The sequence below is a fragment of the Mobula birostris genome, chromosome 20 (genome assembly GCF_030028105.1).
Source record: "Mobula birostris isolate sMobBir1 chromosome 20, sMobBir1.hap1, whole genome shotgun sequence".
NCBI lineage: Eukaryota > Metazoa > Chordata > Chondrichthyes > Myliobatiformes > Myliobatidae > Mobula > Mobula birostris.
In genome coordinates this window covers 33896146-34040324 of record NC_092389.1, presented here as the reverse complement: position 1 = coordinate 34040324, position 144179 = coordinate 33896146, and the positions used below count along the sequence as shown (strand labels likewise).

The window sequence follows — 144179 nt, the reverse complement described above, 5'->3', positions numbered from 1 at the left end:
CTGAAACTTCAGTTTGGCCGAGACTAGAACAGCAGTGTTCAAAATGATGTAGGATATTAGTCGAATGACCAGGAAGAGATTTCTTCCATTGACAGGAGTGTTGATAAAGAAGTAAAGGGCAATGGTGTTATTTTCACAGCAAGTTGTTAGGGTCTGGGAGCAATGTTTGGAATGCTGGTAGTAGCAGATTCAGTACAGAGCTTCCAGATGGAAAGGGATAAATATTTGTAAGTGAAACATTTGTCAGAGATATGGTGTGAGCATGTCGGAAAATTCTATCCATGCATACTTTTATCCTTTGCTCGAAGTTCATTGGGTTTTGTGCTACACTCTAAATATTTCAGCAGAAGCTGCCTCACTGACAGCTGGCCTTTCCACCTTGCTGCAGTGTAGTAGAGGGTGGTAAACAAGAGCTTGTATTTACATAGTGCCCTTCACATTCAAAGCATTTGCCAGCCACTGTTGGTATACAGACTTCTAAAAATAACTGTTTGCTTTATTGGATTCCAGCCATTGTGGTTATTTGTTGGGTACCAACCCTTCCTAAGCAGTAGTGCTGAGCCAAGTACTCACTGGCTGTGGGAAGGCACTGGGAGAACCCCATCTTATTCAACAGGCCCTGGAAACTGGCCTGAGGTTTGTGATGTGGGAGGAACCTATGTATGTGCACTTCTTCTGATGAACACAGTGGGTCCATTCCCTGCTGCCTGCTTCCTGGTGGGAAGATGGCGACGCGACGCAGCTTGCAGCGGCCACTCTGGTGGTGATGTCTGTTATTTGTCAAGTGGGGTGCCGTGCACAACCCTGATTTGATGGGATGGACGTGAGAGCACGGAGGAACATCTGATGAAACTTCTGAAATGCCTGCTTCGCTGCTGCTGCGACTGTGTGGTCCAGAATCTCCGGAGGAGAAGGCCCCGAGTCCTCAGCTTTGCTTGTTGCTCGGCGGCCAGGGTGGAGTCGAAGCGCTTGGCAGAGGATGGTGCTCAGAGAGACTGTGTCAGAGGGGCTGGTCGGAGGCTCGAAATTTTTGGATGGACTCAGAGTCCGCTGTGGTCGGGTGCTTCCAATGGTGCTGCATCAGCAAGTTGGCAGCGCTTGGAAGTTCATGGCAGGGAGAGTTTCTCCCTTCTACCACCTGCGTGAGATGATGGGGCTATCGGGACGTTGAGACTTTTTTTTACCGTGCCCATGGTCTGCTCTTTATCAAATTATGGTATTGCTTTGCACTGTTGTAACTATATGTTATAATTGGTTTTGTCAGTTTTAGTCTTGGTTTGTCCTGTGTTTTCTTGTGATATCATTCTGGAGGAACGTTGTATCATTTTTTAATGCATGCATTTCTAACTGACAGTAAATGTAGACTGAGTATCCTCATAATCTAAAAAAAAATGATGCTGTCGATTGGCTGGTGCCCAATGTTGTGAGAACCAGGAGCTGAAGCATGCCACTTAAAACCACTCGCACTCACTGAGGAACACGAATGCAACTATGTGATACCAACACGGCAGTCTATCAGACCGATGCTGGTTCTCAGGGGGTGCAATTCCACTATTCCCATTCCCCTCCTTTCACCCCCTGGACTCCACCAAGTCTTATTTGATTCTTTTTGCCCTTCAGATGCGCTATGTGGCAATTAACCTACCAGCACATATAGTCATAGACATACTTTATTGATCCCGGGGGAAATTGGTTTTCGTTACAGCTGCACCATAAATAATAAATAGTAATAGAACCATAAATAGTTAAATAGTAATATGTAAATTATGCCAGTAAATTATGAAATAAGTCCAGGGCCAGCCTATTGGCTCAGGGTGTCTGACCCTCCAAGGGAGGAGTTGTAAAGTTTGATGGCCACAGGCAGGAATGACTTCCTATGACGCTCTGTGTTGCATCTCGGTGGATGTCCATTTTTGATTCTACAGGACTTGGGCAAGCCCTGCGATCACGTAGAATCCACGTAGAAAACACACGGAGGTCAGGATCAAGCTGGGCCATGGGACTGAGAGTTCACGGCTCTTCCCAGAGTGACAGAAGTATGTATAATGTTCATTGAGAAATAAATGCTGGCTCAGTGTATGAGAATCAACTGGACACATCATGAATGTAAACACCCATACACCTTAAAGAACAGAAGGGTGAGTGCAAAATTAGTTTAAACCAAGTTTGGGATTTTTAATCTGCTTAAAAGAAGAAGATGACAGCTGTCCACTTGAAAGTTTAGTCCAGCTTCACCAACAATTCAAGCTCACAAGAGCTTCAGATCAACAGAAGGTTTCTGTGGATGCATTTCCTAACATTTCTTAATTGACGTCACATGAAGTGAGAGGACTGACAGTGAGTGAGACTCCTCGTGCACCAAGCCTCACACAGGCTGCTGGACCCAGCTGCTCCTGCTCTTCCTCTGTTGTCTTGCTGGGTCACAGTGACATGAGAGCAGCTGGACACCTCACTGCCATGTGGACAAGGCGGCTCCACACTTCCTCCTCCTCGGTGAGCTTATTTCTCCAGCTGCCCTGGAGTCCCTGGCATCTCCATCTGCTGCTAGCTGTGTGGTGCCTGTTGTCGGAATGGCTCCGTGAGTGAATGACCTGAGGCACCTGATGCAAGCAGCTGGTCTCTGTGACTAATACTTGGTTCTTTTCCTCACTTATTTATAACACCAAGTTCCTGTAACTGCCGTATCCACCAGCACAGCAGAGTCCTTTGCCTTCTTACAGACTCCATTTCTACCCCATCCAAGAGTGCACAGCATTTACGAAATATCTAGCTTCATCATTGTCAGTGCTGCAATATTTTGGATACCATTAATTCCAATTTATTTCCACTGAGTACACAGAGTATCAGAATTGAGATATTTCTTTGGATTTCTTTGAAGCATCTGAAATCTTTATGTCTCGAGAAGCCCAGCACCTCAGTGCAATGAATTACGCAGTAGGAGCCCTGACTAATTGTGGCTTTGTGCGGACTGTGTGCTCCTGACTGCAAGAACTGTACACCGTGAGCCCTGGCTTTGTCTGTTCACCGAGTTTTCTCCATTGACCTGACTATTGCTGCTGTTTGTTGCGGTGAATCATCAGAAATTGTTCAGTGAGATTCACAGGAACAAACAAGCAGGACTGTCACTGTGAGTGGATAATTGATTCTGTCTCTGAGCTCCAGATTATTCTCACTCACTGTCAGTCCTCTCTCTTCATGTGACGTCAATTAAGAAATGTTAGGAAATGCATCCATAGAAACCTTCTGTTGATCTGAAGCTCTTGTGAGCTTGAATTGTTGGTGAAGCTGGACTAAACTTTCAAGTGGACAGCTGTCATCTTCTTCTCTTAAGCAGATTAAAAATCCCAAACTTGGTTTAAACTAATTTTGCACTCACCCTTCTGTTCTTTAAGGTGTATGGATATTTACATTCATGATGTGTCCAGCTGATTCCCATACACTGAGCCAGCATTTGTTTCTCAATTAACATTATAAATGTAAACTATCAGGCATCAGGAGCTTAGAGGAAAATCACTAGCAGTCAGTGAGATTCAGGTCTTCACTCATTCACAGACATAAGGATTATAGGACATGCAATGTCATTAATACTGAATGTTAGTGCATTTTTAAAAACAGGCATCAACAGAACAAGGTATTTTTTTGTTTATGTCTGCTCTTGCACTCAAATCACCAAAACAAAGAGAACAGTGAGGAAATATAATTGTTTCTGCCTGAAGTACATAAAGCATTAAAGTGTTATAATTCCAAAACTGACATTGCAAATGATAATTGTTATTTGCTGTTTCACTTCTAGACATGATTGCCCACTTGACAGTTTTTTTAAGCTGTATGTACTTGTAAAGTTTTGTATTTGTAGCAAAGTCCTGAACCTCCATCTTACAAAAATATAGATAAATTTTCACCCTCAATTTTTAACCTATCCTTTAATTGACCCTTTAATCTACTACAATCTAACCCTTCCCTCCTATATAGCCTTACATTTTTCTTTCATCCATGTGAAAGAATCTCTTGAATGTCCATAATGTATCTGCCTCTACCACCATCATGCACCCGTGCACCCATACACCATTACTCTCTGTGTAAATAGCCTACCCTTGACATCCCCTGAAGTGAAGGGACCCGATGAAGGGTCTTGGCCCAAAAAGTTGACTGTTTTTTCATTTCCATAGCTGCTGCCTGACCTGCTGAGTTACTCTGGATTTCCAGTATCTGCAGAATCTCATGTTTTTGACATCCCCCCTATACTTTCCTCCAATCACCTTAAAATTAGCCATTTCTGACCTGGGAAAAAGTCTCTGGCTAACCACTCTATCGAAGCCTCTTACCTTGTTCACCTCTATTAAGTCACCTCTCATCCTCCTCCTTTCCAAAGAGAAAAGCCATAGCCCATTCAACCTATCTTAATAGACAGGCTTTCTAATCAGGCAGAATTCTGGTAAGTCTCTGCACCCTCTCTAAAGCTTCCACATCCTTCCTATAATGAGGCGGTCGGAAGCAAACACAATACTCCAAGTGTGGTCCAATCAAAGTTCTATAGAGCTGCAACATTGCCTTGCGGCTCTTGAATTCAATCCCCTGACAAATGAAGGCCAACACACCATATCCCTACTAAATCACCCTATCAACTTGCACTGCGACTTTGAGGACCTGAAAATCCCTCTGTTCCTCCCCACTGCCATTAACCCTACATTCTGCCTTCAAGTTCGACATTCCAAAGTGAATCACTCTCGTTAGTATCTACATGCCAAAACACTAGCATTGATCATCAAACATGCTTTACCCCTTCACCAGGGCACACAGGCATGGACAAGGTCATTCATGTCACAGACCGTCCCTTCATCCAGCCCTGGCCCTGAAACCAGCAATACATGGCATCCCAGATACTCCGAGCACAGGCAGCAAGGCTCAGCTTAGCAATGAGGCCACACAATATTGTACAAATATGTAATATTTAGATGCAACTATTATTCAACTTAGTGCTAATTGCAGGTATCTCATACCATCGAGAACACAACCAGCCATTGCCAACGTAGCTGAGTATCTGGTCAGCCTGTTAATGTTATTACAGGCAGGAGGGCTGAGGTGAACAGCAGGACCCGACCTCCCAGGAAACGGTCAGGTCACCTGTGAACCTGAGCTGTTTAGCAATTTTCTCCTTCCCATTGGCCAGTTTTCTGACCAATCGGGTCAGAGGCTGAGGCACTTGAGTTGTGGAAGTAGGAAAGGGCAGTGGGTAAAATATGGAGACCCAAGGGTAGGGAACAGCTCTAAGTGACATGCTGGCTCCAATGGCCCCTGTACGTCATAAAGTATCAACATTGCCCAGTAAAGGCTTGTGTTTATTTCTGCAGTTTTAGCTGACGTTAATTACTGCACCATTGGCTCTCAGCTGTTCAAGCCATAAGCTCTGGAACCCCCTCTCTTTTGCCTCTCCCTGTTTCCCCTGAGTTGAAAATGGCAGCTATTTCATCCATATGAAATGGCAGCTACTTCATCCAGGTGACAGAGAAACTTGCTGGCTGATCATCAGAGGGTCAGGAAGTGTTGACGGCGAGGGAGACCTCTTCACGGCATGCTGTCCTCTCAAGTAATTCTGTAGGTGAACTATTAACGACACTTTGCCTCCAATAGTGACTATTTAGCTGGAGAGACACAGAACATAGGATATTAATCCGATAAATAGCCTCCTCACAGAATCAGAAAATCATTTATTATCACTTCTTCCCGTCCAATGTTTAATGATTTTACCATTTGAAGGAGGAGGAAGTTTGACAGATGGAGACCTGTTGATTACAAGATAATCCATGCAGACAGATTGATGGAAACGGCAGCTATACGGTCCTGGTTACAGCACATTCAGCGAGAGGAGGAGTCAAAAGGAATGGTAGGCAGCAATACCTGTTCACAGCTGAGAGGAGGGACGATATGCTACAAAGTCTGAACAAATGAGGCCTTCTGACCAACTTATGGAATAAAAGGGATCAGTCACGGTGCTGGCAGGGCACAAAAAGCTCCCAAACCATTGGGCAGTTTGAAGTGAAAGTATCTTGGGAGGTTTCTGGGGGTAAAAGTAACTAAGGAGTAAAAAGAGATTTTAAATATTCTAGGATTAATGAGGACGGTGTCAAAGGACAGTAAAGTTCCTAAAATACATTCAAAAGAACTCTGTGTACAATCCCAGTGAGAGAGCTACAGGGAGAATTACAGGGCTGGGCTTAAAATCCAGGTATTTTAAAATTCAGATTTGATGGGCTGTAGGGCCTGTTTCTGAACTGTGAACTCTGATTCTGAGTGAAACTGTGTGAAATATGGAGCACTTAGGGGCAGTGATCATCATTCAGTTGCATTTAGCACTGTTATGGGAAAGGATAAAGATGCATTTTTTGCAACTCTGTTTACTTGGGAGACAGACACAGAGTCTATACAAGTGAAGCATCAAATTCATAGACCTTATGCAGATTACAGAGGAGGAGGTGATGTTTGCTGCCTTGAGGCAAATCAGGGTGGATAAATCCCGAAGGCTTGACATGGTGTTCCCTTGGACCCTATGGGAGCAAGTCCAGAAATAGCCAGGGCCCTAGCAGAGATATTTAAAATATCCTTAGTGACAGGAGAGGTACTAGAGGATTGGAGGATAGCCAATGTTGTTCAGCTGTTTAAAAAAGGCTCTAAGCAGAAACCAGGAAGTTATAGGCAAGGAGTCTGACATCAGCAGTGGGAAAGTTATTGGAAGGTATCCCAAGGGACTGGATATATAATTATTTGGATAGACATGAACTGACTAAGGATAGTCAGCAAGGCTTCATGCATGGTAGGTCGTGTCTAACCAATTTCATAGAGTTTTTCAAGGAAGTTACCAGGAAAGTAGATGAAGGCAAGGCAGTGGATGTTGTCTACTTGGATTTTAGTAAGGCTTTGACAAGGTCCCACATGGGATGCTGGTCAATAAGGTTCAGTGGCTCAGCTTTCAGCATAAGGTAGTAAATTGGATTAGACATTGGTTTCGTAGGAGAAGCCAAAGGGTGGTAGTAGATGGTTGTCCCTCTAACTGGAGGCCTGTGACTAGTATGCCACAGGGATCAGTGCTGGGTCCATTGTTGTTTGTCATCTGTATCAATGATCTGGATAATAATGTGATTAACTGGATCGGCAAATTTGCAGCTGACACCAGGATTGTGGGTGTAGTGGACAGTGAGGAAAGTTATCATGGCTTGCAGAGGAATCTGGACCAGCTGAAAAAATGGGCTGGAATCAGCTGCCTAAAGGTGTTAGTATCAGGACCAGGAGAAAGGCCAGAGTGGTGGTTCAGCCCAAACATGTAATGACCGATTAAAAAGGTAGTAATTCCCAGATTCAGACACCCGATGCTGAAAAACAAACAGGACACCACAAAATGAAAAACAGAAATTTATTTTAGGCACCTATGGCTCAACACTTCAGGAAGCTTTGAATCATGGAATCAGGAACAGGCCCTTCAGCCCACAATGTCTGTGCTTACCATGATATCAATTTAAACTGAGCATCTGCTTCTTCAGTACATGGCCCTGCCTCTTCATGTGTCTATCTAACAGCCTCTAAAATGTTGCTATTGTCTCTACCTCCACCACCACCCCTGGTGGTGTGTGTTCCAACTGCCCAGCATTCTCTGTGTAAGAAAACTTACCATATAAATTCCCTTTAAACTTTCCCCCTCTCACCTTAAATTATTCCCTTTGGTATTTGACATTTCTGCTCTGGAAAAAGGCTTTGTCTATCTGCACTATCTCCACCCGTGAGTTATGAATTTTAATCAATCTATCAATAAAATGATTACATTTTATCATAGAATAAAATTGGAAGGAGGCCATTTGGCCCTTCATACCCATATCTCCTCTCTTGCCAAAGCAACTCAGTAGTTCAAAAGCACACCCCTCTCCTCTGGTCCTTTCTCCCTAGCCTACAGTCATTTCTTCAATGTATATTTATATAGTTCCCTCCTGAAGGTTTCCACCACATCTTTAGACCGTGCTTCCATAACTTCAACCCCACACAACAGAAGGAGGTTTTTTCGCATAAACTCTTGATACTTTTGCTGTTTAGTTATACCTGTGACCTCTAATCCTTGATCCCTTCACCAACAGGGACAGCCTCCCACCCTCCAATCTATACATTTCTGTAAGATCTCCTCTGTACCTCCCTTTCCAGACTCACTAATCTATCGTGCTATCCCGTAACTAGTCACTCAGCTGAGGCACCAGTCTCATACATTTTTTTTTAGTCACTCTCCATTGTCTGCACAAACTTCTCATAATGAGGTGACCAGAACCAATGAGGCCAGAGCAGTGTTACAGCTTCCCTTCCGCATAATCTCTGCCTCTATTAATAAATCTCAGAGCTGTGCACAATGTATTACTGGTTTCTCAACATGCTTTCAATAATTTGTGCACAGTGCTGCTCCTGCACCCTGTCCTATATTTTCCTTCCTTATTCTTTTGCCAACATTCATCACTTTGCAATTCTCTGCATTGGAGTTAGCCTGTTATACATTTTCCCATTGCACAGCTTGTTTATACCCTGCCGCAGTTCCTTACTCTCTGCCGCTCTCCAGACCCCACGGAATGTCACCATTTACCCTCCTCTGTTTGGAACAGCAGCTACTCATCGTGATCCTCCATTCTCTGTTCCTTAAAGTTCAAAGTGAATTTGAGACCAAAATGTTTATATGCCACCACCTTGAGACTCATCTTCTTGCAGGCATACACAGTGGAGCAGAGAAATACAATCGAAGCAATGAAAAACTACACACCACACTCTTCAAGTCTGCCCAATCGCCGTCTGGAATGTGCTGCCACAGGCAATGGTAGAGTCAGATGTTCGAGGGACATTTAAGAGACTCCTAGGTACGTGGGTGACAGAAGAATGGAAGGCTATGTGGGAGGGAAGGGTTAGAATGATCTTAGAATGGGTTAAAAGGTTGGCACAACATGGTGATCCGAGGGGCCCGTACTGTGCTGTATAGTTCAATGGTCTATGTAAATAGCTTCATTTTGTACCAGCATGGGTTCAATGGGCTGAATGGCCCCTTTCTGAGCAAGCTGCTGGAATAGTGCAATGTTCATTGCCACTCTGGTGCCTCAGGACATCCTTCAGATGAATGCTCTGATCTCAGGGCTGTGTGAATGATGCTGTCATGGTTGCTAAGCGACCACAGGTTACACAGGTTACATAGTGACCTGTTGCTAAGATACCACAGGTTATACGGTGACTTGTTGCTGAATTGCCAGAGCTCATAACCCACACAGCTTCATTCTGTTACTGATTTAATAATTAACTCTGGTTTGGCAGTGAAGAAACTGATTTACTAAGTGGTCAGGCTGTAATAGTGTGAGGTCAGACAGAGCAGTTACCACCCATTCACTGCTAATTAAAATTGGTATTGTGACAGGATTTCTGGGCTATGAAACCTTCCACTTTGTAGCCCCATTCCTTGCCCCTTGAGAAGGTGCAAGTTTGAAACACATGCCTTGAAATCCCTATTACTGAAAGTGAAACTTGTGTTATACCACCAGTACTGTCAGGATGCCAGGTGTCCAGTTCTTAAAGGGAAATTACCCACTAAGCACAAAAATTGGGGAACAGGGGGAACATCCTGTCCCACCCCAACTCCACTTCTGTGCCAGTTCCCCATAACCTTATTCCTCTTTGAATTTTTTTATATGTCTCAGATATCTTAGTATATCTTCTCCTATGTCCTGCCCATTATCTCCCTTTGGTTCCCCTCCTTTTTTCACTTTATTCCTTGGTCTACTATCCTCTCCTACTAGATTCCTTCTTCTTCAGTCCTTTACCTTTTCCATATATCACCTCCCAGCTTTTTACTTCATTCCCCCCTCCCATCTACACACCTTTCCCCTCACCTGGTCTCACCTATCACTTGCCAGAATGTATTGCTTACCCTTCCCCCACCTTTTTATTTTGGCTTTTGCCCCATTCAGTCCTAGTGAAGAATCTGTTCATTTGCCTCCATAGATGCTGCCTGACCTGTTGAGTTCCTCCAGTATTCTGTGTGTGTTGCTCAGGATTTCCAGAATCTGCAGAATTTCTTATCACAGAATGGTGGCAAAGGATCTCCGTCGACAGCAAGAGGCTTTCACATTTATTGAAAGGTGTCTCTGAGAGAAGCTCCACACTATTATGGTGGGCCATTAGTGGACAAGTATCGTGGCTGTTCATTTTGGGATGAGGTTGGTTCTGCCTTGGCGGGAGGATTGCCAGTAACTCCTGGGTTACCCATTACCCAGCAGTGAACAGACAGCACTCAGCATTGGGTGGAAAATCCTTGGCTTCATTTTCCAGGGAGAAGTCTTTTGACAAAGAGGGTCAGCCAGCACAGGTTCCTTCAGTACTATGGGACTGAAACTTGTTCTAATCTGTATGGCATCTGACCAAAGATGCCTCACTTTTCCTGCAGGGCTTTTTTCAGCAGCAGATATCTGCTTGCATGGTCTGTGCCTTTAACTGTGAGAGCAATGCAGGCATTTGTGTTGTTTGCTGCTTTAGTTTTGTCTGTGATCTCTGAACATCCCAGCAAAGAAGCCTCATGTTTTTGGATGTTGTGTATATGGATTTCTAGGCCCTTGCTCCTTTCTAACTGCTCTGGAAGCAAGATGAAGATGTAGATATCTTCAGTAACTAGAGAGAGGTAACTTCATTTTGCAGCTAGTAACAGTTAAATAAGTGTGGAAATTCACTGCCGTTCTTTATTAAAGGAGAAGCAGCTACATCTGATCCTTGACTGGGTATCAGCAGGAATCACTAACGCATGGATTGGCCTTGTCAATCTGCCAGCCTTCAAGAAGGTTCAGGAACCAAGGGCACTTGGGATAATTGCCACTTCACTTAAACTAAATGTAGTACTTTTCAAATTCCTTATCTACATGCACACACACATCTTGTTATTCACTTATTTTGTATCATTTGCAAATTGGTTATAATGCCTTCCCCGGGTTACTCCTGAAACTGTGAATAGCTGAGGCCCAGTATCAATTGTTTGAGCACTCACTAAGAGTTTGCCAACCTGAAAGTTGTCAGTTTATTCTGACTCTGCTCTCTCTCACCTCTTTTAATATTGAGATCTTACCCTCAGTACATCACATCCTTTATACACAACAGTGCCTTCATCCTTACTGAAATATAGCTTTAGAAGTAGTGACACAAAGGCTGACAAAGTTGCTTCCAGTACAGAAGCTGGTTTATGGGGATGGTTGACTGGACTGCACTCATATTTCTCAGAATTTAAAAGAATTACACATATTGCCATTGAAATGAATCAAGTTCTTGAGGAACTTGATAAGATGGTTTCTTCTGATTGGAATATCTAAAACTTGACACTATAGACTAATGGTATAATGTCAACTATTTATGACTGATATGAGGGAAATGTTAGAGAATTGTTGGACTTCTCTATGCTGAACAGCTGTGAATATTGGATGGTGAGTTTACTCATGGCTGAAGTCGCTATACTGAGTACTGAGGAAATAAAGAGATAAGGGGACAGGTTTGGAAAGTGGAAGTGAGGATCAGCTTGATGTTATTACTATAAATGACAGAACAGGGTGTAGAGAGTATATTCTCTTCTCTTCTCACTGCTATCTAATGTCTTCTCTTCTCACTGCTATCTAATGGATTTCAGTGGCCCAACCTTTCACTGCCATTGATCAGATAATTAAGGATATTGCTATCAATTTGTCCTTCTCAATACTTTTGGTGATCGTGCTCCATCCCTGAAGTAAGTATTGGGATAATTATGTTGTTATAAATCCATGTCATATGCTTTCCCACCTTTGAATCTGGGAATGGATGACTTCTGGTGCAGAATTAGGGCAAACAACCCTTTAACAGTTTGTACAGCATTTTATTTGGGATATTTTTTTATTAAAATGGAGAATAGTGAGTTTTCATAATGTGTTAACAATTAGCTGCTGAAGTCCTCCTACATATGCATGCACTCACACACCCGTAACACCTGTCCAAACACAGAAACAAACAAACACACACACACATATATATATATATGTATATAACCCTTTGCGGAAAGTACTGATTTGAATTGATACTGAGAGCATTACGCTGCAGTCTGGAAATGTGTAGCGAGTGGGAAGTGGTGAGTGGGAGACAAGAGCCTGTGTGTCCAAAAGCTTCGATAAACTGGGTCAAGGACAAAGTGTCCCAGCACCAGTTATAAAGAGCAGCTCTTCAATTCTCTGGATTACATTATGACTCACCATTGTATCAACTAAGTGAACGAATGGTAACTGATTTTTCCTCGAGTCTCTTATCAAAGAGATTGCTGTGGGTGGCAGCAGCTTCAGGGAACTGTTGACGATGATAATGTTTGTCACAAATGAAGATTGCGGAGCCTTGCATCATCAGTGGTATGCTGGGTCACATAGCCCTGCCCCTGCTTGAAGTGGTATCATTACAAACAACCCTCTCAGCAGAGCTTCCAGTGATGGCTTTGCTTAAATGTGATCAGCAAAAGATAAACAGAATCCTTGCAGTCACCTATCTTGATCCAAAAGTTCACAATAACCCACCTCCCTGAATAATTCAAATCAGGATTTCGGTAAATAAAAATAGTAATGGAACATACTCCTAATTATGTATCATTAGACTTAGGAACTAATTTGAAATTTGAACATTCCTCTCTTTTAAAATTGAGATGCAATTTACAAGCTCATCAGGAAACTGCATGAGGCAGGTTTTGAGGTATTCTCCACAGAACGTAGAACATGAAACATAACCAGGCCTTTCAGCCCACGATGGTGTGCCGAACTAATGAAGCTAATGATACCTAATGTTGCTAATCCCTTCTCTCTGCGTCTCACTAAGAGCCTGTTAAATGCTTCTATCAAATCTGCCTCCACTACTGCCTCTTGCAGTGTATTCCAGACACCCACTGCTCTCTGTGTAAAGCAAACTGGCCCCATACATCTCCTTTAAACATTCCCCCTCTCACCTTAAATACATGCCATCTAGTATTAGACAGTTTCACCCCAGGGAAAAAGATACTGGCTGCCTAGTTATTCCATCGTTTCAGCTTTCAGCTAGTGTATACTCAGTTTATGGGTGAAAAGTGGGTGCAAAAGGTTAGAACTGTGCTCGCTTTAAGTCTCTAGTGTTTCCCTTCAAACTAACTTTGTATTCCTTGCTTCACCACTCAGGCGGTACATTCTCACCATACCTCATGTGGCCAAGCTGAGTGTTCATAAAACAGGGGCTAGGGAGACTGAGCAGCCTGCTTTTATGCTGCAATCTGTAACATAATTCACTTCAACACACACAAAATGCTGGAGGAACTCAGCCGGTCAGGCATCATCTCTGGAGAGGAATGAACAGTTGACGTTTCAGGCCGAGACCCTTCATCAGGACTGGAAAGTAAGAGGGCAGAGGCCAGAACAAGAAGGTGGGGGGAGGGAAATGAGTACAAGCTGGAACAACACCTTATATTCCGTCTGGGTAGCCTCTAACCTGATGGCATGAACACTGACTTCTCTAACTTCCGCTAATGCCCCGCCTCCCCCTCGTACCCCATCCGTTATTTATTTATATACACACATTCTTTCTCTCTCTCCTTTTTCTTCCTCTGTCCCCCTCACTGTACTCCTTGCCCATCCTCTGGGCTTTCCCCCCCTCCCCCTTTTCTTTCTCCCTAGGCCTCCTGTCCCATGATCCTCTCATATCCCTTTTGCCAATCAACTGTCTAGCTCTTGGCTCCATCCATCCCCCTCCTGTCTTCTCCTATCATTTTGGATCTTCCCCTCCCCTCCCACTTTCAAATCTCTTACTAGCTCTTCCTTCAGTTAGTCCTGACGAAGGGTCTCGGCCTGAAACGTTGACTGTACCTCTTCCTAGAGATGCTGCCTGGCCTGCTGCGTTCACCAGCAACTTTTATGTGTGTCGGTGATAGGTGAGACCAGATGAGGAGGAAAGTGAGTGGGTAGGGGAGGGGGGATGAAGTGAGACACTGGGAGGAGAAGGGCCTCTTCACTGGGGGTAGAAGAGATAAAGGGCTGAAGAAGAAGGATTCTGAGAGTAGAGAAGAGTGGACCATGGGAGAAAGGGAAGGAGGAGGGGTGCCAGAAAGAGGTGATAGACAGATGAGGAGAAGAGAAGGAGGGGAGCCAGAATAATGAATGGAAAAAGGGAGGAGGATAGAGGGGGGGAGAGATTGCCAGAAGCCAGAAATTGATGTCAACGCTGTCAGGTTGGAGGCTATACAGATGGAAAATGAGGTGTTGCTCTTCCAACCTGAAAGTGGCCTCATCGTGGTAGCAGAGGAGGCAATGGACCGATATGTCAGAATGGAAGTGGCCACCTCTGATAAGAGACTCGAGGAAAAATTTTTTCCTTTTTGCCCATCTTTTTTTGCGAACAGAGTGAAGGTGCACTACAAAGAGGTCTACCCAGTCTACAGTATATCGGGTCTCATGGATGTAGAGGAGGTTGCTTCGGGAGCACTGGATTCAGTAGGTGACCATGACAGACTTGCAGGTGCAGTGTCACCTCACCTGGAAGGATTGTTTAGGGCCCTGAGTGGTGTTGAAGGAGGAGTTGCGGGGGCAGGTGTAGCACTTGTCCCACTTGCACGGCTAAGTGCCAGGACGGAGATCAGCGGAGAGTGTCGACTGGACAAGGGAGTCACGTTGAGACCAATCCCTGTGAAAAGCGGATAGTTGGGGGGGGGGGCGCAGGGGAAGATGTGATTAGTGGCAAGATTCAGTTGAAGGTGGCTGAAGCCATGGGGATTCATTGTGTGGTAGGTAAGGACAAGGGAATCTCTATCCCTGTTATGGGTCCAAATCCACAGGACACTCAAAGCTGCTGCACAGGTAGACTGTGTGGTTAAGAAGTCATACGGTGCATTGGCTTTCATCAATTGTGGGATTGAGTTCAAGAGCTGAGAGGTAATGTTACAGTTATATAGGACCCTGGTCAGACCTCACTTGGAGTACTATGCACAATTCTGGTCGCCTCAGTACGGGAAGGATGTGGAAATCATAGAAAGGGTGCAGAGGAGATTTACAAGAATGTTGCCTGGAATGGGGAGCATGTTTTATGAGAAGAGGTTGAGTGAACTTGGCCTTTTCTCCTTGGAGCGACAGAGGATGAGAGGTGACCTGATAGAGGTGTATGAGATGATGAGAGGCATTGATCGTGTGGATAGTCAGAGGCTTTTTCCCAGGGCTGAAATGGCTAACACAAAAGGGCACAGTTTTAAGGTACTTGGAAGTAGGTACAGAGGAGATGTCAGGGGTAAGTTTTTAATGCAGAGGGTAGTGACTGCATGGAATGGGCTGCCAGCAACGGTGGTGGAGGCAGAAACAAAACGGGCTTTTAAGGGACTCTTGGATAGGTACATGGAGCTTAGAAAAATAGAGGGCTGTGGGTAACCCTAGGTAATTTCTAAAGTAAGTACATGGTCGGCACAGCATTGTGGGCTGAAGGGTCTGTATTGTTAGGTTTTCATGTTTCTATGTTATGGTGGGGGGGGGATGATAGGGTAAGGGCAGATGTCCAGGAAATGGAGGAGATGCAGGTGAGAGCAGCAGCGATGGCAGAGGAAGGGAAATGTTATTCTTTGAAGTAGGAGGATATCTCCTTCTTCAAAGTTGTTGGCCATGGTGGATTTAAAATATGGAAGAAAATGTCAAACTTGACAGGGTCAATGACAATGGAAGCAGGCAGATCAATTGTCTCTGTTCCTGCCATGTGCTTGGAGATGGAGGCTGCCATTTTGTGGAACTGTTTTACATCCTCCATTTTGTGAGATGAAGTTGCTTTGCCTTCTGTGTTTTAAAGTGGACACAATGATGTTTTGGGTAACCTGCTGGGCTAGAGATCATTTCCAAATAAGAAGTTATATGTGAGATGTTCTTTGGTTGGATATAACATGCAGGCTTGTGAATGTTGGAGTTGGTGCCTGCCTGGAGTGATTCAAGCTGGTTACTGAAGAGAACAAAGAGAATAAATTACTGACTGTCATTTCCTGGGAAGAGGGCGATAAATGAATGCTGGCCTGGAGCAGAGCCAATAAAAAGGTGTTAAGGGTCAAACAATTGACCTACAGCCAATGACACTGTAATGCAATATATGAATTGGTAAGGAATGAGTATAAAAGTGGATACTACGAGTGTACTATCAGTGATAGCTTTTTCAAGAGACTCTCCATTGCAAGGAAGAACCCCCATGCCAGGGGCTGGATGAAGAAAGGATCGATCACCTGGCTAATGGAGATCCCCTGAGTTTAGTGTTGTAAGTTGGACAAGTTGTCTGAGTGAGTATCGGTACAGGGGAACAGTAGAATTCATGTTTAAGTTGTTGGCCTGGGGTCAACATAGTTCAATAGACACAATAAAATATGAGCTTCTGTTAATTATGAGTTGTGTAGTGAGTTTCCTAACCTAGTTCCATTGATGAATGGTTAACCAAGTGAATGTAATTTACTTGTCTGCTCCTTCCAGTCACCTGACTACCTTTCTGAAGAACTTGACACTTTTCTTTCTGCTGCTGCACCTACAAATAATGCATTATCAGCTTATTTTCAGTTTGTTCCCTCTTTAAACAATCCAAATTAGTCAAATGTAACTGCCACAAAGGTGAAGTGAGAATTGCTTCATCAGTTCCAAACTCCAAACCCAGCCACACAGTTTCCGAAAGTTTATATCTTCAGTCTGTTGCCCAACTTTGACAATTTGTAGAATGCCTACAAGGTGGCCTTTTAGAACAGCTTGTTGTTGAGCCCACAAGGGGGATCAGCTATTCTGGATCAGGTGTTGGGTAATGAACTGGATTTGATTACGGAGCTTAAGACAACAAGGAACCCTTAGGAGACAGTGATCGTAATATGATAGAACTCGCCCTGCAATTTGAGAGGGGAATGTATCATTATTATAGTGAAGTAAAGGGAATTACAGGGACATGAGAGAGGAGCTGGCTAAAGTTGATTGGAAGAAGATAGTAGCAGGAATGACAGTAGAGTAGCAATGGCTGGAGTTTCTGGGAGCAATTCAGAAGGCACAAGATAGATACACCCCAAAGAACAGTAAGTATTCTAAAGGCAGGGTGACACAACTGTGGCTGACAAAGGAAGTCAAAGTCAGCACAAGAGCAAAAGAAAAGGCATATATAATAGAGCAAAAATTAGTGGCAAGTTGGAGGATTGGGAAACTTTTAGAAACCAACAGAGGCGAACCAAAGCCATAAGGAGGGAAAAGATGAAATATGAAGGTAAGCTATGCAGCAATATCAAAGAGGATACCAAAAGCTTTTTTTCAGATATATAAAAGGTAAAGGAGAGCCAAGAGTAGATATTGGACCACTGGAAAATGACGCTAAGGGTGTAGTAATGGCGGGGACAAAGAAATGGCAGATAAACTGAACAGGTATTTTGCATTAGCCTTCACTGTGGAAGACACTAGCACTACGCCAGATGTTTGAGAGTGTCAGGGAGCAAAAATGAGTGCAGTTGCTATTACTCGGGAGAAGATGGTTGGGCAACTGAAAGGTCTGAAGTTAGATCAGTCACCTGGACCAGATGGTTTACACCCCAGGGTTCTGAAAGAGGTAGTTGAAGAGATTGTGGAGGGATTGGTAATGATCTTTCAAGAATCAGTAGATTCTGGCATGGTTCTGGAGGACTGGAAGATTGCAAATGTCACTCTATTCTTCAAGAAGGGAGGGAGGCAGAAGAAAAGGAAATCATAGGCTAGTTAGTCTGACCTCAGTGGTCGGGAAGATGTTGAAATCAATTGTTAAGGATGTGGTTTCAGGGTACTTGGAGGCACATGGTAAAATAAACCAAAGTCAGCATAGTTTTAAGGGAAAATCTTGCCTGACAAACCTGTTGGAATTCTCTGAGGAAATAACAAACAAAGGAGAATCAGTGGATGTTGTGTACTTGGATTTTCAGAAGATGTTGACAAGGTGTCGCACATGAGGCTGCTAAACACGATATTACAGTATTGTGTTATTACAAGAAAGATACTAGCATGGAGAGAGGATTAGCTGATTGACAGAAGGCAGAGAGTGGGAACAAAGGGAGCCTTTTCTTGTTGGCTGCCACTGACTGGTGTTGTTCCGCAGCGGTTGGTGTTAGGACCATTTCCTTTTATGTTGTATGTCAATGATTTAGATGGTGGAATTGATGTCTTTGTGGCAAAGTCTGTGGATGATACAAAGATAGGTGGAGGTACTGGTAGTGTTGAGGAAGCAGGAAGGCTGCAGAAGGACTTAGATTAGGACAAAGGGCAAAGAAGTGGCAGATGGAATACAATGCTGTGAATTGTGTGGTCATGCACTTTGACAGAAGGAATAAAAGCATAGACTATTTCTAAATGGGGATTCCTTGAAATTCAACAATCCAAGGTGCAAAATGACTTGGGAGTCCTCATGCAGGATTCCCTAAAAGTTAATTTGCAGGTTGAGTCGGTGGTGAGGAAGGCAAATGCAATGTTAGCATTCATTTCGCGAGGGCCAGAATATGAAAGCAAGGATGTAAAGCTGAGTCTTTATGAGGCACGGGTGAGGCCTCACGTGGAGTTTTGTGAGCAGTTTTGGGACACGTTTAAAAATGGATGTGCTGATACTGGAGAGGGTTCAGAGGAGGGTCATGAGAATGATTCCAGGAATAAAAAGCTTATCATATGAGGTGCTGGGCCTTTACTTACTGGAATTTAGAAGAATGTGGGGATCTCATTGAAACCTATTGAATGTTGAAGGGCCTAGACAGAGTGGATGTGGAGAGGAAGGTTCCTATCGTGAGGGAATCTAGGACCAGAAGGAGAATGGATCAGCCATGATGAAATGGCAGAGCAGATGCGATAGGCCCAATGGCCTAATTATGCTCCTATGTCTTATGGTCTTAACCTTCGCTCCATGTTGCATTTTTTTCCCCAGTTTAATGCGCTTGTGATTTTAAACAAGACTCTTGGATGATACCATATTACACATGTTTTCATTGACACACCAGCTTCAGCATTCCTTGTCTCCATCCAACCAGTCACTTTTAGTTAGTTCTATAAATGTTGTCATGCACGGCTTCCCTTGCCTTGACCTGTGCTGACTGTGATTGATTAGCGTGCACCCTGGGAGTGCTCACTGTCCAGTCCAGAGAGTAGATTCAAGCAGCTTAAATTAGTGAGCCTGAAAGACATTACTCTGAAGCAGCAGAAGGCTTATTTGCACTAGTGCTGGGCAAGGGTTCCAGTGATGAGTGCCTGGCATAGCCTAAAGCTCTTAAAGACAGCCTGCACCTCTTAAAGGGAAGATGTAAATTGGGCACTGCTGTCCTCAGAAATCCTTACTCCTCAAATGATGTGGGAGTCCGTTAAAGGCCAGCTCATTAAAGTTCAGGACCAACAGTTTCCCAGGAGGATGAAAAATAAGGATAGTAATGTTCAGGAGCCTTGATTGAAAAGTTTAGTCACAAAGAATGGAAGCATGTGTAAGATTTAGGGAGCCAAAATTGGACAAGGACCTTGAGGACTTTAAAAGAAGCAAGAAATACCTTAAACAAAGAAGTAGAACAGTTAAAAGATACCACGGAATGTCCTTGGTTAGGATTAAGGACATTTCCAAGGCATTTTATATGTATATTAAATCTAAGTGTGCAGCTAGGGAAGGGGTAGGTCCATTCAAGGATAAATGATGGAATCTATACCTGGAGGAATTCCGCAAGGTCCAGCTGAGTAATTCACATCATTATTCACTAAGGAGAAGGTCAAGGATGAAGAGATCAGGAAAGGTGTACGTTACTGTTCTGAGGTGTGTTGATATTGAGAAGGAGGGGATGTTGGATCTATTGAAAATCAGGATAAGTTCCTGAGGCAGATGGAATATATACTAGATTAGTGAGGAGATTGTTGGGCTTTGAGCAAAGAATTGTGAGGAATTGTTTGAGGACTTCAGGAAGGAGACATTGAGGGACACACACCAGTTCTCATCAAGGGTTCAGAAGGGGAAAGGGTGAGCATTTCCAAGTTCCTGTGTGTCAGCATCTCTGAGGATCTATCCTGGGCCCAACATATTGATGCAATTACAAAGAAGGCATGACAGTGGCTATACTTCATTAGGAGTTTGAGGAGACTTGTTATGTCACCAAATACACTCACACTCACAAATGAGAGCATTCTAACTGGTTGCATCACCGTCTGGTATGGAGGGACCACTGCACAGGATTGGAAAAAGCTGCAAAGTTGTAAACTCAGTCAACTCCATCATGGTTACTAGCCTCCCCAGCATCCAGGGCACCTTCAAATGGCAATGCCTCAAAAAGACGGCTTCAAACATTAAAGACCCCCATCACCCAGGACATGCCCTCTTCTCACTGCTGCCACCAAGGAGGAGGTACAGGAGCCTGAAGACTCTTTCAGGTTCTTGTACCTCTTGTACCCCTAGAAGTCTCCTGAAGACATACTCAACATTTCAGGATCAGCTTCTTCCCCTCTGCTGTCAGATTTCTGAATGGATGATGAACTTATGAACACTACTTCAGTATTTTTCCTCTCTTTTTTGTACTACTTATTTAATTTAACTTTCTATACTTATTGTAATTTTTAGTTTTTATTATTATGTCTTGCAAAGTACTGCTGCTGCAAAATAACAAATTTCATGACATGTGCCAGACATATAAAACCTGATTCTGATTCTGACAAGCTTGGCACCCTCTTTAGCTGCAGGTAAGGCACCAGAAGACTGGAGAAGAGCCAGTGATGTCCCACAGGGATTAGCACTAGGACCTATGTTTATTATAATATACTGTATTTCAATGATCTGGATGACAATATAGCCCATCTGATAAGCAAGTTTGCAGGCAATGCAAAAATTGGTTGAGTTGTGGATAGTGAGGAAGGCTGTCAAAAGGAACAAGTGAATATAGATCAGTTGGAAAAATGGAAAAGGGAGAGTATGAGGTATTACATTTTGGGAAGTCAAATGGAAAGTATACAGCACAGTAAATGGTAGGACCCTTTGGAGCACTGATGTACAGAGGGATCTGGGGGGTGCTAGTCTATAGCTCTCTGAAAGTGGTAGCAAAGGTGGATAGGGTGGTAAGTGTGGTTTATGGCATGCTTGCCTTCATTGGTCTGGGCACTGAATATAAACGTTGGGAAGTCCTGTTGCAGCTGTCTAAAATTTTAGTTAGATCATATTTGGAGTGTTGTGTGCAGTTCTGGTCTCCACATTACAGAAAGGATGTGGAGGATTTGGCGAGGGCTCACCAGGATGTTGCCTGGACTGGAGCAAATTAGCTGTGAGGAGAGGTTGGACCAGGGGAGATGGTGGAAGCAGATATCTTTACAGGGCATTAACTCTCAGACACATAAACAGGCAGGGAATAGAGGGATACAGACAATGTCCAAATAAGAGGGACTAGTTTAATCATATTTGGTGCACACATGGTAAGCTAAAGGGCCTAGTCCTGTGCTGTACAGATTTGTGTTCTAACTAACTACAGCAGGAACTGACAAGCATTCATCAAGTGAAGTTTGTCCAGGAACTGTTGACTGATAGCAGGCTCCAAGCGATTTGGCTGTTGCACTGGGTGTAGGAGTTACATAGAAACATAGAAACATAGAAAATAGGTGCAGGAGTAGGCTATTCGAGCCTGCACCGCCATTTATTATGATCATGGCTGATCATCCAACTCAGAACCCTGCACCAGCCTTCCCTCCATACCCCCTGATCCCCGTAGCCACAAGGGCCATATCTAACTCCCTCTTAAATATAGCCAATGAACTGGCCTCAACTGTTTCCTGTGGCAGAGAATTCCACAGATTCACCACTCTCTGTGTGAAGAAGTTTTTCCTAATCTCAGTCCTAAAAGGCTTCCCCTTTATCCTCAAACTGTGACCCCTCGTTCTGGACTTCCCCAACATCGGGAACAATCTTCCTGTATCTAGCCTGTCCAATCCCTTTAGGATTTTATATGTTTCAATCAGATCCCCCCTCAATCTTCTAAATTCCAGCGAGTATAAGCCTAGTTCATCCAGTCTTTCATCATATGAAAGTCCTGCCATCCCAGGAATCAATCTGGTGAACCTTCTTTGTACTCCCTCTATGGCAAGGATGTCTTTCCTCAGATTAGGGGAGCAAAACTGCACACAATACTCCAGGTGTGGTCTCACCAAGGCCTTGTACAACTGCAATAGTACCTCCCTGCTCCTGTACTCGAATCCTCTCGCTATAAATGCCAGCATACCATTCGCCTTTTTCACCGCCTGCTGTACCTGCATGCCCACTTTCAATGACTGGTGTATAATGACACCTAGGTCTCGTTGCACCTCCCTTTTTCCTAATCGGCCACCATTCAGATAATAATATGTTTTCCTATTTTTGCCACCAAGGTGGATAACTTCACATTTATCCACATTAAATTGCATCTGCCATGAATTTGCCCACTCACCCAACCTATCCAAGTCACCCTGCATCCTCTTAGCATCCTCCTCACAGCTAACACTGCCACCCAGCTTCGTGTCATCTGCAAACTTGGAGATGCTGCATTTAATTCCCTCATCCAAGTCATTAATATATATTGTAAACAACTGGGGTCCCAGCACTGAGCCTTGAGGTACCCCACTAGTCACTGGCTGCCATTATGAAAAGTTCAAGGGGGTATGTAATCAACCTTAGAGGCTAGGAGATCTTCCAAAAAATAATAATGGAGCAAGAAAGTATATATGGTGGCCAGTGTCAGGGATCAGGCCAGGAAATGTGTTCAATAAACTCACAAATATTTGTCTCTCCGCTGTTGTTAATTGTTTCCAGCACTTCCTGTTTATTTCAGCTTTCCATCTTCTGTAGTCTTAGGATATACACTCATTGTTTTCAATGTGGATCACAACATCTAGATCCAATTTCTGCTAATTCCTTCCAGGCTATGAGGGAAATCCAAGGAGCACCCGGTCCTGTTTGCAGAGAACACCACTGACCTCTCTGGCAATGATGAAGGCTCAGGCTCCTCCAGCACTGGATCTGTCATTCACTTTATGCCCGGCATTTTCTCTGAGTATAAAACACCCGGAGCAATGCCGCCTCCATGAAGTACCGTAGCAGCTGCAGCTCAGACTCCATCTCCACAACTTAGAGCAAAAGTTCCCAATTAATGCTGAATACCTCCATCCTGTCACAGTGCCCCCCCACATCCTATCTGCAGTCTTCATCTCATTGACCGCATAATTCCCATCCATCTCTTATTTACCAACATCTAACGAGATAAGCACCACAGTCTCGCAGCTCCAGTCCCAGCCAGCGATCAGCTGCAATGACTTCCTTTGACACCTCATCCCCAAACCGTTTTGCAATCCCCATGCTCTTCCTTGGTAATGGTGTCTGTGAACAAGTTACCAGTGGCTGAGAAAGTCTATTGTGCTGCTCATAATCAGAATCAGATTTAATGTCGCTGCTAAACTCCTGGGTGTGACCTTCTCGCACAGCTGCTTATGGTCCCAGGACACATCTTACACGATCAGGAAAGCTGACCAATGCCTCTACTTCTGAGGAGGCTGAAGAGAGCTGGACTGTGCAATCCATACTCATGACCTTCTAAAGATACACAGCAGAGTATCCTAATATGTTGCATCATGGAAACTACACTGCAGTGGACAGGAATGCTCTACAATGGGTAGTCAAAACTGCTTAATGCACCACCGACACCAGCCTACCCGCCATCAAGGATATCTATATATAGTGCCGGAAAAAGGCCAGCAATATCATAAATGATCTCACCCACCCTGCTCATGGACTGTTTGTCCCACTGCCATCAGGGAGAATTCTATGCGGCATCTACACCAGACTCAAAAACAGTTACTTTCCCCAAGTAGTAAGGCTAATCAGCATCTTCAACCACTAACCCACCCCTCCACCCCTCTCCACCCCTCTCCACACCCCTCCACATCCTCCACCACCACTACTTTATCATTTCCTGTCAGAGTTACCTTATGTATAGTCACTCCTGTGCCTAGTGTCACTGTATGTACATATAATCACCTTATATTCATGTATATAAACTACCTTATGTATTTATTGTGTTTCTTTTTATTATTGTATTCTTTATTGTATTGATTTTTTTGTGCTGCATTGGATCCAGAGTAACAAGTTGCATTCTCCTTTACACTTGTGTACACAAATGACATTAAACAATCTTAACCAATCTTGAATATTGTGCAATGGGTTGCAACAGCAGAGTTCAATACATATAATACTATAAATTACAATAGAAATGTTAAAAAAATTAAATTAAATAAGTAGTACAATAAGAGAGCAAAAAAAATGAAGTAGTGTACACAGACTCATTGTCTGTTCAGAAATCTGATGGGGGAGGGGAAGAAGCTGCTCCTGAAGCATTGAGTGTGTGTCTTCAGGCTCCTGTACCTCCTCTTTGATGGTAGTAATGAGAAGAGAGCGTCTCCTGGGTGATGAGGGTCCTCAATGATGGATGCTGCCTTCTTGAGGCATCACCTTTTGAAGATGTCCTTGATGTTGGCAAAGCTATTGCCCATGATGGAGCTGGCTGAGTTTACTGCTGACGTCAAGGAAACATGGAAACAAGAATTTCAGCACTTTTTAAAGAACTACAGAGTAATTGCACATTCAGCAACAGCAATGCCACCACCTGCACATACTTTTGCTTAACTTAGACAAATCCCAGAGTGTCCTTATGAAATGGATGACTAAAGTCCAGTACTCAGTGTGGCAAAGCCAAGTGCAGAGAATGCACAAAGTTCAGAATTTACACCTGGGGATATATTTCTCATAAAACACTAGAATAAGAGAAGTAAGTAACTCCACAAGGCCTCAGCTGCTTCAAGTGAGCACCATGAAAAAAATCCACGATTACATCATCAATTAGTTCACTGAACATCAGACAAAACACTTTCCTCTTCCAAGCAGTCAGGCTCCATCCACAGCTGGTGAATGTGAAATGAACCATGGGCGTGCTAATAAAGCAAGCAGCCATTGGTTGTACATCACACAGCAAAAACTGATTAATCACATAAATTAGTAGATTACTAGTCACAGTTTATAACTACCAATCAAATATAATCAGAGCCCGGTGTAGTTCAGAGTTGACTTCCTGTAAGCTTTAGAAACAGATGGAAGGTGAAATAGATATAACCTTGATTCATTTCAGAGTTGGGCTTTTAATCATAATCCTTATGTTTATCCTTGTAATTCTCAGTGGTTTATTAGCACTTCTGAAATATTCAGCTGCTGCAAGATAACTTTATGATGACAGTAAGTGAGCGGTTCTGGGTGACGTCACTGGGATCTGGAGACTGTGAATAATCCAAATTGGAACAGATTGCAGGAGGTGCATTCAGCAGAGCTGTGTGATTTAAAAATTCAGTCATAATCTGAATATGTCTATGGCAGAAGGCGCCAGCTCTTGAGCTTCAGAACTCTATGCATGCCACTTACTCTGAGCATGGGGGCATCACCCACTGCACTTACTGAGCTGTGGGGGTGGCAAAGCCAGGGGCTGCAGTCTGGCACTGTCGTATGGCGCTCCTTAAGAATCAGCACCTCTCTAAAACAAGCCTCGTTGCTGCTTACCAGAATCAGCGTGGGTCTAAAGATTATGATCTCGGTGAAACATCACTAGCACATGTTCCTGCGATGATAATTTTTTTGGAAGCCAATTTATCACCTGTTGATGCAGGCTGATATTCAAGAAAGTGAAAGAGGCGAAACAGCACATCCCTGTTGAAGATTCATCAGGAACACAATCCCAATTTATTACCAATGTGCAATCCTGCTCCCCAGCTCCATCCCCACTCTTCAACTCATACTAACATTACAGCATGTTGTCATAGTCCCTCCCACTGCCTCCATTGTATTCTAAAGATTGACAGATTACACATACTGATTCTGTGATAGACTGCCACGTTGATTCCTGGCAAGAATCCAGAATTTGGGACAGGGTACTGGTTCTGAGATCGATCCCTGACTCTTGGAAAGATTACTGATTCCAGGAGAGATTCTAAAGTCTGGAATAGATCAATTAATTTGAGGATAGTTTGCAGAGAGTGTGAGAGTGCCACTTGCACAGTAGATTTCTGAGATATACAGTCATTTAGTCATAGAACATTCATTCCTACTGCTCCTTGGAAAAATCCAGAATTTAAATTGGTAAATTAGTTTATTGTCACATGTGCTGAGGTACAGTGAAAAATTTGCACAGTTCCTACAGATCAATTCACTACAACGGTGAATTGGGGTAGCACAAGGCAAAACAATAACAGGAGTTTCTGGGCTGATGGGATGATTACTAATTCATGGGAAGATTCCAGACTCTGTGAAACCACTGTCCCTGGGATAGATCGGAAAATGTGGGTGAGATTACTGATTTCCAAATTCTGGAGGGTGGGAGAAACAACTTGGATGCATTGAAGAAGATGGGAATGTCATTAATTCTAAACCATGTTCCAGAGTGTTTGGCAGATTACTTATTTTAGGGGGGAGAAAGACTTTGAGAGATACAACACTGAAATATGCCCTTTGGTCCACCAAGTCTGCACTGACCACGAACCCCCCCCCCCACCCATTTCTGCTAATCATACAAAAATCCATATTTTATTCTCTCCACAATCCCATCAGCTACCCCCAGATTTTTTATTTATTTATATTTTTATTTGGAGACGCACTGTGGTAACAGGCTCTTCCAACCCAAAGACCCTGTGCAGCACAATTTCACCCATGTGACCAATTAACCTACGAGACTGTAGGTTTTTGGAATGCGGGACGAAACCAGAGCACTCGTAGGAAACCCACGCAGTCATGGCGAGTGGGTATAAATTCCTTGCAGACAGCGGCGGAATTGAATCCGAGTTACACTGTAATGTTAACCATTACACTACCGGGCCGCCTGAATTCTGCCACTCACCTACACACCTGGGGGCAATTTACAGCATCTAATTTACCTACCACCTACATGTCTTCAGGTTGTTGGTGGAAACAAGGGCACTCAGAGAAAGCCCACACAGTCACAAGGAGAATGTGCAAACTCCCAAACTCCACCCAAGTAGCACCGGAGGGTCAGGGTAGGGAAGTGAGTCATGGAGTGCTATAACGCAGAAACAGGCTCTTTGGCCCATCTGGTCCATGCTGAACTTCTATTCTTCCTAGTTCCATTGACCCGTCCCAGGGCCATAGTTCTCCATACCCCTTCTATCCGTGTACTTACCCAAACTTCTCTTAAATGTTACAATCAAACCCACATCCACAACTTCTGCTTGCAGCTTGTTCCATACTCGCACTATCAGAGTGAAGAAATTTCCCCCTCAGGTTCCCCTTAAATATTTAATCTTTCACCCTTAACCTATGACCTCCAGTACAACCTCAGTGGAAAAAGCCTGCTTCCATTTCCCTTCTCTACGCCCCTTATTCTTCAGTGGTCCGGGAATAAAGACCTAACCTATTCAATTTTTCCCTAGTACTCAGGTCCTCAAATCCCAGCAACTTCCTTGTAAATTTTCTCTGCACTCTTTCAATCTTATTGATTGAATGGCTTGTCATATGAAGAGCGTTTGATGGCTCTGGGTCTATATTCACCAGAATTCAGAAGACTGAAGGGTAACCTCAATGAAACCTATCAAATGGTGAAAGGCCTTGATAGAGTGGATGTGGAGAGGATGTTTCCTATGGTGAAAGAATCTAAGAACAGAGGACACAGCCAGATCAATAGAGGGGCATCCTTTTAGAATGGAGGTGAGGAGGAATTTCTTTAGTCAGAGAGCGGTGATTCTGTGGAATTCTTTGCCACAGTCAGCTGTAGAGGCCAAGTCTTTATGTATATGTAAGGCCAGAGATTGATAAATTGTTGATTGGTCAGGGCATGAAGGGATACAAGGAGAAGGCAGGCGATTGGGGCTGAGTGGAAAATTGGATCAGCTATGATGAAATGGCAGAGCAGACTTGAAAGGACAAATGGCCTAATTCTGTTCCTATATCTTATGGTCTGATAGTCTCACCTTTCCTGTAGGTAGATAACCAGAATTGCCACAATGCTCCAAATGAGCTTTTCCAATATCTTAAACAACTTCTGCATAACGTCCCATCTCCTGTACTCAATACTCTGCTTAATGAAGGCCAGTGCGCCAAAAGCTCTCTTTGGGACACTATCTACCTGTGGTATGATGCCAATTTCAAGGAATTATGGATCTGTATTCCCAGATCTCTCATGGGGCATCTACCACACTCCTCAGTGCCCTACCATTACTGTGTAAATCTGACCCTGGTTGGTCCTCCCAAAGCATAATGCCTCATACTTGACTGCATGAAACTCCATCTGCCATTTTTCAGTCCCTTTTTCCAGCTGGTCCAGTTCCAACTGTAAGCTGTAATTGTCTTCCTCGCTGTAACTATGCCCTCAATCATGGTGTCATCTGCAAATTTTTCAGATCCAGTTAACCACATTATCATCCAGAGCATTGATATAGAAGACAAACACCAAAGGACCCAAAACCAAACCCTTAGGCATTCCACTCATCACAGGCCTCCAATCAGAGAGGCAACCATCTACTACCACTCTCTGGCTTCTCACACAAAGCCAATGTTGAATCCAATTGACTACCACATCCTGAATGTCAAGCGACTGAACGTTTTTCACCAGCCTACTGCTTGGCACCATTACCTGCTGTGTCACCGCTTTGAGATTCCAATGAGTGGAGCAATATGCATACATTGTTAAATGCGTTTGCGAGTAGGCAAATAATTACTGATCTTGGGACAGAACAAACGCCTCTGTCCAAAGCTCCTGTTATTATGAATACAACTTATAAATGCTCCAGCAATAGCCTCTCCATGCAAAATGAATGTTTGAATTAGAAAAGGATTAGAAAAGTTAGGAAAACATCAAAAAATAATTTAGGGAAAAAATGTGCTCTGAGGAAGACTAACTGTTCATACCTTGTGGACTCCTGTACATGGTAATAAACAGTAAGAAGGTGGTCCAACATGTTATCGATCTCCAGCACTGTGAATGGGAGTTAAGCAAGCCAGTGTGGACAACAGTGGAGAGAGAGAGAACTTAGCACATTTGCAATGGAAAAACAGAAGTGGGAAAGAGAGGAAGAGAAGAGTTAGGGAGAGAGAAAGAGTAGGGGAGGGAGAGAGTGAGGAAGGATGGAGAGGAGTATAGAGTGCAAGTAGCCTGTGTGTTTGCTGAACTTCAGCACTCAATCTAATGGCAGAGAAACCAGGGTGTTTACTCGAAATCCAACAGGAAGAAGATTATGACACATGGTACTTTCATCCTATCACACATGATGTCACTCTGCTGACTGCAAAACTTATTCACATAATTACTTCTTTTTAGGAAATCCCTCAAGACCGGGGATAACTTACTTCCACTCTGGTTCTGTGGATTCAGAGGCAAGTGACAAGGACAACATGGGATGTGTAGATTTTGCTACAGGTGTAGCAGGGAGAGTTTGGCAAGGCAGATGGGTGCAGAATTAGTGAGTTGGTGTTCTCCTTCTACTGGGGCTCTGCACACTTCCTTCCCATGAACTTTGGGTTCGCACCATCCCTTATCTACACTAAGCAGTTATGATCAGGGATTCCCAGGAGACAGTGAGCTTTGAACATTCCATTCAAAAAATGTTGAGAACTTCTCTGAACCATTTCTTCTGTACACCTGCACATTTCCGTGTATGACAGTTTGGAATAGAAGGTGTGCTTCAGGAGTCTAGTGTCAAGCTAGCAAACAACATGGGCAACAGAATAGATTTGGCTAGAGCCTTATGACTGGGGGTGTTGGCCAAGAAGAGGGAACTGATGTTGGTTTTCCTATCCTTCCATTGAATTTGGAAGATGTTGTAGAGATAGTATTGATGGTACCAGCAATAGTCCTTAGATCCTTGAAGTGCCTGCTGTAGGTAGTCCAAGACACAGAAATGTAGTGCAGGGTTAGGATCACTGCCTGATAGACCCAGAGTTTTGTACCAGGTGTAAAACCTCAATTTTCAAACTCTGTTTACTTCAGTTCACCAAAGGCTTTGCAGGTACATTGAAGGCGATCATGAATTTTGTCATCAATGTTGGTCCTTGGTGAGATAAGAAAGGTGATCCGTGTTTTGTGGTGAACTGTTACTGTCGGAGGCGTGGTGTGGTGCATTGGGGACGGGTTGGCCAAGGACCTTGGTCTTGTTGATATTGAGTGCCAGACTCATCCTTTCAATTGTTGCGATGGATTGCGACTTGGTCACTGTGTAAACACAGATGCACTGTGTGCTGCAGGTTGGGTATCTCTGGTTCCGGAGCAGAGTCAGTGTTGCTTGAACAATTTCCCATTAGTCCTGCAGCTTACTGCCTCTCCAGCCTGAATCTGATTGGAGGTAAGAAGAGAAAGATTGGAAAACTGGAGCTATGATGGACCTGCTGGCAAGAAACATGGCTTGTTTCTTCATGAAGCCCACATAGGTGAAGATGGGCAGGGTACTTCACAGCCCCTTTCTGGTGGACAGAGGTGAATACAGTGGCTGGTGCTGCTCCTGGCCTTTCTCTCGGAGTTGGCTCAGGTTGAACACCACATCCACTGTATTGGAGATAGACAGAATCCACACTGTGACATGATCTCTGGGAGAAGGGAGTTGAGGAGGATCCTGGTGATGGCTTCTCCTTCAGGAGAGAACATGCAACCCCTCTGCACTTACTGCACTCAGCCTTGTCTCCTTTCTGGAAGGTGCTCACAATTCAATCTTCTCTGAGGTTTCTGCGAATTTTCTTCTCTTTCCAAATGTAGGCAATGAAACTGTGCATTTGTGACAAGGTAGAGAATTCCACAGGTTTAATGCCCTGAAGAGAATCCAATCTGTAAATCAATTCTCAGTCCATGCGGGCACATGCCTCTGAATCCCATGTGCTTAAATCCTGAATGCTAATGGATTATGTAGATTACTCAAAACCCACTGAAATACACCACACCCACTTGTTCTCACTCATTCTTGTGTTTGGTCACATCCTCAGCGATTTTCAGTACTTTCATAAATATACACTGAACCTATCCAATCCGATTAATACTTTGAAAATCAGAGGAAAAAACTGAAGATGCCGGAAATTTGAGAGAAAGTAAAAAATGCTGGAAAAACTCAGTAGAAAAAACAGCATTTGAGGAAAGAAAAACATAATGACCTTGTTAGAAGGATAGCTTGATCTGGCAAGGACTCTCCACCCTGCACTGATGACCCATTTTCCTGTCTTCAGCCCTTCTCCTTTTCCTGGACACCCCACTCTGGTCTTCTGCCTGCTCTGGATCTTTTAATTGCTAACTGCCAATAAGACATCAACTGTCTCAACTTCACCACTTTTCTCTCCAATTCCAACCTCACTCCTTCCAAACACACTGCTCTCCACTCTCTCCACACTAATCTCAACCTCACCATCAAACCCGCAGATAAGGGGCGGGGGGTGCTGTAGTAATATAGCGGACTGACCTCTACCTTGCTGAGGCCAGGCGACTACTCTCAGACACCTCCTCTTACTTACCCCTCGAACAGGATCCCACTAAGGAGCACCAGGCCATTGTTTCCCACACCATAACTGACCTTATTAACTCTGAGGATCTCCCTTCCATTGCCACCAACCTCATAGTTACCCTGCACCTCCCGTTTCTACCTCCCAACCAAGATCCACAAGCCTGCCTGTCCAGGTAGTCCATTTGTTTCTGTTTGTTCCTGCTCCACCGAATTTATATCTGCATACCTCAACTCTGTTATATCCTCCCTGGTTCAGTCCCTTCCTACCAACATCCATGATACTTCACACGCTCTTGATCTTTTCAATAATTTCAAGTTCTCTGGCCCCGAGCATCTTATTTTTACTATGGATGTCTAGTCCCTATACATCTCCATCCCCCCATCAGGAAGGCCTTAAAGCTCTCCGTTTCTTTCTGGACACTAGACCCAACCAGTTCCCCTCCACATCACTCTCCTCCATCTGGCAGAACTTGTTCTCACTGTCAATAATTTCTCTTTTGGCTCCTCCCACTTCCTTCAGACAAAAGGTGTTGCCATGGGCACTCGCAAGGGTCCCAGCTATGCCTGCCTTTTTGTCAGCTACGTAGAACAGTCTATGTTCCAAGCCTACCCTGGTATCACTCCCCAACTTTTCCTACACTACATCGATGACTGCATTGGAGCTACTTCCTGCACCCATGCTGAGCTCGTTGACTTCATCAACTCTGCCTCCAACTTCCAGCATGCCCTCAAATTTACCCGGTCCATTTCTGACATCTCCTTCCTCTTTCTCAATCTCTCTATCTCTATCTCTGGAGATAGCTTATCTACCGATATCTATTATAAACCGACAGACTCTCACAGCTACCTGGACTATACCTCTTCCCACCTTGTTACTTGTAAAAATGCCATCCCCTTCTCTCATTTCCTCCATCTCCACTGCATCTGCTGTCAGGATGAGGCTTTTCATTTCAGAATGAAGGAGATATTCTCCTCCTTCAAAGACAGGGGCTTCCCTACCTTCACCATCAATGCTGCCCTCACCCACATCTCTTTCATTTCTCGCACGTCTGCCCTCACTCCACCAGGGATAGGGTTCCTCTCGTCCTCACCTACCACCCCACCAGCCTCCGCATACAGCAATAACCGTAAATTCCGGTGTATAAGCCGACCCGGAGTATAAGCAAACACCCCATTTTCAAGGTTAAAAAAGTGACTTTTTCATGATACCTCTGTATAAGCCGACCCCTTTTGTAGAGGTTTTTGATTTAACCAGAAAAGATCACAAGATCTCACATGCCGGTACTCAGCTTTGCTGAAACCTGGAAATTTTGTGAGCCAGTACCTGTTAAGAAAATAGGCCTATACGTTGTAGAGCATTATAAGCGAATTCTTAATAAATAAATCAGGGAGGGAAGTTTTGGATTAGGTTCCCAATGGTAAAGAATCCTCTGAAATGTAACCACCGTGAAACCATTTAGCGCCTATCGTAATCTCATTAAAACATAAGACGGGCTGGCGGGATCGGTACGTGTACTCAGTATTGAGTTTGCAACCACGATGTACAAAAGATTAAAACGAATGCAATTTGATGCTGGCTTCAAGCTGAAGGTTGTTGATTTTGCTAAGGGAACAAATAATTCTGCAACTGCTAAGAAGTTTAGTGTAAACGAGAAACAAGTGAGAGAGTGGAGAAAGGCAGAGGACACGCTGAGGGAAATGCCAAAGACGAAATGTGCAAACCACGGAAAAACATGCCAGTGGCCAGAACTGGAAGAAAAAGTTTTAGAGTGGGTGAATCACCAGGATCGTCTGGATACATTGTTAGCAGAGAAATGATTCGAGTTCAAGCATTGAAATGGGCTGAAAAACACCGTGAGGTCAGCGAAAATTTCAAAGCTACGCGAAGTCGGTGCACCTGATTCATGAATAGATGTGATCTTGTGTTGAGACAAAAAACAAAGATTGCTCAGAGGTTGCCGAGCGACCTTGAGAATAAGATTACAGCCTTCCAATCATTTGTAATCAAGCATCGAAAGGCACATTCTTACCCACTCTCACTGATTGGTAACATGGACTAGACGCCAATGTTCTTTGATTTTGCTGGCAACCACACTGTCAATCAGAAGGGGGAGAAAACAGTCCTGGTCAAAACAACTGGACACGAGAAGCAACATTTTACTGTTGTGTTAACGTGTATGACTGATGGGACCAAACTACCACTGATGGTGCTTTTTAAGAGGAAAACATTCCCAAAGAAAGAAAAATTCCCGCAGGGTGTTGTTGTTTACGTTCAAGAACGTGGCTGGATGGACGAAGCGGGTTGCTTGAAGTGGGTTAAAGAGGTGTGGCGTCGACATCCCGAAGGTTTCAGGAAGGATAAGTCACTACTTGTCTGAGACATGTTCAAAGCACACTTTTCAGGTGAGACAAAAGCAGCATTGAAAGTTGAAAATACGGACATTGCAGTCATCCCCGGTGGTTTGACATCTGCACTCCAGCCACTAGATGTGAGTTTAAACAAACCATTCAAAGAATGCGTTGACAGTGGAACGAATGGATGAAGCCTGGAAATCAGCCATTCACCCCAGCGGGAAATATGAGGGACGCATCTCTAGCTACAGTTTGCGAGTGGGTAGTGCAATCGTGGGAGGAAATGAAGGCCGCGTGCATTGTGAAGGCTTTCAAGAAGTGCAGCATCAGCAATGCTTTGGATGGCACTGAAGATCATTTGCTTTGGGAAGACGATGGAGATTTGGCAGCCAGTAAAGCTGCAAATGACGATGTCGAAGCAGAACTTGACAATCCTTACGATGATATGGTGACTGCTGAAGAATGGGACGCGATTTTCGGAAAGTCAGATAATGAAGAGTGTGAGAGTTTCAAGCTCTGAACGTTTGATGACAACAGTGTGTACAAGTAAATGTGTCTTGTAGATCTTTTCTTTTGTGTAGATTTCATAAGCGTTTGTATTTTCTTTTGTATTTGACTCAAAAACAGCCAATAAATATGACCTGTCATCTATGTATTCATTTTTCCAAAGTTGGCATGCTCTGTATAAGCTGACCCCCTAATTTTAGGACCAAAATTTAGGGCCAAATTCTCGGCTTATACACCATAATTTATGGTAATTCTCCGTAACTTTTGCCATATCCAACAGGATCCCACGGCCAAGCACATCATTCCCTCCCCCACACCCCAACTTTCTGCTTTCCGCAGGGATCACTTCCTACGCGACTCCCTTATCCATTCATCCCTCCCCACTGATCTCCCTCCTGGAACTTATCCTTGCAACCGGAACAAAAGTTACACCTCCTCCCTCACTACCATTCAGGACCCAAAACAGTCCTTTCAGGTGAGGTGACACTTCACCTGTGAGTCTGCTGGGCTCACCTACTGAATCCGGTGCTCCAGGTGTGGCCTCTTGTATATCTGTGAGACCCGACATAGATTGAGAGACCACTTTTTGAGCACCTACACTCCGTCTACCAGAAAAAGTGGGATTTCACAGTGCCACCCATTTTAATTCCACTTCCCAATCCCATTCCAGCATGTCAGTCCACGGCCTCCTCTACTGCCACGATGAAGCCACAGTCAGCTTGGAGGAGCAACACCTTATATTCCGTCTGGGTGGCCTCCAAACTGATGGTGTGAACATCGATTTCTCAAACTTCTGGTAATGGCTCCCCCGCCCCCTTCACCATTCCCCATTCCCATTTCCTTTGCTCACCTTATCTCCTTACCTGCCCATCAGCTCCCTCTGGTGCTCCTCCCCCTTTCCTTTCTTCCATGGCCTTACCATAAGACATAGGAACAGAATTGGCCCATCAAATATATTCTACCAATCAATCATGGCTGATCTTTCTTTACCCCTCCACAGCACCACTCCCTGGCCTTCTCCCTATAACCTTTGATGCTGTGGCCCATCAAGAACCTATCAATCTCCACCTTAAATACACCCAACAACTTGGCCTCCACAGCTGCCTGTGGTAACAAATTCCACAAATTCAGAACCTGCTAGGTAAAGAAATTTCTCTGCATCTCTGTTTTTAATGGATGCTCTTCTATCCTGAGGCTGTGCTCCCTTGTCCTGGACTCCCCCACCATGGGAAACATCCTTTCCACATCTACACTTTCTAGGCCTTTCAAAATTCAAAAGGTTTCAATGTGATCTCCCCTCATCCTTATAAATTCCAATGAGTACAGACCCAGAGCTATCAAACGTTCCTCGTATGATAACCCTTTTTTTCCCAGAATCATCCTTGGCAACATCTTCTGGATCTTCTCCAATGCCAGCACATCTTTTCTTAGATGAGGAGCCCAAGACTGTTCACAATACTCAAGATGAGGCCTCACCAGTGCCTTATAAAGCCTCAGCATCACATCTCTGCTCTTATATTCTAGACCTCTTGAAATGAATGCTAAAATTACATTTGCCTTCCTCACCACCACTTAAGCCTGCAAGTTAACCTTCAGGGTGTTCTGCACAAGGGCTCCCAAGTCCCTTTGCATTTCATATTTTTTGGATTTTCTCCCTGTTTAGAAAATAGTCTGCACATTTATTTCTTCCACCAAAGTGCATAACCATGTATTTTCCAATATTGTATTTCATTTGCCACTTCCTTGCCCATTCTCCTAATTTGTCTAAGTCCTTCTGCAGCATTCTTGTTTCCTCAAAACTACCTACCCCTCCACCAATCTTCGTATCATCTGCAAACTTGGCAACAAAGCATCTATTCCATCATCTAAATCATTGATATACAGCATAAAAAGAAGTGGTCCCAACACCGACTCCTACAGAACACCACCGATCACTGGCAGCCAACCAGGAAAGGATCCTTTTATTCCCACTTGCTGCCTCCTACCAATCAGCCAATGCTCTAACCATTCCAGTAACTTTCCTGTAATACCATGGACTCTTAACTTGGTAAGCAGCCGCATGTGTGGCACCTTGTCAAAGGCCTTCTGAAAGTCCAAATATACAACATCCACTGCATCCCCTTTATCTATCCTACTTGCGATCTCCTCAAAGAATTCCAACAGGTTCATCAGGCAAGATTTTCCCTTAAGGAAACAAAGCTGACCTTGTCCTATCTTAAGCTGTGTTACCAAGTACTCCATCACCTCATCCTTAACAATTGACTCTAACATCTTCCCAAATACTGAGGTCAGACTAACTGGTCTATAATTTCCATTCTGCTGCCTTCCTCCTTTCTTAAAGAGTGGAGTAGCATTTGTAACTTTCCATCCTCTGGAACCATGCCAGAGTCCAATGATTCTTGAAAGATCATTACTAATGCCTCCACAATCTCTAATGTTACCTCATTCAGAACCCTAGGGTGCAGTTCCTCTGGTCCGGATGACTTATATACCCTTAGGTCCTTCAGCTTTTTGAGCATCTTCTCCCTTGTAATAGCAACTGCACCCACTTCTCTTTACTTGCACCCTTCAACATCTGGCACACTGCTAGTGTCTTCCACAGTGAAGACTGATGCAAAATACTCATTTAGTTCATCTGCCATCTCTTTGTCCCCTGTTATTTCTTCGGTCTCATTTTCTAGTGGTCCTATATCCACTCTCATCTATCTTTTATTTTTTATATACTTGAAAAAGCTTTTACTATCCACCTTGATATTGTTTGCTAGCTTGCTTTCACATTTCATCTTTTCCATCCTAATGATTCTTTTAGTTGCTCTCTGTAGGTTTTTAAAAGCTTCCCAATCCACTATCTTCCTACTAATATTTGCTTTGTCGTATGCCCTATCTTTTGCTTTTTTCATTAGTTTTGACTTCCTTTGTCAGCCACGGTTATACTATTTTGCCATTTGAGTATTTCTTTGTTTTTGGAACACATCTATCCTGCACCAGTTTAGTCACCGGCCGCTCGACCATGGTATTCGGTCGGGCGCCGGATGCTTGGAGAGATTTGACGGGGGGGGGGCGGTGCCCGGCGCTTGGCTGGGGGCCGTGGTCGAGTGGTCAGTGACTTGGGCCAGCTCCCCCACCAGACTTAGTCTGGTGAGGAGGGTGTGAGGACACCCAGCAGGACTAAAAAAAAACAAGACCTGACAAAGGGCGGATGAGCTCCTTGTGAGCCAACGGCCATCTTCCATGGAAGAGATTAAAGCCTCACCACGTATCTACGAATCGTATGCTGTGCACCTAGTTAGAAGAGACATGATGAACTTGGGCGCTGCACCGTGTGCCTAGACCTGCCCAAGGCCTCCACCTAAGGAAGGGCCAAGCTCGAAGAAGCGACCGCACTGGAGGCTGACACGGCCTTGGGCTCGAGTTCGGTAGGGGTGGTAGCGGGCGGTGCCAAGGCAACCGGCAGGAACAAACTGGAGGAGAGGCTGTACTCAGTGCTGTCGCAAGATCGAAGAAGATGGAGGTGCATAGCCACCAACCCTGGATTTGGGATGGCATCCACTGACTGACTGACTATCCTGCACCTTCCTCATTTTTTCCAGAAACCATAAGACCTTATGTCCTCTCCTATCAGATTCCCCTTTCTCTAGCCCTTTATCTCTTTCACCAATTGGCTTCCTAGCTTTTTACTTCACCCTTCTCCCGCTTCTGGTTTCACCTATCACCTACGACCTTGTATTTCTTCTTCCCATCACCCACCACCTTCTGATCTTTTTTCTCCAGTCATGATGAAGGGTCTCAGCCCGAAATGCTGACTGTTTACTCTTTTCCATTGATGCTGTCTAACCTCCTGAATTCCTCCAGCATTTTGTGTGTGTTGCTTGGCCTTGTTGGATCTGAGACCCCTCGTCAGAACTTGGAAGGAGAGGAATCAAGTTAGTTTCAGTGGCAGAGAAGATGGGTAAGGGATAGTAAAACAAAGGGACTGTAGCCGATAGGGGGAGACCTGGTGAGTGAAAGTTATATGTTCTACGGAACTTGAAGATATCACCCTTTTGCCGCCATTTTCCACCTAGTTCTCTGCCCTTCTGTTTGTGGATCCTTTCGTCTCTGTTTCCATCTTGGAATAGGCCAGCTACCACCATCCATCCCATAGCTACTGTATCAGAATCAGATTCAGGATTATTATCACTGATATACAAACGTTTGTACTATATGTTGTGAAATTTGTTGTTTTGCAGTGGCAGTACAGTACAAACCATAAGAATCACTAAAAGTTACAATAAGAAGTATAAAGAAGTTAATAAGTAGTGCAAGAAGAGAGTGAAATAGTGAGGTAGTGCTCATGGGTCCATGGACAGTTCAGAACCTGAAGACACAAGGGAAGAAACTGGTCCTAAAATGTTGAGTGCGTGTCTTCAGGCTCCTGTACCTCCTCCCTAATGATAATAATGAGGAGAGGAGAGGGCATATCCTAGAGGTGGTGGTCTTAATGATAGACACCACCAACTTGAGGAGGCACTGCCTTCTGAAGATGTGCTTATTCGTGGGGATGCTAGTGCTCATAATGGAGTTGCCAGAGTCCACAACCCTCCACAGCTTTTCCCAGTCCTGTGCATTGAGGCCTGCATATCAGAAAGTGCTGCAACCAGTCAGAATGCTCTCGACAGTACATCTGTTGAAATTTCCTTAGAGTCTTTGATGACATATCAAATTATCTCAAACTCCAAATGAAATATAGCCACTGGTGTGTCTTTGCATACTTGCATCGATATGTTGGGCACTGGACATCTCTGGATATTCTTGTCTGTACTTCCTAACCTACCTGCTTTCAAGACTCCATTTTACACAGGTGCATCTGAAATAGCTTCCTTCTTCCTGAACCATGGTTTCCTCTCTCCCATAGTGAACACAACCCCTCACTGCATCTCATCTACTTCCTGAACCTTTACTCTCACTCTGTCCACTCCTGTAAAGAACAAGATCAGAGCTCTTTTGGCCCATAACTGCACCCCCACTAACTTCCATGTTTAGCAGATGATCAAATTTCTTCCAGCTTTAACAAGATCTCACTACCAGGCACATCTCTCTCACCTCTCTCCTATCAGCATTTCACTGTGATCACTCCCTCTACAACTCTGTTCCTGTCTCCACCTACCTCTCCCCATTGTGTGGCACCTTTCCATGCAGGAGGTACAATACTTCATTTTTTCCCTTCCCACCATCCAGGGGCCAAACAGGCTTTCCAGGTGAAGCAGTGATTCACTGGAGCTTCTTCCAACCTATTCAGTGTTAACAGTGTGGTTTCTTCTACACATCAGAAACCAAACAATGATGGGGTGAGTTCTTTGTGTTTGGTTTGTTGCTCTTCCTGTTGCTTGCTGCTGTCATTTGCCATCCTGCTCTCACTCTGACTTGGGGTCTCCTGTAGTTTTACAATGAGGGCCCATGCAACAACATCCTGCCCTCTGTCTGGACACAATGCGGTCTTGCAAATAATATCAAATTATCCATCTTTTAGGAAACTCCCTCTTGGATCAAACATGGCATTTCTGTCTGTTACCCATCTGTAGTTATGGCTCAGTTTTTCTGTCTCTGCTGTAAACCTCAACATCCAGGCACGTCCTACAGGCAACACATTTTACAATACGAGAATTCTGGGCTTTTTGCTGTCACATTTTTTCACCTGATCTCACCCACTGTTCTACCCAGCTCTCCCCCAACTTCTCTGCTCCTGAAAGCTAACTTGTTTGCTTTCCTTCCTCTTTCAGATGAAGGCATTGAGCCCTCAAAAGTGGCAACTTTATTATTGGCATCCTGTACCTAATGAAGTGGCCACTTAGTCTATGTTCGTGATCTTCTGCTGTAACCCATCCACTTCAAGGTTCAATATGTTGTGTGTTTAGAGGTGATCTTCTGCACAGCACCATTGTAATACATATCTATCTGAGTCACTGTCGCCTTCCTGTCAGCTTGAACCAGTCTGGCCATTCTCCTCTGACCTCTCTCATTAACAAGGCATTTTTGCCCACAGAACTGCCACTCACTGGATTTAAAAAAAAATTCACAGCAACTTCTGCAATTTCTAGAGACTGTTGTGTGTGAAAATTCCAGGAGATCAGCAGTTTCTGAGATACTCAAAGCACCCCATCTGGCACCAACAATCATTCCATGGTCAAAGTCACTTAGATCACATTTTGTCCCCATTCTGATGTTTGGTTGGAGGCATGGGTGGGTGAGAGGGAGGAAAGGGGCTTGTTTTGCTGTTGTTGTGTTGTTATTGCTTGTGTTGTTCTGCTGAACATTGTGGGCATGCTATGTTGGCGCTGGAAAATGCCACAACATTTGCAGGCTGCCCCCGGCACATCCTTAACTTGCGTTGGTTGTTGATACAAACAATACATTTCACTGTATGTTTCAATGTACATGTGATAAACAAGTAAACCTGAATCTGAATCTCACCAGTGCAGAAAATCATAATCATACTGCAGATTCTAAAAATCTTGAGTGGCCCACACAAAATGCTGTACGTCAGGTGAGATCTAAGGAGGGATCACTTCTCCATTGGAACGATGGAAAAAGCCAAAAAGAGGTAGGTCAACATGAGAGTGGGATGGATATTTACACTGAGAGGCAAATCAAAGCTCAGAGCCACCCTTGTGGACTGTTGGAGGATATCCTGTAAAATGGTAACCTCATCTGTTTCCCAGTGTAGAGGACACCACATCATGAGAACAGACTGCAGTAAACTAAGTTGGTAAAAATACAAATGAGTGCCTGTCTCATCTCTTCCCATTAGCTTGTTGTAGCTGTTGGCGAATCTCCTGTACCTAATATACAAGTATTTCAAACTTCTCTTTGAACAACATTTAATAGTTACTTCCCATTTTAAGCATTTTCTGTTACTCTATTCTTTGTACCAAAAGGTGACCTTGTAGTTTGTTTTGTGAGAAGGTCTCTGCTGTTTTGTAAGCGTCTTTCCCATGGTTTTACATTTGCATCTCACATTTAAGGAATTATAGATGGTTCAGCATGGAATGAAGCCATTTGGCCCATCGAGTCCATACCTGCCCGATGCAACAGCAGTCCAGCACAATCCACTTCCCCACCCTCTCCTTAACTCTACAAGTTCTTTCCTTCCAGATATTCCCAGCTTCCCTTTGAATTTGTCTGCACTTGTACCCCTTTGTAAAATAAATTTTCTACAAAACACTTTTGGTTCCTTGAATCTATGTCCAATGGTTTCTGACAATTCTCAATGGAAATCGCGATCCTTTTCGCAATTTTAAATCTCTCTCTTAGATCTATCTGCAACATCCTTCACTTGAGGGAGAACAATGCAGATTCTTCACTCTTTGCACGTGACTGAAATCTCCCATCCTGGAATAATTTTGGTGAATATTTATTTGGAGAACATTCTCACCTTCCCTAAAATGTAACACCAGAAACTGGATGCAATACTTCAATTGTGGCTGAAACTGTTTTTTAAAGGTTCATTGTGACTTTGTTGCTCTTTGTTCATAAAGCCCACTAACGTGGTCATCCCTTTCTTACTCTTCAGCTCCACCCATACAGCCTCAGTAGACGAGCTCTCTAGTCTGTCTTGTCTGAGCACTGCCATGACATTTTTCCTGACTAGTAATTGAATTGAATTGAATGATCTTTATTGTCGTTATATATAGGTACAATGAAACCTTGTTTGGCTTCCTCTCAGGCAATTAAAATAAAGCGGTAGATAAAAGCAAGGTAGTAATAGAAAAACAGTATTAAATAGATAAGTAGCAGAAAATAGGTTGCAGCAGCACCAGAATATCACAGTAATGCACAGAATGCTGTTAGTGCAAGTATTTGAGTCCTTGTGTGTGCATGTGTGTGCTCACAGTTTCAGTCATTATTCTGTGGGAGTGGTGTGATGGAGGCCACAGCTCTGGGATAGAAACTGTTCCTCAGTCTATTTGTTCTGGTTTTCAGTGTCCTGAACCTTTTGCTGGATGGCAGTGGGTCAAACAGGGAGTGGCCGGGGAGTGTGGTTATGCTGATTGCTTTCCTCCTGAGTCTGCTGGAATAGATGGTGTCCAGTCCTGGGAGCTCCATCCTGACAATTCTCTGGGCCGCCTTCACCACGCGATGCAGGTCTTGTCGCTCAGCGGCTGTGCAGCTGGCATACCACACGGTGGCGCTGTTGGTCAGGATGGTTTCAATTGTGCTTCTGTCGAAGTTAAGCAACAGTTTTTGTGGGAGTTTGACCTGTTCCAGCTTTCTGAGGAAGAAGAGTCTTTGTTGTGCCTTTTTTACAAGCAGTGAGGTGTTGGTGGTCCATGTCAGCTGTTTTGACAACATAACTCCAAGGAACTTTAGGTTTTCCACACTTTCCACCACCTCTCCATGCACATGGAGGGAGGTGTGTACTCTGTCCTTTGATCTCCTGGGGTCAATGATCATTTCTTTTATTTTAAGTGTTAAGGACCAGGTCGTTGTCCTTACACCACTCCGTCAGATGATCCACCTCAAGCCTGTAGGCTGTTTCATCCTCGTCCGAGATCAGGCCAACCACTGTGGTATCGTCCACAAATTTAATTATAGAGTTGGAGGTGTAGAGTGGGGGGGGGGTGCAGTCATGTGTGAAGAGTGTGTAGAGCATAGGGCTCAGCACACAGCTCTGCGGGGTGTCTATTTTTAAGATGAGGCTGGTGGAGGTGTGCTTACCAATTCTGACTTGCTGTGGTCGGTCTGTGAGAAAGTCCATGACCCATGAGCACAGGGAGGAACCAAGGCCAAAAGTGTTTAGTTTGCTGACCAGATTATGGGGAAAAATGCAGAACTGAAGTCCACAAACAACATCCTCACATAAGTGTTTGGTTCCTCGAAGTGAGTCAGAGCAATCTGGAGGGCTGTTGTGATTGCATCCTCTGTGGAGCGGTTTGCCCGGTAGGCAAACTGGTGTTTGTCCAGGTCAGATGGGATTATAGCCTTAATGTGTGAGAGCGCAAGTCTCTCAAAGCACTTCATGGTTATGGGTGTCAGCGCTACAGGGCGACAGTCATTCAGGCACTTCACAGCTGATTTTTTGGGCACTGGGATGTAATGACATGCCTCCCCCTTTAATCCCTCCTGCTCCGTCACATCTGAAACAATGGAACGCCGGAATACTGAGCTGCCAGTCCTGCCCCTCCTGCAACCAAGTCTCACTAATGACTACAATATCATAATGCCATGCCCTGAGTTCATTCGCCTTTCCTAAAATACTCTTTGCATTGCGGTATACACAACTCACAACATTATCCCCACCATATTCAACCTTTCAACTCCAGTCTTTGTATGCACGCTTAAAGACATCTTTCCCACAACCTCTCCACTGTCTGTTCTGGCGCTCTGGTTCCAATTCTAATTTAACCCCTTCCCCATCCCGTGCAGCACTAGCAAACCTTCTCACAAGGAAACTAGTCCCCTTCCAGTTCAGGTGCAAACCTTCCTGTCTGTACAGATCCCACCTTCTCTGGAAGAGATAGCGAGCCTAGAGGCATACTGTCAAAACAAAAACCTTTCTCTCAGTACAAGCAAAACTGGTGATTAAATTCAAGAACTGGGACAGCATGCATGCCTCTGTCTGTATCAATGGTGCTGAGATGGAGATAGAAACATAGAAAATAGGTGCAGGAGTAGGCCATTCAGCCCTTCGAGCCTGTAGTATGATCATGGCTGATCATCCAACTCAGAACCCTGTACCAGCCTTCCCTCCGTACCCCCGATCCCTTTAGCCACAAGGGCCATATCTAACTCCCTCTTAAATATAGCCAATGAACTGGCCTCAACTGTTTCCTGTGGCAGAGAATTCCACAGATTCACCACTCTCTGTATGAAGAAGTTTTTCCTCATCTCGGTCCAAAAAGGCTTCCCCTTTATCCTCAAACTGTGACCCCTCATTCTGGACTTCCCCAACATCAGGAACAATCTTCCTGCATCTAGCCTGTCCAATCCCTTTAGGATTTTATACGTTTCAATCAGATCCCCCCTCAATCTTTTAAATTCCAACGAGCACAAGCCCAGTTCATCCAGTCTTTCTTCATATGAAAGTCCTGCCATCCCAGGAATCAATCTGGTGAACCTTCTTTGTACTCCCTCTATGGCAAGGATGTCTTTCCTTAGATTAGGGGACCAAAACTGCACACAATACTCCAGGTGTGGTCTCACCAAGGCCTTGTACAACTGCAGTAGTACCTCCCTGCTCCTGTACTTGAATCCTCTTGCTATAAGTGCCAGCATACCATTTGCCTTTTTCACCGCCTGCTGTACCTGCATGCCCACTTTCAATGACTGGTGTATAATGACACCCAGGTCTCGTTGCACCTCCCCTTTTCCTAATCGGCCACTATTCAGATAATAATCTGTTTTCCTGTTCTTGCCACCAAAGTGAATAACCTCACATTTATCTACATTAAATTGCATCTGCCATGAATTTGCCCACTCACCTAACCTATCCAAGTCACCCTGCATCCTCTTAGCATCCTCCTCACAGCTAACACTGCCGCCCAGCTTCGTGTCATCCGCAAACTTGGAGATGCTGCATTTAATTCCCTCATCCAAGTCATTAATATATATTGTAAACAAATGGGGTCCCAGCACTGAGCCTTGCGGTACCCCACTAGTCACTGCCTGCCATTCTGAAAAGATCCCGTTTATTCCCACTCTTTGCTTCTGTCTGCCAACCAATTCTCTATCCACATCAATACCTTACCCCCATTACCATGTGCTTTAAGTTTGCAAATGTGCTTTAGGTGTGGGACCTTGTCAAAAGCCTTTTGAAAATCCAAATATCCCACATCAACTGGTTCTCCCCTGTCCACTCTACTAGTTACATCCTCAAAAAATTCTATGAGATTTGTCAGACATGATTTTCCTTTCACAAATCCATGCTGACTTTGCCCGATGATTTCACCGCTTTCCAAATGTGCTGTTATCACATCTTTGATAACTCACTCTAGCATTTTCCCCACCACCGATGTCGGGCTTACCGGTCTATAGTTCCCCGGTTTCCCTTTCCCTCCTTTTTTAAAAAGTGGGGTTACATTAGCCACCCTCCAATCCTCAGGAACTAGTCCAGAATCTAAAGAGCTTTGAAAAATTATCACTAATGCATCCACTATTTCTTGGGCTACTTCCTTAAGCACTCTGGGATGCAGACCATCTGGCCCTGGGGATTTGTCTGCCTTTAATCCCTTCAATTTACCTAACACCACTTCCATACTAACATGTATTTCGCTCAGTTCCTCCATCTCACTGGACCCTCTGTCCCCTACTATTTCTGGAAGATTATTTATGTCCTCCTTAGTAAAGACAGAACCAAAGTAGTTATTCAATTGGTCTGCCATGTCCTTGCTCCCCATAATCAATTCACCTGTTTCTCTCTGTAGGGGACCTATATTTGTCTTAACCAATCTTTTTCTTTTCACATATCTATAAAAGCTTTTACAGTCAGTTTTTATGTTTCCTGCCAGTTTTCTCTCATAATCTTTTTTCCCCTTCCTAATTAAGCCCTTTGTCCTCCTCTGCTGGACTCTGAATTTCTCCCAGTCCTCAGGTGAGCCACTTTTTCTGGCTAATTTGTATGCTTCTTCTTTGGAATTGATACTATCCCTAATTTCTCTTGTCAGCCATGGGTGCACTACCTTCCTTGATTTATTCTTTTGCCAAACTGGGATGAACAATTGTTGTAGTTCATCCATGCAATCTTTAAATGCTTGCCATTGCATATCCACCGTCAATCCTTTAAGTGTCATTTGCCAGTCTATCTTAGCTAATTCACGTCTCATACCTTCAAAGTTACCCTCCTTTATGTTCAGAACCTTTGTTTCTGAATTAACTATTTCACTCTCCATCTTTAATGAAGAATTCCACTATATTATGGTCACTCTTACCCAAGGGGCCTCTCACGACAAGATTGCTAATTAACCCTTCCTCATTGCTCAAAACCCAGTCCAGAATAGCCTGCTCTCTAGTTGGTTCCTCGACATGTTGGTTCAAAAAACCATCCCGCATACATTCCAAGAAATCCTTTTCCTCAGCACCTTTACCAATTTGGTTCACCCAATCTATATGTAGCTTGAAGTCACCCATTATAACTGCTGTTCCTTTATTGCACACATTTCTAATTTCCTGTTTAATGCCATCCCCAACCTCACTACTACTGTTAGGTGGCCTGTACACAACTCTCACCAGCGTTTTCTGCCCCTTAGTGTTATGCAGCTCTACCCATATCGATTCCACATCCTCCTGGCTAATGTCCTTCCTTTCTATTGCGTTAATCTCCTCTCGAACCAGCAATGCTACCCCACCTCCTTTTCTTTCATGTCTATCCCTCCTGAATATTGAATATCCCTGAATGTTGAGCTCCCATCCTCGGTCACCCTGGAGCCATGTCTCTGTGATGGTTGAAAGTTTCAAGTTCTTGGGTGTAAACATCATCATTGCTTGAGGGCACTATGTCCAAAAAGAGCCGACCAGTGCCTTCACTTACAGGGTTCTGAGTTGGATGATCAGCCATGATCGTACTGAATGGCAGTGCTGGCTCGAAGGGCCGAATGGCCTACTCCTGCACCTATTTTCTATTTTTTCTATGTTTCTATGTTTACTTCTTCAGAAGACTGAGGAAATTCAGCATATCCCCAGGACCCTCACTAGTTTTAATAGATGCACCACAGAAAGCGTCCTACCTGGAGCCATCACAGTTTCTGTTCTACCCAAGGCTGCAAGAAACTGCAGAAGGGTTGTGAATACAGCCCAGTCTATCATGCAAACCAGCCTCCTCTCTCTTGACTCTGTCTCCACTTCCTGCTGTCTCAGGACAGCAGACAACATAATCAAGGAGCCCACCCATTCTGGACATTCTCCCTTCTCTCCACTCCCGTTGGGCAGAGGTCACACAAGCCTGAGAGCACATACTGTACTACCAGAGTGAAGGACAGCCTCTATTCCACTGTTATCAGACTCTCTAAGAGACATCTCACATCCTATAAGATGAACTCTTGATATCCTAATATACCTCACTGTGACTCTTGCACTTTGCTTGTCTACCTGCACTGCTCTTGCAGTGTAACTGCGACATTATATTCTGCATTCTTTTTACTACCTCAGTATAATTATGTATGGCATAACCTGCCTGGATGGCATGCAGACGCTGTATATGTGTATGTGTGATAATAGTAAACCAATAACAATACCCCTGAATAAGGCTTCTGCTACTTTCAGTGTGAGCATGGTCAAATAGCTCTTTACTTTCCCTCTAATATATACTTTGTGCCAAGGGTAATTGCCCAAAGGCAAATATTACAAAGATGCAACATATGTAACAGCAATAAGCAGACTGCAATAGCATGAATGGTGATGTTTATTCTTTTATATACAAATGATACCAGCCCTCTAACTCTGATCCACACTGAACACCATGGGCTAATATTGAGAATCTCCTATACATATCTCAAATTCAGTCCTGCTTACATAGTTAATTGCTTGTTTAACAGCCGGTGACAGATAGTGGCAACTGGATGAACCACACAGCTTACTGGAGTCAGGCTACCCTAGAGTTTCTGTGCTTCTTCAAGGCCTTGTATAAATTGAGCTGAGAACCCTGTGCAGTACTCTGAGTCTTCAGCTGGGGAGAAAGGTTCTGAGTCCTCTGCTTTAGCCGTGGGGCTGTTTGCTTTAAAGTCTTCTTCCTCTTCACCAGTATTGTTGGCTGCCACCTCATTGGGCAGGTTTGGCAAAGATAGCTCGGCCAATGCTCGGCCTGCCCTCAGCATGTCAGCCAATTCTTTAGCACTGCAGCTGGGGGTGTTGGTTTCATAAGTCTCGTGGAAGCTGTTGTAATCTACTTCATAGAAATCCTTCTCAAGAGTTAGCACTGGAGTGAACCGATGTCCCCAAAGAACTTCGGATTCTGAGTACGAGCTTCTGGCCTGACAGGTCATTCCTGTTGAGAAAGCACATTGGATTAGGGGAATGCACAACGGCAGACACGAGTGTGACTTGTATACTATATGTGGTGATATGTACACGTTACCAGGGTTCAGTGTCAACCCTCACTGCGAAAGCCAATGGTCTAGCACACACACATTGGTCACTAAGTCCCGTACCAGACTGAGCAACTGCTGAATGCTGAAGGATGTGATTAAACTGGCACACACTCTGTGTGAATATAAAAATGCCCTGACCATTATTGGAAGAGCAGGGGATATTTCCCTGTGGTGCTGGTCATTATTAGATCCTCAATGAACATCACTTAACCTGCTGCTGTTTGGGGGAAGTTGCCCTGAAGTAATTGTCTGCAGAGTTTGCCACACAGCACATCAGTTACTACAACTCAACAGCTGTTGAATCTCAGGGTTGTATATGGTGACGTATATGTACTTTGATAATAAATTGACTTTGTACTTGTGACAAGCTTTGTAGTGCCTCCCTGACCTGTCTCTGTTATCTTGTTCAGTTTTATACTGCCCCGTTGAACAGTGGTAGTACTGGGCTGCTTTCCCTGTGCATGGTTTATGTTTGTGATGTTGGTGTTGGCAGTTAAGCTCGGCAGTTATTGTTCATGGAGTCATACCGCATGGAAGTAGGTCCTTCAGCCCAATCATTGACACAAGAGATTCTGCAGATGCTGGAAAAGTTGAGCAACACACACAACATGCTGGAGGAGCTCAGCAAGTCAGGGAGCGCCTATGGAGAGGAATAAACAGTGGATGTTTTGGACCGAGACCCTTCATCGGGACTTGTGCCTGTTGCCTTTTTAGCCCATCTTTTTCACACTGACAAGTGACCGCCCATCTGTATTCACCCCATCTTCCAGTACTTAGCCCAGAACCTTCCAGGTCCAAGTGATTCAAGTGCTCATTCAGACACCTTTAGAATGATGAAAATGATCCAGCTTCAACCACTCTCTCAGGCAGTTCATTCCAAGTACTCAGCACTTTCTGGGTGAAGGGGGGAGGGAACGTCGACTCAGACCGTGAGAGGCCTGCGTCGGGCATTTCATGCCTTACAAGGTGCAGATTGGAAGTCTGTGTGGGGCACCACTCCTCGCACAGACACTAGAGCAATGTGTGATTAAGTGCCTTGCTCAAGGACACCAACACGCTGCCACAGCTGAGGCTCGAACTAGAGACCTTCAAATCACTAGACGAATGCTTTAACTTCTGCATGAAGAAGTCCTCCTCAAATCCCCTTTCTGAAACTCTTGCCCCTTATCCTAAATCTATGCCCTCTAATTTTATCTACCCTAATCTGGGAAAAAAGATTTGTGCAGTGTACTCTATCTACACCCCTTATAATTTTTATTATATACCTCAATCATGTTTGCTCTTAACTGGATCCACTTCAGAATAGATCCAGTCCCTTCAACATTTCTTCATAAATGAAATACTCCATTCCAGACAACGTCCTAGTGAATTTCCTCTGCACCCTCACCAGTGGTATCACATCCTTCCTATACCTTGGTGACCAGAACTCCAGCTGACCAAGCATTTATAAAGTTGAAGTGTAACTCCCTTATCAATGCCCTGACTGATGAAGGCCAATATTCTATATGCATTCTTAATCACATTATCTACCGTGTTGCCACCTTCAACCATCTATGGACTTCTACTGCAAAGTCCCTCTGTTCCTAACACCCACCATTTATGATGTGTGTACCTGCCTCATTAGTGTACCCAAAAACATCACCTCACGTTTACCTGGATTAAACTCCACCATCCATTTTTCAGCCCATTTAACTAACTCATCAATATCTCTCTGAAGCCTGTGTCTATCTTTTGTAATATCAACAGCATTGCCAATCTTTGTGTCATCTGGGAATTAATTGATCATGTCTCCCACATCTGCATCCAAGTCATTGACAAACAGCAAGGGTCCCAGCACTGAAATCACTAGTCACAGACATCTAATCACAAAACAGCTCTCTACCGTTATCCTCTGTCTCCTATTGCCAAGCCAATTTTGGATCTGTTTTGCAAACCTGCTCTGGACTCTAATATTCTGAACCAGTCTCATTATTGAATTCATGTAAATCACATCTACAGGCCTGTCCTCACTGATACACTTTGTTCCCTCTTCAAAGATTTCCATCAAATTGGTCAGACAGGATGTGCCTTGACAAATCCATGCTGGCTGTCTCTGGATGTTCCCTGCCTTTCCAAGTGATCATTAACCCTGTCCCTCAGAATTTGTTTCCAGTATCTTCTCTACCACTGATGCTAGGCTCACAGGTCTGTAGTTACAGGGATTTGCCCTGCTGCCCTTCTTGAAAATGTGGACCTTGTTTACTGTCCTTCAGTCATCTGGCACGTTGCTTGTTCCAGCAAAGTTTTAAAAATCCCATCCAGTCCTGCGGATTTACCCCACTTACACCCACCAAGACACTGAGTGCATCCTCTTGATTTATGGAAACCTGTACTAGACTTTCATCTTCTCCACTGCTGAATTCTCCAACTACAGAGTCAGTTTCCTATGTGAATATAAATGAAAAAATATTCATTTAGGACCTCACCTATCCCTTCAGGCTCCACATACAGATTGCCATATTTTCCCTGTGGGCTCCACTTTTTCCCGGGAATTTATTTATTTATTGAGATGCAGTGTGAAACAGGCCCTTCCGGCCCTTTGATTTAACCCCTGATTTCACTTGAGCCTAATCACGGGATAATTTACAATGAACAATTAACCTACCAACCAGTAGGTCTTTGGACTGTGGGAAGAAGCCTACGCAATCACAAGGAGAACGTATAAGCTCCTTACAGGCAACAGTGGGAATTGAACCGGGGGCTCTGGTACTGTAAAGTGTTGTGCTAGCAACTATGCTACTGTGTCACCCCACTTTGCCCTTAATATATTTATGGAATGTCTTTAGATTTGCTTTAATCCCGTCTGCCAGTGATTTTTTGTGACCCCTCTTTGCCTTCATATTTTTCCTTTCAAATGCTGTCCTGGACTTTCGTAGGCCTGAAGGGCTTTTGCTGTTATTAGTCATAGATTCAGAGAGATTAATCAATTTGTACATGTGGAAACAGGCTACTCAGCCCGACTTGCTCATGCTGACTAAACTTCCAAATTAAGCTAATCCGATTTGCCCACATTTGGCCCATACCCTTCCAAACCTTTCCAATCCATGCACCTGCCCAAATGTAGTTAAACCTGTCTCTACAATTTCTTTTAGTAGCCCGTTCCATATATCACCACCCTCTGTGTGAAAAACCTGCCCCTCAGATTAGTTCCGTATACCTGTCAAATTCCTGTTTTTTGCAACTTCCTTAAACGCGTTCTTGTTTGAGGAGCCTTTTAGGATATCCTCTCTCAATACTGAAGTAATGCAATCCTTGACTAACAGTACAATACCTGCTACCTTTCCCTTACAGTTGCAGGGAAAGTGCAGTGCAGGTAGGCAGTAAGATGCATGGTCACAACAGGATAGATTGTGAGGACAAGAATCATGCTAGAGAAACATTCAATCATCTTCTAACAGCAGGAGAGAAGCTGTCCTTGAGCCTGGCGATACATGCTTTAAGGCTTTTGTATTTTCTGTGCAATAGGAGGGGAGAGAAGAGAGGACACCTGGAGTGGTTGGGGTCTTTAATTATGTTAGCTGCTTTATTGAGGCAGAGAGGTGTAGGCAGAGTCCATGGCGGTGAGGCTGGTTTCTGTGAATTGCTGAGACGTGTCCACAATTCTCTGAAGTTTCTTGCGGTTACAGCAAGAGCAGTTATAATACCAAGTCACGATGCATCCGGATAGGGAGCTTTCTATGGTGCATCGGTAAACATTGGTAAGGGCCAAAGGGGGTATGCCAAATTTCTTTAGCCTCCTGAGGAACTGGAGGCATTGGCAAGCTTTCTTGGCCATGGTGTCAACCTGGTTGGACCAGGGCAGGCTATTGACAATGTTCACTCTTAGGAACTTGGAACTCTCAACCCTCTTGACCTCAGCACCATTGATATAAACAGAAGCATGCACATCACCCCCTTCCTGAAGTCAATGACCATTGACATTCACGGGCAGTAATAATGCCTGAGAATGTCAAGGGTAGATTTCTGCTGTCTTGTTAAAGAGAGTCACTGCCTGACACACAAGTGATGTGGATATTACTTGCATTTATCAGCCCACGTCTAAATGTTGTCAGTTCTTGTTCAAAGCAGGAATGAGCTGCTACAATGTACAGGAATTGTACATCAGTGAACATCCCAGTCCTGACATTGTGATGGAAGGAAGGCCGTTGATAAAAAGGGTTGGGTCTAGGACGCTGCCCTGAGGCCGAGATGCGTTGGAAGTGAGATCAACACACACAAAATGCTGGAGGAGCTCAGCAGGCCAGGCAGCATCTATGGAAAAGAGTACAGTTGATGTTTCAGGCCCAAACATCGACTGTACTTTTTTCCACCGATGCGACCTGGCCTGCTGAGTTCCTCCAGCAATGTGTGTGTTGCTCAGATTTCCAGCATCTGCAGATCTTCTCTTGTTTAGAAGTGAGATGATTGGTTCTGCAACCAAAACATCCCAAGTCATTTATGGGATGGAAGCAAGCAATGTCTGCAAGGCCATTCCTAACTGAGAGGATGGGGATGAGCTGCCTTCTTGATACACCGCAATCCGTGTTGTTGAAGCATTTCTAAGGGTCTGTTGGGTAGTGTTGCAGTGTTTAGGCCAGTGATAAAGAAGGAAAGATGATACATTAAGGAGTCTGGACGGTGTGTGAACAGATGTTTTCTTCCATGTACCTGCTCCTTTTGTTTTTCCAGGTGGCAGACCATGCAGGTGCCTGGAAGGTGCTGTCAAAGAGGTCCTGGTGGACTGCCAGAGTGATTCTGTTGATGGTAACCTCTGCTGACAACTGGCACCAGTGATGGAGGAGTGAACATTTAATATGGTGGATGAAGAGCAGATCAAACAGGCAGCTTTGTTGTGGATGGTGCTGAGCCATTAGGTGGCAGTGCCATGGGGGGGAAACATTCTCTCAGAGAGGACAGTATCCCATCACAGACCTGATGTGGCTGTGGATGGTGTGGGGGTTTAGAGTACAGATCTGTCTTGTATTGTATTGAGTGTGATTCAAGCTGGTGAAGTATTATTGTGGCTCCCACTGACAAACTTTATTTACCTCACTGACCATGCCAGTGTTTACTGAGCATCCCTCATTGCTCCTGAACTGAGGAGGCATTTAAGGGCTAGCTAGTTCTGGTGAAAGGTCATCATCCTGAAAGATGAACCTTGCTTCTCTCCCCACAGAGACTGACTGACCTGTGAAGTATTTCCAGCATTTCTGTACCAAAGAGTCAACCACATTAGTCTGGAGTCATGTGTAGACTAGGTGAGGTCAGTTCATGGCATAAAGGAAACCAAGGGTGGCACAGTAGTTAGGCTAGTGCCCTCAGAAGCAGCACGTTCCAGCATCCCAGCACCCTGGAAATGAACTGGAGGAATGAACAGACTGCCTGCTTCATGCTGGCTCTGGGCTGACCACGGCAGCAGCTGAAGCAGACAGCCACTGTGAGACTGGAAATGTGCTGGGAAAGGTAGCAAAAGGATCAGGAGAGTCCAAGGTGGCAGTTCAGTAACAAAGTGATCAGTGGGGGGTGGCGGCGGCTGCCGTGATCTGCAGATGCCAGGCCTCTGAGAGCAACTGCACCCCGAGTATAATTATTCCACATTTCTTCCAGGGCTGTGGCTGAACTGTGTTTGTGGGGAGATTGGTGTCGAAGGATTATAAGGAGTTAAACTGGACTCTGCCTTCACTTCTCACTGCCTTGTTGAAGCATCCAACATAATCCAACCCACCCACCCCAAACATTCTCACTTCTCCCTCTCTCATCAGGCAAGGAGATACAAAAACCAGAAAGCATGTACCACCAGGCTCAGGGGCAGCTTCAAACCACTGGTGTAAGACAATTGAATGGTTTCCTAGTACAATAAAATGGACTCGTAACCTCACAATTTACCTTGTTATGGCTTTTCACCTTATTATCTGCTTGCACTGCACTCTCTCTGGAGCTGTTACACTTTACTCTGCTTTCTGTTATCGTATTACCTTGTACTACCTCAACGCACTGTGATAATGAATTAATAGAACTGGATGGCATTTCTGTCAGATGAGGATGTTCTGGTCAGAAGGAGGGCAGAGGGTGCCAGTGACCTGCCTGAGAGCTGTTATCTCGGGTGTGCATGAAACAATACCCAGGTAATTAGAGATTTGTAACACTGAGTATTTGCTCACCCCTGAAAACAGAGCAGTATTGGTAAGTTGTGTCTGTGTCAGCATAACTGATGTAGTCCTTTACTTGCTTCCCGGCTAATGCATTCCCTCAATTACTGCAGGACTGCTCAAAGTACCTGACCTCATGCATAATTGTTCTCTACTCTGATTATTTGACTGAGTTACATCTGCAGAGAAAAAGGACCTGAAGTGCAAATGGTGGGAACCTGAAATAAACACAGAAAATGCTGGAAACACTCAGCAGGTCAGGCAGTATCTGTGGAGAGAGAAACACGGTTGATGTGTCAGATCAATGACCCTTGGTCTGAACTTTAAGTTTAAAATCATATCCTGACGGTGGGTCATTGGTCTGAAACGTTAACTCTGTATCATCTTAACCCCAGACGGCCTGATCCGTGGGGGATCTGCGTTAGTTTTACAGAAACAAGGACTTGCATTTGCGCAGCACTTTAACAACTCCAGCAAACGGGACAGACAGTGAAGGAGCTCGGTAGTGCCACTCCCCTGGGGATGTATACGAGTAGTGCATAGAGTCCTGCCCTGTGACCTTCGGGAAGACTGAGAGAGCAGACAGGAACTTGCTCCCCGGGAAGGGATGGGGCACGAGCAGTTGTGCGCGGTTAGGGGAAGGAACTGGGCCTTCCAGTCCGATCCGAAGAGTGATCTGCTCTATTGAGCAGACAAGGAGATCACTGGCTTCAATGTGCACATCCGGCACTCTGCAAATTGAGTGAGGAATCACTGACCATTTTGTAATGGGCCAAACCTGCAGTGCAGGTGTGCTATATACGCCAGAACTCCAGCAACGTTTCTGCTCTGAGTTGACTCACAAAGAACCTATCTGTTCCCCTCCACTAAAACAGCATCAGCCTCTGTTCTCCCAGTTCTTTATGCTTGCGTCAGGATTCAAGTGGACCCTCCATCAACGGGGCAGATGGCATGCTGCACACTGGCTCGTGACAAATGAGACTCTGGTGTAGTTTAGGGAATGCTGGAATTGGCTAACATTCATCTTCCTGGATGTTCCACCTCCACTGACTCTTTAGGATTTATTTATTCATTTTATTTAATAATACAGCATGGATTTGGCTCTTCCGGCACTTTGAACCAAGCCTCCCCAGCAACCCCACAATCCCGATTAACCCTAACCTAATCACAGGACAATTTACAATGACCAATGAACCTATCTGGCTGGTGACACACTGTACCCACACTTCCCTACCAACCAAAGCTGGGCGGCCTCGACTCTGGAAACCTGCCAAGGAAACACATTAAATTTAGACTCTACCTGTTGCTTCCACCATGCCTTCAAGGATCACAACAATCTCAAAGTCTTCCTGCTCCAGCTGACTTCGGCTCATCTCCCAGAAAGGACTTTTCTCGTTTATTTCATGAGAAATGATCAGTGGGGACACCAAGAAGAGGCGATCATCTCCAGTGTCAAAGCCCACATTGATGTCAGTCTGGTTCAGGGGGATGAACTCGCCCTCTTTGGTCTGTCTAGATTTGATGAGCTTGGCTCGAATGGAAGCCTCCACAATGTGCGAGTTGCGAAGATCTCCAACTCGGAACATGAGACACAGCTTCTCGTCTCGGAGGGAGATCACTGCGCGGTGCGAAAACATCAGCGTCTCAGCCCGGTTCTTTGGCTGAGAGATCTTCACAAACATGCACCCTACCATTAGGGCGTTAACAATGGATCCCAAGATTGCCTGGATCAAGAGCAAGATAATCCCTTCCGGGCACTTCTCCGTTATAACTCTGTGTCCATAGCCAATAGTTGTTTCAGTTTCGATTGAAAACAAAAAGGCTGACACAAACCCATTCAAATTATCAACACACGGGGTCCATGTTGGGTCTCCCAGATGGTCCAGATCTCCTCGGATATAGGCTATCAACCACCAAATGAAGCCAAAGAATAGCCAGGTAACAGTAAAGACCAAGGTGAAGATTAAAAGATTAAACCGCCACTTGAGATCCACAAGAGTGGTGAAGAGGTCACTGAAGTATCGGTAGGTCTCCTGCACGTTCCCATGATGGACGTTACATTTCCCATCCTTGTCAACGTACCTTTGCTTGAGCTTCTTTGGCTCAGTGAGGAGCCTGGTCCTGTCTGTGGCTAACACACTGTCACGTGCTTGTTTCGGCAACTTCTTTGCTTCTCTTATTGTTGCCTGAATGTCCATGTCCTTACTGGGGAGGATTCGAGAATCTCCTGCCATTCTGTAGTTACTACAATTCCTGATTGCACTTCAATATGAAAACCTGAAATAAAGAATCAATTCTTGTCTGTAAAATTGTATAGCAGCAGAACATGTTGAAAAGATAAAGGAAAAATGTTACCAAAGTAAGTCTGATTACGGCCATTTCCTGGGGAGGTGAGATTACTAGGGTGAAACACTTTGGATCAATTTTTTTGTGGAGGACACAGAAGGCTTGACGACTTTCCATTTTACTATTGCATCAGCCCAGTACCCAACCCATCTGATTTCAGTTCAGCCTTCAATACCATCATCTCTGAACTGCTGCAAGAGAACCTCTCCAAATTTAACGTACCTGTCATGACCCCTGCAGGCCTTTGTGGCAAGCTATGGAGCGTTGGGCTTCTAGGTTTTTTGAGCACCTGTACTAACTCATTGTTGTATTAACCTGAGTTGTTAAACCCTCATGCTTTCTGTTTAATCTTATCGAGTTAATTGTGATGGGCATGGGTTTTCTGTTTTCAATGTTTATTTAATTTGGACTCTTGATTAGCACTGTTAGCAGAGTCCTTGTGTTGAGAATGATTTGTCTCACAGTACCGCTCAGTCGTGTTACAGATGCTCTGTATAACCTCTCGTTTCCATCTCGACATGGGGAGTCTGCTGTTTCCCCTCACCTGGACTGGTCTTTGCACTATGACATCAACGAACCCAGTGGAGCTTCTACAGCAGATTGGAAATTAGTTGGCTGGAGGCATGGATGCCTTTTTTTCTCACCTTGTGTCCCGTGTCTACATTTCACGTGCCCTGAGTCTACGTTCCATAAGACCATAAGATATAGGAGCAGAATTAGGCTATTTGGTCCATCATGTCCGCTTCGCCATTTCATCATGGATGATCTAATTCCTCTCTCTGTCCCAATCTCCTGCCTTCCCCCCATATCCCTTCATGCCCTGACAAATCAAGAATCTATCAACCTCTGCCTTAAATGTACATAAAAAATTGACCTCCACAGTTGCCTGTGGCAAAGAATTCCATAGATACACCACTCTCTGGCTAAAGAAATTCCTCCTCATCTCAGTTCTAAAAGGACATCCCTCTATCCTGAGGCTGTGTCCTCTGGTCTGAGACTCTCCCCCCACAGGAAACATCCTCTCCACATCCACTCTAACAAGGTCTTTCACCATTCAATAGGTTTCAATGAGGTCACCCCTCATTCTTCTGAATTCCAGTGAATACAGACCCAGAGCCATCAAACACTCCTCATACGACAAACCTTTCAATCCTGGAATAATTTTCATGAACCTTCTTTGAACCCTCTTCAATGTCAGCCCAACCTTTCTAAGATAAGGGGCCCAAAACTGTTCACAATACTCCAAGTGAGGCCTCACCAGTGCCTTATAAAGTCTCAACATTACATCTTTGCTTTTATATTCTAGTCCTCTTGAAATGAATGCTAACATTGCATTTGCCTTCCTCACCACAGACTCAACCTGAAAATTAATCTTGAGGGAATCCTGTACAAGGACTCCCAGGTCCTTTAGTGCCTCAGATTTTTGTATTTTCTCTCTATTTAGAAAATAGTCAGCCATTTCATTTCTTCTACCAAAGTGCATGACCATACACTTCCCAACACTGTATTCCACCTGCTATTTCTTTGCCCATTCTCCTAATCTGTCCAAGTCCTTCTGTAGCCTTTGTACTTCCTCAAAACTACCTGCCCCTCCACCTATCTTTGTATCGTCTGCAAACTTCGCAACAATGCCATCAATTCCATCATCCAAGTCACTCATATATAGTGTAAAAAGAATCAGTCCCAACACAGACCCCTGTGGAACACCATTAGTCACCGGCAGCCAACTAGAAAAGGCTCCCTTTACTCCCACTCTTTGCCTCCTGCCAATCAGCCACTGCTTTATCCATGCTAGAATCTTTCCTGTAATACCATGTAGCTTGTTAAGCAGCCTCATGTGTGGCACTTTGTCAAAGACCTTCTGAAAACCCAAGTTCACAGCATCAACCGATTCTCCTTTGTCTATACTACTTGTTATTGCTTCAAAGAATTCCAACAAATTTGTCAGGCAAGATCTTCCCTTGAGGAAACCTTGCTGACCACAGCCTATTTTATCATGTGCCTCCAAGTACCCCGAAACCACATCCTTAACAATCAACAACATCTTCCCAACCACTGAGGTCAGACAAACTGGCCTATAGTTTCCTTTCTTCAGTCTCTCTCCCTTCTGAACAGTAGAGTGACACTTGCAATTTTCCAGTCCCCAGGAACCATTCCAGAATCTAGTGATTCTTGGAAGGTCACTATGAATGCCTCCACAATCTCTTCAGCCACCTCTTTCAGAACCCTGGGGTGTATGCTATCTGGTCCTGGTGACATATCTACCTTCAGATTTTTCAGTTTCCCAAGAACCTTCTCCCTAGTAATAGTAACTTCAGACATTTCGTGACACCAGGAGCCTCCACTGTACTGCTACTGTCTTCCATAGTGAAGACTGATGCAAAATACTTATTCAGTTCATCCGCCATTTCATTGTCCCCTATTACTACCTCTCCAGCATTGTTTTCCAGCGGTCCGATATCCACTCTCGCCTCTCTTTTACACTTCATGTATCTGAAAAAACTTTTGGTAGTCTCTTTAGTATTATTGGCTAGCTTACGTTTGTATTCCATCTTGACTTTCTTAATGTCTTTTCAGATGCCTCCTGTTGGTTTTTAGAAGCTTCCCAATCCTCTAACTTCCCACTAATTTTTGCTCCATTATATGCCCTCTCTTTGGCTTTTATGTTGGCTTTGACTTCTCTTGTTAGTTAAGGTTGTGTCATCTTGCCTTTAGAATACTTCTTCCTGTTTGGGATGTAGATATCTTGTCCCTTCCAAATTGCTTACAGAAATTCCAGCCATTGCTGCTCTGCCATCATCCCTGCCAGTGTTCTTTTCCAATCAGTTCTGGCCAACTCCTCTCTCATGCCTCTGTAATTCCCTTTACTCCACCGTAATACTGATACATCTGACTTTAGCTTCTCCTTCTCAAGTTTAGGGTGAATTCGATCATATTATGATCATTTGTCCCTGAGGGTTCTTTTACCTTAAAGTCTTAATCAGTTCTGGTCATTGCACAACACCCAATCCAGAATAGCTGATCCCCTAGTGGGCTCAACCATGAGCTTCTTTAAAAAGCCATCTTGTAGGCACTCTAGAAAATCCTCCTCTTAGAATTCAACACCAGCTTGATTTTCCCCAATCTACTTGCATATTGAAATTCTCTGTGACTATTGTAACATTGTCCTTTTGGCATGCATTTTCTATCTCCCATTGTAATTTTTAGATGACATCCTTACTACTGTTTTGGGGTCTGTATATAACACCCATCAGGGTCTTTTTACCCTTGCAGTTCCTTCGCTCTTTCTACAATGATTCAACACCTTCCCACCTATATCTCCTCTTTCTAATGATTTAATTTCATTTTTAATCAACAGAGCAACACCTTGCTGCCTGTCCTTTTAATACAATGTGTATCCTTGGACTTTCAGCTCCCAGCGCTAATCTTCTTTCAGCCATGATCCAGTGGTGCCTACAACATCATACATGCCAATCTGTAACTGTGCTGCAAGCTCATCTACCTTATTCTGTATACTGCATGCATTCAAGTATAACTCCTTCAGTCCTGTATTCACCCTTTTTGATTTTGTCTATCTTTTACATTGCAACTCATCCCATTGACTGCAATTTTACACCATCAAAAGCCTCTTCTTGCTAGCAGTCTCACCTACACATTGCCTGTGTTTGTTTGAAAACCAACTACCTCATTTTCAGCATTATCACTCCAGTTCCCATCAACCTATCAAATTTGTTTAAACCCACCCGAACAACTCTAGCCAACCTGCCCACAAGGATATTGGAACCCCTCGTGTTCAGGTGTATCCCATCCCTTTTGTACAGGTCATACCTCCCCCAGAAGAGATCCCAATGATCCATAAATCTGAACTTCTTCCCCCTGTAGCAGTTCCTCAGCCACACATTTACCTGCCAAATCATCCTATTCTTACCCTCACTGGTGCGTGGCACAGGCAGCAATCTAGAGATTACTACTCAGGAGGTCCTGTTTCTCAGCTTTCTATCTAGCTCCCTAAAATCTCTCTTCAGGACCTCCTCACCTTGTCTACATATATTATTGGTGCCAATATGTACCTATACTTCTGGCTGCTCACCCTCGCCCTTGAGAAAGCCATGGACCCGATCCAAGGTATCCCTGACCCTGGCACCAGGGAGGCAACATACCATCCGGGTGTTTTTGTTGCGCTCATAGCTTCTCTAGAATAGACTGGATGAGCTTCTCCAGTATATGTTGAAGACTTTTTCCGAGTTCCTCTGGGTCGACAAGGTTCATAAGGACTCCCGTAGTATTCAAAGTTTCTGAGCTACATGCAAGGCTTCCAAGCAACATGAAATGTTTGCGATCTATATGCAATGTTCCCAAGCTATTTGCAATGTTTCCAAGCTAGTTGCAATACTTATGAGCTATTTGCAGTATTTCCGAGCTACATGCGATGTTCCCGAGCTATTTGCAATGCTTACGATCTATATGCAGTGTTTCCAAGCTAATTGCAATATTTCCAAGCTATTTGCAATGCTTGCAATCTATTTGCAATGTTTCCAAGCTATTTGCCATGTTTCCGATCGATATGCAAAGTTTCTGAGTTAAATGCAATTTTTCCGAGCTAAAATGCAAAGTTTCCGGACTAAGTGCAAAGTTTCTGAGCTATTTGCAATGCTTTGGAGTTACATGCACAATGTTTCCGAGCTGTTTGCAATTTTTCTGAGCTAAATGCAATGTTTCCAAACGATAAGCAATGTTCCCGAGTTATATGCGCAATACTCCCGAGTTATAAGCACAGTGTTTTCAAGTTATATGCGTGATATTTCCATGCTATGCGCAATGTTTACGAGCTATATGCAATATTCCCGAGTTATATGCGTAGTGCTTTTGAATTATTTTATGCAGTGTCTCCAAGTTATATGCGCCATGTTCCTGAGTTATCTGCGCTGTTCTAGGCTTTCCAGTCCTGTCTTGAGAGCATCAGGTCTGTTCTGGGTTTTCCAGACCAGTCTCTAGTTCCCCTGGGCTCCTTGGGTTGTCAGGCGCTGGCCTTAAGGAGGGAGGTAGGCCTTGCATGTCTCTGCGGCAAGCCATTGAACATTGGGCTTCTAGGTTTCTCGAGCACCTGTATTTACTCTTGTTGCATGAACTACAGTCGTTCAGTTCTTGAGCTTTCTGCTTAATATTGTCAAGTTAATTGTGACGGGCACAGGTTTTCAGCTTTCTATGATTATTTAATTCAAACTCTCGATTAGCACTGTTGGTGGAGTCCTTGTGTTGAGAATGATTTGTTTCGAGGTGTCGCTCAGTTGTGCCACCGATGCTCTGTTGGAATTCTTATGTATGACATTCTTTCCGCCTCTAAGTGGGGAGCCTGCTATTCCTTCGTACCTGGGTTAAGTCGTTGCCAGCGATCACTGTGACAGAGTCTGCCTTTCCTTTGCACCTGGGTTGAGTTGTTGCCAGTACCAAGTCCCATCTGCAGGAGGTTCACAAAACTCCTCTCCACTGGAGGCAGTATGTGAGGCAAGCACAGCTCTACATCTTCTCACTCAGCACTGATGTGCCACAGGGGTGTGTTCTGCCCCTCGCCGATTTTCTCTCAACACCAGTGATGGTGATCCATTCTTTATGCTTTATAATTGTTGCATGTTGTTGTTTTTTGTTGCAGGTCATGTCCTGAACAACACACCACAGCAAATTCTTAATACATGTAAAGGTATATGGCAAATAAAGTTGATCCTAAGAAAGTTTAATCCCAAAGTTTGATCAGGTAATGTGTGTGGTTCCCTGATCTCGCTGCAGGACCTTGGGAGTTTCGTTATATTACTCACCCTGACATACAATAATCCAGGGGGCAAAGAGCAGGGTCAACTCGTCAGCACCGGTGAGATTCGCCCTCTTCCTGACGGTACTTAGGCAAGATCCTGCAGACTCTGCAAATCTGAAATAAAAGAGAGCAAGAGAATGCTGGAAACACTCATCAGGACAAGCAGTGGTGAAGTATCACACCATAGTTGGCAGATGATGAACTGGTGAAGGTCAACAGGCTGTAGGGACATGCTGCCTGTTCTCCTCACAGCTGACATCAATACTGATAAAACCATTCACACCAGAAGATAGAGGAGCAGAATTAGGCCATTCGGCCTGTCACATCTGCTCCTCTATCCCATCATGGCTGATTTATTATCCCTCTCACCCCATTCTCTTGCTTTTTCCCCATAACCTTTGATGCCCTGATTAATCAAGAACCTATCAACCTCCACCTTAAATATACCCAATGATTTGGCCTTCACAGCCATCTGTGGCAATGACTTCCACAGATTCAACACGCTCTGGCTAATGAAATTTTCTTCACCTCTGTTCTAAATAGACGTCCCTCATTCCTGAGTCTGGTGCTGGGCTCTCCCAAAAAAGGAAACATCCTCTCTCTATCCACTTTATCCAGACCTTTCAATATTCGATAGATTTCAATGAGATAGAAACCATAGAAACTACAGCACAGAAACAGGCCTTTTGGCCCTTCTTGGCTGTGCCGAACCATTTTCTGCCTAGTCCCACTGACCTACACATGGACCATATCCCTCCATACACCTCCCATCCATGTATCTGTCCAATTTATTCTTAAATGTTAAAAAAGAACCGGCATTTACCACCTCGTCTGGCAGTTCATTCCATACTCCCACCACTCTCTGTGTGAAGAAGCCCCCCGTAATGTTCCCTTTAAACTTTTTCCTCCTCACCCTTAACCCATGTCCTCTGGTTTTTTTCTCCCCTTGCCTCAGTGGAAAAAGCCTGCTTGCATTCACTCTATCTATACCCATCATAATTTTATATACCCCTATCAAATCTCCCCTCATTCTTCTACGCTCCAGGGAATAAAGTCCTAACCTATTCAACCATTCTCTGTAACTGAGTTTCTCAAGTCCCGGCAACATCCTTGTAAATCTTCTCTGCACTCTTTCAACCTTATTTATATCCTTCCTGTAATTTGGTGACCAAAACTGAACACAATACTCCAGATTCGGCCTCACCAATGCCTTATACAACCTCATCATAACATTCCAGCTCTTATACTCAATACTTTGATTAATAAAGGCTAATGTACCAAAAGCTCTCTTTACGACCCTATCTACCTGTGACGCTAGTTTTAGGGAATTTTGTATCTGTATTCCCAGATCCCTCTGTTCCACTGCACTCCTCAGTGCCTTACCATTAACCCTGTATGTTCTACATTGGTTTGTCCTTCCAATGTGCAATACCTCACACTTGTCAGTATTAAACTCCATCTGCCATTTTTCAGCCCATTTTTCCAGCTGGTCCAAGTCCCTCTGCAGACTCTGAAAACCTTCCTCACTGTCTACTACACCTCCAATCTTTGTATCATCAGCAAATTTGCTGTTCCAATTTACCACATTATCATCCAGATCATTGATATAGATGACAAATAACAATGGACCCAGCACTGATCCCTGTGGCACACCACTAGTCACAGGCCTCCACTCGGAGAAGCAATTCTCTGCTACCATTCTTTGGCTTCTTCCTTTGAGACAATGTCTAATCCAATTTACCACCTCTCTATGTATACCTAGCGACTGAATTTTCCTAACTAACCTCCCATGCGGGACCTTGTCAAAGGCCTTACTGAAGTCCATGTAGACAATATCCACTGCCTTCCCTTCATCCACTTTCCTGGTAACCTCCTCGAAAAACTCCAATAGATTGGTCAAACATGACCTACCACGCACAAAGCCATGTTGACTCTCCCTAATAAGTCCCTGTCTATCCAAATGTTTGTAGATTCTGTCTCTTAGTACTCCCTCCAATAACTTACCTACTACCGACGTTAAATTTACTGGCCTATAATTTCCCGGATTACTTTTCGATCCTTTTTTAAACAACGGAACAACATGAGTCACTCTCCAATCCTCCGGCACCTCACCTGTAGACACCGACATTTTAAATATTTCTGCCAGGGCCCCTGCAATTTCAACACTAGTCTCCTTCAAGGTCTGAGGGAACACCCTGTCAGGTCCCGGGGATTTATCCACTTTAATTTTCCTCAAGACAGCAAGGACCTCCTCCTTTTCGATCTGTACAGTTTCCATGATCTCACTACTTGTTTCCCTCAATTCCATAGACTTCATGCCAGTTTCCTTAGTAAATACAGACGCAGAAAACCTATTTAAGATCTCCCCCATTTCCTTTGGTTCCGCACATAGCCGACCACTCTGATCTTCAAGAGGACCACTTTTATCCCTTACAATCCTTTTGCTCTTAATATACCTGTAAAAGCTCTTTGGATTATCCTTCACTTTGACTGCCAAGGCAACCTCATGTCTTCTTTTAGCCCTCCTAATTTCTTTCTTAAGTATTTTCTTGCACTTGTTATACTCCTCAAGCTCCTTATTTACTCCCTGCTTCCTATACATGTCATACAACTCCCTATTCTTCTTTATCAGAGTTGCAATATCCCTTGAGAACCAAGGTTCCTTATTCCTATTCACTTTGCCTTTAATCCTGACAGGAACATACAAATTCTGCACTCTCAAAATTTCTCCTTTGAAGGCTTCCCACCTACCGATCACATCCTTGCCAGAGAACAACCTGTCCCAATCCACGCTTTTTAGATCCTTTCTCATTTCTTCAAATTTGGCCTTCTTCCAGTTAAGAACCTCAACCCTAGGACCAGATCTATCCTTGTCCATGATCAAGTTGAAACTAATGGTGTTATGATCACTGGAACCAAAGTGCTCCCCTACACACACTTCTGTCACTTGTCCTAACTTGTTTCCTAACAGGAGATCCAATATTGCATCCCCTCTAGTTGGTCCCTCTATATATTGATTTAGAAAACTTTCCTGAACACATTTTACAAACTCTAAACCATCTAGACCCCTAACAGTATGGGAGACCCAATCAATATATGGAAAATTAAAATCCCCCACCACCACAACTTTATGTTTCCTGCAGTTGCCTGCTATCTCTCTGCAGATTTGCTATTCCAATTCTCGTTGACTATTGGGTGGTCTGTAATACAATCCCACTAATGTGGCCATACCTTTCCTGTTTCTCAGCTCCACCCATAAGGACTCAGTAGACAAGCCCTCTAATTTGTCCTGCCTGAGCACTGCTGTAATATTTTCCCTAACAAGCAATGCTACTCCCCCACCTTTCATTCCTCTGCCTTGATCACATCTGATCCCCATTCATTTTTCTAAACTCCAGTGAGTACAGGCCCAGAGCTATCAAACGCTCCTCATATGTTAGCCCTTCCATTCCTGGGATCATTCTCGTGAAACTCCTCTAAACCCTCTCCAGTGCCAGCTCATCTTTTCTTAGATAAGGATCCCAAAACTGCTCACAATACTCCAAGTGCGGTCTGAAGAATGCCTTATAATGCTTCAGCATTACATCTTTGTTTTTGTATTCTAGTCCCCTTGAAATGATTGCTAACATTGCATTTGGCTTCCTTACGACCAAGTCAATCTGCAAGTTAACCTTAAGGGAATCCTGCACGAGGACTCCCAAGCCCCTCTGCACCTCTGGATTTTGATTTTGTTCCCCATTTAGAAAATAGTCCAAGCCTTTATTCCCTCTGCCAAAGTGCATGACCACGCACTTCCCTACACTATATTCCATCTGCCACTTATTTGCCCATTCTCCTAATCTATCTAAGTCCTTCTACAGACACCATGATCCTCAATGCTACCTGCCCGTCAAATTGTCCACAAACTTGGTCACACAGCCATCAATTCCTTTATCCAAATCATTAACATACAATGTGAAAAGAAGTGGTCGCAACGCTGACCTCTGTGGCCCACCACTAGTCACTGGCAGCCAACCAGAAAACGCCCCATTTATTCCCAATCTTTGCCTCCTCCCTTCTGTCCCTTGACACTCTTGAACTTCCGGCATACTACAAGTGTCCTCCACATTGATACAATATACTTATGCAGTTCATCTGCCATTTCTTTGCCCCCCCCCATTACTATCTCTCCAGTGTCATTTTCCAGCAGTCCAACATCTACTCTCGCCTCTCTTTTTCTCTTTATATATCCCCAAAAAAACTTTTTGTATCATTTGTGATATTATTAGCTACCCTTCATATTTCATCCCTTCTGTGTTTTTTTTCAGTTGCCTTCTATCAGCTTTTAAAAATTTCAGAATCTGAATCAGGTTTATTATCACTGGCATGTGTCGTGAAATTTGTTAACTTAGCAGCAGCAGCACAATGCAATACATGATAATAGAGAAAGAAAAAATAAGTAAATCAATTGCAGTAAGTAAATATATGTATATTAAATAGTTAGATCAAAAATAGTGTAAACACAGAAATGATATGTATTAAAAAAAAGTGAGGTAGTGTTCATCCGTGCAATGTCCATTTAGGAATCGTATGGCAAAGGGGAAGAAGCTGTTCCTGAATTGCTGAGTGTGTGCCTTCAGGCTTCCTGATGGTAACAGTGAGAAAAGGACATGTCTTCGGTGATGGGGCTCCTTCATAATGGACGCCACCTTTCTGAGGCACCAATGCTTGAAGATGTCTTGGATACTATGGAGACTAGCACCCAAGATGGAGTTGACTAATTTTACAACTTTCTGTACCTTCTTTTGGTCCTGTGCAATAGCACCATCCCCCCCTCCCCCCCAGTGATACAGCCTGTCAGAATGCTGTCCACGGTACACCTATCATCTATAGAAGCTTTTGAGTGTTTTAGGTGACAAACCAAATCTCCTCAAACTCCTAATGAAATAAAGCTGCTGTCTTCCCTTCTTTGTTGCTGCATCAATATGCTGGGACCAGTTTAGATCCTTAGAGATCTTGACACCCAGGAACTTGAAGCTGCTCACTCTCTCCACTTCTGATCTGTCTATGAGAATTGGTATGTGTTCCTTCGTCTTACCCTTCCTGAAGTCCACAGTCAGCTCTTTCATCTTACTGACACTGAGTGCAAAGTTTTTGCTGCGACACCACTCCACTAGTTGGTATATCTTGCTCCTGTGTGCCCTCTCATCACCATCTGAGATTTTAATAATGGTTGTATCATCAGCAAATTTATAGATGGTATTTGAGCTATACCTAACCACACAGCCATGGGTATAGAGAGAGTAGAGCAGTGGGCTAAGCACACACCCCTGAGGTGCACCAGTATTGATCATCAGCAAGCAGGAGATATTATTGCCAATTGGCACTCTATTGGGACCTGCCATCTTGTGAGGGTTCACCCTCCTTAAAGACAGCCTAACATCAGCCTCTGAGACAGAGATCACAGGTTCACCGGGTGCAGCAGGGATCTTCACAACTGCAGTTATACTCTCTCTTTCAAAGTAGGCATGGAAAGCATTGAGCCCATCTGGTAATTAAGCATCACTGCCATTCATGCTATTGGGTTCCGCTTTGTAGGAAGTAATGTCCTGCAAACCCTGCCACAGTTGTCGTGCATCCAATGTTGCCTTCAATATCACTGGGAATTGTCTCCGCATTGAAATAGCCCTCCGCAAGTCATACCTGGTTTTCTTGAACAGACCTGGGTTACCAAACTTAAATGCCACAGATTTCCCATTCCTCTAACTTTCCACGAATTTGTGCTCTATTATATGCCCTCTCTTTTGCTTTTATATTGGCTTTGACTTCCCTTGTCAGCCACAGTTGTGTCATACTGCCTTCAGAATATTTCCTCATCTTTGGGATGTATCTATCCAGCACCTTCTGAATTGCTCGCAGAAACCCCAGCCATTGCTGTTCTGCCGTCATCCCTGCCAGCATCCCCTTCCAATCAACTTTAGCCAGCTCTTCTCTCATGTCTCTGTAAATCCCTTTACTCCACTGTAATATTGATACATCTCATTTTAGCTTCTCCTTCTCAAATTGCAGGGTGATCACTGTTTCCTAAGGGTTCCTTCATCTTTAGCTTCTTAATCATATTCGGTTCATTACACAACACCCAATCCAGAATTGCTGATCCCCTAGTGGGCTCAACCACGAGCTGCTCTAAAAAGTCATCTCGGGGGTGTTGGCCAGAAGAAACTGCAGTCTGATCAAGGACAGGGGAAGCAGACAAGCCAGTTATCTTTGTTTTCCCCTTTTTGTGGTTCTTCTGATTCTTGTTCTTGGATAACCTAATCAGAGCAACTGAATGTGGACACAGGAAGCTTCAGGTAATGATCTGCTAAACCTGAGACCATTTTCAAACAAGTAGCCATTTGCTATGTAAAAGGAATGGACTCTGAACTGATTCTTACTCTGGGAAACTTTAGTCAGAGCAGTAAACCTGAGACCATTCTCAGAGGAGTGGCTGCTTGTTATGTAAAATGCCAGACCTACCAAAGATGCAATCTGTAATCTCGTTAGACTCTGTCTGGGTTGCCTCATTTAACTGGTTTGGACCAGTCAGAGTGTAAAGACACAAATACACAAGGCTGGGGTAGGCAGAGCCATGGAACAATGTTGGTTTGTAACCCTGTACCATGACCAGTAAGAAGGTGACCCAGGTAGGTCAGGTGACCTTGAGCCAATGGGATGGAGAGCCAATGGTTCAAATGATGAGGAACAGTATAAGAGTCAGGAGATCCAAATACACAGGGGCGATAACTCTCCGGCAGCCAGAGACCAACCATGGCGGATAAGGAGGACCCCACAGACACGTGGAGATCGGGACCACGAGCAACACCTGACCAATGTACACTCCTTTCCCGGGTAATACCTTTTCTCTTCGTTGCCTGTTCATGGAGTGTCAGGGGTTCTAGTAGGGAGTGCACAGGTAGATCAGGTATGAACCCATGTGCTTTTTAGTTGAAATAATAAAAATTACTTGTCGGTAAATACAGATTCTCTGTGCCTCACTGATCATTATTACAAGGGGTGAGATTCTTGTAACGGGGCATTCCACAAATTCTCTCTCTTGGGATCCAGCCTCAACTTGATTTTGACAATCTATCTGCATATTGAAATCCCCAATGACTAATATAACAATGCCTTTTTGACATGCTTTTTTAAAATCTCCCGCAGTAATTTGTAGGCCACATCCTGGCTACTGTTTGGAGGCCTGTAAATGTCTCCCATCAGGGTCTGCTTAGCCTTGCTGTTTCTTAACTCCACCCACAAGGATTCTACATGTTCCGATCCTATGTCTTCTCTTTCTAATGATTTGAATTCATATTAACCAGCAGAGTCACTCCTCCTCCTCTGCCTACCTGCCTGTCTTGTTGATAGATTGTGTATCCTTGGATATTAACCTTCCAACTATAATCGCCTTTCAGCCATGACAGTAGGTTTCCTGCGCGGGTACGACAAAGAGCTTGAAAAAGCAGCAAGTTTTTCGATGGGAGTCATTGATTGGAGTACTGCGCAGATGCTACAGGAGTGTTCCCGCGCAGGTCCGACAAAGAGCTTTTAAAAGCCCAGGTTCTACGAGAGAGAGATACTGCCTGGCAGAATGGTCATCGTGGGAGTGGATGTCATCGGGGTAGTCTTGAGTTAGAGTAATAAGGCTTTGGCTAAACAAGGCTTTGGCGAGAACAGGCAGAGGCTAGGTAAATTCATTCTTTATTTTTATTCAACTTTTGAGAGAATAGAGTGTATGTCTACAGAGCCAGTCTTCTGTTCTGGGTATCAGATGTGGGATTTCCAGGAGACTGCCAGCCTCCCTGATAGCCACATCTGTGACAGGTGTACCAAGATGCAGCTCCTTAGAGACCGAGTTAGGGAACTGGAGCTGCAGCTCGATGACCTTCAGCTTGTTAGGGAAAGTGAAGCAGTGATAGACAGGAGCTACAGGATGTCGTCCTGTAGTACTCCTGTAGTCACCCCAAAGGGCTACGGGAGACAGATAAATGGGTGACCATCAGGAGAGGGAAAGGAGAACATCAGATAGTGGAGAGCACCCCTGTGGCAGTCGCCTTCAACAATAAGTACTCTATTTTGAGTACTGTTGGGGGGGGGGGGGATGCCTCTGGCACTGAGTCTGGCCCTGAGGCTCCAAAGGGAATGGACGAGAATGGCAGCAGTAATTGGGGGAATAGTTCACAAGGCACAGGATAGATATGTCCCACAGATGAAGAAATTCTCAAATGGCAGGGGTAGGCAATCGTGGCTGACAAAGGAAGTTAAAGACTGCATGACAGACAAGGAAAGGGCTTATAAGGTAGCAAAAGTGAGTGGGAAATTGGATGGTTGGGAAACTTTTAAAATCCAACAAAAGTCAACTAAAAAGCTATAAGAAAGGAAAAGATGAAATATGAGGGCAGACTAGCCAATAATATAAAGCAGGATGCTTCAGGTTTTTTCAGTTATATAAAGAACAAAAGGGAGGTGAGAGTTGATACTGGACCACTGGAAAATGATGCTGGTGAGGTAGTAATGGGGGACAAAGAAATGGCAGATAAATTTAATGGGTACTTTGCATCTGTCTTCACTGTGGAAGACACTAGCAGTGTGCCAGAGGTCCATGAGTGTCAGGGAGCAGGAGTGAGTGCCATTGCTATTACAAAGGAAAAATTGCTAGGCAAACTCAAAGGTCTTAAGGTGGATAAGTCACCTGGACCAGGTGGACTACATCCCAGGGTCCTGAGAGAGGTGGTTGAAGAGATAACGGATGCATTGGTCATGATCTTTCAAAAATCACTTGAGTCTGGCATGGTCCCAGAGGACAGGAAGTTTGCAAATGTCACTCCACTCTTTAAGAAGGGAGAAAGGCAAAAGAAAGGAAATTATAGGCCAGTTAGCCTAACCTCAATGGTTGGGAAAGTCTTGGAGTCTATTATTAAGGATGAGGTCTCAAGGTTCTTGAAAAGTAATGATAAAATAAGTAAAAGTTAGCATGGTTTCTGTGAAGGGAAATCTTGCCTGATAAATCTGTTAGAGTTCTTTGAGGAAGTAACAAGCAGGGTGGACAAAGGAGAGGCAGTGGATGTCATTTACTTGGATTTTCAGAAGGTGTTAGATAAGGTGCCACACATGAGGCAGCTTAACAAAATAAATTCCTATGGTGTTACAGGAAAGATACTGGCATGAATAGCAGAATGGCTGACAGGCAGGAGGCACTGAGTGGGAATAAAAGGGGCCTTTTCTGGTTGGCTGCCGGTGACTAGTGGTGTTTCTCAGGGGTCAGTATTGGGACCGTTACTTTTCACATTGTTTGTCTGATTTAGATAATGGAATTGATGGCTTTGTGGCAAAGTTTGCTGATGATACGAAGATAGATGGAGGGGTAGGTAGTGCTGAGGAAGCAATGCAATTGCAGCAGGACTTAGACAAATTGGAAGAATGGGCAAAAACTTGGCAGATGGAATACAACGTTGGGAAATGTATGATAATGAATTTTGGTAAAAGGAGCAATAGTGCAGACTATTATCTAAATGGAGAGAAAGTTCAAACATCGGAGGTGCAGAGGGACTTAGGAGTTCTCATGCAAGACTGCCAGAAGTTTAATTTACAGGTTGAGTCTGTGGTAAAGAAGGCAAATGCAATGTTGGCACTTATTTCGAGGGGAGTAGAATATAAAAACAAGGAGATAATTCTGAGGCTTTATAAGACACTAATCAGGCCGTACTTGGAGTATTGTCAACAGTTTTAGACCCCATCTCTCAGAAAGGATGTGTTGTCATTGGAGAGAGTCCAGAGGAGGTTCTGGGAATGAAGGGGTTAACATATGAGGAGTGTCTGGCAGCTTTGAGCCTGTACTCACTGGAATTTAGAAGAATACGGGGGGATCTCATTGAAACCTACCGAATGTTGTAAGGACGAGATAGGGTGGATGTGGAGAGGATGTTTCCTATGGTGGGGGTGCCCAGAACTAGAGGGCACAGCCTCAAAATTGAGGAGCGATCCTTCAGAACAGAGGTAAGGAGGAATTTTTTTAGCCAGAGTCATGAATCTGTGGAATGCTTTGCTACAAGCTGTAGTGGAGGCCAAGACTGTTGGTATATTTAAAGTGGAAGTTGATCGTTTCCTAATTGGTCAGGGAATCAGAGGATATGGTGAGAAGGCAGGTGTATGGGGTTGAGTGGGACCTGGGATCAGCCATGATGGAATGGTGGAGCAGACTCAATGGGCTGAATGGCCTAATTTTGCTTCTATGTCTTATGGTCTTATGGACTCTGTGATATCTTCTATGTTATACCTGCCAATCTCTAACTGCGCTGCCAGATCACCTACCTTATTCCATACACTGCTTGCATTCAAATATAACACCTTCAGTCCTGTATTCATCACCCTTTTTTATTTCGGCCCGCTGTTGCACTTCAAGTATTCCCACTGACAGCAATTCTGCCCTATCACCTGCCTGTCCTTCCTCACAGCCTCACTGCACACTGCACTGACTTGGATACCAACTGCTCCATCCTCAGCCCTATCACTCTGGTTCCTGTCCCCCTGTCAAATTAGTTTAAACCCCACCCCCAATAGCTCCAGCAAACCTGCCCAGAAGGATATTGGTCCCACTTGGGTTCAGGTGTAACCTGTCCCTTTTGTACAGGTCGTACCTTCCCCAGAAGAGATCCCAATGATCCAGAAATCTGAAACCCTGCCCGCTGCATCAATTCCTCAACCATGCATTCACCTGCTGAATCATCCTACCCTCAATGGCATGTGGCACAGGCAGCAATCCAGTGATTACTACCCTCAAGGACCAGCTTCCTACCTAACTCTCTAAATTCTCTCTTAAGGTCCCGCTCCGTTTTCCTACCAATGACGTTGGTCCCAATATGTACCGTGACTTCCGGCTGATCACCCTCCTCCTCGAGAATGCCATTGACCCGATCCGAGGCGGGTGCACAATTATTTCCTGAACGGAGTGCTGGGCTGGCTGATAGAGCATAAAATATAGAACATGCATGCTGTGCCAATCTTTTTAACCTACTCCAGTGCTGTGCAGAGGTGAGTCTGCACACGCTGGCAATGTGTGTGTTTTTTTTTTGCTTCCTCCTGCATCCAGCACATTCCAAATTCCGGTTCAGCCTACCCCTTCCCTCCTACATAGCCTGTATCTCTCCATTTTCTTTACATTTATCCAGAGAAACAGCACGGTAACATGCCCTTCCAGCCCAACAAGCCCACGCCACCCAGTTACACCCATGTGAACAATTAACCCCCTGACACATGCATCTTTGAGAATGGGAGGAAACTGGAGTGCCTGGAGAAAACCCTCACGATTAAGGGGAGAAACTATAAACTTCATACAGCCTCTGTAAGAGTCTCTTAAATACACCTATTGTATCAGCCTCTACCACCAACCCTGGCAGCGCAGTGCATTCCAGGCGTCCACCACTCTCTCTGACATCTCCCTGAAACTTTTCTCCACTCAGTTTAAGCAGATGCCCTCTGATAATGACTATTTCCACCTTGGGAAAAAGGTGATGGCTATCCACTCTATCTATGTCTCTTATCATCTGATATACCTCTGTTAAGTCACTACTCATTTTCTGTCACTCCAAGGAGAAAAGCTCTAGCTTGCTCATCCTTTCATCATAAGACATGTTCTCTAATCCAGGCAGCATCCTGGTGAATCTCCTCTGCACCCTCTCTAAAGCTTCCCCATTTTTTCTATAATGAGGTGACCAGAAATGAAAACAATATTCCACATGTGGTCTAACTAGAGGTTTATGCAGCTGCAACATTACCTTGGGGTTCTTTAACTCAATCCTCGACTAATGAAAGCCAGCACACTCTATCAACTTTTGCAGCAACTTTGAGGGATCTATGAATTTGGACCCCAAGATTGCTCTGTTCCTCCACACTGCTAAGGCTCCCGCCATTAACCTTGCACTCTGTCTTCTCACACTTCTAGATTGAACTCCATCTGACACTTCTCCGTCCAACCCTGCATCCTGACTACTTCCTTCTATATTGACTAACGACAACCTTCTATATTATCCACAATACTTTCAACTGGAGTGTCATTTGCAAACTTACGAAACCACTTCCCCATTTCCTCCTCCAAGTTATTTATAAAAATCTCAATAAATTGGGATCCCATACAGAACCCTGCGGATCATCACTAGTCACCAACCACCAGACAGAATACACTCTACTCTGTGGGAAAGCCAATTCTGAATCCACACAGGCAAAGTTCCATGGATTCCATGCTTCCTGACTTTCTGAACGAACCTACAATGTGGAACCTTCTCAAACACCTTACTAAAATCTATGTAGACCACATCCACTGCTCTACCTTCCTCAGTGTGTTTTGTCACTTCCTTAAAGAATTCAGCCTGCTGAGGCTTTACCTGTCCCAAACAAAGCCACACTGACTAATCCTAATCAGACTATGCTTCTCCAAATGCGTGTAAATCCTTTCCCCTTATTTGTCCACCTCTGACATAAAACTCGTTGGTCCATGATACGCAGGATTATCCCTTTTATCTTTCTTGAACAATAGAACAATATTTGCCACACTCCAATCATCTGGTACTCCTTCTGTATCCACTGCTCTACGTGGGAAGGGGACCGAATCTTCCCACTCCTGAGGAATGGGGACGACTGGTCCCATCCCGGGGAATGTGTGTGGTGATATTTTAAACAACCAGGTATGGAAGGGGGAATACACCAGATTGGGCTCATAGTGAACAGTGCGAGGACAAAACCTGCATCTACCTTCAGCCCAATGTAGAGACCAGTCTATGGTATGCAGGCGATGTGCTGCTTTCTAGACCTGGTGTGGTTCCCCATCTGTCGCCAGCTCACTCCAGACAGCTGGCACTGGCATGCCAACAGAGAGCAGCTCTATCTGCAGCACTTACTCGCATGACAGTTGAGGGAGATGCAAAACTGACCTAATATACGAACTAGGCTTCTTCCAGCTAGTTAATGATGGTCACTTATAGCTCCCACCTCTGGCAATACCCCAGAAAGTGGAATCTCCTGGTGATCAACCAATTCATTGCTATCCCTATTCCCATTCCGACATGTCGAGCTATGGCCTCCTCTTTTGACACCATGAAACCACTCTCAGAGTGAATGAGAAACAGCTCATATTCCATCTAGGCAGCCTCCAAATGGATGGCATGAAATTCAATTTCTGCTCCTGGTAGAGTGCTTTTTCACTCCTCTACTATTTGCTGACATTTTGAATGCTCTCAACTGCCTATCACCTCCCCTGTGCCCCAGATTTATCCCTATCACCCACAACTTTCTCTGCCTCACTTAACCCTCATATCTTACTCACATCCTTATCATCCTCAAATCCTTATCCTCCTCATATCCTCATAATCACATCCTCATCCTCCTCAGATCCTCATCCACACATACACACTATATTCTCCTTCTCACATCCTCATCCTCCTCACATCCTCATTCTCACATACTCACCCTCACAGCCTCATCTTCATCCTCACATCCCCATCCAAACATCCTGATCCTCATCCTCCTCACATCCACATCCTCATCCTTCTCATTCTCATCCTCCTCACATCCCCATCCTCCTCACATCTCCATTCTCACATCCTCATCCTCCTCACATCCCCATCCTCACATCCTCGTCTTCCACACATCCTCATTCTCACATCCTCATTTTCTCATCCTCACCTTCACATCCTCATCCTCCTCACATCCTCATCGTCACGTCCTCATCTTCCTTACATTCTCATCCTCGCATCCTCATCCTCCTCTCATCTTCATTTTCACATTCTCATCTTCACATCATCATCCTCCTCGCATCCTCATCCTCCTTATATCCTCATCCTCCTCACATCCTCATCCTCCCCACTTCTCCATACTCTTCAAATCCTCATCCTCCTCACATCCTTATACTTCTTACATCCTCACCCACGTCATAACCCCTTACAATCCTGTTAGGAAAGATGGCACCCGCGGATTCTGCAGACTCACGCGGTTTCTTCTAGATCATCCATGAAAAATAATATTTCTGTTATCTTTATTCTTTCATTTCCTTTCAAGGTGGTTATGATTCTGTCAGAGTCCGTGGAACTGGACTGACTGGGTTGTTGGACCGACTGTGTGGACTATGTGGCTTTGCTATCTCCAGGTACGGTCCAGAAGATGTGCGCCCTTGGGGCTGGGAGGTCGGATGTTGGAAAGTGGCCATGTGTGCAACCCGGTTCCTCGATGATTTTGCCAACTGAAACATCAAGACTGCAACACTGAGAAAGCAGTCGGTGTGTTTGCTCTTCGCTGGCTGCTGTTGAAGGAAGGCCCCTGTAATCGAGTGATTGTGCTCTCTCTTTCTCATTTGATGGAGAATCACAGCCTGTCAGTCCTCGAGACACAGGGCTTGGAGAAGCGATGCAGAAGATTGTAATATGAGATCGAGATATGAGATATATAATAACTCCTCGTTATTACAGGAGTGACCTCTCTCTTGCTGGAGAGAGAGAGAGAGAGAGAGAGAAAGCCTGTCTGAGATACTGAAGCGCTGGGTTATGGACTGTAGTTTGATGGACTCTTTGCTGCTTCTGCTGTCGCTCACATGGTGTGGGGGTAGAGGTGGGATCAGTGCTTCTGCTGGGGTGGGAGGGGGTCGAAGCTGAGGAAAGCTGAAATCAGATCTGATGAAAGATTATTGACTTGAAATTTTGACCTTCTTTCTCTCTCCATGGACACTGCCTTACCCACTGAGCTTTTCTTTGTTTATATTACTGAGGGTGACATTGTCACCACTGCAGCCCAGAAACCCTCTAACTGCTCAGATTCCCTTTCGGGAACCAGCCTCGCCTCCATGGACTGAGCCTATACTTTTCATTCCTCAGTAAAGCAGCTAGCACAATCAAAGACCCCACCCACCCTAACATCTTTTCTTCTCCTTTCTTCCACTGGGCAGAAGGCACATGCGCCAGAAAGCACTTACTGCTAGGCTCAGAGACAGTTTCTATCCCATTAGTATCAGACTCTTGAACAAACCTCTTGTAGGATAAGACGGACTCTTGATCTCACAATCAACTTCACTGGGATCTTGCACTTCATCGTTTATGTGCACTACACTTTTTTGTGGTAAAGTTTTCACTTTATTCTATGTTAATATTGTTTTACCTTAATGCTCAATGCACTGTGTAATGATTTGATCTGTATGAACAGCATGCAAGACATGTTTTTCACTGTGTCTTGGTGCATGTGACAATAATAAACAGAACTAAGCCGACAGTTTTCCTCTCACATTCCTTGTGTATTGACTCCGTCAAACGTTTACTCACCCAAGCCCTACGTGCTATAGGGCAGCCACTGCCAGAGATGGCAGATGGACTCTGAGTGAGTGTGTAGGACCAGCATCACCATCCTCTATTGCTGGATTGTTTAGTACTTTATATGGGAGGTTCATTAAATTCACCATAGCAGATCAGTGTAGAGTCTGAAGGTGATTTTATACAAACTGAGCTGTCCAAGAAAATTTATGCATGTTCCAAATTTTGGAGGGAGGAAAATAAGGTTCAGTTTTTGCCCTAGTGCAGGAATCATGGAATTGTAAAACATAGAAACAAGACTTTCAGCCCACTGAATCCCCACTGAGATTAACCACCCATTTACACTAATCCCACTCCATTTTGCCTACATTCCCAATGACTGTCACCCGATTCTAGCACTTACTTACACACTGGGAGCAATTTACACTGGTTGGTGAATCCCTCAGCTGTTCAGTATTGTGTCTTTAACATTTCAGTAATATTTGAGTGATATTGTAAATATATTGGTAGATTTAGCATTCTTTGTTGTTTAAATAATTCATTATGGGTTATACGTAAAAGTACATGTATGGCGTATGTCATCACGCAACTACATCATATGTACGCACCTCGCTTAAACTAATAACAAAATTAGACTTGCATTCCTGGCTCTTTTGCCTTCCTTTCAATTAGTTTTTATGTTTTGGAGTTAGAAAGCATAACAGTGGCAATGAGGACGATTTAAACAAACCCGAGATGACTACCTACCTGTTGAAGTGCAGTGAGATGTTGGGTTAAGAAATATGGCAGAAATCGGACAGCTTCACAGGTTCATAAACAGTAATAGTTATTAAAAAAAGAACAAAAATGGCTGGCTATAATGGAAAAATTGACATGTTTAATTACAAAAAAGATAACTGGATTTTGTATACTGAGGGAATTGAGCAGTATTTTAAAGCAAATGGAATACCCAATAAGAAATGAGTACCAGTTTTGCTGAGTGTGTTAGGCTTAAAGGCATACAGTTTGCTGAGAAGTTTGCCTGCGCCAGCCAAACTAGTCAAAATTAAATTTGCTGATTGCATGAGAGTAATGCAAGAATATTTACATTCAAACCATTGTCAATGAAGGCTGAAGGAATACTTTCCAAGGTTGAGTGGAGCCCATGGGCAATGCCAGTGGTCCTAGTAGTCAAGGAGAATGAGTCTGTTAGGATTTGTGGTGATTTTAAGGTCACCATCAATCCAGTACTGAGAGTAGATCAATATCCTCTGCCCAGGATGGAGGATATCTTTGCAAACCTTTCTGGAGGGAAATACTTCAGTGAAGTGGACTTAGCTGAGACCTACCTACAGATGGAGATGGAAGAAGAGTCCAAGATGTTTCTCACCATAAACACTCACAAAGGGCTTAATAGGCTTATTTCTGGAGTAGCATCTGTACCTGCACTCTGGCAGAAAGCTATGGACCACGCGCTGCAAGGCTATCCAGGCCCTCACTGTTACCTGGGTAGTCATAGTCATACTTTATTGATCCCGGGGGAAATTGATGACATCATTGTTACTGGTAAGGATGACAAGGAACATCTCCAAAACCTCAAGACAGTATTTAAAAAATTAGAAGATTATGGGCTCAATGTATGACACAAGTATGAATTATTTAAACCAAGGCTCACTTACTATGGTCACGCCATTGATGCACAAGAATCACACAAATGTGCTGAGAAAATTCAAGCAGCAATGGATGCCCCAAGGTCAAAGGACATGTCGTAGTTGCGGTCTGTTTTAGGATATGTCAACTATTATAACAGGTTCCTGCCAAACTTGGCTACTGGGCTCCACCCCTTGAACTCATTATTACAAATTAGGGAGAAGTGGCAATGGACAAAGGAGTGTGAGGTAGCTTTCCAAAAGGCAAAGAAAATAGTGATGTCAGACACTGTACTCACACATTATGATCCACAACATCCAGTGAAGCTTGCCATGCACTGTTCGGGATGCAACACGTCCAAAACGTATCCGGAGATGTCAGAACCACTTCCTGCAGTCCCAGAGTCAACTCCTAGAACCACCATGGAGGAGGCCACAGACCCTGAGATTGTTTCACAGCCACAAGTCTCACCTGTCAAGCAGAGTGATTCCCCCCCCGCCCGCCCCTTGTCAGGAAAGATGTTATTCTACAAGAGTAAGAAATCCATCACAGCGATTAAATCTTCAGGTCTGAATGGGAAAATTTAAAATTTACTATGCTGTGGATGTCTATATTAGTAGTTGTATTATATAGTGTACCATGTGTGTGTGTAAGTATATACATGTATATGTGTGTTGATATATATATATATATAATATATGTGTGTATGTGTGTGTGTATATATATATGTATGTGTGTGTGTGTTGAGATGCATTCTATATTGAGCTGGAGTTTATAGCTAAGCAGGGAGGAGTGTTGTGTATTTAATATTTCAATAATATTTGAGTAATATTGTAAATATATTGTTTGATTAAGCATTCTTTGTTGTTTACATAATTCATTACAGATTATATGTAAAAGTGCGTGCATGGCATACATCCATACGTCATTATGCTGCTACGTCATACGTGTGCACCTCACTTAAAATAAAAACAAAGTTAGACTTGCATTCACAGCTCCATTGTTTTCCTTTCTATTAGTTTTTATATTTTGAAGTTACAAAACATGATTTTCGGCTTCTCCTTTGTCACATCTCATTGGGTAGAATATACATTCTTTGCTGACTCAGGCTCTTTGTTGAGATAGAAACACAGAAACATAGAAAACCTACAGCACAATACCTTACTTTAGAAATTACCCGTAGCCCTCAATTTTTCTGAGCTCCATGTACCTGTCCAGGGGTCTCTTAAAAGACCTTATCGTATCAGCCTCCACCACCATCACCAGCAGCCCATTCCACGCACTCACCACTCTCTGCGTAGAAAACTTACTCCTGACATTTCCTCTGTACCTACCTCCAAGCATCTTAAAACTCTGCCCTCTCATGCTAGCCATTTCAGCCCTGGGAAAAAGCCTTTGACTATCCACACGAGCAATGCCTCTCATCATCTTGTACACCTCTATCAGGTCACCTCTCATCCTCCGTCGCACTAAGAAAAAAAGGCCGAGTTCACTCAATCTACTCTCATAAGGCATGCTCCCCAATCCAGGCAACATCCTTGTAAATCTCCTCTGCACCTTTTCTATTGTTTCCACATCCTTCCTGTGGTGAGGCGACCAGAACTGAGCACAGTACTCCAAGTGGGGTCTGACCAGGGTCCTATACAGCTGCAACATTACCCCTCGGCTCCTAAACTCAATACCATGATTGATGAAGGCCAATGCACCGTATGCTTTCTTAACCACAGAGTCAACCTGCACAGCAGCTTTGAGTGTCCTATGGACGCAGACCTCAAGATCCCTCTGATCCTCCACACTCCCAAGAATCTTACCATAAATACTATATTCTGCCGTCATATTTGACCTACCAAACTGAACCACCTCAGACTTATCTGGGTTGAACTCCATCTGCCACTTCTCAGCTCATCAATATCCTGCTGTAACCTCTGTCAGCCCTCCACATTATCCACAACACTTCCAACCTTGTGTCATCAGCAAATTTACTAACCTATCCCTCCACTTCTTCATCAAGGTCATTTATAAAAATCACGAAGAGTAGCGATCCCAGAACAGATCCCTGAGGCACACCACTGGTGACTGACTTCCTTGCAGAATATGAGTGGTCTACAACCACTCTTTGCCTTCTGTGGGCAAGCCAGTTCTGGTTCCACAAAACAACGTCTCCTTGGATCCCATGCCTCCTTACTTTCTCAATAAGCCTTGCATGAGGTACCTTGTCAAATGCCTTGCTGAACTCCATGTACACTACATCTGCTGCTCTACCTTCATCAATGTGTTTAGTCACATCCTCAAAAAATTCAATCAGGCTCGTATGGCACGACCTCCCTTTCACAAAGCCATACTGACTATTCCTAATCATATTATGCCTCTCCAAATGTTCATAAATCCTGACTCTCAGGATCTTCTCCGTCAACTTACCAACCACTGAAGTAAGAATCACTGGTCTATAATTTCCTGGGCTATCTCTACTCCCTTTCTTGAATAATGGAACAACATTCGCAACCCTCCAATTCTCCGGAACCTCTCCCATCCCCAGTGATGATGCAAAGATCATTGCCAGAGGCTCAGCAATCTTCTCCCTCACCTCCCACAGTAGCCTGGGGTACATCTCGTCTGGTCCCAGTGACTTATCCAACTTGATGCTTTCCAAAAACTCCAGCACACCCTCTTTCTTACTATCTACATGCTCAAGCTTTTCAGTTCACTGTAAGTCATCCCTACAATCACCAAGATCCTTTTCCGTAGTGAATACTGAAGCAAAGTACTCATTAAGTACCTCTGCTATCCCTTCCGGTTCCATACACACTTTTCCACTGTCACACTTCATTGGTCCTATTCTCTCACATCTTATCCTCTTGCTGTTCCCATACTTTTAGAATGCCTTGGGGTTTTCTTTAATCCTGTCTGCCAAGGCCTTCTCATGGACCCTTCTGGCTCTCCTAATTTCTTTCTTAAGCTCCTTCCTGCTAGCCTTACAATCTTCTAGATCCCTATCATTACCTAGCTTTTTGACTTTTTGTAAACTCCTCTTTTCTTCTTGACTAGATTTACAACAGCCTTTGTACACCACGGTTCCTGTACCCTACTATCCTTTTCTTGTCTCATTGGAACGTACCTGTGCAGAACTCCACGCAAATATCCCCTGAATATTTGCCACATTTCTTTTGTACATTTCCCTGAGAACATCTGTTTTCAACTTATGTTTGCAAGTTCCTGCCTGATAGCCTTATATTTTCCCTTAACTCCAATTAAATGCTTTCCTAACTTGTCTGTTCCTATCCCTCTCCAATGCTATGGTAAAGGAGATAGAATTGTGATCACTATCTCCAAAGTGCTCTCCCACTGAGAGATCTGACACCTGACCAGGTTCATTTCCCAATACCAGATCAAGTACAGCCTCTCCTCTTGTAGGCTTATCTACATATTGTGTTAAGAAACCTCTTGAACACACTTAGCAAAATCCACTCCATCTAAATCCCTCGTTCTAGGGACATGCCAATCGATACTTGGGAAATTAAAATCTCCCATCATGACAATCCTGTTATTACTGCACCGTTCCAGAATCTGTCTCCCTATCTGCTTCTCGATGTTCCTGTTACTATTGAGTGGTCTATAAAAAACACCCAGTAGAGTTCTTCACCCCTTCCTGTTTCTAACTTCCATCCACAGAGACTCTGTAGACAATCCCTCCATGACTTCCTCCTTTTCTGTAGCCGTGACACTATCTCTGATCAACAGTGTCACGCCCCCACCTCTTTTGCCTCCCTCCCTATCCTTTCTGAAACATCTAAAGCCTGGCACTCGAAGTAACCATTCCTGCCCCTGAGCCATCCAAGTCTCTGTAATAGCCACAGCATCATAGCTCCAAGTACTGATCCACACTCTAAGCTCATCCGCTTTGTTCATAATACTCCTTGCATTAAATAGACACACCTGAAACCATTGGTCTGAGTGCATTCCTTCTCTATCACCTGCCTATCCTTCCTCTCACACTGCCTCCAAGCCTTTCCAATTTGTGAGCCAACTGCCTCTTCCTCCATCTCTTCAGTTCGGTTCCCACCCCCAGCAGTCCTAGTTTAAACTCTCCCCAATAGCCTTAGCAAACCTCTCCATCAGGATATTAGTCCCCCTGGGATTCAAGTGCAACCCATCCTTTTTGTACAGGTCATACCCGCCCCAAAAGAAGTCCCAATGATCCAGATATCTGAATCCTTGCCCCCTGCTCCAATCCCTCAGCCACACATTTATCCTCCACCTGGAGATGCTGGAGAGGGACCACACAGGGCTGGCATTGGTTCCACTTGACCCTCAGCACTTGCTGACTAGATGCAATGATTAACGTTGTCCTAGAGACTGTATCAACAACCAGTCCTGGGGATCTGCTGCAGCAAATATAACATGGACGGTATGACATGCCCTAATAATGGGCAACTGAGGCAGGACAGCAAGAAAGGACTGTCACTCATTCTCTCCTGAACTGGCATCAGCGTCTGGACAAATTGACCAGGTCAAGTTCACAAGCAGTCCCTTAGCAAGATGAGGCTGCTGTAACTGCGAGTGTAATCAACAAAACATCCCCAGGCTGCACGTGAGTGGCATTACAGAGATGCTATTTGAAATATCTCTACTTCTAGGTTTCTATGCCAACGTAATCACTAATCTCATGTAACATGGTTACATCGGTGAGATGTTTCACAGCACAATTTTTGGTCAGCAATGGACTACAAACAACCAAAATAGGAACAGGATGAGCACAATGGCTGGCATGGGCATGGTTGTGCTGAGTGACTCTATGCTGTATGGCTCTAACATGGCAAGAATCAGAAGAAACTACTGTCTGAGGAATATAAAAAAAAGCTTAAAATTATGACAAAGGTGGGCTAAGCTGAGCAGATGCAGATGGTTTCCAGTAACTATGTAACTTAGAACAGGCATTTAGATAATGTGAGGCATTTAGAAAAGAGAGCAGGAGACATTTCATTTGTACTGAGGATATTGTTTTAAGATATTTAAAACATTTATTGATCCTCAAAAGCAGCAGACCTGGACTCCAGACTCAATTTACGAGTGCAGTTCCCCTTTCACAAAAAGGAAATGTGGAAAGCGCGCTCAGCTACAAGTAAGATTGTAACGCAGAACCCTTAGACCTCCACTTCCTACCATCCTGTGGCGAATGTACAATCTCTAGAAAATAAAATTGAAGACCTCAGAGCAAGATTGTAGTACCAGACAGGCATCAGGGACTGCTGTGTACTTTGCTTCATGGAAACATGGCACACTCCCACCATTACAGGCACAGCGCTGCAGCCAGAGGGTTTTACCATCCACCGCAAAGACAGAACAGCTGAGTCTCTTACAGGTAGAGGAGGGGGAGTATGTTTCATGATTACCTCATCGTGGTGCACAAATGTGGCAGTTCTTTCTCCATCCTGTTCACCCGACCTGGAACATCTTGCAGTCAACTGCCATCTGAGGGAGTTTTCCACCATCATCCTGGTAGTGGTGTACAATCTACCTCAGGCCAACATCATGCAGGTAATGGAAAAGCTGAGCACCAGAGCCAGCAGTCACAAAACAGCGTGTCCTGATGCCTTCCCAATCATTACAGGGGATTTCAACAGGCCAGCTTGAAGAAGTCTCTGAACAAGCACCACCAACATATCACCTAAGGATCCAGAGGAGCCAACACACTTGACCACTGCTACACCACCATGAAGAATACTTACTGTGCTATCCCACGCCTGCACTTTTGCGATCACCTAGCTGTACTTCTACTCCCAGTGTACAGGCAGAAACTGAAGACTGCAGCACCCGTGGTGAGGATCACGAAAGCATGGTCAAAGGAGGCGAAGCAGTGTTATAGGACTGCTTTGAATCAGTGGACTAGACAATATTCAGGGATTCATCTTCAAATCTGAATGAATATGCTACAGTTGTCACTGACTTCATCAAGACCTGTGTGGATGAGTGTGTGCCTTTGAGAACATACTGGGCATACCGGAACCAAAAGCCATGGATGAACCAGGAGGTTCACAGTCTAGATCTATGGCATTCAACATGGATAATCCAGAACTATACAAGAAGTCCAGGTATGACCGACAGAAGGCCATTTTAAGAGCAAACAAAACCCAATTCGATTGAACTTAGAGACGGAATTGGATGCACATTAGCTCTGGCAGGGCTTGCAGGCCATGATTTCTAACAAGGCAAAACCTAACAGTGATGAGAGACCTTGATGAGGATGGTTAGAACCCAAGTGCTGGAGGATCCATGGCTGGGATCAAAACACAATACTAGATTGAAACGAGAACTGAGTACTTAGCAAGACACTAGACGATAATCCAAGTAGAGTTTACGATTGAGCACTGATGCTCCGTTCAGGTGCTCTTTAACTACTGAATTCTTGGCGCCAAAACATGACTGCCAATTAGCAGAACGATCCTGAGCCCTTAAAGGAGCTGCATCAGCTATTCATACTCCGGAGGGATCGAGTGCCTAGACCCCGGAAGCTGGTGCAGTTGGTGATAAGGAGATGTACAGGAGTGAGATAGGTTAGATGGTTGAGTGATGTTGCAACAACAACCTTGCACTCAACATTAGTAAGGCCAAGGAATTGATTATGGACTTCACGAAGTGGAAGTTGGGGGAATGTACACCAGTCCTCATCTATGGATCAGCAGTGGAAAGGGTGAGCAGTTTCAAATTCCTAGGAGTCAACATCTTTGAAAATCTATCCTGGGTCCAACATATTGATGCAATTACAAAGAAGGCACGAGAGCAACTACATTTCATTAGGAGTTTGAGGAGATTTGGGATGTCACCAAAGACTCCAGCATATTTCTACAGATGTACTATGGAGAGAATTCTAACTAGTTGGATCAACATCTGCTATTGAGGAGTACTGCACAGAATTGGAAAAAGCTGTAGAGAGTTGCAAACTCAGCCAACTTAATCATGGGCATTAACCTCCAGGGCATTGAGGACACCTTCAAAAGGCAATGCCTCAAAAAGGCAGTATCTGTCACCACCCAGGAGATGCCTGCTTCTTATTGCTACCATCAATGAGAAGGTACAGGAGCCTGAAGACACACATTCAACATTTTAGGAACAGCTTCTTCCCTTCCACAATCAGATTTCTGAACAGACTATGAACCTATGTACACTACCTCGCTATTTTTTTTTTTGCTCTCCTTTTGTACTACTTATATATACAGAGGATTCTGGTTAGTTGGGGCATTGGTTAATCAGGGACAATTCTTAACCTGTATACATAAACCTGTACACATACACAAACAGCAAAGGTCCCAGTCTGGAAGTTGTAGCAAGGTTAGTGTAATGTCCAGGCAAGGAAAGTTTACAGATAATATGCAGTCAGCCCAGGTAAGAAAGGTCTTTTAAGAGAGGTCCTTGAAGAGCATAGCTTCCCCTTACACAGCTGGGTACCAGAGCCATTTGGCATACCAAGGTAAAGATGTAAATTAAGGATTTTATGGTGATGCTTCCTTTACTAATTCTGAGATATTATTGGCCCTTAACATGTAGATTCTATTGGCTATTAATACCTGTAGCGTGATTAGGGATTGATCATGCAAGTAAGGAATTCGAATATACACAAGATTACTAATTGGTCAATTCTGCATAAAAATGCATTTCTTCGTTCAAATTTCAGAAGAGTGTGGTGACCGGGGCGGTCTGTTCTCCTTGTGCACAAGTCAATGAAGTGTGATTGAGGAATGAGTGTGATTTAATCAGTCCAGTTAATCAGCAATGTCACCAGCACTGATTTCTTTAAAACACCATGAGTCCAATTACAAAAATAACCTTCTACCAATCTTCAATCCTATTTCTATGCTAATTTTGGTTTCAATTTGCCAACTTTCCTTCGATTCCATGGGCTCTAACCTTATGAACCGGAATCTCATCTGGTATCTTGGCAAAGGCTTTATTGAAGTTCATGTAGCCCAATCTAGACCATTGCCACTTTGCTACTTCCTCAAAAAATCTGATCAGGTTGGTCAGATAAGATATACCCATGATAAAGTCATGCTGACCTTATCTGATTGGCCCCCACCTTTCCAAGTGATCATTAATCCTGTCTCTCAGGACTTTTTCCAGTAGCTTCCCCATTGCTGATATAAGGCTAATTGGTCTTCAATTACAAAGCTCTGAAGGTAGATCAGTCACCTGGACCTGACGACTACACCCCAGGGATTGCTGAAGAGATTGTGGAGGCATTGGTAATGATCTTTCAAGAATCAATAGATTCCGGCATGGTTCTGGAGGACTAGAAAATTGCAAGTGTCACTCCACTCTTTAAGAAGGGAGGGAGGCAGAAGAAAGGAAATTATAGACCAGTTAGCCTGACCTCAGTGGTTGGGAAGATGTTGGAATCGATTGTTAAGGCTGTGGTTTCAAGGTACTTAGAGACACATGACAAAATCTTCCTCAAGGAAAATTCTTGCCTGACAAATCTATTGGAATCCTTTGAGAAAATTACAAGCAGGATAGACAAAGGAGAATCGGTGGACGTTGTGTACTTGGATTTTCAAAAGGTGCCACAGATGAGGCTGCTAGACAAGATACTAGCTTAGATAGAGCATTGACTGATTAGCAGGAGGCAAAGAGTGGGATTAAAGTGATCCTTTTCACATTGGTTGCTGGTGACTAGTGGTGTTCCACAGTGATCACTTATTTTGATGTTGTATAGTATGTCAACAACTGGATTGATGGTATCGATGGCTTTGTGGCCAAGTTTGTGGATGATACAAAGGTAGGTGGAGAAGTAGGTAGTGTTGAGGAAGCAGTGAGGCTGCAGAAGGCTGCAGATGGAATACAGTGTTGGGAAGTGTATGGCCATGCACTTTGGTAGAAGGAATAAAAGAGAAAATTCAAAACTTTGAGTTGCAAAGGGATTTGGAAGTCCTTGTGCAGGATTCTCTGAAGATTAATTTGCAGGTTGAGTCTGTGGTGAGGAAGGCAAATGCAATGTTGGCATTCATTTCAAGTGGACTCGAATATAAAAGCAAGGATGTAATGTTGAGACTTTATAAAGCACCGGAGAGGCTTCACTTGGAGTATTTTCAGTTTTGAGCCCCTTATTTAAGAAAGAATGTGTTGACATTGGGAGGGTTCAGAGGAAGTTCATGAGAATAATATCGCGATTGAAGGCTCTGGGCCTGTACTTGGTGGAATTTTGAAGAATGGGGAGGGGGGAGATCTCATTGAAACCTATCATAGAGTGGATATAAAGAGGAGGTTTCCTTTGCTGGGGGAGTCTAGGACCAAAGGGCACCGCCTCAAAATAGAGGGATGTCAATTTAGAACAGAGATAATGAGGAAATTCTTTAGCCAGAGAGTGATTAATCTGTGGAATTCATTGCCAAACGCGGCTGTGGAGGCCAGGTCACTGGGTGCATTTAATGTGTTGGTTGATAGGTTCTTGATTAGTCAGAGTGTGAAAGGTTATGGGGAGAAGACAGAAAGGGATTGCGAGGGAAATGGATCAGCCATGATGAAATGGCAGATGGGACTCAATGGGCCAAAGGGCATACTCTGCTTCTATGTCTTATGGTCTTATAGACAAACCCAAAGGCTGAAAATCAGTTGAATGAAATCACTCCCCGAGACTGGCACTATCTCCTTGGTTTGTGTGGTGTACAGGATTGTCAGTCAAAGGACGGCCATTCACTGTGAGAAAAAGCCAGTGTATCATTCCAACCGAGATGGAAACTCTTTTTACAATTTTTTCAGCCAGTACAAATGATAGGTTTACATAGGTGTGACAAATGATAAAGTTAACATGCTACTTTAAGAGAACTGCTTTTTATGAAAACAAGTAACACACAGCAAAGTTGCTGGTGAACGCAGCAGGCCAGGCAGCATCTCTAGAAAGAGGTACAGTCGAAGTTTCATGGCCACTGGGAGATCCTGCTTTCTCTGGCGGACAGAGCGTAGGTGTTCTGCAAAACGATCTCCCAGTCTGCATCGGGTCTCGCCAATAAAATACATTTTAATTCCACATCCCATTTCCATTCTGATATGTCTATCCACGGCCTCCTCTACTGTAAAGATGAAGCCACACTCAGATTGGAGGAACAACACCCTATATTTGTCTGGGTAGCCTCCAACCTGATGGCATGAATACTGACTTCTCTAACTTCCACTAATGCCCCACCTCCCCCTCGTACCCCATCCGTTATTTATTTATATACACACATTCTTTCTCTCTCTCCTTTTTCTCCCTCTGTCCCTCTGACTATACCCCTTGCCCATCCTCTGGGTTTTTCCCCCCTCCCCCTTTTCCTTCTCCCTGGGCCTCCTGTCCCATGATCCTCTCATATCCCTTTTGCCAATCATCTGTCCCTTCCCCTCCTGTCTTCTCCTATCATTTTGGATCTCCCCCCCCCCTCCCACTTTCAAATCTCTTACTAGCTCTTCCTTCAGTTAGTCCTGATGAAGTGTCTCGGCCTGAAACGTCGACTGTACCTCTTCCTAGAGATGCTGCCTGGCCTGCTGTGTTCACCAGCAACTTTGATGTGTGTTGCTTGAATTTCCAGCATCTGCAGAATTCCTCATGTTTGTGTTTATGAAAGCAAGTTGTTTTGTGTGAAATTCCACTTGGGATTTCCACTTTGGCTATGAAATGAACAGAGATTTGTATTTTATTTTATTTATTTAGGTTAACAAGCTTTTAAAGCATCACTCAAGAGAGGGTGGCAGGGAAGTAATGAAGATATCTTCCTAGCACTCAAGTGACATTAATACTGTATAGAAAGTAAGGGAAGCACAATTGTAAATGTCTCTCACCTTCAACTGGTTTTGTAACATAATAAAGGATGTACGCTAGTCAATTTCTTTATTAACTCTACCAGAATAATTATTTGAGCGTGATCTCTGTGCAACAGCAAGCAGCATGTCTCGCAGTAAAGCCTGATATATTAGGGGGTGATGGCAAAGTCTAATACACTAGGGACATTTAAGAGACTCTCAGATTAGTTTTTATGTTTTGTAGTTACAAAACACTACAATGGTGACGAAGTATTTTTAAAATGAACCTGAGACAACTACCTACCTCTTGAAGTCCAGTGAGATGTTTGAGTTAAAAAAACAGCATAGCAAGAAATGGTTGAATTACAAAAGAGCAGCACATTTTTTTCTTCAAAGCAGCACATTTTCTTTGCAAAAGAAATATGATCGTTATAAAAAGACAGAAAACAAAAGAATTCTTGGGTTCATAAATAATAAGTACTGGGTGATAATAATCATAAAAAAACAGAAGTGGCTGGCTACATTAGAAAGATAGACGTGTTCCATTACACAACAGATAACTGGATTTTGTATACTGAATGGTTTATGCAGTATTTTAAAGCAAATGGAATAGTCGATGAGAAGCAGGTGCCAATTTTGCTGAGTGCATTGAGTTTAAAGGCATACAGCTTGCTGACTGCTCCAACAGCACCAAAATGAGCTTTGCACATATCATGAAAGTAATGCAGGAATATCTAGAACTGAAATCATTGTTGATTGCAGAATGCTTTATGGTTAATAAGCAGAATCAAAAGGAAGAAGAGTCCATTTCGGCGTATGGCTGAATTGAAGAAGAATCGTCTAAGCATTGTTAGTTCGGTAATGAGCTTAATGATACACTGAGAGATTACCAGAAAGCATTCAAAAATGGCTCCCAACAGAAGCACAACTTACATTTAAAAGAGCAATTCAAATAGCTGTATCAATGGAAACTGCAGACAGAGACGCAATTGAATTGCATTCAGGAATAAAAGTGAGCGTGAACAAAACTGCAACATCTAAACAGAAACGAGCCTGGCTGAACAAATTGTGTTACCGTTGTGGCAGGGGATCACATACACCAGACAAATCCAGGTTTAAAGGTGAAACTTGCAGAAGATGCAACAAAGTAGGACACATACAAAGAGTGTGCCAGACAGACAAATGGACTGCACAGAGAAGAAAAAAAGGAAGAAGTCAAATTGCAGTTTCAAAAAAGCACTAATCTGCATGCTATTCATGAAGAGAGTGTCACGGGACAGAGCAGCCTGATGATCTAAATGTGAAAACTAACATTTGATAAACAATATAGCTTACACTGGAAGTGAATAACAAATTAATTAAGATGGAATTGGACACTGGCTCGGCTGTTTCAGTCATTCCACAGAATGACTCTGAATGGTATTTCAAGGATACTGAACTGAAGCCTGCAAAACTAAGAACTTATACTGGAGAAAAGATAACTCCTGTGGGAATAACATTTGTAACAGCGAAATACAACAACTAACAAGCCACATTGGGCTTGTAAGTGGTAGAAACGGGAGGGCCAGCATTGTGAGACTGAGACAACTACAACTTGATTGGAGATCCATCCACCATTTTCATGTACATCCCCTGTGGTAGAGTCAACTGAATGCAAATTAAGAAAGGTACTGGATGATGCCACAACCATCTCCATGCTGTACACCATGAACCGCAGCCCAACAAAGGGCAAACAGGTGTTGGTGCTAACCTCTGTGCCTCTGGTTGGAAAGCATATTGGACTTAGGAAGGACCATGTTGCTCAGAGGAAGCATTGAAGTGACAAAGGCAGTGGTCTGAATACAACAGTTTTTGTAGGCAACATATTAGATTATATTAAGTTAGATTAGATTCAACTTTATTGTCATTGTGCCAAGTACAGATACAAAGCCAATGAAATGCAGTTAGCATCTAACCAGAAATGCAAAGAATAGTGTTATTTACAAAATAACTGCGAATAAAAAGTAAGTGCTACAGCACACAAATATAAAAGTACCAAGACAGTACAATATGGGTGCAATGCTGCTTAGCACTGGGTTGTGAGGTTCAGCAGGGTCACAGCCTCAGGGAAGAAGCTCTGAGGAAGCTTCTGATATGTTAATCAGGCAGTTACTTGTGAAATGTGGCTTGGTTTTAATCTGGAAGAGTGTTCAAGGAGCTTCAGGAAAGTTGCAAGCATTCAACTTTTGTGAGTACAAAGAACAAGACTCTAATCTGCATGCATTAAGTTTAATGCATGAACTTCAAGTGGGAGACAAAAAGCTGCTTGCAAAAGTAGAAGCAAAGACTGAAGCCCAGCTGGATGAAATCAAGGCCAAAAAGAAAGAAGTCAATGGAGATACAAATACAGAGGATTCATCAAAAAATGTTGTGGATGAGGAAACCAAAAGGAGAGATCCACTGTAAATGGAGCAATAGAAGGATTAATAAGAAATTACTCCATAGATCCAAATGCACTTTTTGAAGATCAGGATGCACATCCTGGAAAGAAGAAAATGGAAAAGAAAGGGAAGGATGACATAAGTGCTATGGAAATGGAAGAAGATAAATGAGACCTAATTTCTCCTCCATTTCCTTGTACCCCATTATTATCTCTCCAGCATCATTTTCCAGCGGTCCAATATCTACTCTCGCCTCTCTTTTACTCTTTATATATCAGAATAAACTGTTGGTATCATTTTTGATACTATTGGCTAGCTTACCTTCATATTTCACTTTTTCTCCCCTTATTTTTTTAGTTGCCTTTTGTTGGTTTTTGAACAGTTCCCAATCCTCTAACTTCCCACTATTTTTTGCTCTATTATATGCCCTCGCTTTTGCTTTTATTTTGTCTTTGACTTCTCTTGTCAGCCATGGTTGCGTCATCCTGCCTTTTGAATACTTCCTCTTCTTTGAGATGTATCTATCCTGTGCCTTCCAAATTGCTCCCCAAAACTCCAGCCATTGCAGCTCTGCCATCATTCCTGCTTGTGTTTCCTTCCAATCGACTTTGGCCAGCTCCTCTCTCATGCCTCTGTAATTCCCTTTACTCCACTGTAATACTGATACATCTGACTTTAGCTTCTCCCTCTCAAATTGCAGGGTGAATTCTATCATATTATGATCACTGTGGGTTCCTTCACCTTTAGCTCCTTAATCATATCTGGTTCATTACACAACACTCAATCCAGAATTGCTGATACCCTAGTGGGCTCAACCACAAGCTGCTCCAAAAATCCAACTGAGGCATTCGACAAATTCTCTCTTTTATGATCCAGTATCAACTGAATTTTCCCAATTTATCTGCACATTAAAATCCCCCATGACTAATGTAACATTGCCTTTTTGACATGCTTTTTCTATCTCCCACTGTAACTTGTAGGCCACATCCTGGCTACTCTTTGTGGGCTCATAATAACTCCCATTAGGGTTTTCTTACCCCTGCAGTTTCTTAACTCTACCCACAAGGATTCTACATCTTCTGATCCTATGTCTCTTTTTTTCTAATGATTTGATTTCATTTTTCACTAGGAGAATCCCTCCTCCTCCTCTGCCTACCACCATGTCCTTTTGATAGATTGTGCATCCTTGGATATTAAGCTCCCAACGACAATCGTCTTTCAGCCATGGCACTGTAGTACCTACAATGTCATACCTGCCAACCTCTAAGTGCGCTACAAGATCATCGACCTTATTTTGTATACAGTGTGCTTTCAAATATAACACCTTCGGTCCTGTATTTGTCACCCTTTTCAATTTTGTCCACCTTTTATACTGCAACCCGTCCCATTGACAGCAATGTTGCCCTTTTATCTGCCTGTCTTTCCTGACAGTCTCAATATACACTACCTCTGCTTGTAAACCAACATTCCTATCCTCAGCCCTATCACTCCAGTTCCAATCCCCCTGCCAAATTAGTTCAAACCCTCCTCAACAGCCCGCAAAGATATTGGCCCCCCTCAGGTTCAGGTGTAGCCCATCCCTTTTGTACAGGTCATACCTTCTTCAGAAGAGATCATCCTCAAATCTGAAGGTTATAGCTAATTAGGGAGGAGTGGTGTGTATTTAATATTTGAGTAATATTGTAAGTATATTGTTTGATTAAGCGTTCTTTTTCGTAGGCATTGCAGGTTATCTGTAAAAGTACATAAATTACGTATCTCATCACGCCACCATATGATACATATGCGCATTGCTTAAAGTAAAAACGAACTAATGCTTGCATTTCTTGGCTTTTTCTTGAAAAATGGTTTTTATATTTTGGAGTTACAAAACATAACAGGAAACAGGCCTTTTGGTCCGTTGAATCTACAATGTCCTACCCCAATCTCATTTTATTCTCTCACATTCCCAACAACTCCCAGATTCTACCACTCACCTGTCACGGTGGTGAATTAACCTACCAATCGCACGTCTTGGGGATGTGGGAGAATGCCATAGTACAAGGAGGATGTACAAACTCTGCACAGACAATTCCCAAAGTCAGGATTGAACCTGGGTTCAGATTTTTCAGATTCAAATTCGGATTCTGATTTGTTTATCCCATATACACTGAAATATACAGTGAAATATACAGTGAAACGGTCAAGGATGTGCCGGAGGCAGCCCCCAAGTGTCGCCGCACATGCCAGCGTCAACGTAGCCCACAATGCTTGGCAGAACAGCACAACAAAACAGAACAAAGCAACAACAGCGAAACAAGGCCCGCTCCTAACCTCACACACACATGCACATATACAGTCCTCTAACCCCAGGACAGGCTGTCTTTGGCTTCCATTGGACTCATGGATTCTGGGCTGTGAGGCAGCAGCCTGATTAGATGTGCCACTATGCCAGCCCTGGGTACAGACTTTGAGCTGCCAGATCCTGTCAATACAGCTGCTCTACTGAATGTGCTGACGCTCTGCGCTGAGTGGGCCCCTACATTGTCCTCTGTGGGCTGACTGGAAAGGAGAGTTGAAACCTACTTGTTCTCCATGACCCAATGCTCCCTCCAGTTTACAACATACCACCTTCCCAGTTTCTTCAAGGGCCAATGCTGACGTAGAAAGACAATCGGGAAATCAAGGAAGCAGGTTCTCCGGACCTTGTGGGTTGTGTGATGAGGGAGGTTAAACCAATAAGGCTCAACTCCCTGTGGAGTTACCAGGTCAAGACAGACAGGGGTCACAGGCTTGTAATAACACAAGAATGGGGAAGTATTTCTGAGAAGCTCAGCTCTGTGAAAAGGTATCTGTGGATCAAAAGTAAAAATTGAATTGTTGGAACTCCAGCAGTGGTGCATGGGCAGTGGCTCTACGACTCAACTTTCAGAGCTTTCTACAACTGAGATTTGCAAAAATTCAGAATCCTTCAAGAGAAGGAATATCATCTAATCTGGACCCCAATTTGTCTGCTTCAAGACTCCCCTACTGGAGAATACACCGTTCCAGGGTCCACTGTGTCAAACTCCCTCAGCATCTTACATGTTTCAATCTTATATGCTTATATACCTCTTCATTTTTTTTCAAAATCCTTTGAGTATAGGTTCAACCAACTTAAGACAAACAACAATTAACTCCTTCTTGCCAAGAAGCCCTATGCGCGGTACCTCATCAAGTGCCTTCTGAAAATCCAAGTAAACAATATTCACTGACTCTTCTTTGTCTATCCAGCCTGCTATTTCCTTAAAGAATTCCAACAAATTTTTTTGGCAAGATTTCCCCTTAAGGAAACCATGTTGACTTTGGCCTGATTTTATTATGTGTCTCCAGGTACCCTGAAACCTCATCGTCAATAATGGATTCCAAATTCTTACCAACCACTGAAGTCAGGCTAACTGGCCTATAATTTCCTTTCTTCTGCCTCCATCCCTTCTTAAAGAGTGGAGTGACATTTGCAATTTCCCAGTCCTCTAGAACCATTCCAGAATCTAGTGATTCTTGAAAGATCACCACTAATGCCTCCAAACTTTCTTCAGATAGCACTTTGCCATTATCCCTGCTTGTGTCTCTTTCCAATCAACTTTGGCCAGTTCCTCTCTTGTACCTCTGTAATTCCTTTTATTCCACTGTAATACTGATACATCTGACTTTAGCTTCTCTCTCTCAAACTGCAGGGTGAATTTTATCATATTATGATCACTGTCGCCTTAGGATTACTTTACTTTAAGCTTTCTGATCAAATCTGGTTCATTACACAACACCCAATCCAGAATTGCTTTTCCCTAGTGAGCTCAATTACAAGTTGCTCTAAAAAGCTATCTCGTAGGCATTCTATAAATTCCATCTCTTGGGATCCAGCACCAACCTGATTTTCCCAATCTACCTGCATATTGAAATCCCCCATGACTATTGTAATACTGCCCTTTTTGCATGCATTTTCTGTTTCCTTTTGAAATTTATATCCCCTATCCTAGTTACCGTTTGGGGGGGCTGTACTGTATATAACTCTTATCAGGGTTTTTTTACCCATGCAGTTTCTTAACTCTACCCACAAGGATTCTATATCTTCCCATCCCATGTCACGTCTTTCTAAGGATTTGACTTCATTTTTTACCAACAACGCCATCCCACCCCCTCTGCCTACCTGCCTGTCCTTTCAATACAATGAGCATCCTTGAATGTTAAACTCACATCTTCTTTTAGCCAGGACTCAATGATGCCCACAACATCATACCTGCCAATCTCTAACAAAGCTACAAGATCATCTACCTTATTCTGTATACTACGTGCATTCAATTATAACACCTTCAGTCCTGTAATCATCAACTTCTTTAATTTTTGCCCCCATGTTACCGAAAGTTGAATTCTTATCCCTTTCTAAACTGTACATTGCATCTACTTGTAAACCAACTGCCCCACACTCTGCCCTATTACTCAGGTTCCCAACCCTCTGCCAAATTAGTTTAAACCCTCCCTAACAGTTCTCGCAAATCTGCTTCCAAGGATATTGGTCCTCCTTGAGTTCAGGTGAAATCAGTAATTTTCGTACAGATCATGCTTCCCCAGAAGAAATCCCAATGCTCCAGAAATCTGAAACCCTGCCCTCTGCACCAAGTTTTTCAGCCACACATTCACCTGCCAAATCATCCTATTCTTACCTTCACTGGCATGAGACATAGGCAGCAATCCGCCCTTCCAGGTGAAACAACGAATCACTTGCATTTCTTCCGTTGAGTGTCCTGGTGCTCATGATGTGAATTGGGGGATGCAACCTACAGATTTGTAATCATTTTGTAGAATGCCTGCATTCACTCTGCAAGGGTGACCCTGAGCATTTTGATTCTCTGAGCAGGGTCACCTGTCATTTTGATTCTCCACTTCCACTCTCACTCTGACCTCTCTGTCATTGATCTCCTGTACTGTTCCAAGAATTCCCAATTCAACCTTGAGGGACAGCATCCGCTCTCCTGGCCAGGGGTGTTGCTGTTGCTGTCCACCAGAATTGATACTAACTTTTAACTATATTGGATAACTCCCCTTTTTAGCCCCTCTGCCTCCACATATGTTGCTGTAACTTCTTTTGTTCCAATATGTTCAATTTAAAGTAATTGTTACCTTGTCAATCCTGTACGCTATCACAGACATTCACTCTGTGCTCTCCACCCCGTTCCATTCTCTCCAACTGAAATGTAATTATTCTCTCACTTCCCAGTTCTGAGGAAGGGTCTTTAACCAGAAATGTCAATTGTTTCTCTCACACTGATGCTGACTGACCTGCTAAGTGTTTCCAGCAGTTTCTTTTTTTTATTTCAGATGTCCAGCATCTGCAGTTTTGATTTGTTTTTCATTCCTTTGTATCCGTGCTGAAAAGTTAGGGCCACTCTCTGGCCAGCTTCCCTCCACGTACCCTCTAAACTATTAATTCTTAATCTATGCACTTGACTGATATATATGTGTTAACAGTGAGTCTTGACCCCGGAAATAATGTTGCAACTCTGAGAGTCAATACCATAAAAATAGAAATCAACTTCAACAGCAAAACATTGATATTAATAATATCATATGGCTCCAAATTATATTCATCATTGTTTGATGTGAAAGAATTATCAATTTAATACCAGGACCCATTTAGTGGGAAAACTGAACTTATGTCCCTGTTGCAAATGAATCTGAGCATTGTACAACAGTACAAATGCAATCTGAAGATCAAATTCAATGTCAATGTGGTTCAGCTCTCTTTTTGGTTTAGCTCTGTCAAGGCTGGGAATCCAGTCTTCAACTGAAATAAGGGCAATCATAATGGTTTGAAGGTAGAGTTGTCTAGGATAGACTGGGAAAACAAGCTAAGACACCGGTCAGTAGATAAACAACGGCAGATATTCAAACACAGAGAAGGAATGTGTCCCAGTTAGGAGGAGGGATTCTATGGGAAAGTGGCATTATCTGTGGTAAACAAAGGAGATGAAAGAATGTTAAATTGAAAAACGATGCATTCAGAGCCAAAGCAGTGGTAGGACAGAGGACTGAAAAGGTTTTAAGGATCAGGCAGCAAAAGACCAAATTGTTCTTAACAAGGGAGTGAGTGGATTTTGAGAGAAAATGTGCGTGTAACAAACAGCAAGGGTTTCTGTCGACAGTAAATATGAAGAAGATGGCTAAGGTTGATGTGAGGCCACTAGGGAATGAGGCTGGTTAATTAATAACAGGAAACAAAGAAATGGCAGAAATATTAAGTCCCTGAAAATATCCCTAAGATAAGTTAGTTTTTACAATGTCTACTGAGACGGTGATGTGCCTCTCATGTGAGATGTGGCAGTCTTGGGGGAATTCCCCTCTCCCACAGAGTCACATCTGCCAGAAGTGCATACGGCTGGGCGATCTGGAAGACCGTGTAAGGAATCTGGAGCAGCAGCTGGATGACCTTCGACTCATAAGGGAGAATGAGGCAGTCATAGGTGACTACAGGGAGGTAGTCACACCTAGGCTGTCGGAAGCAGGTCGTTGGATGACAGTTAGAGGGGGGGAAAGCGAAGGTGAGCAGACAGGTAGTGTAGAGCACCCCTGTAGCTATTCCCCTGAATAATAAGTTTACCGTCCTGGATACTGTTGGTGGGGATGACCAACCAGGTGTGAGCCACGGTGGCAGGGCCTCCGGCACTGAGTCTGACCCTGTGGTGCAGAAGAAGGGTGGGACGGAGAAGAGGAGAGCTGTCGTCATTGGAGACTCTATAGTCATGGGAGCAGACAGGAGATTTTGTGGACGTGAGAAGGACATCCGCATGGTTTGTTGCCTCCCGGATGCCAGGGTCCGGGATGTCTCTGACCGGGTGCACGACATCCTGGTACGGGAGGGAAAGCAACCAGAAGTCGTGATACATGTTGGGACCAACGACATAGGCAGGAAGAGGGATGAGATCCTGAAGTGTGAGTTTCGGGAACTAGGCAGAAGGCTGAAGAACAGGACCTCAAGGGTGGCGTTCTCAGGATTACTGCCAGTGCTACGTGACAGTGATGGTACGAATTGGAGGAGATGGCAGTTGAATGCGTGGCTGAGGACTTGGTGCAGGGAGCAGGGTTTTAGATTTTTAGATCATTGGGATCTCTTCTGGGGAAGGTGGGACCTGTACAGATTGGATGGGTTGCACCTGAACTCAAGGGGGAGCAATATCCTTGCAGGTAGGTTTGCTAGCATAGTTCAGGAGGGTTTAAACTAATTTGCGAGGGGGATGGGACCCAGAGCAATAAAGCAGTGAAAGAAGTGCATGGAGTAAAGCCAGATCTAACATACAGAGAGGCTTTGAGGAAAGAGAAGCAGAATAAACGGAGTAAAGACAGTAAGGTAGAAGGGCTGAAATGTGTGGCCCTCAATGCAAGAAGCATCAGGAACAAAGGTGATGAGCTGAGAGCTTGGATACATACATGGAATTATGATGTAGTGGCCATTACAGAGACTTGGCTGGCACCAGGGCAGGAATGGATTCTCAATATTCCTGGATTTCAGTGCTTTAAAAGGGAGAGAGAGGGCGGAAAAAGGGGAGGAAGGGTGGCATTACTGGTCAGGGATACTATTACAGCTACAGAAAGGGTGAGTAATGTAGCAGGATCCTCTTTTGAGTCAATATGGGTGGAAATCAGGAACAGGAAGGGAGCAGTTACGCTATTGGGGGTATCCTATAGACCCCCTGGTAGCAGCAGAGATACAGAGGAGCAGATTGGGAGGCAGATTTTGGAAAGGTGCAAAAATAACAGGGGTGTTATCATGGGTGACTTTAACTTCCCTAATATTGATTGGCACCTGATTAGTTCCAAGGGTTTAGATGGGGCAGAGTTTGTTAAGTGTGTCCAGGACAGATTCCTGTCACAGTATGTGGACAGGCCGACCAGGGGGAATGCCATACTAGATCTAGTACTAGGTAATGAACTGGGTCAGGTCACAGATCTCTCAGTGGGTGAGCATCTGGGGGACAGTGACCACTGCTCCGTGGCCTTTAGCATTATCATGGAAAAGGATAGAACCAGAGAGGACAGGAAAATTTCTAATTGGGGAAAGGCAAATTATGAGGCTATGAGGCTAGAACTTGTGGGTGTGAATTGGGATGATGTTTTTGCAGGGAAATGTACTATGGACATGTGGTCGATGTTTGGAGATCTCTTGCGGGATGTTAGGGATAAATTTGTCCCGGTGAGGAAGATAAAGAATGGTGGGGTGAAGGAACCATGGGTGACATGTGAGGTGGAAAATCTAGTCAGGTGGAAGAAGGCAGCATACATGAGGTTTAGGAAGCAAGGATCAGATGGGTCTATCGAGGAATATAGGGAAGCAAGAAAGGAGCTTAAGAAGGGGCTGATAAGAGCAAGAAGGGGGTATGAGAAGGCCTTGGCGAGAAGGGTAAAGGAAAACCCCAAGGCATTCTTCAATTATGTGAAGAAAAAAAGGATGACAGAAGTGAAGGTAGGATCGATTAGAGATAAAGGTGGGAGGTGGGAGGATGTGCCTGGAGGCTGTGGAAGTGAATGAGGTCCTCAATGAACACTTCTCTTCGGTATTCACCAATCAGAGGGAACTTGATGATGGTGAGGACAATATGAGTGAGGTTGATGATCTGGAGCATGTTGATATTAAGGGAGAGGAGGTGTTGGAGTTGTTAAAATACATTAGGACAGATAAGTCCCCGGGGCCTGACGGAATATTCCCCAGGCTGCTCCACGAGGCGAGAGAAGAGATTGCTGAGCCTCTGGCTAGGATCTTTATGTCCTCGTTGTTCATGGGAATGGTACCGGAGGATTGGAGGGAGGCGAATGTTGTCCCCTTGTTCAAAAAAGGTAGTAGGGATAGTCCGGGTAATTATAGACCAGTGAGCCTTACGTCTGTGGTGGGAAAGCTGTTGGAAAAGATTCTTAGAGATAGGATCTATAGGCATATAGAGAATCATGGTCAGATCAGGGACAGTCAGCATGGCTTTGTGAAGGGCAGATTGTGTCTAACAAGCCTGATAGAGTTCTTTGAGGAGGTGACCAGGCATATAGATGAGGGTAGTGCAGTGGAAGTGATCTATATGGATTTTAGTAAGGTACTTGACAAGGTTCCACACAGTAGGCTTATTCAGAAAGTTATAAGGCATGGGATCCAGGGAAGTTTGGCCAAGTGGATTCAGAATTGGCTTGCCTGCAGAAGGCAGAGGGTGGTGGTGGAGGGAGTACATTCAGATTGGAGGATTGTGACTAGTGGTGTCCCACAAGGTTCTGTTCTGGGACCTCTACTTTTCGTGATTTTTATTAACGACCTGGATGTGGGGTTAGAAGGGTGGGTTGGCAAGTTTGCAGACGACAGAAAGGTTGGTGGTGTTGTAGATAGTGTAGAGGACTGTCAAAGATTGCAGAGAGACATTGATAGGATGCAGGAGTGGGCTGAGAAGCGGCAGGTGGAGTTCAACCCAGAGAAGTGTGAGGTGGTACACTTTGGAAGGACAAACTCCAAGGCAGAGTACAAAGTAAATGGCAGGATACTTGGTAGTGTGGAGAAGCAGAGGGATCTCGGGGTACATGTCCACAGATCCCTGAAAGTCGCCTCACAGGTGTATAGGGTAGTTAAGAAAGCTTATGGGGTGTTAGCTTTCATAAATTGAGGGATAGAGTTTAAGAGTCGCGGAGTAATGATGCAGCTCTATAAAACTCTGGTTAGGCCACACTTGGAGTATTGTGTCCATTTCTGGTCACCTCACTATAGGAAGGATGTGGAAGCATTGGAAAGGGTACAGAGGAGATTTACCAGGATGCTGCCTGGTTTAGAAAGTATGCATTATGATCAGGGATTAAGGGAGCTGGGGCTTTACTCTTTGGAGAGAAGGAGGATGAGTGGAGACATGATAGAGGTGTACAAGATAATAAGAGGAATAGATAGAGTGGACAGCCAGCGCTTCTTCCCCAGGGCACCACTGCTCAATACAAGAGGACATGGCTTTAAGGTAAGGGGTGGGAAGTTCAAGGGGGATATTAGAGGAAGGTTTTTTACTCAGAGAGTGGTTGGTGCGTGGAATGCACTGCCTGAGTCAGTGGTGGAGGCAGATACACTAGTGAAGTTTAAGAGACTACTAGACAGGTATATGGAGGAATTTAAGGCGGGGGCATATATGGGAGGAAGGGTCTGAGGGTTGGCACAACATTGTGGGCCGAAGGGCCTGTACTGTGCTGTACTATTCTATGTTCTATGTTCTATAACAGGTGGGCTAATTTCAAACAATAGTGAGTGGACTAATTGTAAAAATCCCTATCGCATGGGATACAGTAACAGAGAAACCCACGGGTGGACAAATCACTGGGTCCCAATGGCCTGCATCTGTACCCAATGGTTTAAGGGAAGTAGCAGCAGAGATGGTGGACCCTTTGATTGCGAATGTTCAGAACTCGCAGAATTCCAGGATGGAAAACAAAGTTCAAAGAGGGAAGAAGACAAAATGTGGGGAACTACAGGCCAGGTAGTTGAACATCTGTGATTAACAAGAGTTAATGATCAAAGAGGAAATAATTGATTATTGTTTAGGAAATCAAACCCAGTCAACATGATTTTCTGAAAGGTAAATCATGTCTGACAAATTTGGTTGAATTTTTTTGAGAATGGGACAGGAGAGCTGTTAGAGGGGAAACTTAGATATAGTGCATTTAGATTTACAAAAGGCATTTTGACAGGATACCATGTAAGCGGCTGGTGTATAAGGTACTGGAGGAAGTCTGTTCGCATGGAGTGTAAACCAGCTCTCACATAGAAAACAGTTGGAATAAATGGGTCCATTTCAGGCTGGAGGGATCTAACTACTGGAGTGCTCCAGAGTTCGGTCCTTGGCCTTCAGTTGTTAAATACTTACATTAGTGACAGGCAGGAGGAAATGAAATATAAGGTTTCCAAGTTTGCTGATGATAGGAAAATGAATGGAAGAGCATTTGTGATGAAGCCATTTTGATTTTTCAATGGGATATAGATAGATTTGGTGATTGAGTGAAAGTCTGAGAAATAGAGTTTAACAGACTCATAGGAAAGTACAGTATAGAAACAGGCCCTTCAGCCCATTTAGTCCAAGATGAACCATTTAAACAGCCTACTCCTATCGACCATAGCCCTCCATACCCCTCCCATCCATGTACCTATTCAAACTTCTCTTGAATGTTGATATCAAAATCACATCCACCACTTGCACTGGCTGCTCATTCCACACTCTCACCACTCTCTGAGTGAAGAAGTTTCCCCTCATGTTCCCCTTAAACATTTCATCCTTAACCCATGACCTCCAGTTGTAGTCTCACCCAGCCTCAGTGGAAAAAGCCTGCTTGTATTTACCCTACCTATACCCCTCAAAATTTTGTATACCTCTATAAAATCTCCCCTTAATCTTCTATGTTCGAGGGAACAAAGTTCTAACTTATTCAATCTTTCCTTATAACTCGGGTCCTCCAGTCCTGGGAACATCCTTGTAAATTTTCTCTGTACTTTTTCAACCTTATTTATATCTTTCCTGTAGGTAGGTGACCAAAACTGCACACAATACTCCAAATTAGGCCTCACCAATGCCTTATACAGCTTCAACGCTACATCCCAACTCTTGCACTCCATACTTTGATTTATGAGGGACAATGTGCCAAAAGCTTCCTTTAGCCAAAACCCTATCTACTTGTGACACCACTTTCAATAAACTATGGACCTGTATTCCCAGATCCCTTTGTCCTACCACACTCCTCAGTGCCCTACCATTCACTGTTTAAGACCTAGCCTGGCTGGTCCTACCAAAGTGCAACACCTCGCGCTTATCTGCATTAGGTTTCATCTGCCATTTTCAGCCCATTACCCAGCTGGTCCAGATCCCACTGCAAGCTTTGATAGTCTTCCTCGCTGTCCATTACACCCCCAATCTTGGTATCATCCACAAATTTGCTGATCCAGTTAACCAGGTTATCATCCAGATTGTTGATATAGATGACAAACGTCAAAGGACCCAACACGAATCCCTGTGGCACTCCACTAGTCACAGGCCTCCAGTCAGAGCGGCAACCATCTACCACCACTCTGAGCCTTTCTTAAACAGCAGAACAACATTAGCTCTCCTCCAATCCTTTGGCACCTAAACTGTTGCTAAGGCTGATTTAAGTATCTCTGCTCAGGGCCCTGCAACTTCTGCACTTGCCTCCCACAGAGTCTGAGGAAACACCTTGTCAGGGCCTGGGCATTTGTCATGTTGATTTGCTCAAGACAGCAAATACCTCCTCCTCTGTAATCTGTATAGTGTCCATGACCTCGCTGCTGATTTGCCTCTCTTATATAGTCTCTGAGCCCGTCTCCTGAGTAAATACAGATGCAAAAAACATGTGTGGAAGCATGAGATCTTGCTCTTTAGCAAGTGGAATCAAAAGGTGCATTGTTACATAAATGAAGAGAGATGGCAAATGAGTGATGTTCCGCGGAATCGAGATGTTCTAATGCATGACTCATAAAATATTTGTAGGCACGTCCCCCAAATAGTTAAGTAGACAAACCATTTGTTAGCCTTTATTGCCAAAAGCCTTTGAAGGAACAGAATAGGGAGAGTTTGTACTGGGTGTTGGTGAGACTACACCTGGAATACTGTGCAGTTTTCGTCCCTTAACTAAAAAAAGATGCAGTGGCATTGGAGAGCCTGCAGTAAAGGAGAATCACCAGACTGGTGTCTGGGATGAGAGGGTTGGCCTAGTATAGGGTGGGGGGGGGGTGGGAGTTGTTGCTGGACAGTTTAGATCTGTATTCCTTTACAGTTTTTTTCTGGAATGAGGGACTACCTGATTCAAACATGCAAAATCTTCAGAGGGTTTGACAGAGTAGATATTGGATATGTTTATTCGGGGGTGTATCACAAAAAAAGTGGATAGAACTGTTAAATAAGGAGCTAGTCATTTAAAACTGGGGTATCTGGAAATTTCTACCTTCAGGGTGATTGAAACTGGAATTTTCAGCCTCTGAGATTTGTGGAGACCAGGTCATTCGGTATATTTAAGGTTAAGATAGCTGAATATTTTAAAGATCAAGAAATCGATGATTATGGGGAAATGGCACAAGGGAGGAGTTGAGATCAGCATAGATCAGCTATGATTATAGTGAATTAGGTGGGGGAAAGCTTGAGGGAGCAAATGGCCTTCCCCTGCTCCTATATTCTTGTGTTCTGATGATCTGGTACTTCAGATTCAAAAGGGCCCCACATACATTCTTCATCCCTACGTCATTTTTAAGGAAATCAATTATGGAATCTCTAGTTTAATTCAGCTAAGTGAATGCTAATTAATTTCCTCACTATTTTTCAACTAATAAAATGTTTTCTTATGTTTGTTGTGCATTGTTGCTGGAGACGCATTGTGAAATGTCCATCTTATTAAATAAAACATGCTTGGGACTCAGACAGCATTTTCTTAACTGCAGCCATTATACCAGATGCTCAGCCTGCGTACGCTGTGTGTTGCTGAAGGCAAGAAATCAAAACAGCCAAATGGCCATCAGACATTAGCACATAAAACAGATGTCCTGCTTGCTGCCAATTTAAAACTGTCCTGAATTATTGCCATTTTGCTTGATGCAGTTTACAATTTTGATCTTTTTCAGTGTTTCCTGGAGCTTAGACACATGATGACTTGTCCTGCAGGGAGCACTGCACCCACTGTGACTACCTGCTTTTGACAGGATTCTTTTAGCAGCTGCAGTGTCAGTAAAGCAGTACTGTCAAGGTCAATCCCACTTTGATACGTATAGTAACAAACTAATGCACCAAGTATATCAGATGGAAATAAACCTCTTCCTGAAAATCCTTTTTTTACCTAATCTTAAATTAAACAGCAAGGCATAGTAGTTTTATACATCTTTAGGTTGTGAAGCAGTTGATTATTGAAAGACAATTCGATGTCTGCATTTTGGTATTTCGTGGGATATAACACACTTCTCTGTAGCGTGCCATGGGAAAGAGGAATAATTTCATTTTCTTTGCAACTAACTTTCCCAACAATACACAACAGTCAGTTTGGATTGGCAACAACATCTCCTCCACAATCACCATCTGCACAGGTGCTCCACGAGGCTGTGTGCTTAGCCCCTGCTCTACTCGCTTTATACTTACGACTGTGAGGTCAAGCACAGATCCAATACAATATTTACATTTATTGATGACACCACTGTAGTTGGCCAAATCAGAGGTGGTGATGAAGTGGCATATACGATGCAGATTGAAAATCTGGTTGAATGGTGCCACAACAACAACCTCCCACCCAATGTTAGCAAAAGCAAAGAGCTGATTATTGACTACAAGAGGAAGAAGCCAGAGATCCATGAGCCAGTCTTCATTACGGAATTGGAGGTAGAGATGGTCAGTAACTTTAAATTCCATGGTGTTAAGATATCAGATGATCCATCTTGGGACCAACACGTAAGGGCCATCACAAAGAAGCCAAAACAGCCACTTTACTTTCTTAGAGATTTGTGCAGATCTGGCATGTTATCAAAAACTTTGACAGACTTCTATAGATGCTGACTGGTTTCATCACGGCCTGGTATGGAAACACCAATTCCCAAAAATAGAAAAGCCTCCAAAAAGTGGATACAGCCCAGTCCATCACAGAAAAGCCCTCCCCACCGCTGAGCACATCTACAAGGAGCACTGCCACAAGAAAGCAGCATCCATCATTGGTGATGGCCACCACACTCTCTTTTCACTGCTGCCATTGGGAAGAGGTACAGAAGCCTCAAGTCCCTCATCACCACTTCAGGAACAGTTATTACCCTTCAGTCATCAGGCTCCTGAACCAGCATGGTAAATCCACTCACCTCAACTCTGAACTGATTCCATAGGTATATGGACTCACTTTCAAGGACTCTACAACTCATGTTCTCAGTATTTATTTATTAGGTTTTTTTTAGTATTTGCACAGATTCTCTTCTTTTGCACATTGGCTGTTTATCAGTCTTTGTGTGTCATTTTTGATTGCTTCTATTGTATTTCTTTGTTCTACTGTGAATGTCTGCAAGAAAATGAATCTCTGGGTAGTCTATGGTGAGATAGACGGACTTTGATAATGAATTTACTTTGAACTTCTCACACCTCACATTAACATGTATGAGGACGTGGGAGGAAAACCACCCTTTCTCCGGGGAAGTACTCATGAGTTTCGAAGTTCAAGGTACAAGCCTTGTCAAAGTATGTAAACATTAGACTACCTTGAGATTCTTCTTCTAATAGGCAGCCACAAAACAAAAAGAATGCATGTATATATATATATATATATATTAAAAAAGACAGTCTATCACTCAATGTGCAGAGAATGAAAACCACATCGTGCCCATAGAAAAGGACCCATAAAAAAATAAAATAACCCATAAAAAAAGACTTTCGAACACCCAATGTGCAATGAAAAAAAAACATCATGCAAACAGCGACCACAAGCAGATAGTGACTTATTCAATCAGGCCCGGTGCTTAACTCTCCATCTGAACATCAGGTTCCGCCGCTTTGAGCAGTGATCTGAAGTGGCCTGTACTTGCTTCGGGCCTCAACACCCCGACCTCTTCAATCTGGCCCAGTGATTAATTCTCCGTCCGAACAACAGGTTCTGCTGCTTGGATACACCAGACTTTGCCGCCTCAATTCGGCCTGTAAATCTCTGTCCGTACAATGTGTTTAGTAGCATCGACACGCTCTAGGGCCTGGACTCCGCAGCTTCGACTCGGCCTGTGCCCGACCTTTCACGCTCTTCCATACTCTCGGTGATGGGCCCGCCGCCTCACCTTGCCTGGGCTCTGCCACATCGAATTGCCTCCAAGTCCAAAGGGAAGTTACAGACTATTACTTACGATGATCATTTGCTAGAAAAAGAGTTCAATCCTTTTGTGAGATATTTCCATATCTGAGAGGCATAGATAGAGTGGACAGCCATTGCGTTTTCACCAAGAGCAGCAATGGCCAATACCGGAAGTCATCTGTTTAAAGTGAGTGGAGAAAAGTTTTGAGGAGATGTCAGAGGACCATCGATCATTAAGCACCCTCATCAACCAAGACGCGCTCTTTGCTACCATTAAGTAGGAGGTTCAAGAGCCTGAAGACACACACTCAATGTTTCAGGAATAGCTTCTAGCCCTCCACCATCAAATTTCTGAATGGACAATGAACCCATGTATACTACCTCACTGTCTTTATTTTCATTTTTGCTCTCTTCTATACTATTTATTTACTTTAATTTTTTATATACGGTGGATTCTGGTTAATCGGGACATATCAGGACCAGTACATTTTGGCCCAATTAAGCATCTGGCCCAATTAAGCATCTGCCCCAATTAGAAGGAATTTCATGGAAATTATTAAAGAGGTACGAAAGAGACAGACTACTGTTTAACTTAATAGCACATTATGTATTTAAATGAAATACAGAACTAATTAGAGCACTACCAATACTACTACAGTGCTATAAAACTGTGTATTAATTCATAATGGTTATTGACGGTGGAATTTATGCAGTGTACACTGCTGTATTCTTTTGATTGACTGCAAATGTACAAAAATCAGTGCAGACACCTAGTGCAGATAATGGACTGCCTTCATTGCCTTCCTGCATGAAGTAGTATTGTAATCCAGCAACATAAGTGATGCTTGGCAGATAGCTTTTAGTTTGGTCCAGTAGGGTAATTTTATCATTTACTATTTCTGCCCTCAATAAATAACTAGCAGAGCCATAACTGTGGTTGCTTTCCTCTTGGTGTTGGCTGAATTCCTAGTATTTCAGATATCTGTGGATGCAGAGGACAGTTTAAACTTTTGTCAATTTACCACCCTAAAGATTCATTCTGTACCTAATATGCAATCTTTTCCATAGTATTCCAACTGAAAATATGATTCCACTGCATTTGATTTTCTATAAGAGGTGGGGCAGCTTCATGTTGAATCAGGACCCATTGTTGTGTGCGTGCACACAAGAGATTCTGCAGATGCTGGAAATCAGAAACAACGCACACACACACACACACACACACACACACACACACACACACACACACACACGATGCTGGAGGAAACCAGTGGATCAGGCAGCATCAACTAGAGGAAATGAACAGCTGATGTTTTGGGCTGAGGCCCTTCATCAGGACTGGAAAGGAAAGAGGTAGAAATCAGAATAAAAAGGTAAGCGGCATCTCCAGTCAAGTTGTACCAGTGCAGTCTTAGCACTGTCTTCTACCTGACAGTCTGGAAATTTGCCCAGAAGTGACCTATTCAGAGAAGTACAAGTCTTGCTAACCACCCCAGTCAAGCTAATCATACAATCATTAGAAGCAGACAAGAGCTATTATTGATCGTACTTACAAGTGGGACTTGTGTGTCAAAGAGTCTGCTCCTCAATGACCAGTTTGGGTTGGCAAGGTGAGAGAGTCTGTCCTTTACAATTTGGCTGGAGATACAGCTGAATCTGAAACATGGACAATTATCACTACAACTGGGACATTGTGTGGTTCCATGGCCTTTGCTCCATTAAGGTCTCACTCTTGATATCATTCAGACTGAATCAAACTGGCTGGAAAGTGGCAAGAAATCCGAGGCGGATCATCCACTACACATTTCTCACTGAATGTGTTTGCAAGATGCTTCAGCCTTGCCTTTGATCTCACTAGTTGGGTCCCACCATCATTAAGAATGGGGATAATTTTGGAACCACCTCCTGGCACCTGTTTTATTGTCCACCCATTATTTATGACTAAACCTAAGCGCTCAATCTGACCTTCTGTTTGAAAGATCATTTAGCGATATCTATTACACATTATCTATGATAAAATCCCGAGATCCTAGAGGTACATAAGGATGGCGATAGAGAGAATAGATCCCCTGGGAGATGGACAGACTGTGTGTGGAACTAAAGAAAATGGGAGAGATTTTTAATAAATATTTCTCTTCAGTTTTCATTGTAAGGAAAACAATGGAAATGAAGAAAATGAGGCAAATGAGTTGTGTTGTCTTGGACTGTATATTGAAATATTCAAAGTACATATATTATCAAAATATACAGTATATAACCCTGAGACTTGTATATGAATTGACAGGAAGGAGATGCTGGAGACCTTAAAGTGTATTAAGGTGGATAGGTCCCCAGGGCCTGACCTGGTGTATTCTTGTACCTTGTGGGAAGCTAGAGAAGAAATTATGGAGGCCCTTGCAGAGATTTTTGCTTCATCTCTTGCCATAGATGAGCTTCCAAGGACTGGAGAGTGGCTAATGTAGCAGCATTATTTAAATTAGCAAATACAAGCCAGTGAATCTGACGTTGGTTGTGGTTAAATTGCTGGAGGGGATTCTGAGAGATAGCATCTAGCAACATTTGGAGAGACAGAGTCTGATTTGGGACAATCAGCATGGCTTTGTGTGTGGGAAGTCATGTCTGACAAATCCCTTGACATTCTTTGAAGAAGTAGCCATTATGTGAGGGCATGGCAGTGGATCTTGTCGATGTGATTTTAGAAGGCCTTTAACAAAATACCTCATGGCCAGCTAGTCTGGAAAGTTATATTGCATGAGATCCAGAGGGAGGTAGTGGATTGGATTCATAATTGGCTCACTGCTAGGAAGCAGAGGGTGATAGTCAAGTGCTGTTTCTCAGTCTAGATGTCTGCATCTAGTGGTGTGCCACAAGGGTCAGTGTTGGGACCTTTCTTGTTTACAATTTATATAAATGATTTAATGTAAATGTACAAAGTCTGGTTAGTAAGTTCGCAGATAATACTAAAAATATTGCGGTATAGATAGCATAGATTATGAAAAATTACAGGGAGATCTTGATCAGTGAGATTTGTAGGCTCAGGACTGGCAAATGACTTTCAATCCAGTTAAATGTGAGGTTTGTATTTTGGAAGATCAAACCAGGGTGGGACTTATACAGTGTGTTCTATTGCAAGGCCTTGAGGAGGTGGGGTATTATGGACCAGAGGAGTGCCTGTGATTAGTTCACTGAAAGTGGTATTTCAGGTAGACAGGGTGGTGGAGAAGGTGTTTGGAATGCTGGCCTTCACTGGTCAGGGCTTTGAGTACAGGAGTTGGAAAGTTATATTGCAGTTGTATAAAACATTAGTCAATCCTCACTTGGAGCACTGTGTATAGTTTTGGTTACTCTGTTACAGGAATAGAACATAGAACATAGAATAGTACAGCACAGTACAGGCCCTTCGGCCCACAATGTTGTGCCGACCCTCAAACCCTGCCTCCCATATAAGCCCCCAACTTAGATTCCTCCATATACCTGTCTAGTAGTCTCTTAAATTTCGCTAGTGTATCTGCCTCCACCACTGACTCAGGCAGTGCATTCCACGCACCAACCACTCTCTGAGTAAAAAACTTTCCTCTAATATCCCCCTTGAACTTCCCACCCCTTACCTTAAAGCCATGTCCTCTTGTATTGAGCAGTGGTGCCCTGGGGAAGAGGCGCTGGCTATCCACTCTATCTATTCTTCTTATTATCTTGTACACCTCTATCATGTCTCCTCTCATCCTCCTTCTTTCCAAAGAGTAAAGCCCTAGCTCCCTTAATCTCTGATCATAATGCATACTTTCTAAACCAGGCAGCATCCTGGTAAATCTCCTCTGTACCCTTTCCAATGCTTCCACATCCTTCCTATAGTGAGGTGACCAGAACTGGACACAATACTCCAAGTGTGGCCTAACCAGAGTTATGTTATTAAACTAGAAAGAATGAAGGTAAGACTTAGCGGGATGTTGCCTGGACGTCGATGCCTGAGTTACAAGGAGGGGATGTGTAGACCATAGTTTTATTCCCTGGAATGTAGAATATTTTGAGGGGTAGCCTGATAGAAATATGTAAGTGAATAGGGTATAGACAGGGTGAAAGCACATGGGGCTACAAACAAGAGGGCATAGGTTTAAGGTCAGAGGTGAGAGACTTAAAAGGCCCATTAGGGCAGCTTCTTCGCACAAAGGGTGATGCATATTTGGAATGAGCTGCTTGAAATAGTGGTTGAGCCAGACACACTAGCAACTTTTAAAAGCCATGTGGATAGGTACATGGACAGGAGACGTTTAGAGTGGCCAAACATGGTAAGAGCTCACTGTTCAACTCAGTTACCCTGCACTAATTGGGCCAAAAGGGCCTTTTCCATGCTGTGTGACTCTATAACTCTATGACAGAGGAGATTCCAGTATTACAGCAGTTCAGGTAATGAAATCTCACTTTCACAGAGTTTACAAATGCAACCAAAAAATCTGAGATATGGAATTAAAATTTGCTCTAATAAAATTCATCTGAATAAAGTAAGTAAATAAATGGTTCCATCTCACATGGCCCCCATGTTATGGATGGCGCAACACTCTTACAAAATTGTCCATATTGCAAATTTCTATAATTCATTGGGGATCTTTTTCCCCAATGAATCTCATGTTATAAGCAGAGAAGCACTTGTATGAGAAGTTTTTCCTTCAACAGAAATGCCCCTATGGGTGTGTGTAGTCTATCAGCAAGAGAATTCTAATTGTGTTGTGGGCAGAAAAGAAAGAATCGTTTAATTAACTGGAAATGGAGATTACATTGTTTGATAAAAAGTCATTGTACAAGTATCAAAAGAAGAGATTGTCTTGTCAATTTCCAAAGCAGATCCCTTAAGTGGCCTCCCATTGTGAACTGGTAGACTGCCATCATTGCCCTTAATAAACTAGTTCAGTTTTCTGTATGCATTTTGTGTTTATTTAATTCTTTTTCACCTAAATTCCATAAGAATGTATTTTTATTCCTTATCTCAAATTTTTGGTAGTGGTTCGCGAATTAGTTAAGGATGAATTTCCATTATCCAAACTGCCATAACATTGGGGTACACGAGAAAGGAAGAGAATGGCAAAGGTAAGTAATCTCTTAGAAGCTCAGAGAAGAGAAATTATCAACAAGAAAGTGGTAGGGATGTTAAAAAAGTATCTTGTATCTGATTTAAGTACAGCAAAAATAACAGATAAGTAGGAGGGTAAGGCAGATGCGAGCTTAAAAGAATATGCATTACTACAGAAAAGTAACACACAAATTAAAACTATGGGCTGACAAATTCCCTGGACTTCATGGCTTGCATCATGGAGTTCTAAAATAGGTACCTGTGGAGATAGTGAATCCCCAGATTGTGATCTTGTAAATGTCCTGGTTTCCAGAAAGCTTGTAGCAGATTCAAGATTCAAGTTTGTTTCATGTCATTTCCTGTACACGAGTGTAAAGGAGAACAAAATAATTGTTACTAGAAAAGAGCAACAGGAACATTACTGTTCAAGGAGCGAGGTAGAAAACATGGCCAGTTAGCATAACAGTTGTCAGGGAAAAGCCATTCTTTTAAGTGATAATGGACAGCTACAAAAGCATAATTTCATTAAGCTGAGTCAACATGGTTCTATGAAATGGAAATTGCATTTAATAACTTTATTGGAGTTCTTTGAGAATGAATCTGGCAGATTAGATAATGGAAATTAGTAGATATAGAGCATTATGGTTTCTAAAAGGCAGTTGATCAGGCATCTTATAAAAGCCTATTGCAGACAATAAAGGCTGATGCAGATACATGGATGGAGAATTAGTCAATGCACAGAACGCAATGGGTCGTAAAAAAGCAGGCAAGATCTAACTTATGACATGTTGCATGCACTTGCCCTGCAGCCCCAACTAATTTCAAGTCCATATTAATGACTTAGATGAAAGGGACTGAGTGTTATGTGTCCAAGTTTGTTGATGATACAAAGGTGGTGCATAACTAAATTGTTAGGAGGCACAACATACCTTCAAAGAGTCATAACAGGTTAAGTAAAAGATGGCAGTTGCAATATAATGAGAGTAATTACAAGGTTTCCCATCATGGTAAGAAAAACCTAAACTAGATTATCTACTGGTCTTCATTTTAGAAGCGATGTTATGAAAGAATAAAGAAGTCTTGGTGAAACCATCCCAGAGACTAGTATGTTGTTAAGTAAAGAAGGAAAAACAAATGAGGTCCACAGACAGGAGTTAAGAAGAATGAGAGGTGATCTTATTTGAAGCACACAAAGGCTTAATTTGGTAGATGTTGAGAGGATAGCTCAGTCACATAGTCTATCTGTACTAAGAGGAAAGGTCAAGCCAGTGAAACACAACAAAGAAGATTATCTCTTCTCAGAGTGGTATAAGCATTTTGACTTCTCCAAACAAGAGACTATGCATTCAATGCTAACTGGGCAAAAAGGAAAATCAAAGGTTACATGGGTCAAGGAGGGAAGTGGAGCTGAGCAAAATGATCAGTTGCCACCTTATTGACTGAGTCATCGAGCTGTAGACCAGACTCAGCAGGCAGGCTCTCCAGCTCAGAACTTCCTTTGGCCAGAGAAAAATTCCTTCAGAAGAAGGGACAAAGTGGGGAAATAATTGAGGGTTCTAGAGATATGGGAGGTCTGGACAAATGGTATACAGGTTGGACCTATGGCAACGACAGTGCGATTGATAATTACTATAAATTCAAAGACACATTGTACTCTTTTTGAAAAGTAACTAGATGAACACAGAAGGTACTGAAAGCTGGAAAATGGGATTGCTCTCCATAGCATATTTTCTGCTGCCGTGGACAAGAAAGGCCAAAAGGCTTTTGTGGCTTTATTCCATGTCCTGTCTCTCTCTCAATATCCTTTCATCCTACGATACTTGCTATCCGAGATTTCATCTAGATCGGGTCTCTTGCACTTTTCTGATTTTAATTAGCTCACCATTGGTGGCCATGCCTTCACTTTCTTGGTCTTAAGCTCTGGAACTCCCTCCTGATGATGCATTGGAGTTGCTAAGAAATTAAACTAATTAAACATTATAGCTTATCTGCTGCAGGATTCAAACAGTATACACAACTGGGAATATGCAACACTATATAATCCACACAAAACCAGGCATATAGAAATACTTGCACCCCTATACCTTTTTTGGCACTGCAGTCAAGAATATTTCCACACTGTACTGTACCCATACAACAGGGAAAATTATCTCATGTAGGAATGGAAAAATACCATAATACATCATGCAGTAACAACTGAGAACATACAGTAGGAATATAACTTAGCCTTAAGATGGATGTACAATTGGATACAAGCTAACCCTCATAGTCACAAGGCAGGCTACTCCTCAGTCTTCTCTCTTTTGTAGAAAGAAGCCCCAACTTGTTCAGTCTTTCCCAACTAGGTACAACCTCTCAGTTCTAGAATCATATGAGTAAAATAATTTTGTACCCTTTTCCCATGCCTGCATATCCTTCCCAACAATAAAGGGGCTGAGAATTGCTCTAAGTGGCTGAAAGTTTATGGAAGTTTAACATCACTGCTTTCAACTTCTTCTCTCTGTAAATTAGGTGACATAAGGACACCAGTGTGGCATTGTAGCAGTTAGTACAACGTTTTACAGTGCAGATGACCCAGGTTCAATTCCTACCGCTGTCTGTAAGGAACTTGAACGTTCTCCCCGTGACCACGCAGGTTTCCTCCGGGTGCTCTGGTTTCCTCCCACAGTCCAAAGATGTACCGGTCAGTAGGTTAATTGGCCATTGTAAATTGTCCTGTGATTAGGCTAGGGGTGAATCAAGGGATTGCTGGGCATCATGGTTTGGGGGGTTGGAAGGGCCTATTTCATGCTTTATCTCAATTAATAAAATATAGAAATAAATAGGTAGAGCTGCTGCCTCACAACCCCAATGACCTTTCGATCTTGACATCCAGTGCTTTCTATGTGGAGTTTGCACGTTCTCCCTGTAATCTGGTGAGTTTTCAGTCTCTCACCATTTAACAGATATTCTGCCTTTGTCATGTTTACTAAAGTGAGTGACTTCACATCTTTCCGCATTATATTCCACCTGCCATGTTGTCATTCACTTTACCCATATCCTCTTGAAGCCTGTTTACAACCTTCCACTGTATTTACCCAATTTACTATTCACAAACAGTATGAAAATATGACAGTTGATGCCCCTCAATGAAATCATTGAGATAGATTGCGAATATCTGGTGATCCAGCACTGATCCCTATTGTACTCAACGAGTCACAGCCTGACAAGCCTGTTCAGTGCTTGTCCTTGCTTTCTCTCCAATAGCCAATTCTCAATCCATGTTAGTACATTACCTCCCAATTCCATGCACTCTTGCATTACATACAAACATAAGAAATATGAGGAGGAGTAGGCCATCTGGTCCATCGAGCCTGCTCCGCCATTCAATAAGATCATAGCTGATCTGGCCATTGCAGAACAGTTGCCAATGTTGAAATCCACTACATCCATTGGATAGATAACTATTCTACCAGTCACATCCTCAAAGGACTCCAACAAGAGTAGTCAAGCATAATTTGCCTTTCTCAGGTTAATACTCTTTAAATTTTTTTATTGACATACAGCGCAGAATAGGCCCGCCTGGCCCCTTAAGCTGCATCACCCAGCAATGCCCCAATTTAATTCCAGCCTAATCACGGGACAATTTACAATGCAATTATTCATAGGAAGTTCAGTTACTACATCCATCCTTTTGAATTCTGGCCTTTTCCCTATCACTGATGTAAGCCAAACAGGTTGGTAGCTCCCTGTTTTCCCTCTTTTGCCTTTTTAAAGAATAGTTTCATATTTGCTGCCCCCAGCCCACACAAACAATTTCAGAATCAACAGAATTGGGGGAGATGTCCATTATCAATCTCATACTTACCATCTTCCCTTGTTTTATTTTTGACTAATGCAAGTGTCCCCAGAGTTAAGGCTCTTTGGGAAATGGAAATTCACCTTTTCTGTATTCATTTCCCAAAAATCTGATAATAGGATTGATGGTAGAGAAATTTGCTGTCAGGGGAATTACATATCATTTTTTGTTTTATTTTCAGCTTGTATTTCTTTACGCATTAGGGTTTGCATTACAGAAACCTGAGTTGCATTACAGAAAATTGTGGTACATATTGTTTTCTGGGGACACAACACCCCTCCCCTGTAACATGGGCATTACCCATATTTACCGATATTTAGTTCCTATGATGCTTATTTGTTCACAGTTCAAAGTAAATTTATTGTCAAAGTACATATATGTCACCATGTACAATCCTAAGATTAATTTTCTTATGGGTATACTCAATAAACCATAATAGAATAATCATAATAGAATCAATGAAAGACTGGACCAACTTGGGTGTTCAACCAGTATACAAAAGATACAAACTGTGCAAATAATAAATAAATAAATAAACAAACAAACAAACAATAAATATCAAGAAGATGAGATGTAGAGTACTTGAAAGTGAGTTCATAGGTCATGGAAATGTTTTAATGATGGGGCAAGTGAAGTTGAGTGAAGCTATCCCCTTTGGTTCAAGAGCCTGATTGTTGAGGACTAATAACTGTTCCTGAACCTGGTGATGTGAGTCCTGAGACTCCTGTGTCTTTTCCTGATGACAAGAGCATAAAGAGAACATGTCCTGGTTCGAGGGGTCCCTAATGATGGATGATATGTCACTGGTCACATGAGCTCTTCTATTTCCAACAGACATAAATTGTTCCTCTGCTATTTCCAATTCCCAGTATAAATCCTCCTGTGACTCTCTGGAAGGGGCCCACAGGTGCCCTCGCAAGTCCATTTCTTTTTACATACATTTAATTTGTCTAGGATACCCCCAGGATATCTTTACTCCTTTGACTGCTTTAGGTGACAGCCAAAGTTTCCATGGCCTCAGCCATCCGAATGAAATGCACTACCCCCTGCTTTAAGTAAGAACAGAAAATGCTGAAAATTCTCAGCAGGTCAGGCAACATCTGTGGAGAGAGAAACTGAGTTACTGCATCAGGTCATTGTTGTTTCAGAACCTGATAAAGGGTGAAGAGGCTGAAAGTTAGTCATTTCCCTCTCAATGGACGGTGCATGACCTCCATTCTTAATTTCCACATGGTATCTGTTCTGAACTCCACACGATTGGACCTCAACCATCAGATCACTGTGTGACATCCACCTGGATGTCTTTTGGAATATGGAAATATATTAGAATAATCAAAACCATCTTTTATCACCCTATGTGCTCAGGCTTTCTCCCATATCCAAACACGTATAGGTTGGCGGGTTAACTGGGCGCTGTAAATTGCCATAAGTGTGTAAATGAGTGGTAAATCTGGGGGAAAATTGAGAATGTAGGACTTTATTTAAATATTACTGTTAAACTACTGTAAATGGGTGATTGATGAGCATAACCAAACAGTTCACAAGATGGAAGTGCAGCCGTAAACAGCTTCCACACAGCACGATATTTATTTATTTAGCGATACAGCATGGAGTAGGCCCTCTGAGCCGAGCCGCCCCAGCAAACCCCTGATAAACCCAATTAATCTTAATCTAATCACGGGACAATTTACAATGGCCAATTAACCTAAGCGGTACGTCTTTGGACTGTGGGAGGAAACCAGAGTGCCCAGGGAAAACCCACGCATTTCACAGGGAGGACGTACAGAGACTCTTTACAGAACGGCACCAGAATTGAACTCCAAACTCTGAAATGCGCCGAGCTGTAATAGCATTGCGCTAACCACTACACTTCCGTGGTGACCCCACAGTAGGCAGCAAATTTATCCTGCTGGTCTCCCAATGCTCATTTGTATGGACAGAAGGTATATGATGGGCTTTTATAAACCTGGGAGGAATTGTATGAGGGAACAAGGGAGTTGTTTCAAGCACTGGTGTTCAGATTGTGTTTGTATACTTTCAAATAGCATTGATAAAGTATATCTTTAAATCATTGTATATCAAAGTACGAGGGGTGATTGATAAGTTCGTGACCTAAGTTAGAGGGAGTCAATTTTAGAAAACCTAGCACATTTGTTTTTCAACACAGTCCCCGCCTACATTTACACACTTAGTCCAGTGGTTGTGGAACATACGGATCTTGGACCTCCAGAAAGTGTCCACAGCAGGGGTGATTGATAAGTTTGTGGCCTAAGGTAGAAGCAGATGAGTTAAACAGCTCTCGTTACCTGCACATGCAGTTCAACTCTTTGAGTGATTATGCAGAAAGTTTGAAATTAATAACTCATCTCCTTCTACCTTAGGCCACGAACTTGTCAATCACCCCTCGTATACCACCATAAGCTTGATGGGAAAATTGAAGCCCATGAGATAAAATCAACATGACCACATGAAGGGTTTTTCACACTGGGAAATACACATTGCTATTACCAGACTTTAGAACTTGGGTCACTTCTATATTTACAGTTACAGCAACTGACAAATAACCATGTTGTGGATAAGAAATTCATATTACTTTATCTATAAATAATTCTATATTTGTATCTCAACAGATTCTCCTGCCTGTGCAACAGTGCCAATGTACTCTATCATGATCTTGAACCCCTTGTGTTCAATTTCTCCTTAACATTCTCAGCTGTAGATAATGGCCCCAATCCCCTGTATATCTTAAATTACTTGGGCTATTCCAGCAAATCTCATCTGACAGGTTTCTGTCACCTTGCCCTTCATCACAAAGAATTGGAAACAGTACTCCAGTTCCATTCATGAAGATTCTGCAACATTTCTTGCTTGTGTGCTCTTTACCTCCATTCATATAAATGATTTTCAATGCATTGAAGCCATTCCTCTCTTTCTGCTCTGTCTTCCTCCATTTACTTGATTAGAAACTTTCCTGATATTCTAATATTAAGCAGTTGAATCTAATTGATCCAAAACACAAAAAAAAACTGCAGATACTAGAAATCTGAAATAAAAACAAAGAAATGCTCAGCAGGTCAGGAGAAATCATACATAAGACATAGGAGCAGAGTTAGGTCATTCGGCCCATCGAGTCTGTTCCACCATTCCATCATGGCTGATTTATTACCCCCTCAACCTCAGAGAGAGACAGAGAGTTAACTTAGGTTGCTGTCTTATCACGAATGGATGTAATGTCATCAGCCTGAAATTTTAACTGTGTTTCTTGTTTCACCGATGCTGCCTGACCTGCACAGTGTTTTGAACCTTTTCTTTTGAATCCAAGTGACATCATGCCATCAATATATTAAGAAGTTCAATATGTCTGAGATGGGCAATGAGTAGGTAACTCAGTTATAACACCTCCTTATCAGCAGATTTTGTAGAAAGCAGATCTAGTTTTCAAAGTGTGAATTTTATGAGGTTGAGCAACCTGAAAATTGATGCAAATTAGAAAATGTGTGAACCACTCCAATTCAAAACAATGTTCAGTTCTTAAACGCTTGGCAGTCACACCTGCTGTGTGACACATAATATAGAACAGTACTGATAACTGGAGAGATTGAAAAATTGGAACTTACAAAATGCCTTTCGTGTCTTAAATTTGTTTACAGTACTTGGTCAATGAAATCTAAAGCAGAAATAAATGCAGTGTGTCAAGCGGAGTTAAAAATAAAGACCTGAAGAAGTTTGTGAACAAAAGTTTGAGACTGACAATTCATAATAGTTGAAAAAGCACACTTGAGAAGTGAAGTAAAAGAGAAAACATGAAAGTGATTTGCCAGAATAGTTACATTCCTCTTGTTAATGCCATAGAATCATAGTGCCCACTGACCATCAAGCACCTATTTACCCTGATCCCATTTTATTCTACCCACACGCCCATCAACCCCTCCAAGATTCAGACAGCCTTCTACAGACTTAGAGAATTTACAGTGACCAGATAACCCACCAACCTGTGGGATGTGGGAAGAAACTGGAGGGGAGCGCCCAGTGCAAACACCATGCACTGAGGTCAGGATTGAAGTGGAGTCACTAGAGCTGTGAGACATCAGTCCTGCTAGCCACATCACTGTGCTGGAGGACCTTGAAGGATTATAGGGATATGATGATAGGGATTATAGCTGTGCATGCTCTCCTTAAAGCAGAGAGGCTTTGGGGACTTTCAGAGTTGATTGATATCACAAAGGGTGCAGTTTGAATAAAAAATGGGCTAAATGGAAAGATTATTTGAAGACACTGATTGGATGTGCTTATGAAGCAAACCAATAACGTGAGGAGAAGTACTTTTTGTGACATGTGGCCAGGATCAGAAATGCCCGATAGGCTGATGGGAACCAGTTCAATGGCAGCTTTTATCAAGTGGGCTGTTAAATATAGGGGTATGGGATTAATGGAATTAGTTTTCCAAAGTGCTGGCATCGTCTCAAGACTGAATGGCTCCCTTCTTCATTGCAATAGGTGACAAATCTACAGTTATACTGTTTTCTATACTTCTGTCATATTTTCAAACAAAATCAGTGCTTCATCAACATGACATTCCCCTCCAAAAGTTCACTGACTTTTCCTCACTATGCAGGCTTTTGGTAGTTTTCTGTCACAGCGTCAGTAATGAATCTAAAGTTTCCCTGTCACCAATAAGCTAAGTGACCTGTTGTTCCCCGGGTTCTGTTGTGCCTTTTTGCAAATACCTGTATAGGAAATACATTGATCCTCTGGTACCACTCAATTTCTAATGCTGCAGAGCAACAGTTAAATCCTGAGCCAACCAGCTTTGTTCACTCAATCTTCTGATGCTTGAAGCCAATTTGTGCACAGCAAGGTCCCACAATATCAATGGGAGAATTTACATAGTAACAGCATTAATCGCAACATAGATTCATAATTCAGAATTATGAATTCGGGAAATACTTCCTGAAATCTAACAGACATAGTGACCCTTTCCCCAGCTCCCCCACAAATATGTCTGAGGCAATAAGACAGCAACAGTATTCCTGAGTGGAAGTCTCTACTCACCATCTCTCTCCCTTTGCTCCATCCTTCGACTGCCTCTCACCCTCACTCTGTTCTGCTAAAGAACTCACCTTAGCCATGTCTGTGAGAACTGTATAAAGCTCTCCCACCTCTTGCACTCAGCCCTGCACAGTCACCAGATGAATACTGCTCCCTACTGCTGTGCACCACAGGACCAGTCCACAGGCTCAGCAGAGGGACAACATGTGCAGGAGTGAGGTGCAGGCAAAGTTGACCTGCTTCGAAACCAGCCTCCATAAATATCAGGCACCGCTGTGTAGTGGGTGTGGGAAAAGGAGAAAAATCAGAGATGGAGTTTAATCCAGAAAAATGCGAGGTGATGCATTTTGGGAGCACTAAAGAGGCTAAGGGTGTATGGGGTGTCCAGAGAGGGGCAGCAACTCTGGTGAGGGGTCTGGCTGTGTCCATTTGGGGCAGCTCACTCACTTTTGAGCCCCACCGGACACTCAGCTCCCTGGTGAGGTAGGGATGTGCCTGTCCTGGCATGTTAAGTCAGCTCTGGCAAACTGGGCGGATGAGATCTACAGTGATGCCCAACTGAAGGTGCATCTTCAATGCTCGTGGAGAACGAAGGGCATAACAAGGCACAAAGGAAGTCATTGTCTTCCGCTGCAGCCAAGGAAGACCCTAGTTTGTGACGACTACTCGTATCACTGGACCTGTACTCCTGGGGTCAAGAGAGTGGAACTGTCCTGGTGGGACAGCTTTTCCACTTCAAAAATGATTCTGCACAGGTCTCTTGACATTGCTGGGCAACCAACAATGAGGCTAGGGTCTATGGGACCACTGAGGAACAGAGGAACCTTTGAGTGCAAGTCCACAGATCCTAGAAAGTGACACTTCAGGTAGATAATGTGGTTAGGGCCTTCTTTAATCAGGGTACTGTATGCAGAAGTAGAGAGATTATATTTCAATTTGATAAACCCTTGGTCAGACTTCAACCTGAGTACTGTGTGCAGTTCTGGTTACCAAGGTGCAGGAGACATATGATAGCTCTGGAGAGGGTGTAGATGAAATTCCCCAAAATGTTGCTGGCATGGAGCATTTCAGTTGTGAGGAGGGACTGGTGAGGCTGGATCGATTCTCCCTGGAACATAGGATATAATTGAGCTATCTAAAATTCTGAGCAGTATAAACAGTGCAGACCGCAAGAAAACACTACTCACAAGGGAGGTCGATAAAACTGTAGATTTAGGGTAAGGGGGAAGAGATTTTTTATAAGAGGATCTGAGGGGGGCTTCTTTCATTCAGGAGGTGGCAAGCATTCGGAGAAAGTAGTCTTTCTTTAGCGATAACTGGATTCTTTACAACATTTAAGAAGTGTCAAGACACGCACTTTAATTGCTTAATCATGGAAGGTTATCGACCATGGGCCGAGTGATGGGATTAATGCGGATGGAGAGTTCGAATTGCCTTTTTCCATGCTGTACAATTCGACGACTCTGGTGGTACTTTTAAGACTGGGATTGGAAGATATTTTGTTGACTTGGACACGAATTCCTATAGTAAAAAGGGGTTAAGGTAATCTAATTGAATGGCCCTATGTAATTATTTTTTAAATAATTAAAACAAAAAAAAATAAAAAGGGAAGATTGTGCGCGGGCCCCAGGACATGCTCCTGCCCCTGATGTACCCACTGGTCTGGGAAAGCCTCAATCAGTCAGCACATTCAGAGTCCCTTCTTCAGATACAGCTGGGCAGGAAGGTCGCCTGGCGGAGGTGGTGGGGGTGTAGTTGGGATGATGGCACCTCCGTGAACCTGGTACCTGAAGCCCCGTGATCAATCATGCTCAGGAGTAGAGCAACCAGGAGCCCAAGGATCAGAATGGGGGTGGGGGTGGTTTGCGGGGCGCAACTCCACCACATACCCCCGCTGCAGCCTTATATATTCCTGATGGACAGAAAACATAGGCTCGTGCAGGCAGCAACAAACAAAAAACCCGAATGCTGCTGGGTGAGCTATTTGTCTCGCAAAAGAGAGGCTGGAAGTTCACTGCAGAGTTCCCGCTTCGGCACCGCATTCAGTCCGGCTCGGTCGGAGTACACGGTGACATTCAGTCCCGCCGGTCCTGCAGCAGTTGGCGCCAGTGCATAACAATTCCTCAAGCAGCGAGCTCCTTCCAGCCGGGTCTCAAGAGGCAGCACACCAACAATAAACACGGGAGGAAGAGAATCATAATAAATACAATCGGCTGCTTGGAGAAAGCAAACACGTCTCATTCGGCAGGTGCAGGGAATGGAAGCCCAGAGGCAGATCCTCACACAGGGCTTTGTCCTGTGCCCGACTGACCAGTCTCAGTCAGCAGGTCTGGCTGCTGCAAGGAAGAATTCTGATTGACAGGACGGGAATTTAATATTACACTAACTCGTAGGAGCTGCAGGCACCATTAGACGATGTCTGCGTGTGTCCGAAGACAGAATTATCAGAGAGATTGGAAAGATAATAAATAATCCAATTTAATAACACTATTATCGTTGTGCAGCAGTCTGGCCTCAACTAACGCCGTAAATAATGACATTATCAAAAGGATTAATGGCATTCTGACTCGGCTCCAGGCTAATGTTTACCGCGGAACGTATGGGCTCCAGTCTACCCTCATAATTCTAGTGTGTATCCGTGTAAGGAGACTAGTAGAGCGCGGACAGCGGTCAACGCGCAGGATTTCCAATCCCACTACTGCCGGGCATGGCTCTCAGAATGCCCCTTTCCGGGGAAGTCCAGACACCGGGCTGGCGCCCAAGACAATCGAGGTCACTTCATCAGAACTGTTTTCTCTTTCCAAAGAAACTCTCAGCTCGATCTGCTGACAGTTGCCAGCATTTATTGTTTTTGTTTTCAGATTTCCGGCATGTTTTTTTTCAATTAATGTTTGCAGTAATACTTATGCAGGACTGAGCTGCTTGCAGCATCCAAATGGTGGAGTTCGGTCAGTTTGTGAGTAGGAAGGGTATAGGGGACCGGTCAGACATTGCGACTTGTGCGACATGCACGGCCCATAGTAGGTGTAGAGTGTTGGACAGGGACAGAGCTCCCACCCAGCGCGGTGTCCAACTCTGATCACACTGGCTGGTTTCGGCATTATTGTATGTGTGAGCCAGGTTGGGAGGGCTCGCCTTCAACCCGTCCTCCTTTAGCTGAGCTGCTACCGGACCGTCCGGAGACAGATGGTCAAAATTATCGCGGGAGTTTGCAGCGCCAGAGCGGCGTGTGCAGAAGGAATATTTGCAGCTACGTCTCAGCAGATGAAATGAATGAAAGTCGGAGGAGATTGATGCGAGCTGAGTGACTGAGCAGATGCAGTTCAGAGGCCGATACACACTCACCAGTCCATGACTCGAACCCTTCACTGACCCCCGCAGATACCAGCTATTCCATTGTAGTACCTGACCGCAGCAGTAGGTTCCCCTCTGTCCGCGGTAATTTAAGGTTTCATTTGCCCCTCTCGGATCTACGCCACCCCCAGTCTCCCCTTTCTCGTCCACCAGTCCTTGCCCCACATTCAGCTGGCGCTACCACACATTCCCCTCCCTCTCTCACCCACCTCAAACGAATCAAAGACTTCTCCTTTGTCCCCTTCACCTTTCCATTCTTGCTCTGAATCACATCTATACAGTATCCAACTTTCCCTAATTCCGATAAAACAACATCCATCTGAAACAGCCCATCTCTCTTACACAAATGCCTACTGAGTACTACCGTCGTTTTCGATTGTCTCAGCCTCAGCAGAGGAAATGGAATAGGATCCGTCTCACTATCCACACCCGGGAGAGTCCGGGTGTATGAACAACCCGCCCGGCAGAGTCAGGGTGTACGGAACTCACCAGCCAGGGAGAGTCAATGTGTATTGAACACCCCGTCCCGAGGAGAATCAGGGTGTATGGAACAACGAGCCCGGGCAGAGTCAAGGTGTACGCACACACATCCGGAGAGAGTCAGTATGTACGGAACACCCCAGCCCGGGGAGGGGACACTCCCCACGAAGACTCGATTACAATGCAGCGGTTACTATGAAGAAAATGACATAGTCGGCTAGTTCTGTGAACACGCATCTTCACTTTGGGCAGTCGCTCTAGACCACGGGGATTTGATAAGAATGTAGATTTTGTAAATATGTTAATAAACTATTTTAGAAACCAGAATGACCATGCATACATTTACGGGGCAACCCCGAGTGCTCTCCAGTGAGTCCCAACCTCCGCCCTTCCAATTCCTCCTAAATATTTCATTCTTAATCCTTTTATACAATTCCTTCGGAAAGTTACCGTTTCCGATGGCTCCAGCCCCGGGCTGCGCTTTGACTGTCAGTTCTCCGGTTACCGACTGTCCAGTAACGGGACCCAGTGTGTTCCGTGGACCCCCATCCCCCATCACAGGCTACACAGTCCCGAAGCGAACGTGAGGTGATGTGTGGGAAAGGTCAGCCTCCAGGACAATGACAGATGGTCACTTTGTTCTGCTGTGCTGACAGGATCTCCGCAGACCTGCAGCGCTGGCACACCAGAAAAATCCGCACCGGGCTAACACATCTCTAGGAGACATAACAGTCCGCGGGCCGACCCGGTATCAGAGCCGGGAATCGGGATTAACGGCATTGGTCATCCATTCCCGATAACCTTCCGTATATCCCACTCTCCTCTCACCCCTCCCGGTAACACTCACCCCCACACACTCTCCCCTCTCCCCAACCCACGGTATGTGTTCGCACTCCAGCTGGTGAGCGGATTGCAGAGTCAGGTGAGTACTCCCTGCTACGGCTCAGGGCTCGACCCGTTGCCGTGGGCAGCTCCGGCTATTCAGGGCCGATTGTCTCTGCCGGTCAGTGCGCAAATAACCAATCAGGTCGTAGAGCCCTCCGCTCCCATGCCCCTTCCCGTGCTCCCTCCCTCCGCACGGGGTTCCCATCCGAGCTCGGCAACCAACCCCCTCCCCACACACTCATCCACATACACCAACCAACCACCAACTTTCTCGAGCTGCAAACCCCTCTCCTTACTCCAGCCAGTCGTGGAGGAGGGGGGCTTGCTCTGATCTCAGATCCAAACCATCTCCCCCCCCCCCGCACCCAACCCCGTCCCCAACCTCCGGAGTCGCGCCGTAACCCTCAGCCGACCGCACACACGGACTTACAGCACGGCCGACGGTCCCGCTCCCTCTCTCGATCCCTCCTCACTCCATCACAGCGGCTGGCCACTGTCCGCCCGTCCCAACAGCTGCAGATGGATGGAGAGGACAGGGAGCGAATCATAAATGGGAGAGAGCCGGAGCCATGTGATGTCAGCATCAGCCACCGTCACCGTTCAGTCGTTAGCGCTGGCGAGGTGTAGCGGTGATTCCCAGCGCATTCTGCCTCACTCTCTCACCCACCCACCAACCGACTCCCGTACCCCTACTCGTTCCCTCTATCGACATCTGTCCATCTATCTGCCACCTGTTCTTGCGGGTGTTTTTAAAGCTAACCCGATGTGTATCTTCACTGGGTCACTCTCTGCCTCCCCTACATTACCGCCACTGCACAAGGGAAGCTTGTCAGCGGGGTGTCTTTACCCCATAAATTCCAGCCATCTCCGTGAAGCTTCCGATTTCTGGTGGACGTGTGAAAGCGTCTGTCAAATGAAGGCGGTTCAGGAGATCACCACACAATTTGTGTTAATGTTCGGATCGCTGACAAAACGTACATTTACAGTATCTCTCACCTCCAACTTCCCTTGTGTAGGTTGAGCTCTCCAAAACCCTTTTGAACCGCTGCTCTGACAGGAGTAACAGTATTTATACAATGTGTTGGGTCCAGGGATCTGGGCTGTGACCATCATCCAGTTGGATATCACTTGAGGGACTTGCTCATAATCACATTCCCATTCATCTGCTGCCCTTCTGTCTCTTGATGTTGGAGGTCATGGTTCTTATCAAAGCAGATTATTTTTCAGTTAATGACATTGGAACAAAAGTCAGCCAGGTAGTAAAGGGTATGGTGTGGTATACCTGGTCTGGCTGGGTTGGCAAAATACTTTGTAGAATCACTCACCACAAGATGCCTGCATCTCATCTGCTTCTGTAACATTAGTTTGACAAATAAATTTTTAATTATGTTATGCCACTCTTCCCCATTTGACATAAATTAATTGAATTAAGTAAAGTTATTTGAATCAAGTTAAGTTTCTCTTTAATGATGACCCCTAGGTTGTTGATGGTGGGTTACACAAATAATAATGCTCTTGAATGTTAAGGGTGGCAGATAGACTCTCTCTTGTTGCAAATGGTCATTTGTGTAATGGAACAGGATTAATTGCTTGTCAAGATGGAATTGAGCTACAAAACTGTGGCTCAGATTTAGTTTTTTTAGGTTCATAGGGATGGTTTTGGGGACAGAGAGGGGAGTTAGGGTCAGAGTAAGGTTTAGGGACTAGGATGTGGAGGAGTTAGACATCAGGCCGGAGGTTAGGCCTCCACACTCAAAGGTGAGTGGCCTGGTATGCGATGAAGAACATGCACAGATATTAGTCTGTCAAGCGCTGTGGACGAGAATCAGCAAGGATAGGGGTTGGTGGCCCACTGGGTCAGTGAATCTCCCCAGGCCAGTGGGACCCAGGATTGGAAGTCCATGAAAGCCAGTGACTCCCCCCCCCCCCCAAGCAGGCGAGTTGCTGAGTCCAGAGTTCAAGGCCCATCGTCGGTGAGTTCAGAGTTCGAGCTCTGGAGTTCTGGGTCCTGTCATCAGCTAGTCCTGGGGTTGATACCAAAGGCTGAAGCCCGAAGGTTTGTTCTTGTATCTGGTGAATATTCAGAGAATCTCGCACAAACTGCTCTGCTTTCTGGTAGTCATCAAAAAATCTTTTTTCTCCACCAGGCAAAAAAATCTTCAAGGTTGCAGGATAACGCAGTATAAATTGATAACCATGATCCCATAGGGTTTTTTTCACTGGATTAAATTTCTTCCTTCTCTTCAAAAGTTCGTAACTTATATCAGGGTAGAAAAAAACTTTGTTCCCTTTAATTATCAATGGCCCTTTTCTACCTTTGGCAGCTCGAGCAGCTGCCTGTAGAATCCTTTCCTTGTCTTGAAATCTTAAGAATTTTATTAAAATCGATCGTGGATATTGGTCATCTTTTGGTTTTGGTCTTAAAGCTCTATGTGCTCGCTCAATTTCAATTGGTCGAACCTCCTCTTCCATTTGCAAAACATCCGGGATCCATCTTTGAAAAAATTCTATTGGTTTATCTCCCTCCTTACCTTCTTTAAGACCAACAATTTTAATATTATTACGTCTACTAAAATTTTCCAACATGTCCACTTTCTCCAAGAGTCGGTTTCTTTCCAGCCCGAAGGTTAATCGGAAGATCTGAAGTCAAGCCCGATGACCGTTGTCCTGGGTCTGCAAGTCTGAAGTCAACTGGGAAAGTCAGACACCCATTGTCCACGTGGTGGCCTAGAGGCCTGTCCTGGGGATGGAGAACTGTCTGTGCGGGTGGGTGAGTCAGAGGAGGAAGGAAAGGAGATTGTTTTGTTGGTGTTGTTGTATTGCTGGATTGCTCCTACTTAGAGCCAGGATAGGCTTCTTGGGCTGAATAGCCTCTCTCTATGCTGTAATCCTTTACAGGCTTCTGTGATTTTGTGCCATTGGGTGACCAGAGGTGGTGCCACATTGAGGCATGCTCTCTCCATTTGTGCTTCTATAGATACGGGGTCACGTCATCCATCAGTGGGGCTCCCAATTCACCAGAGATCAGTTGTGCACCTGCTCTGTGTTACACTGCTGAGCATTGTGGACAAGCTAGAGTATGTTGATGCTGGAATCAGTACTGATGCTTGTGTGCTGCCCCCAGCACATCCTTAGGTAGTGCTGGTTGTTAACATATACAACGTATTTCACTGTACATCTGAATCTGAATCTGAATTTCAACCAATAGTAAATGATCCTTGGCAGAAGAATAATCATAACATAATTAATGTTATATTCTGCTGATGATCAGAAAATGAAATGTGACATGATTGTCTTAGACTTAAATTAAGACATATTCTAATATATTAAGTTGGAGCTCACTAAAAATTTGTCTAAGACTATAGTTGTGCAATGGCTGAATTTTAAGGAGATCCTGTATATCATAATTTCAATAAGTAAAGATTCCATTAAAAAAATAAAGACTCAAAGAGAAAGAGAAAGATTATCTTAGTCATGGCTTACTAAACTAACTAACTTCTCTGTGAAGATGGTGCCAGTGAACAATATCACCAATGGCCAGTGAGTCCTGTAATTGGAGCCTGTGATTTACATTTTGTTGGTGTGTTTTTGGGTCCACTGAGTGATCTGGCGCTTTGCCGTCTCCGGGGGAGTTTGGTGAGGTTTTGAGCAGAGTATGCGGCCTGGAAGCCTGGAGACGGGGCACGAACCCACAATCGACTCCATTGCTTCTTTCCGATTGAGGCATCAAGGGCGTGAGCCCATGATCAACTTCATTTCTTCCCTCTGATTGTAACGTCGAGCAAGGTTGAAGTCGACGAGGATGAGAGCAGAGGACGGCTGGGTGATTGACACCGTCTGCCCGTGTTTGACTGGTCGTCCTCACCTTCTCGCTAGCAGCTGTTGGAGGAAAGTGCGGGAGTCTCGGGATCTACATTGCAAGGATTGATCAGCGAGGCTATGGGCTCATTTTAGGGGACTTTAAGGTTTATGTTGCGTGTGTTCCTGGACTCTGGCTACTCTTCTTTTTGCTGTTTTTGAGCAGTTTGATTGCGGCGATCGGTGCAGACTAGGATGCTTTGGTGAAGAATGACCTGCATTGGTTAGCGGCATGGTGCTGAACTGAACTAAATTGAATAATTGACTCCTGGTTTGATATTCTACATGTTGTTTACTTGCTTTTTGACATTTGTGCAATTTGTTCTTTTTTTGCGTGTTGGGTGCTTGATGTTTTCTTGTGTACGGGGTTACTTCTTTTATGTTACTGTGAAGGCTAACAAAATAGCTTCTTTGTTATGTTATAATTAAAATGGCTTTTCTGTAATAATAACTGCAATGTAAGGAGTTCTCTCTCTCTCTGCTTGTTTGGGTTATAGTATTGATAAGAGAGAGAACGAACCAATTGGGATAGATGTTATTCTTTCTTGTGTGTCTGTCAGCTATTGTGTTTTGGGGGCTTTGGAGAGAAGGCGATGGGGATAGAGAGAAGAGACTCGATGCTGCAAGCTGGACAGCGGACGGACCCCGAGCGGAAGTCTGAGGCCCAGGGTGTTCAGCGAGGAGAGGAGACGAAGACAGATTAGTGTGGAGCGTCTGGTCGACCACCGTGGTTGGTCCCAGGTGGTCGGAGGGGATCAAATGGTGGAAAGAGGACTCCGTTAATTGAGCTCCAACTGCTGTGCACGAATTGGTTGAACTTTGATAAGTTTGGCGCCTTTATCTTTCCTTTTATATTTTATCTATTAATTACATAGTTCCTTTAAGATCTATAAAGTGTAATCATTTAATTGCATATGGTGCATTGTCTGTTATTTGGTGGGGTGGGGTACATCACACAGCATCCACACAAACTTGATTACCCAGTTTGGCAGGGCCGAAGTCTGCTCCCCCTAGATGAAAGCGAGCTGAGCGAGCCTGAGGCTGGCCAGGGGGCTACACTTGAACGGGTTCCATGGTGTTTCATTGTTTCATGGCTGCCTGTGGGAAGATGAATCTCAGGGTTGTATTCTGTAAACATAAATGTACTTTGAATCTTTTCAAGGGAGTTAATGGAGGAGTGAAATGGAAAGAAAAAATAAAACACAATTCTGTGAAGATTAATAGTCAACTAGAAGATTAGGACATTTTAAGAAACCAGCAAAGGTTGACTAAAATACAATGAAAAGAAGATACAGGATCAGTGGTGGCCCTCCTGCTTCAATAGTAGAGTTATCACAATTTCACTTATTGAAAAGCATCCGTTAGTCTCAAGAGACCATGGATTTGCACCTTGGAAGGTTTCCAGGGTGCAGGCCTGGGCAAGGTTGTATGGAAGACCAGCAGTTGCCCATGCTGCAAGTCTCCCCTCTCCACGACACCGATGTTGTCCAAGGGAAGGGCATTAGGACCCATACAGCTTGGCACATTTTCACTTACTAGAAAGAGAAACAGAGTTAACATTTCAGGTTGAAGACATTTCATGAGAGCTGGAGGAAAGAGACAAAAGTTTGTAAGACTTTCAGAAAGGTGGGGGATGGGGTATGTCTCTGATGCGGTAAAACCAAGGTGACCATGAGGATAAACTGTAAACAAGGTTATTTGCTCAGTGAGTGATTGGGAACAGTTAGCCTTTGTCAAAACTGGAGACTAACCACAGCTTCAGCCCAGATCAGCAGCAGGCTTGCTCGTCACAGTGTCTGACTGGCAACCGAAGGTCGATCTGGGCAAGCAATTAAGGTTCCCTGACTTCATCGCATCTTCATCGCTGAGGCCTGACAAGGTCATTCTGTCAGAAACCTCAAAGCAGGCGATCATTGTAGAATTGATAGTGTCTTGGGAAGACCAGATTGAGGAGGTGTTTGAATGTAAGAAAACCAAATACCAAGAGCTGGCAGAGTAGTGCCAGACACAGGAGTGGAGGGCACAATGTGAACCTATAGAGGAGGGGTGTGGAGGTTTTGCTGGCTGCTCACTGTGCAGAACCTACTCTCTCCTTGGCATTACAGAGGCTGCAAAGAAAAGAGCCATCAGGACCGACAGGGGCTGCTGAGCAAGCCTCCAGATGGCTATGGAACAAGAGGTGTGATCTGTGGACCAATCCTGTTGGGACACAAACGAGGTCCTGATCAACCCTGGCTGGGTTACTGAGCGAGAGTGTCTGATGTTGAAACACCTGACATTACTTGGAGTAAACAAGTTGAACCAATATCACAGATGGAGAGTTGTCACAGACGGAGAAATAAAGTTATTTGAAGTTGCTACTGGTTGAATTCTATAAGAGAACATCTAGAAGGCCTCCTTCAGGACCTGAAGAATGGTCTCGGCCCGAAATGTTGACTGTTTATTAGATGTTTGTCTGACCTGTTGAGTTCCTCCAGCATTTTGTATGTGTTGCTCTAGAAAAATCTATTGCCTTAATCTTTACTTGCTTTTTAAAATACGACTTAGAATGGTTCCAATTTTTGTTTTTAATTAATATTTCTCTATAATGAGGAAATGAGCGATTCTCTGTCATTACCTTTTTGCAGTTTGTTCTCTGAACGATGTTACAAATTTTAGCAAATTTATAATAAAACAATTCCAGAGCAACACATCACAGAAGTTTTTAATAGTTCACATTATATTTGCTCCATGCGATTTTGGATGAATAAATAAATGAGTTGTTGGAAATGGAACTGAACTGAACTGAAATGAATGCCCTCAGCTGCTCTTGGATTTTAATCACTTTCAGTGGCAAATAGATTTTCTTGTGTGTGTGTCCTTGCTGTTAATATCATTAAATAAATAGCTCTTTAAAATGAATGAAAAGGCATGCAATGGAAATGTACTTGTGAAAAAAAAATTGTTTCAATTTAATTGTTTTCTTTGTTCCCAGCATATTATTAAATGGAACTGCAGAGGAGGATGATAAATGACTAATCATGGCTCTGCCAATGCAATGATAGTGCCATTCATTTTCCCCTTTGCTCTTAGCCCTATAATTTTTCCCTTAAATTATATGATTCTGTTTATCGATTGACTCCTATCATCCTTTCAGACAGTGTATTGCACATTGCATCATTGTACTCCCCCATCTTTCCCAGTCCACCTTGAATCTGACACTAAACCTATTTCTGGAAGCAGTCCCTTTTACTTACGCAGCAAGCCACTTGTGACTTTGAATACCTCTATTAGATCTCTACATGGCCTTCTGTGCTCCCAGTCAATACGCTGGAGGTGGGATAAGAATTCCCATTAAATGCAGAGATTACAGTTTTGTAAACTGTGTGCAGTTTTGGTCTCTAAATTTGAGGAAGGACATTCTTGCTATTGAGGGAGTGCAGTGTAGGTTCACAAGGTTAATTCCCGGGATGGCGGGACTGTCATATGTTGAAAGATTGGAGCGACTGGGCTTGTATACTCTGGAATTTAGAAGGCTGAGAGGGGATCTTATTGAAACATATAAGATTATTAAGGGATTGGACATGCTGCAGGCAGGAAGCATGTTCCCGCTGATGGTGAGTCCAGAACCAGAGGCCACAGTTTAAGAATTAGGGGTAGGCCATTTAGAACGGAGTTGAGGAAAAACTCTTTCACCCAGAGAGTGGTGGATATGTGGAATGCTCTGCCCCAGAAGGCTGTGGAGGCCAAGTCTCTGGATGCTTTTAAGAAAGAGATGGATAGAGCTCTTAAAGATAGCGGAATCAAAGGTTATGGGGATAAGGCAGGAACTGGATACTGATTGTGGATGATCAGCCATGATCACAGCGAATGGCAGTGCTGGCTCAAAGGGCTGAATGGCCTACTTCTGCACCTATTGTCTATTGTCTATTGATTACTGACCTGGAGAATAGGTAGAGAAATGTGTTTCAATTTTATTTGCCTTCTTTTAAAGTTTTTATTTATTAATGTTTTAATGCATTTTAATGATCCTGTTTCAGTGCTAAACATTTATGTCCTCTTTAATTATCGGACGCAATGGTAATAGTTGTTAATGTTTTTGAATGCCAGTGATATTCAAATTATTTCAAAGCTTGGTATGCCTTAACAGGAGGGAAGCCTCTCACAAGCTGTCAGGTCTCTCTGGGAGCAGAACCTTAGATCAGGGTGCTTAGGACATTTAAACTCACATGTTAGGGTCAGGTTAGTAGGGCTGTTCCTTATACTGAGCATGCCTCAGTCCAGTACTCCAGCTGAGGTCCAAATGCTGCATTCTAAGGGTTTAGTACTGTGATGCTTTTGTATTCTGTGTTTCCATTAATAAAATCAAGGATGTCATATATTATTTTCATTGCAATCTTAAGATGATCTGCAAATTTTGACGAATGTAAGCCCACCCCGGTCTCTCTGTTCCTACATTCACTGTTAAATTGTAGCATTTCAATCTTTTTATTTCTTCATGTTCTTTATGTTAAGATATATCATCCCACTCTTGTGTTAAATTTTAGCTGGCAATGTCTGCCTAACTCACCTCTGTTTCTATGACATTTGCCATCTGTTACTTCCCTTCTCATTTTCTTCCACTTTTCACATTTCCTATCACTTCCAGGCTTCTGTAATTTCTCTTTGAAATTCTGTCCTGTACATCTGTCCAGACAGTTAATGCACATTAATGCCCTGGTGTTGCTTATTCTGCTTTTATATTTTCTATATATTTCCAATGTTCTATCCATTTCGCTACAGTCCCTATGAACCCATAGCCTTGAATTTCCGTGATAATGGTGTTATGTAGTCCCAGGTGAAATACCTTTGGAAGTCTGTAAAGGAGATCAGACACATTGCCCTCATCAACACCTTCATAACTTAATTATATAATCAATCACTAGTCAAGCATGATTTGATGTGTAAAATATCCTTGCTGGTTCTTATTTATAAGTCTGCAAAGTTTCAAGTAATTTTGTTTCAGGTTATTGTTTTTAAGCATTTGTCTGACTGGACTACTGGAATGTTTATTCTTCTCTGTTTTGGCAATTAATTTGTAAAATTTGCCACCCTCCAGTCCTCTGGCTCGACTGGAAGGATATGGGTGAACATTCAGTCTTTGGCTGTCAGAGCAAACCAGAAACAATATCATTCCTCACAGATGCTACATGGCCTGCTGAAGGGTTTTCAGCATTTCTGTTCTTATTGCATTAAAATTGAACTTGACTCTAGACATTAGTCTCCAATGAGTTGCACTGAATCAAGTATCTTTAGCCAGACTAGAAGTTTGAGCTTTCATTTCCTTTTCATCCTGGGGTCTGATCTGCATCAAAATTTGTTCCTCACCTTGCCCATTTACTATTTATACCTGCCAGCTACTACTTCCAGAAATCCTGAAAGTAGATGCGGTAGATGTTGAAAATCTAGAGCTGAGAATGTTCTAGATTTCAGTAGGCCAGACAGCATCTGTACAAATAAGAGCAGAGTTAATGGTTCAGGCTGATACCTGTTCAGTTATTGTTGTGAAATTAATTACTTTGACAGCATGGATTCTTTTCTGCAGATTTATATTTAGCATTGGGTTTGCACAGCTGGAGTCTGTTGCCTACATCTCTAAAATTTAATTCAGATGTTCAGCTGAACAAAACCCCTTTCCAAAATAACTTGTCTTTTGTGCATTCTCTTGCTAAAAGTCTATCCAGCCCCCACATTCCAAATGTTTGTCATCTCCTCTCCCCCACCTCCAAATTTCAGAGAAGCAGCATAAGGCTCCTTGGGAATAATACAGAATGTGTGTGATATCAAGTAAATCACTCACTTTTCATTTCATTCCACCGGTAATAATAAAACTGATTCTGATCTGGACTTCCTTTCCCTCAACTTTGATGAGAAGGATAAAAGAATGTGGCAAGGACATATTTTATTTCTCAAACTGATTATTTTTGAGACAATGTTGTTAGCTTTATTAAACCACTGCTGGCTCTGTGGAGGAAGCTATTTCTGGAGGGTGGTAAAACTTAAAGAGCAAGTGTCTGGAACTCAGGTCAATGACTCTTCACAATCAATAGTGGTGGTCTGTGAAGGCATTGTGAACTGCTCACTATCTGCTCCTTCACAGACAGGCACTGCTATTCATCTGTGTGATTTGGTATTCTGCTGAAAGCCCATCAACCTGAAATGCTTTTCCTCGAGCTTTTATCAGATACCTCCTGACCTGCTGGCAACTTCTAGCATGTTCTGATCTTATTTCAGATGTTCTGCACCTGCAGATATTTACCTTTAGATCAGTAGTACCTGGCCATGTGCCTCCAGTTCTTATCCTGGGTGAGGATATAACAGATGTTATTGCAGAAGTCTTGGCTTGTTTATTATTTGTCCTAAATATAAAATATCTTTAAAATAAACAGTCGACGTTTTGGACTGAGACCCTTCTTCTCGTCCAATGCTGGTGGAAAAAGCAGTGACTAGAAACAAAGGGCCTTTTATTTTGTGCAAATACAGAGGAATAATTTCAATTCAGATCGAATTTCAGTCTAGGCATTTTTACAGGGCATATCTGCCTAATGATTAAACATTTGATAGCAGACAATGAACTATCCACTACTAAGAAAGTCAATCATATTTTGGAGCATCATCAATAGCGGTGGACTCTGTGCCATAATTTTGAACTTGACTATTATACTTTAAGAGCTCCACTGTGTACAAGCACTGGTATACAGTATATTAATGTGATTTTGGTGAATGCAGTCATTTGCAAAGTAAAACAAAATCTTTGAGTATTCATTCTTTTCTCCTAGCGTTATATTTCAGACATCTCCAATACTAATTAATTCAGGATATTCCTGGTTGGTTTTAAAGGAGACAATTGATTCTTATTAAATAAGAACATTGATATTTTATTTGAGGTGGATCACATAACAAAGAAAAACAGAAATTTCTAGAATTTTATAGTCTAGAGCCAGAGAGTCAGAGCAATACAGCACAGATAGACACTCTTCGCCCCGACGAGACTATGCTGACCATGGTGACCACTCAATTAAGCACTAATTTCCTGCGTTCAGCCAATATCCCTTCAAGTCCTGCCCTTGCAGCACCTAAACTAGTGCTTCGTAAATGATACTTAAGAACCACACAGCAGCACACTGAGCTCTGCAACTTCTAAGTGTCTCCAGTGATTTCCTTTATTGATGCACATGAGAAGATGGACCTTTCACTGAATATGTGGAGGCAAAGTTTCGTACCAATCAGAACCCCAACCTCAGCCCCTAAAATCCACAGCAACACGCTATAAAACAGAAATCACATCTCAATTCCCAAAAGACACTTCTCAATGAATGCAGGCTTTGATGACAAAACTCCACCAAATGGGTAAATGCAGTAGAACATTGCAAGTCCGGTACATGGGTTTATTGATGAGACTGGCGGCAGGGGTGCTGCGTGGCCTCGGTTGTAGTGCAGACTAAGCCTCACACCTGTTGCAGCCACCAGGAGGGGAAGACGCTGGAGGCGGTGTGGTGCAGCATCCATTCTGGGTTGGGGCCAGGCCCCTCCCATCGGTGCTGCTCAGTGGAAGACAAGCTGGATTGTGGGCATGCATTCATCTGCAAATGTCTGAGGGCTTGATCTTGACGACAACAATCATGCTCCATCAATCTATGGGACATGTCACTTAGGGACTTGGGCTATGTTCTAGTTTTTAGGGTGACTGTATTTTACTGCCCTCTTGTATGTGCTATATGTGCCTTGTGCTGTGCATGACTTGGTACTGTGTTTTGCACCTTAACCCCAGAGTAACACTGTTTTGTTTGGCTGTGTTTATGCGTATTGATGTATGGTTGAATGACAATTAAACTTAACTTGAGCTTGAAATTGAACTACATATGCACTGGTGCCCATGAAGCCAGCCTTTCCTCATCAGTAGTGTTTTTTGGGGAGGGAATAAGCTGTCCTTAGATGGAGGTAATGTTAACACAGCAATGCTGGTCTGCATTTAGCCAGTACTTGGTGACTCCTACCCTACTAAGTGCTTCAGACACATGGGCTATCTACAACAAGCATCTCAAAACTGTGGAGAGGGATTGCTTGTGCTGTCTCCACAAAATCTTCCAATGTTATTTGCAGGATAAGCAGTTTCCCAATATGTCATGCTCCGTGTTTAAGCAACAATAGAAATGTTACCGGGGGTTTACAGGCATTGCTTTTCTTCAGGAATTTCTCTCCATCATTGGACCTTTTTCTGACAGATGAGCGGAGTCGTCACTCTAAAGGCAGCTTAGATCCCCAAATCACAAACTGCTCCAAATCCCACATGGCCAATGTTTGTTCAGTCACAGGAGGTGAGTATTACTGGCAAGTACATTTGTTGTCCATCCTAATTACCCTTCTATGTAATTCCAGAGGCAGTTTGGAGTTGTCAACACTGCTGTGTACCTGGAGTTGAATTGAAATTTAAATCACTGTGCATCTGGCTTCCTAGTCCAAGTTTCTCATTTGCTGGCAATGATTACCAGTAGTACAACCCTTACACTGTTGATCAATTGGCGTGGAAGGGAGTTATTATCAGATAACTGGCAAGCATACTCGGGCTAAAATAAACTCACAAAATCTTCCTTCAGAGATTTGGCATAATCTCCAACCTGGGATTCATCGCTTCTTTATTTGAATAATGAATGATTAATTAGTGAAGCAGCTGGGTTTTTACAACAATCAGTGCTGGTGGAATGTGATTCACTCAGTTGATTGAAACATTAAATATGAATTTTTAAAAAATGTGCTTCATTAACAAAGGGAATATGTCTTTTCCATCTCTAGTTGCCCTTGAGAAGGGGATATCGAGTCTTCCTGTGAGCAACTGTAGTTTGTGTTGTGAAGGTGCCTCTACAATGTTCTTAGGTTGAAACCGCAGAATCTTTCTTCTCCTTGGAAGGCAGTCCCATAGAACTGAGGATGACTTGCCTCAGTTCCCATTCTAGGGGACATGAGGTGAAGAGTGAGGTCCATATGGGAAGTGAAGACCCTTTTATTGATGGCGCAAGAGATGGCTGATGTTAAGGGCAGGTGGGTAGTTTATGAGATGGTGTGACTCTTCCACCATTTACATTGGGCTTCTGTTTTCTCCTGATCTATGGCCATAAGATTCTCAGTACCATCCCAAATATCTCTTCTCTTCCTTGAACTGTCATGTGCCAGGGATCCCCATGAATCAATGGGGATGTTACAATTTTCCAAGACCTTATGAACATCATTGAATCTTTTCCCCTGTTCACTGATGGACTCTTGCCATGGTAGAACTGTTCCAGGAGTCTGTCAAAATGAGGATGAAAGAATGGTGATATATGACCAAATCATGATAGACTTATTTGGACGGTGAACTAGTGATCTCCCCTTGCTGCTCTGGGTGGTGGGAAGTTATAGATTGACTCTGGAGGATTTTGTGTCATCACATCTGATCAGGACTGGCTTGACACTAAATGCACAACATTTTATGCATAGGTTGGTGAGTAACGCTTCAAGTGGTTGCAGACTTCACTTGATTTTTCTGCTGCAGCTTCTGCCCATTGTCAATGAACAGTTCAGAGCTTCCTTATCCATTCTGAATACAGAGGACTTCCTCAAGAGAATACTGAATTTCACCTCCACAGGCCAGTACAGTGGTCTTTCCCATTACTCATACTGTCACCAACATGTTTCCATGACAGCTAGATTAATGAATAAGATTAGGTCAATTAAGATAATCATAACTAGCTGCAGACCCAGCTTGGTCATTCGTGGTGGCAAAGAGTTGCCAGCATTAAACATCCTTTTTATCCTTTCAGTCAATTCAACCATAGATGACCCTCAATTATTATATACATGATGACTGTTCTTCATTACACATTACTTATTTAACTACTGATTTGTGCTGCTGCTCAGATGTTCTTTCTAGTGATTTGTTCCCCGCTAATACTTGGCTGACAGCCTTACAGTTAAATGAATCAAAACAAAACCAGACAATGCCCGATGCACTCAGCAGGTCAGGCAGCAGCTGAGGGAAGAGAGACAAGGTTAATGTTTCAGAACCAGGACCCTTTGTCAAAGCTGCCTGTAGCTACTTTGTTTATCTTTTCTCTTTGTTTAAACTCTGGTGCTACATTGTCCATCGCTCCTGCTGTCAAAGAGGATTAGGAAATGCCACTCGAGGGCTATGTTATTTCTTCCCTCACTTTTAGACTTGGAAAATATTTTATCTGGGCTTGTTAATTTCTCCATAGTTAAAACTGCCAGGCCCCTTAATATATATTAATTCTTTATGTTTTAAGATACAACACTTCACATCCCTCCTCCTCAGTGTTACTGTCTTCATCATCATCTCTTGTGTAAAAAAATGAGAAAGGATTGCAATGGAAGCAAACTTACCTTCGGCCTACACATTCAGGCTGTGGTTTTAGCCTGTAGTGTGATCCAGGTTTATTTTGATATTCTCCTTCCTCACAAAATTTATCAGAAGTTATAGGTGGAATTTGGGGGACTTCCTGTCGCCACATCAGATCAATGCTGGCTTGACACCAAGGTCAGTGAACTACACAGCATTTTATGTATAGTGTGGTAAGTCAGGGACCTGTGCTTCACGTAGTTGTGGACTGCACTGGATTATAGTTCTACTGCAGACCCCACCTATGGCTTTCCACTCAGCTTTAGAGGATCTGGTCAACATACACCAAGCTGTTGTATGTTGATTCCACTTTGGTGTTTAACACCATGTTCCCCTCAACACTAATCAACAAGCTTCAAAATCTAGTCCTCTGTACCTCCCTCTGCAGCTGGATCTTTGATTTCCTCAAAGGGAAGTGATATTAGGTACTGATCAGTAATAACATCTCCTCCTCGCCAATATTCAATACTGGTGCACCTCGAGGATGTGTGCTTAGCCCTCTGCTCTACTCTCTCTACACCCTTAACTGTGTGGCTAGGCACAGCTCAAATGCCATCTATATTTTTGCCAATGACACCACTGTTGTGGGTAGAATCTCAGATGACAACGAAGGAGCGAGATAAATCAGTTGGCTAAGTGGGGTTGCAGTCAACACCAGCAAGATCAAGGAATTGATTGTGGACTTTGGGAGAGGTGATATGTCACCAAAGACGCTGGAAAATTTCTACAGATGTATGGTGGAGAGCATTCTGACTTTTTGCATCAACACCTGGTATGGAGACACCGATGAACAGGATCGAAAGAGGCTGCAGAGGGTTGTAAACTCAGCCACCTCTATTATGGACAGAATTCTGATTCTGAAGTATTCGTCATTTCCTTGATTTTAGTGGCAAATATTTTCCTTACGCCCTCTTTGCCTGCGCCTGCATGGGGGTCAATTACTGAGCATGGTTTAGGGAGTTGGTGTGGGGGTGGAGTGGTGGGGAGATAGACAGATTGGTAGTCATGGTGGGAAGGAGGAAGGGAATGGGAGGGTGTGGCTTAATGGCAGTGGTATGAAGTAGTGGATACAGGGGAGAAGGAGTTCTGTACAATATTTAAAGGGATTCTGACTTGAGGACTCCATGGACTGGGGCCTGCTAAGAGAGAATACTTTAAGTTACACTGCATCACGAACATCTGAGTACCAACCTGTATCCTGTGCCAAGGGCTGCAATACGCAGAAAGTCCGCAACTTTCCCTCGGGCTTTATGTTTTATTTTTCATTGAAATTGAACTGTACACAAAATAACATATGTGGATGAATTGATTTGATTTTGGGGCACAATGGTCAACCTGCCAGCATCAAAGTCCAAAGTACTAAAGTTCAAAGTAAGTTTGTTATCAAAGTACATGTCACCATATACAGCCTTGAGATTCATTTTCTAACAGGAATTTACAGGAAAATGCAGAAATACCATTGAACTTATAAAAAACTATACATAACTAAGACTGATAAGCATCAGATTTGCAAAGGAGGACAAATGGTGCAAACACTAAATAAAGAAGCAAATAAATAATGCTGAAAACATGAGTTGTAGATTCATTGAATGTGAGTCCATAGGTTGTGAAATCAGTTTAGTATTAAGGTAAGTGAAGTTATCCACATTGTTTAGTAACCTGATGGGTGTAGGGTAATAACTGTTCCTGAGCCTGGTGATGTGGGACCTAAGGATCCCGTACATCCTATTTGATGGTAGTAGTGAGAAGAGAAGATGGCCTGGATGGTGGGGGGCTTTGATGAAAGGTGCTGCTTTCTTGTGAGCGTGCCCCTTGTAAACGTGCTCAATGATATCAGTGATGGACTGGGCTGTATCCACCACTTCTTGTGGACTTTTCCATTTCTGAGCATTGGTGTTTTCATGCCAGGTTGTGATACAACCAGTTGGGATACCCTCCACTGTGCATCTACAGCAGTCGGTCAAAGTTTTAGATGACATGCTGAATGTGTGCAAACTTCTAAGAAAGTAGAGGTGCTGTTGTACCTTCTTTGTGATGGCACTTCTGTGCTGGTTCCAGAACAGACTCTCTGTTATGTTAACACCAAGGAATTTAAAGCTACTGACACTCTCCACCTCCAATTCCCTAATGAGGACCGGTTTCCTCTTCCTCTAGTCAATAATCAGCTCTTTGGTTTTGCCGATGTTGAATGAGAGGTTGTTGCTTTGACACATGTCAATTCATCACCATCTTTGATTCGGCCAACAACAGTGGTGTCGTCGGCAAACTTAAATACGGCACTGGAGCTGTGCTTAGCCTCCCACAGCTGAGGGTGGGGGGCGTGGTTAAGGACACAACCTGGTGCAGCATCTGTGCTGATGGAGGTTGTGGAGGAGACGTTGTTGTTCATACGAGCTGAGTGAGGTCTGCAAGTGAGGCAATCGAGGATCCAGTTGCACAGGGAGATATTGAGGCCTAGGACTTGGAACTTATTAGTGATTAGTGATCAGGGCTGAGGGTTTACCCTACTAAGTGTTCCTCATTGAAGGTGTGATGAATCATAGA

General features: G+C 43.6%; 1 protein-coding gene across 7 annotated transcripts; it reads right to left on the bottom strand.

The window, feature by feature from the left end:
- Nucleotides 1-47713: 47713 nt before the first annotated feature.
- LOC140185132 (G protein-activated inward rectifier potassium channel 4-like) lies at nucleotides 47714-127928 on the bottom strand. Of its 7 annotated transcripts, none has more exons than XM_072238458.1 (6): nucleotides 127797-127928; nucleotides 114020-114119; nucleotides 110249-110351; nucleotides 62760-62869; nucleotides 55901-56877; nucleotides 47714-48330 (listed from the first exon to the last, which is right to left on the bottom strand). In XM_072238458.1, the coding sequence occupies exons 5-6, from the start codon at nucleotides 56832-56834 to the stop codon at nucleotides 47939-47941; spliced, it is 1326 nt and encodes a 441-aa protein (XP_072094559.1). In that variant the 5' UTR covers nucleotides 56835-56877; nucleotides 62760-62869; nucleotides 110249-110351; nucleotides 114020-114119; nucleotides 127797-127928; the 3' UTR covers nucleotides 47714-47938. The 7 variants fall into 7 exon arrangements, with proteins under 7 accessions (XP_072094559.1, XP_072094561.1, XP_072094558.1 ...); XM_072238460.1 differs by lacking the exon at nucleotides 110249-110351 and adding an exon at nucleotides 79988-80100; XM_072238457.1 differs by lacking the exon at nucleotides 110249-110351.
- Between the last annotated feature and the right edge of the window lie 16251 nt (nucleotides 127929-144179).

Coding starts and splice junctions, on each gene's coding strand:
- LOC140185132 (XM_072238458.1), bottom strand. CDS start 56,834: ATGGCAGGAGATTCTCGAATCCTCCCCAGTAAGGACATGGACATTCAG. Junction 48,331..55,900: donor AGGCATGGTGGAAGCAACAG/GTAGAGTCTAAA, acceptor CTTTCTCAACAG/GAATGACCTGTCAGGCCAGA.